The sequence below is a fragment of the Lolium perenne genome, chromosome 2 (assembly GCF_019359855.2).
Source record: "Lolium perenne isolate Kyuss_39 chromosome 2, Kyuss_2.0, whole genome shotgun sequence".
NCBI classification, from domain to species: Eukaryota; Viridiplantae; Streptophyta; class Magnoliopsida; order Poales; family Poaceae; genus Lolium; species Lolium perenne.
Window position 1 is genome coordinate 303,801,702 of NC_067245.2, and position 142,392 is coordinate 303,944,093.

General features: G+C 45.3%; 10 protein-coding genes across 10 annotated transcripts; 5 read left to right on the forward strand and 5 right to left on the reverse strand.

Annotated features, from left to right (window-relative positions):
* Positions 1-4,002: 4,002 nt before the first annotated feature.
* Positions 4,003-10,124, reverse strand: LOC139830075 (uncharacterized). Its single transcript, XM_071825751.1, has 10 exons — positions 9,878-10,124; positions 8,587-8,730; positions 8,369-8,502; positions 8,017-8,286; positions 6,605-6,735; positions 6,315-6,435; positions 4,890-4,982; positions 4,732-4,812; positions 4,566-4,648; positions 4,003-4,322 (listed from the first exon to the last, which is right to left on the reverse strand). Exons 1-10 carry the CDS (start codon positions 10,122-10,124, stop codon positions 4,268-4,270), a joined length of 1,359 nt encoding a protein of 452 aa, XP_071681852.1. The 3' UTR covers positions 4,003-4,267.
* Positions 10,125-11,820: 1,696 nt separating this feature from the next.
* On the reverse strand, positions 11,821-24,345 carry LOC127336996 (uncharacterized). Its single transcript, XM_051363857.2, has 10 exons — positions 24,012-24,345; positions 22,572-22,712; positions 22,357-22,490; positions 21,996-22,265; positions 14,636-14,766; positions 14,345-14,465; positions 13,012-13,104; positions 12,833-12,913; positions 12,654-12,736; positions 11,821-12,018 (listed from the first exon to the last, which is right to left on the reverse strand). Exons 1-10 carry the CDS (start codon positions 24,295-24,297, stop codon positions 11,943-11,945), a joined length of 1,416 nt encoding a protein of 471 aa, XP_051219817.1. The 5' UTR covers positions 24,298-24,345; the 3' UTR covers positions 11,821-11,942.
* Positions 24,346-27,755: 3,410 nt separating this feature from the next.
* Positions 27,756-30,277, forward strand: LOC127336991 (probable galacturonosyltransferase 10). The gene is made up of 2 exons (XM_051363852.2): positions 27,756-28,206; positions 28,398-30,277. Exons 1-2 carry the CDS (start codon positions 27,961-27,963, stop codon positions 29,844-29,846), a joined length of 1,695 nt encoding a protein of 564 aa, XP_051219812.1. The 5' UTR covers positions 27,756-27,960; the 3' UTR covers positions 29,847-30,277.
* A 356-nt stretch (positions 30,278-30,633) lies between these two features.
* LOC127336992 (uncharacterized) lies at positions 30,634-33,945 on the reverse strand. The gene is made up of 2 exons (XM_051363853.2): positions 33,166-33,945; positions 30,634-32,365 (listed from the first exon to the last, which is right to left on the reverse strand). Exons 1-2 carry the CDS (start codon positions 33,400-33,402, stop codon positions 30,935-30,937), a joined length of 1,668 nt encoding a protein of 555 aa, XP_051219813.1. The 5' UTR covers positions 33,403-33,945; the 3' UTR covers positions 30,634-30,934.
* Positions 33,946-34,126: 181 nt separating this feature from the next.
* Positions 34,127-37,313, reverse strand: LOC127336993 (uncharacterized). The gene is made up of 12 exons (XM_051363855.2): positions 37,026-37,313; positions 36,843-36,953; positions 36,693-36,755; positions 36,500-36,613; positions 36,249-36,398; positions 36,085-36,162; positions 35,787-36,008; positions 35,620-35,706; positions 35,090-35,209; positions 34,799-34,891; positions 34,494-34,643; positions 34,127-34,418 (listed from the first exon to the last, which is right to left on the reverse strand). Exons 1-11 carry the CDS (start codon positions 37,245-37,247, stop codon positions 34,584-34,586), a joined length of 1,320 nt encoding a protein of 439 aa, XP_051219815.1. The 5' UTR covers positions 37,248-37,313; the 3' UTR covers positions 34,127-34,418; positions 34,494-34,583.
* Positions 37,314-37,816: 503 nt separating this feature from the next.
* LOC127336994 (endonuclease 1) lies at positions 37,817-39,803 on the forward strand. The gene is made up of 9 exons (XM_051363856.2): positions 37,817-37,975; positions 38,062-38,242; positions 38,333-38,440; positions 38,539-38,594; positions 38,685-38,768; positions 38,876-38,971; positions 39,066-39,130; positions 39,216-39,289; positions 39,419-39,803. The coding sequence occupies exons 1-9, from the start codon at positions 37,841-37,843 to the stop codon at positions 39,565-39,567; spliced, it is 948 nt and encodes a 315-aa protein (XP_051219816.1). The 5' UTR covers positions 37,817-37,840; the 3' UTR covers positions 39,568-39,803.
* Positions 39,804-53,886: 14,083 nt separating this feature from the next.
* Positions 53,887-56,939, forward strand: LOC127336989 (BTB/POZ domain-containing protein At5g03250-like). The gene is made up of 4 exons (XM_051363850.2): positions 53,887-54,122; positions 54,487-54,556; positions 54,842-56,098; positions 56,175-56,939. Exons 1-4 carry the CDS (start codon positions 54,052-54,054, stop codon positions 56,733-56,735), a joined length of 1,959 nt encoding a protein of 652 aa, XP_051219810.1. The 5' UTR covers positions 53,887-54,051; the 3' UTR covers positions 56,736-56,939.
* A 142-nt stretch (positions 56,940-57,081) lies between these two features.
* On the reverse strand, positions 57,082-64,662 carry LOC127336990 (MICOS complex subunit MIC60, mitochondrial). The gene is made up of 12 exons (XM_051363851.2): positions 64,436-64,662; positions 64,293-64,356; positions 62,534-63,184; positions 61,580-61,666; positions 61,270-61,428; positions 60,274-60,351; positions 59,629-59,721; positions 59,423-59,542; positions 59,043-59,120; positions 58,745-58,924; positions 58,080-58,181; positions 57,082-57,602 (listed from the first exon to the last, which is right to left on the reverse strand). The coding sequence occupies exons 1-12, from the start codon at positions 64,444-64,446 to the stop codon at positions 57,372-57,374; spliced, it is 1,854 nt and encodes a 617-aa protein (XP_051219811.1). The 5' UTR covers positions 64,447-64,662; the 3' UTR covers positions 57,082-57,371.
* Positions 64,663-74,153: 9,491 nt separating this feature from the next.
* Positions 74,154-76,705, forward strand: LOC127336988 (protein ACCELERATED CELL DEATH 6). Its single transcript, XM_051363849.2, has 3 exons — positions 74,154-74,876; positions 75,077-75,669; positions 75,790-76,705. Exons 1-3 carry the CDS (start codon positions 74,180-74,182, stop codon positions 76,495-76,497), a joined length of 1,998 nt encoding a protein of 665 aa, XP_051219809.2. The 5' UTR covers positions 74,154-74,179; the 3' UTR covers positions 76,498-76,705.
* A 19,908-nt stretch (positions 76,706-96,613) lies between these two features.
* Positions 96,614-97,827, forward strand: LOC139835866 (uncharacterized). The gene is made up of 4 exons (XM_071825752.1): positions 96,614-96,637; positions 97,200-97,334; positions 97,421-97,531; positions 97,611-97,827. Exons 1-4 carry the CDS (start codon positions 96,614-96,616, stop codon positions 97,755-97,757), a joined length of 417 nt encoding a protein of 138 aa, XP_071681853.1. The 3' UTR covers positions 97,758-97,827.
* The last annotated feature ends 44,565 nt before the right edge of the window (positions 97,828-142,392 follow it).

Consider the following 142,392-nt stretch of genomic DNA (forward strand, 5'->3'; position numbering starts at 1 on the left):
GAAACACCTCCCTCTTCTAACACACCCGTGTCTTTTACCTCTACGGCGGGAGCCCTAGGAAGGACCGGAGTCAAAAGCTCGGAAATCATTTTTCTCATGCTTTCCATTTGAGCTTCCATGGAGGATCTCAATGAATTGATGTCCTCCATGGTGACCATCTTAGCGGCCTCTTCCGCAGGCCCATCGTCCGGCATACTCTTAGGCGGTTAAGCCCGAAATAAGAGCCGAGGCTCTGATACCAATTGAAAGGATCGTATGCCGCACCTAGAGGGGGGGGTGAATAGGTGCTAACCAATTTTTAGTTCTTTTTCAATTTAGGCTTGACACAAAGGTAAATTCTCTAGATATGCAACTAAGTGAATTTCCCTATATGACAAGGTTGTCAACTAAGCAAGATATAGCTATGCAATATATAGGAGATAGAATAGGATAGAGGTAACCGAGAGTGGAGCACGCGATGACACGGAGATGATTCCCGTAGTTCCCTTCCTTTGCAAGAAGGTACGTCTACGTTTGGAGGAGTGTGGTTGCTACGCAAGCCAAACCAACAGCCACGAAGGCTTCACTCAGATCTCCTGTGAGCAACGCCACGAAGGCCTAGCCCACTTCCACTAAGGTATTTCCTCGAGGCGGAAACCGGGCCTTTACAAGGTTCTTGGGGCACACATCCACAACTGAATTGGAGGCTCCTAAATCTGTAACAATACAACAATCAACAACAACACATCAACACAAATCAACTAGGGAACCAAATAGGAACACTAGCATGAGATCCCTCAGACAAATGAGGGGGAAATGAAAAACGCTTCGGTGAGGATGTAGATCGGTGTCTTCTCCTTCGAATCTCCAAAGATCAAGAGCTTTGGTTGGGGGAGGAAGGAGATCTTGTAAATCTTGTGTTCTTGAGGTGGCTCTAATGGTGGTGAAGCTTGGCAGATATTTCTTGCAATGATTGAGCAACTTGTCCCTTTGGAGAAGAGAGCTATTTATATGATTGGAGCTCTCAGATCTGACCGTTTGAACTATTTCTCGTAACACCGGAAGTTCCGGCCAGGAGGGCCGGAAGTTCCGGCTGGCACCGGAAGTACCGGCCAGGAGTGCCGGAACTTCCGCCTGGAAGATTCTTCATCAGACGACCTTGTCAGAAAAGATAGGGGGGCGGAACTTCCGGTGACCGGAAGTTCCGGCCAAGTTCCGGCCAAGTTCCGGAATTCCAGAAAAACCATACTGGACATACTGAGCCACAAATCGCCGACTTTCGGAACTTGTCCGGAAGTTAGGCGGAAGTTCCGCTTGACCGGAACTTCCGGCCAGCTTCACCGGAACTTCCGGCTAGAGAATAAAACCTGCAATAAGAAAGGTGCTGAGAAGCCTCTGCGGGGAGAATCTGGGCAGAAGTTCCGCTGGCTGTGGCCGGACCTTCCGTCCCTGGGCGGAAGTTCCGCCGGCTGTGGCCGGAACTTCCGCCAGATGAGAAAAACCAGCATAGCTTCATTTTTGTCTGTCCAAATCATCAGCCAAGTATATATCTTGAGATCTTGTACCTGTCTACATCAACACACATAAAAATATAACTAGTGTTGACATCAAACACACAAAACCCAAAAGGGCGGGAAATGTTCTTTCACCGAGCTCGTGCTAGCCCCAAAGCCGTTGTTGGCTTCCCTAGGTAGCATCGCCTCTAGCGAGGAGAAATTTTTGGGCGCTTACATCTCTCATGATGTGATGCTTGCGGGCACGCGACGGCCTAGCTTGTGGAGCTCCGCAGCTAACGATGAAGAAGAGGAAGAGTTGGCTCCACAAACACTACGTGATGCCTCCAAGGCTATCAGCTCCTGCAAGATGAGTGTGGTGCGTGAGGTCGAGGTGGCCGGAGGTTGGTATGAAGTGTTGTTGTGGTGTGGTTCGGCACCAGCCGCACCGGCTTCGCTCCCTATCCCATTCTGGCATAGCTCCATGGTCGTTGTTGCAGATGCCTCGCTCCTGGTCACCACACGATGAATTGCGGGTATCCCTTTAGGTGTTCTCACTGCCTTTAGAATGGTCATGGGGTGTGTGATTGCCTCAAAGCATGCGCCCGCTCATTTTGTTGTCAAGCCTTGATGACACACCAAAGGTCATTGTACTGCGATCCAAGGTGCAAGATTTGGCTTCCTCTCCGCTGAAGGAGGTGATCCAGCCCCTACACGAAGTCGTTGGTTCCATGCATAGATGCTTGTTGCGGGTTGAGATCTTCTTGGAGAGAGCAGTGGTTACACTGGGCATGCTCATGTTACAGACCACTCTTGAGTTGCGCCCTTTGGTTGTGCCTGATGGTGTCTCCATAGACAGGAATGGAGCAGGTCTTTACGGTTGCTTCTCTCCTAGGGGAAGGGCTAGGTCGACGGTCATGGCTCCGGTGCTACATGTCATGCCCGAGCTTGAGGAGTTGTGTGGGGAACCGGTTCTAACTTTGTCCGTCGAGCAAGTCATGGCGGGAGACGCGGTGGTGTGGCGGAAATCGGTAGGGAAAGGGCGGCAGCGGGATCGCTGCTGACCTCCATTGGCCGGGTTGGAGGAATATGGACCGTGGATCCCAGCCATGGTGGCAGCGTGGGGGCCGGCCATTCCGACTTTAATGGTGGTGGTCCAAGGGTTCTTCTTTCGCGAAGATGAAGACGTTCCGGATGCCGATCTTTCTTCATCTAGCCAGAGTGATGAGTTATGGAAGGCTCCGATAGCGAATGGAATAGTGCGTCTTTTGCCTGAAGTTCACAGGATTGGGTGGTATTCGGTCGCGCGCACCCATGCTTTTATTCCGACCGTTTGGTTCCGGAGGGAGTGGCGCGAAGCTCTGTTCTGTGTTGACATCAAGAGACTTTTGGTCCATGGTGAAGTCAGAAGCAAAGAATTTCATGAAGGCGGGATTGGGGGATTAGCTAAAGAAGGTTCAAGTCTCCGCGATGTTGAGGAACTTGCTTTGGTGTTCCGGGATTTGCAGCAATGGTATGAAAGTGGGGACGGCAGCACAAGTGAAGTTCAGAGTCCTGCCTTTCAGGGTGAAAACCCAAGGTCTGGCCTTAACTGGTTGTGCCTGGCAATGACCTTGTTGGAGGCATTGTTTTGAGAGCGGGGACTATCTTCAGAGTGAAAACCTAAGATATTTGATCGGGCGACAACAGTGCTGGTGCACTATTCCCTTCTTGGAGGCATCGCTTTTGGAGAGTCTGTATTTTAGGTATTCTCTAAGGGGTGGATGTATTACTGTTGCTAGACCTACGATACTATAGCGGGAATTTTGTTTCTTAGTTTTCTTTTATCTTTTTTGGTTGTGTGTATCTGTGCTGCCATTAGGGATGTTCCATTGTTACATAGGCTAGGTGTAATTGATATCTTTTGATATTAATATATTCTCTTTATCGAAAAAAAATCTAGCTTTTAGCAACAAGAGTTACTGAAAATTACTTATTTTCTCTCCATGTCTCCACATACCCAACTTGCAGGACCGAGTGATGAGCGGTGAAAGAGTGCGTTAAGTGCAAAACGTACAAATACAATTACCAGACTACATGCTAGCTGTCTTTTTGCAAGGAAGTCGCGGCCGCCCCTTTTTTGGGCTTAATCGTCGTGGGCGTATGGTTAATCAGTGGTACGTACTAACTTTCTGCGTGGACTGATCTGTCCGGAAAGGGTTCGGATTTTGGAAGGGTTTCCTATAAATCGAGTCAGGGTTTGATGCTATCCCCAGATGGCTGCATACGAAAGTTTGATGCTCTCTCCAATTCGTAAATGCAGTCCCTGCCTCCGTGGAGGCAAGAGAGTTCAGAACTTCCAGCATGCCGTTCATCTTTGATTGCCGTTAGCTTATGAGCTACTGTTATATATCCGTAACCTGTCAATACTATCCGAGAGAGGCAAACTTTGGTGCACACCCTCCAGCTGCTACATAAGTGTACGAGAGGTGTTTCGGTGATGTTTGGCTGCATGCACTTCCTAACTTCTAGACAAGGCAATGATTCTTGGTTAATCAACAAAGTATTACATGAGTTTCAATATGAAGAAGACAAAACGTTAGCAAGTAGCCTCTCAAACGATGCCATAAATTACAGGAGCGAACGAATCCGTTAAACAACAGATTAATGCAGATTAGCACCTCTACACGGCATGATGTTCATCAGGCAAACCTTGTAGCTTGGATAATAACCAAGTAGAATCTCAAGTGATGCAGTAATTTACACCAGTTTACGAATCCATTAAACAGCAGCAGGGTATGCTTATTAAAGCGCCTCTACACGCCGATGTTTATCACGCGAGGCTTGTAGCTTGGCATCGGGGCAGGCCATCTGGATACAAACAACAACATTATATGAAAACATGGATGTGATGTACAGATTATGGCAACAAAAGTTTCTGAAATTTCTCCTTCTCTTCAAGTCTACGCATTCCCACGCAAGTGATGAACGGTGAATGAGTACATCAAGTGCAAAACGTACAAATACAACTACCAGACTACTACATGTACATTTAGCAGACTACACCTACATTTATATACAAACAAACATGGGATATAGGATAAGAGAATTTACCTGTTATAGTGGGACTCTTTCAACATCTCTGCAGCTATACTATTTGATACTGTGCTGCCATCTCTTTGCCGCTTTGTGACAATCTAGTAGATGTTGTGGTTAAAAAAGAGATGGCTTTTTGAAAAATTGAGCATACGGCAAACAGAAATGATAAAACAAACAATACCTGAACTACCATGGTTTCCCCTGCACAATCTCCAAAGGCTTCCAACTGCTCCTTGCAAACATCCAGTAACATCGCAGCAAACTGATTCGTGCATTTTGTAAGTAGATTGATCACAAAGAAGTATACAGCCAAACAAAAATACAATATAGTGGAGTTACCTCTGGGGCACTGGATAGAACTTTTCCATTGCATTTGACAAGAACATCACCGTTACATAATCCAGCAACATCAGCAGGTGACCCCTCTGCAACCTGATTGGCATTATATAGTCCAGTTTATACAATCATGCTACTGAAGCAAATTTATAATAGAGAAATAGTAAAAGAAAAGGTTATAATAGGCCAAAAATAAATATAAACTATACTGCATGTGTTGCATTTTTTCGAAAATTCAGAGATCAATAAAGGATGTTGCAGAAATAAGTACATTGAATATGCCAAAGGTACATTCAAACATCAAGTTAGTCAACTCTACGGAGAAATATGACAGATAAAGTGGGCTCTTATGTGCAGGAATCCCTTATAACTAAACAAATACCCTACTGTCCTCTTAAGCCACATCGTATGGTAGCCTGAAGTACTTTGCGCCATAAAGCTTAACAGTTCATCTTTATGAAGCACAAATGGGAAGGGAGTAACGGTCTATGCTAAAATCTTAGTCAATAGCATAAGTCTCTTCTGGAGCTCTTCCATCTTCTTTACATATTCTTTTCCCTTTGTTTCCTTACTATTCATGACCCTTCTGGATTGCATATCATGCAGGTCTTGGTAGGACAAACTTCAGAAGAAGCTTGTATGCACGTGCTTAGTTATTCATACTACTTTTGTGTATTCAACATTGGGTGTGCGGTAACGTGTGGGCTAGAAATTAGTAACAATTAATGAAGACATCCTAAGTAGATGAGCAACAAAGAATTCGCTTCAAGCTTATATAAATGCTTGTTGTAGCATCCCATATTTAAGTATCATGCATGGGACAAGGAGCAATACTGATTTGACATGTCGTCCTCAGCATCAATCAAATGCTATCCAACTTTTAGATAGATAAATCAGGCCAATGTGAATGACCCATACTGAATACTGCCGTCTGTCTAGAGGTTCTAGAGGAGTGTTGATGCACTACCATTGTAATTTCAAGCCATCAGCATGCTGCTGTGTGGTTCCAGGGCTGGCAACGGAGCTATTCCGGATGGCGGCAGGGCTATTCCCAAAGGGAGGGCCTTCCTGTTCCCACTTCCTATTTAGTTATCAGGGGAGCTGTTGCCTCCTCCAGCATCCCCACCAAGGATTTGGCAGGATCCCAGATAAGAAACTGGATCAAATAACGTTGACATTAAATTTATCGTATAGGAACATATCATCTGATATAACACCTGAGATTCAGTATGTGGAGGTCAATCATGAATCATGTATGAACCCAATATCCAGTATCATGAACTTGGCTATAGCGTTCAAGATAAAGATTCCATTAGGAGATGCCTATAAGTTCACTCCAAAACTTGAAGACACGTATTTTTAAGAGTAACTTTTAACCTAAAAAAAGTAAGAAAGCACAAAAGAGTAAATAAATAAAGAGATCCATACGTCTGAAATATATAAACCCTGGTCAACATCCGGGAATTTCTGATAGATTGGCTCCAGGACTCCCAGTGGCATCGTTTGAAGAGAAGTGTACTTTAATCCAAGCCAAGGGCTAATTGTTTTTCTGCAAAATAAAATTTATTTAGTTAGTTGGCTCATACTCACCAAAAGCAAAAAAGAAACACACTAAAGGAGCAAAGAAAATTCAAGGGGCCATTTTCCCTAATAAAGGTGCCAAGGCAAAACCAATAATAAAAGGAAACAGTAGAACCGTCACACATAAAATAGTTTACCCAAAGCTCTGGTGCTGTTCCAGGATCCTTGAAACAATCAGCATTGGGAGGTGCGATGTCTGATTCTTTTCGTAAAAATTGACACCAAGAACTTGACCATTGTAATTGACAAGAGGTCCTCCAGAACCAGCCTACCAAAAGGCAAAAAACAATGGAAAAACTGTCACGATGGCCATGAGATAAAAGAAGAATTTGCAGTCTCCTTGGATTAGACATTTGAGGTCTCATTCATCCCTACTGCTGTGTGCATGTGTTAGGAAAGAGTGGATTTATCTGTATATGGTAATTTCATCGCGGGAATGAACAAAATATCTGTGCAAAGACAAAATAGCACAATAAATGATATATGACATGTGCACACACAAGTTTCATTGCTTACAAAAGGCCTAAAACAAAATCATGCAAGAAAATTTTAGACTAATTGCCAGACTAGATAATGGCTTCAAATGTGTCATGTGTGCTTGGGATACATAAAAGATTGTCATAGTTTGGTGGAGGAAGAAGATTAGAGGATAAAAATGAACATCAAGGAAGAGGCGAAGATGCAGTTCGACAACGTGATTGATGACAATAAAAGTATAGATGCAGATCTGGTTTATTCCTAGCTTCCCCTTCAAAGATATTAACGGTGCCATTCATAGAGATCCAAAACAACAATGACTAATCAACTATTATCAGAGGCTGAGAACTGGACTAACTCAAAAGCTGCACTTCCAAACCGCACTTGCTCCTTCAACACTATTTTGAAAACCAGAGTCTGAGTCATGCATCCCAAGTCAGTGCTGCTTACATGCTTCACAAAAGATGCATTACTAGATAGCAAACTGAGATTTGAAAAGACATGTGTGCCGCTGTTTTAGATGCCAATATTATATTATTATTATTTTCGAACCATGCAGGAGAACTTTGATGCCAACCTTCACCTTTCCCAGGTTGCTAACTCTCTAGTGGCCATTCCCTACATTTGACTTCCCAAGCCTACAGCATAGAGCACCGCCAGGCCCAATTTATACAGCCAATTGGTGAGTGCCTAAGAGGAAAATATTTCCAGTGGGGTGTGAGAGGTGGCTAGTCGATGGCAGCTACTTGAGTGTATTAATTCTAGTGCACAGATTCAAGCAGACAGATAGTTGGCGACACTTGATTAGTGACACAGTAGTTTCATCCCCTCCTCTCTGAGTCAGATATTTTTTTGTCACCGTGGCTGCTACATGAATTGTGAGCTAACTTATCTCACAACCAAAATGTGAAATGAAGAATCATGCCACGCCAAAAAAAATCAAAGTTTAGAAAACTAGATCAATAAAAAAATCAAAGTTTTCTTGTGTAAGAAGCTTTTTTCTTCTTCTATCAAAAGTACAATGATATGACCACATTAAGTTTGAACAAATTAAGTACGATCTGTTTCGTACCATGGAAATCTTGCAGCTTGACACAAAGAGTTCCGAACACCCAAAGATGCTTGTTTGGTTTACAACTTGACCACGTGAACACATGAGACTACCACCTTCATATGCACGCCCAAGTGCTAGCACAGATCCATTGTGGGTAGGGCCTTTCAGATGAAAGACTTCAAGGTGCGCTAAATTAGCTGCAACTTTGACAACAACTACATTGTAGTGAAAATCCACAAGAAAGATATGGCCATCAGTTATATGCCCATCAGATAGAAGCACCTTGACCTGAAATCAATCATCCAAAAAATCAAGATTAAGCTATAAGAATAAAGTTACATGTTTGGCAAGGATTGAGGGCAGCAATTACCTTCACATCAGGTATCATGTTATTATCTCCATTCAGAGATCTAACAAGTGTTGCTGAAGTTAAGATCATACTTGTACCAGTATTGTCTGACTGACACATCACAAATCCTGAACAGACACGGATCCTCTTGCCACCTAAATTTTATTAACAACACCTTAGTGAGCTTCAGTTTAAACCTAATGTGGAAAAGATGGCTAGTTAGTAAACCTATGAAGTACCTGCAAAAGAAGACAAGCTGGCGATTGAGTTTGAGACCAATAATGCAACTTTACGAGCCTGGAGACTCTCAAGCAGGCTGCCATTGTCGGAATCGCCAAATGTATCCTCCACACTATGGTCACGCTCGCCGGTGAGCCTTTGAACTAAAATAAGCAATTTATAACCATGGCTATTAGTTAGCAAGAAACATAAACATATGTTTGATGTCCAACTAGAGTAAATAATTAAGCAGATTAGCCGCTTTAAGTCTTGCTTTATTTTTCATAACTAAAGTCTATAGCATCTATTTGGTAGTCTGCAGCAGCAATAAAAAATCATGAAGTTTGGCAGAGCACTTTCCATATATGACTTATAATCTGACCAGGTGTGCTTCATAGCAAAGTCGTCAACATTTACACATAGAGAATACAAAAGGCATATACTGTAGAACATACTGATCACAGTTGGCGGTAAAGTGAGAAAACTACATATGGCCAAATAATGCAAAGCATGGGCGTTAAGTGTCTTTGGTAAAAATTAAGAATAACGAGTTTCGTCAAGTGATCTAAGTATGGTATGCAGTTAGCGAGAGGCCACCCCCTCCTTTAAGAGCTTGGGGCTGAGGCACTTTCGACGTGCTGTGACTCACGTGAGATGTGCCTCTGCTGTGCCTTTGAAAGCACTCTGTAGGTCAGCGGCCTTGATACTGGTGTTGATATGCCGGTAAGCAGCCTTTATATGCAGAGCTGCTGGGCTATCTTAGCCACATTATTGGGTGCATAAGCAGCTCCAGTGGCCTTGTTTCACATCTTAGAACAGCAACCAAAGTCTCTAAAGCAGTTTATCCTATGAAAAGATACTCTAGGATCTACCGCAAGCCTACCAGAGGTTCTTTGTACAATCAAATCAAAGTTGTCCTGAAGTCTCAACTCATACCAACGATTTTTTTTTTCTTTTTGCTAATTATCTACCAAATCAGAACTTGTAACATAATCTAAAAAAAAACAGAGGATGTAACATAATTGATATCCATGTATACAGAACTAGACCCAGTGATATCACTAACTAACAACTAGAGCGACTGGTTTAATTTCCTCCCCGCAAAAAAAAGACTGGTTTAATTTCCTGGGACGAACTGAAGGATTAGCCGAGAACTAGTGGAGAGTGAAACGTTTCACAATTGCAGCAGTCCAGACAACGAGTGCAAGCTAGAAAGCACTACTTGAATAAGTGCGGATTAGGAACATAAACTAATCATACTACTAGAATAAAGGGGAAAAACAGATCTTTGATAAACGAAGATATTCTTACGTATCTCGTCAGCTGGCAAGCTCTTTGCGTTCATGGCAACTATCTCACGCACCCTCTGGGCCACAGCAACACTGGCAGCGCGGTTCTCCTGGGACGGGGCAGGTGGATGTGGCTGCGGAGCCTTGTCGCTCTTCCTCTTCCTCTTCTTATCCTTCTTCCGCAGCCCCGTCTCGCAGGCCGCACGCCGGCCCTCCTCCCCGCGCAGCGCATTGGTTGCCTCCCCGCCGTCGTTGTGAGATCGAGGCATGTCGCCACCGCAAGAGATGTCAGAAACAGCTGGAGAGGCTTTGAGGATCGTGGGGCGGGGGAACGACGGCGTAGCAGCAGGCTGCGCAGCGATAGGGGAAGCGGCGGATCGTGGACAGTGCGGCGAGGCGGGACGGTGGCGCGGTGTGGCGCGGTGATCGGGGGAAGGACTTTACAACAACTGGCCCCGCGGCCTTCAAAAACATGATAAAGGCTCGATAAACAGATTTTTAAAGGTCCGACGGCTTCATTTTTACTATCTCCATCCTTAAATTTAAGATTTATATCTTTTTTAGAAAATTAAACCGAGTAAAATTTAATTAAAATTTTAGAAGAATCTATCAACAAATATCATATTTTATAAATACTATATGAAAATATGCATGTTTTATTATCTATCTAATGATTGATTTTATATTTTGCATGTTAACGATTTTTGGTAAATCAAATTTAACATAATTTGATTTTTTTAAAATAATATAAGCTTTAATCTTCGGGATGGAGGTAGTACCATTTAACGTTTACTATATTGAACTTGTTAAATTATTTCTATAATTCATTAAACCTGTAATGAAATATTAATTCATATGTTATTTTATATTTAAATTACATTAAAAATAGCGTATGGAGGCATATGGGGTGAAGCACCTTCCCATAATCGCATCTGCACCGTCACTCCCGCACGGACCAAAAAGCGGCTTCTCCAGACACAGTATTTGGAGCGAGTGGAGATGCTCTAAGCACAAGTTATTTCCATGTCTCAATATCGATCAGATTGACCAAGCTAGCATCCAACGAGGATTCCTCTCCATGTCTTTTAGCGCTATTGCGGATGGACGAACCAGGAATGGTTTTCTTAGATTGTTGGACGGAACAATGGAAGACCGGTTTTTGATATCGACAAAGATACTCGGACAAATAACTAAGGCCTTGTTTACTTCTCTCGTATTTTTTTCCCAATGGGTATGGGGATGGAAGGGGATTTGGTGTTCACCCAATCCCCTCAAATATCCTTCCCCAAAAATACACTAGTATGATGGAGAGTTTTTTATTTAGGCAAAAAATGTGGGGATGGGAGGGGATGAGAGGGAATATCTCGGGATTATGTCGTTCAAAACCGGAGAAGTAAACGGACTAGTGGGGATTTTCCGGGATACGAAATAATCCCCTCCCATCCCCATAAATATCCTAGAAGTAAACAAGGCCTAAGGGTGTTCGGTTTGGAAATGGGGTGGAACGGAATGGAACCGTTCCGCATCCAGAGCCCGTTCCTGCGTTCGGTTGCAAACTGGAATGGAATGAAGTGGTTCCTCCAAATAGAATATTTTCCCTAGATCCGGAATTAAGTGGTTCCTCCGATTCGACCGGATGAGGTGGAACGGGTGACTGTCACACGCTGATTAATTAAGTTTAGCAATAATTAACCAAGTTTAGCAATAATTAACCAAATTTAGCACTACTTAATCAAGTTTAGTAAATAATTAATCGAGTTTAGAATAATTAATCGGGTGACTATCTCACCCATTCCATTCTCATCCCATTCCAAAACCGAACACAGGAATGGAACCGTTCCATGATAAAAAAAATTCCAAACCGAACACAGGGATGGAACGGTTCCGTGATAGTGGAATGAAATGGTTTCATTCTATTCCATCACATCCAAAAAACGAACACATCCTAAGTATGCACATCCGATCCATAATAAGTGCCAGGGCTTTAGTTTAAATTTGAATTAAATTAAACTAAAGCTTACACTTGTTAGGGATAGAGCAATAATTTACAGGAGCAAACGAATCGGTCAAACAGCAGACTAGGCTTATTAACGCGGGTAGGCGCCTCTGCACGAAGTGATGTTTATCAGGCGAGGCTTGTAGTTCGGCATCGGGGCAGGCCATCTGGATGCAAACAAGAGAAGACCGTATCAGAACATATCGTGTGATGGGTGTGATATAAAGAACTTTTAGAAACAAAAAATGGTGAAAAACAAGGAATTCACTTTGGCTCCTGGAAACATGCATTTACCCAAAAAAAAACATATTTCAAAATTTCAATATATTTTGAAAACAATAGCACATAATTCTCCGCATTCTATATGTGCACTTAAAGTTTTGCGGAAAAAAGATACTTTTTATGCCATGAGTAAATAGACCAAAAAATGTCTCATGAAAAGCCTTTTTCTAGCACCGAATTTTGTCTTTCTACGCAGGCCAAAAAAAATCGGTTTTCCATTAGACAACTTTGTGCACATATATAATGTGGAGAGGAACACATGAATTCTTTAACATTTCAAAAGTACTTTAGAATGCATTTCAAATAAAGGGGAATATAATCATGGGTGCCAAAATGCCGCTCTCTCCAGGATCTGCATTCCCACTTGTAGGGTACCAATAGTGATGAGCAGTGAAAGGGTACGTTAAGTACAAACGTACAAAAACAATTACCAGACTACTCCTAAACTCATACCTACATTAAGCGCACAAGGCTAGACTTATGTACCAACAAACAGGAGATAAAACAAAAGAGAATTTACCTGTTATAATGGGACTCTTTCAGCACCTCTGCAGCAATACTTTTTGATACTGTGCTGCCATCTCTTTGCCGCTTTATGACAACCTAGTAGATGTTATTATAGTTAGAAAAGTAAGAGATGGTTTTTTGACAAATAGAGCATACTTCAAAGAGACATGATAAACAACATATATTAAATACCTCAACCATCATGTTTTCCCATGCACAATCTCCAAAGGCTTCCAAATGGTCCTTGCAAGCATCCAGTAACATCGCACCAAACTGCTTTGTGCATTTTGTAAATAGATTGATTACAATAAAGCATATACACAGCCAAACAAAAAAAATACAATCACTCAAGAGGTAAAGGGAAAAGTTACCTCTGGGGCACTCGAGAGAACGCTTTCACTGCATTTAACAAGAACATCACCGACACATAATCCAGAAACATCAGCAGGTGATCCCTCAGCAACCTGATTGACATTTTAATTGGTCCATTTTATACAAACATGTATATAATGCATTATAAAAAAAATGGAGGGATCAACAAGGATATTGCAAAAATAGTATATTAAATATTCCAAAGATGCATTCAAACATCATGTTAAGTGAACAGAAACTCTACTGAGAAAAATAGCAAATAAAAGTGGGCTGTGATGTGCATGAATCCCTTATATAACTGAGCAAAGGCCCTACAATCCCCTTAAGCCACATCATCAGGTAGCCTGAAGTACTCCATGCTGTCAAGCTTAAAAATTTATGAAACACAGAGGTGAACAAAGTAATTGGGTGATAAATTCAATTTTATTTCACCATCTATGTTAAAATCTTAGTCAATAGCATAAACCTCTTCTGGAGCTCTTCCATGTTCTTTACATAATTTACCTTAATTTCCTGACTATTCATGCAACTTCTAGACTGCATATCGTACAGGTCTTGGTACGACGAAGTTCAGCAAAAAAATTGTAGGCGCATGCTTAGTTATTCATACTACTTTTTGTGTATTCAACATTGGGCATGTGGCAACGCACGGGCTATAAATTAGTAATAATTAATAAATACATCCTAATTAGATGAGCAACAAAGAGTCCGCTCCAAGCTTCTAAATGCTTGTTGAAGTATCCCATATTTCAGTACCACCCATGGGCCAAGGAGCAATACTGATTTGATATGCCGTTCTCAGTAAATAAATCAGGCCAATGTGAACGACCCAATATTGTTTGCTGTCTATCTAGAGGTGCCCGAGGAGTGTTGATGCACAACCATTATTATTTCAAGGAACCAGCATGCTGCAGTGTGAGGCTAGGGCTGACAACGGAGCTATTCTGGATGGCAGCGGGCAATTCCCAAAAGGAGTGCCTTCCTATTCCCACTTCATATTCAGTTACCAGGGGAGCTCTTGCCTCTACCACTATCCCCACCAAGGATGTGGTGAGGACCAGGTCCCAGATAAGAAACTAGATCAAGTAATGTTGACATTAAATTTATGGTATAGGAAAATAACATCTGATATAACACCTGAAATTCAGTATGTGGAGGTAAATCATGAATCCTGTATGAACCAATATTTAATATACGTTCATGATAAAGATTCCATCAGGCGATCTTATGGGTTTACTGTTAAACTTGAAGAAAGATATTCTTAAGAGTAACTTTTAACGTACAAAAAGTAAAAAAAGCACAAAAGAATAAATAAATAGAAGAGATTCATACTTTTGAAATATATAAACCCTGGTCAACATCTGGGAATTTTTGATATATGCGCTCCAGGACACTCAATGGCATCATTTGAAGAGAAGTGTATTTTAATCCAAGCCAGGGGCTAATTGTTTTTCTGCAAATAAAACATCTTATTTAGTTAATTGGCTCGTACTCAACAAAAGCAGAAAGGAACACGCTAAAGAAGCAAAGAAAAATCAGGGGTCCATTTTCCCTAATAAGAGTTCCAAGGGAAAACCAATAATAAAAGGGAAGAGAAGAACTTTCACACATAAAATGGTTTACCCAAAGCTCTGGTGTTGTTCCAGGATCCTTGAAACAATCAGCATTGGAAGGTGTGATGTCTGATTCTTTTCATAAAAATTGATACCAAGAACTTGACCGTTGTAATTGACAAGAGGTCCTCCAGAACCAGCCTACCGAAAGGCAAACAACAATGGAAAAAACTGTGACAGCGGTCAAGATATAAAAGAAAAAATTGCAGTCTTCTTGGATAAGTCAATTCAGGTTTTATGCATCCCTTACTGATTTGTGCTTGTGTGTGCTCTGTTAGAAAACAGTGGATTTATCTGGATATAGTAATTTCATCATGGGAATGAACAAAACATCTATGCAAACTTGCAAAGACAAAATAGCACTCTACATGAGATAGCTCAGTTCTACACATTTCACTAGTAGACCCAAGCAAAACAAGAAATGAGTTAATGACCAAGTGAGGGATGGCCGGATGCTCTCTCTGGTGCTAACCTCCACCTTTCCCAAATTGCTAACTCTCTAGTGGTCATTCCCTACATTTGGCTGCCCAAGCCTACAGCATAGAGCACCGCCAGGCCCAATTGATGCAGCCAATTGGTAAGTGCCGAAGAGGAAAATATGACCAGAGGGCTACTTGAGTGTCCTAATTCTAGTGCACAGATTCAACGAGACAGATAGTTGGTGACACTTGATTAGTGGCACAGCAGATTCTGTTAGGTTTCACGGTGTATGCACACACACGAGTGATGCTGAAGCTCTTGATTTATTTCTTTACGTAATAGCTTATCTTACAAGTGATGAGTACATGTCCTTATATAGGACTCAGGAACCGTCTATCCTAGGAACCGTCTATCCTAGAGATGGAGTTCAAGTTTGTTTTGAACTCTACTACCTTAGCTACTACTACTCTACTTGCAACATGATTAAAACAACAATTCTCCCCCTAATCTAGTTGCGGTAGAGGTTGATGACGCCAATTCTTTCTCGCAGATTTTGAAACTGAACGCGACCAAGTGCCTTGGTCAGAATATCTGCGAGTTGGTCTTCTGTGCCGATGTACTCGACTGTGACAGTTCCATCCTCAATGCAGTCCCTGATGTAGTGGTACCGCGTGTCGATGTGCTTGCTACGGTCATGGTACACTGGATTCTTGCATAGTTGGATCGCAGACTTATTGTCCACGAGCAGATTAGCGACGAGAGGAGCAGATCCCAGCAAGTCGCCGAGCAAACGGCCGAGCCAAACACCTTGACACGCCGTCGTCGCAGCTGCGATGTACTCAGATTCGCAGGATGACAATGCCACCACCCTTTGCTTCTGGCTCTGCCATGACACTGGGCAATTTCCGAAGAAGAAGAGTGTACCTGTAGTACTCTTCCTGTCATCGATATCACCAGCATGATCTGCATCGCTGTAGCCGATCAGGTGTGCACCTTCTGGCGCGGAGGTGAACGAACAGCCGGTGTCGATTGTCCCCGCAATGTAGCGGAGCAGGTGCTTCACAGCACTCAGGTGCTCCGTGGTGGGCGCTTCCATGAAGCGGCTCACCATGCCAACGGCGAAGCTGATGTCCGGCCTCGTGTGCACGAGGTAACGCAGACTGCCGACAATGCTGCGGTACAGCGTGACGTCGACAGGAGGATTCGTGCTCTTCTTCGAGAGCTTCAGCCTTGGCTCCATCGGCACATGAGCTGCGTTGCAGTCAGCCATGCCCGCCTTTTCGAGCACCTTCGCTGCGAAGGCGCTCTGCTTCAGCGTGATGTGGCCAGGAGCCTGACATACCTCGATTCCCAGGTACAGGGTGAGCAAGCCCAGGTCGCTCATCTTGAACTTGCTGCACATCTGCTGCTTGAAGCTTGAGATTGCAGTGGTGCTCCCTCCTGTGACGACGAGATCGTCGACGTAGACGCCGAGCAGGAGTCGTGAGTCACCCTCTCCACGAGTGTACACGGCATGCTCCGAAGCACTCCGCACGAAACCGAGTGACACCAGCACGGCATGGAGCTTGGTGTTCCATGCGCGCGGGGCCTGACGGAGACCGTAGAGTGCCTTGTGGAGGCGCATCACCTTGCTCGAGTTGTTGCCGTCGACGAATCCTGGCGGCTGAGTCACATACACTTCCTCCCCCAAATCACCGTTGAGGAATGCCGTCTTCACGTCCATGTGGTGGACCTCCCACTTGAATTGGGCAGCGACGGCAATCAGGAGCCTTACAGAGTCCAGTCGCGCAACGGGGGCAAAGACTTCATCGAAGTCAATCCCTAGCCGCTGGACGTATCCCTTCGCGACGAGCCTGGCCTTGTGCTTGAGGACGTGACCGTCGGCGTCACGCTTGAGCTTGAAGATCCACTTCAATCCGATGGGCTTGTGACCCGGCGGCAGATCAGCAAGTGACCATGTCTGGTTCTCCTCGATTGACTGCAGCTCATCGACCATGGCGAGCCGCCAATCTTCGTCTCCTTCGGCCTCGGCGAGCGTTGCTGGCTCGCCTGTGGGAGTGAGGAGGAGGCGCTCCGCCCGCCCTGGATTCTCCTCATCTGGGTTGAGGAAGTCTCTAATGTTGCGGTAGCGAGCGAGACTTGGGTCAACTCCAGCATCCAGATTCTCGATGCCTCCATCTGCTGGTGGAGAGACGAAACGCACGGGCTGGTCTGATGCCGCAGAGATGGGCCGACCCACCAATGGCGGCCCAGTTGGAGCCGATGCTACCTGTGGTGACGGCGAAGGAGAGCTTGATGCAGGTGCCGCTTCAGCTGGTTTCTCCGACGGTGCTGTCGTTGGTTGCGACATCGTCCAACTCTCCACTGCGAGAGTGGCGGCGCCGTCATTGTGCTCTCCCCAATCCCAGCTCGCGGCCTCGTCGAAGATGACGTCGCGGGAGACATGGAGGCACTTCTTCTCCGGGTCATATAGGCGATACGCCTTGCTTCCTTCCTCATACCCAAGCATCACCATCGGGCGGCTGCGGTCCTCAAGCTTTTTCAAGCCTGGTTTCGTCTCCTTCGCGTATGCCTTGCAGCCGAATACGCGAAGAAAGTGAACGCTAGGTTTTCTGCCATACCAGGCTTCAAATGGTGTCTTCCCTTCCAGGCTCCTTGTCAAGGATCTGTTTAGGACGAACACCGCTGTTGCTGCCGCTTCTCCCCAGAACTTAGCTGGGACGGATTTCGCCTTGAGCATGCTCCGGACGGCGCCAACGATCGTCTGGTTCCGCCGTTCCACTACCCCATTCTGTTGTGGAGAATAGGGGGCAGTGAGGTGACGCTGGACGCCATGCTCTGCGCACCACTCGGCGAACTCGTTCGCCGTGAACTCGCCGCCCCGATCAGTGCGGAGCACGCGCAGAGGACGCTGCGTCTCCTTCTCCGTCTCGGCCTGGAAACGCCGAATTGCCGCAGCTGCCTCATCCTTCGACCTGAGCAGGTACAGCCACATGTACCGGCTGTTGTCGTCGACGAGCAAGAGGAAGTACTTCTTCCCTCCCGGTGTTGCTGGCGAGATTGGACCGCAGAGGTCACCGTGCACGAGCTCAAGAGGCGTCGTGGCACGGTACTTGGTTGCTGCAGGAAATGGGGAGCGCCGGTGCTTCCCCGCGATGCAGGCTTCGCAAAGCTGCTCGGCATGGCTGATGGTGGGGAGACCGCGCACCACTCCCTTCCTCGACATCTTCTCGAGGCTATCGAAGCTCTGATGGACGAAGCGTGAGTGCCAGCGCCACGCGTCGTCATTGGCGTGCGCCGCCAGACACACTGGCTGCACGATTTGGAGCTGCGCCACGTAGAGTTTGTTCGTCGTCCTTGGCACCTTGGCGATCAAGACCTTGGCACGATCGCGGACCTCCATGTAGCCGTGCTCGACGTGGGTGGGGTACCCGAGCTCGTCTAGCTGCCCAATGCTGACGATGTTCGACTTGAGCCGTGGGATCCAGTACACGCTGGCCAGCTCGTGATGTCGCTCGTTGTTGATGACGAAGAGGACGGTTCCGCGGCCACAGATGTCGACAACCGATCCGTCGCCGAAGCGCACCTTGCCGGAGACAGTCCTGTCCAGCTCGGCGAAGACGCTGTCGTCGCCGGTCATGTGGTTCGACGCTCCCGTGTCGAGGTACCATGCTGCGTCAGTGTCGTGCGACGTGCGCCTGAACACGACGCGGGCGCGCTCCTCATTGAGATACACCTGCTCCCCCGTAGGCAGTGCAGGTGGATCAGTCGATGTCGAGGAGGCCTGCACCAGCGGTGCAGGAGATGCGAGCTCGACGATGGTGGCCATGTGCAGCTCCGGGTCTGCTTTTCCGCCATTCTCGTCCTGGATCAGGTGCGCCGCCGCAGCAGCTTCGTCCCGCTGCTTCTTGCGGCAGTCACGCTTCCAGTGCCCCTTCTTGCCACAATAGTGGCAGTTTACGCGGTCAGCGTTGCTGCTGGAGCCTTGCGATAGCGAGGACTTGGGCGGTGGCTTGCCACCCTTTTGTCCACCGCCACCGTTCCTGCCAGAGTCGCCTCCCCGCTGCTTGCTCCTTCTGTCCTCCCACTGCTTCTCTGTCAGCAGCAAGTTGCCACCGGAGGCAGTGGTGTCCTGCTCAGGGTTCAGGCGATCCTCGACGGCCCGAAGGTGTCCGACAACCTCCTCCACGGTGAGTGTGGCCGGGTTCATCATCGTCTCCATCGAGAAAGCGATCTGCACAAACTGTTTTGGGACGACAGAGAGGAATTTCCTTACTATCTTCTCATCATCGCAGGTATCCCCGAGGGAGCGCATGGTGGCGGCGAGGTTCGTGATGCGCAACCCGAACTCATCGATGCGCTCGCCATCCTTGAAGGCGATCGTCTCGAATTCAGTACGGAGCCGCCGCATGCGTGAATCGCGGACACGATCGTTGCCCTGGTGCTGCACCTTGATCGCCTCCCACGCCGCCTTGGCGCTCCCCTTCCCGATCAGCATTGGATGCATCTCGGGTGGAGTGGAGCGGAGCATGCCGTGTACACTCGTGGAGAGGGTGACTCACGACTCCTGCTCGGCGTCTACGTCGACGGCTCTGATACCAATTGTTAGCTCCTACCCATACTAAATGTTGGGTGCAGCCTTCTCTCAATCTCTCAGCTCATTCTTAGTGGGCACACACATGAGCAAGGAGAACAGGGGAGAAACTTGCTTGAGCAACAAATGCTCTTTCACTATTATATAGCAACATATGCTACATCTTGGCTTACAACTTACTCTCCATATGGGGTGCCTCTCCTTATATAGAGGCTTTAAGTTGGTGCTAAGTAACCGACCTAGACAACTAATGTCTAGTTGGCTTCTACTAGTCAAATCCAACTTGGAGACTGCTAGTCAAAGCCAACTTGAAGACAACTGCACACAACTCATGTGCCCTGTTCTCACACACAGCAACCGCACAACCTATGTGTGCTATTCACACTATAGCATGCACTCAACCTACGTATGCAGGTCACACCATGACAAGATTATATTTAGGCTAACAATCACCCCCCTAATCTTGTCATCTTCTTCCTCGTCTCCAGGATCTCCTTGTTCAAGGCGACCAACGCCGCAACTTCTTCCTGCCACTTCATCTTGAGACGCACACTTGGCTGCTTGATCCGCAAATACCGGCCACACGCACAACGCGCTCCAACGCGCACAACGCCGCAGGCCTTCAACAGATCACCAACGCGCTCAGACGCACGACGTGGACCGGATACATACAAGCTGGGCACACCCGCCACGGGCACACCTAGCCACCCTGGCTACCCACAAAAGCTAAGAAGCTCAAGTCGGCCTATGCCAAACAGATGGCTCTTCGAGGAGAGACCGGCAGCTCCGATTCTGAAGACGAGCCTCGGAGAGGGGATGCGCAAGATAAGTGCCGAAAAAGGCCTTCACCGGACTGCCCCTCGAAGGTCATCGTACACCGCCCGAGGGCAGCTTCGACTTCGCAGCAAGAGGACACCACCACGAAGACATTCGGACACGCCGGAACGGAGCCGACTAACATGACCTTGCCGCAACCAAACCTTGGTCACCACCATCGTCGTTGCCTCTCAAGCCTCCACCCGGAACACCCGCCATGGCCACGTACAACCTAGATGCGGAGCAGTGCCGCCAAGGCCTGCTTGTCCTCTTGCTGAGACTGCGGCGTCCTCGATCGCGTCCCAGAGCGATGCCGCCTGCAGGTTCACCTCCATCACCATGGCCCAGTTGGTGTAGTCTCCGCGCTTGAGCATCGGGAAGACGAGGCTCGTACCGCCGCCTCCGCCGTTAGTCATCTCGCGGATCACCTCCCGCTGTACCACGACCTCGACCCCTGCCGTGTCGCACCCTGCTCCGTCCCCGACTTGGCGATCGCCGTCGCTCGTTTGCCGGAGGAGGGGTTGCGGACGCACGCCGCTGCTAGGGAGGTGGTGGTGTCGCGGCTTTTCGACGATCGCCTGACGTCTCCCAACCCGGTGCTCTAGTGCTGGTATGAGGCCGCTGCGCCACGGCCGCCGCAGCCTCCATACCGCTGTGCAGCGCCTCCATGCCGCCGTGCGCACGACGTCACAACGCGCCGCCTCCACATCCGCCGGGTTCGCCGCAGACTCACCGCTTGCCATGGCCCCGAACCATGAGGCTCTGATACCAATTGTTAGGTTTCACGGTGTATGCACACACACGAGTGATGCTGAAGCTCTTGATTTATTTCTTTACGTAATAGCTTATCTTACAAGTGATGAGTACATGTCCTTATATAGGACTCAGGAACCGTCTATCCTAGGAACCGTCTATCCTAGAGATGGAGTTCAAGTTTGTTTTGAACTCTACTACCTTAGCTACTACTACTCTACTTGCAACATGATTAAAACAACAGATTCATCCCCTCATCTGCGAGTAAGGTGTTTTTTTTTACCTGAATTATGATCTAACTTATCTCACAACAAAAATGTGAGATAAAAATAATGCCACACCGAAAAACCACAGTAGAAATGACCTAGTATTAGACTACTCATAGTGGTAGTAACATTGGTAGTAACATACTACTACATGCAATACCAACTGAGCAATTTGATGACATGGCAAGTCATTAATTGAAGAGAGCGTTGTGGTAACTAGCTATGTTACCATCATCACATTCCAAGAAAAAAAAATGGCTCTCCAAAGTAATAAATATGGCCTTCTATGTTACTACACCTATGATACTACCCACTATGAAGGTAGTAACATAAATTAGTAACATGTGCATGTTACTACTCTATGTTACTCCCCACTATGATTAGCCTTACAGTGTAGTATAGAAAAGTAGATTGATATAAAAATCAAAGTTTTCTTGTGTGGGAAGCTCTTTTCTTCTTCTAACAAAATTGGAAAATGACCACATTAAGTTTGAATAAATTAAGTAAGATGTGTTATGTACCATGGAAATCTTGCAGCTTGATACCAAGAGTTCCGAACACCCAAAGATGCTTGTTCGGTTTACAACTTCACCCCGTGAACACATGAGTTTACCACCTTCATATGAACGTCCAAGTGCTAATACAGCTCCACTGTGGGTAGTGCCTTTCAGATGAAAGGCTTCAAGGAGCGCTAAATCAGCTGCAACTTTGACAACAACTACATTATAGTGAAAATCCACAAGAAAGATATGACCATCAGTTATATGCCCATCAGACAGAAGCACCTTGACCTGAAATTAGCCATCCAAAAAAGAAAAAATATCAAGAACGAACAATAAGAATAAACCTACATGTTTGGCAAGGATTGAGGTTGCCAAATACCTTCACATCAGGTATCAGGTCATTATCTCCATTCAGAGATCTAACAAGTGTTGCTGATGTTAAGATCATACTTGTACCAGTAGTATCTGTCTGACACATCGCAAATCCTGAACAGACACGGATCCTCTTCCCACCTGATTTTTATCAACGATGCCTTAATTACGTTCAGCTTAAACCCATGGAAAAGATGGCTAGTGAGTAATACTATAAAGTACCTGCATAAGAAGACAAGCTGGCGATTGACTTTGAGACCAACAATGCAACTTTACGAGCTTGGCGACTCTCAAGGCTGCCATCATCGGAATCACCAAATGTATTCTCCAGACTATGGTCACGTTCCCCAGTGAGCCTTTCAACTAAAAATAAGCAATTTATAACCATGGCTATTAGTCAGCAAGAAACGTATAGCATATCTTTGATGTCAAACTAGAGTACATAATTATGTAGATTAACCGCTTTAAGTCTTGCTTTATTTTTCCATACTAAAGTCTAATAGCATATATTACTCTGTTCCATAATCTAAGACGTTTTTGACAAACTACAATAGTTCGCCAAAATGTCTTACATTATGTAACGGAGGGAGTAGTTTGTAACAGGCAGTAAAAATAAAAGATCATGAAGTTTCAGGGATACTTTCCATATGTGACTATCTGACTAGGTGCTTCATAGCAAAGTCATCAACATTTATATGTAGAGAATACAAAAGGCATATAGAACATACTGGTCAAATTCGGCAGTGAAGTGAGAGAAACTAAATATGGCCAAATAATGCAAAAAAAAAGAAGCATGGGCGTTAAGTGTCTTCGGTACAAACTAAGAATAACAAGTAGAAGAAGTGATCTATGTATGATATGCAGTTAGCAAGAGGCCACCCCCTCCTCTAAGAGCTTGGGGTTGTGGCACTTTTGCCGTGCTATGACTCACATGAGCCACTAGATGTGCCCCTTTTGCCCTTTGAAAACAAGCTGTTGGTTAGGGGCCTTGATACTGGTGTTGATATGCCGGTAAACAGCTTTAGATGCAGATCTGATGGGCTACATTAGACAACATTAGTGGGTGCATAAGCAGCTCCAGCCGCTTTGTTTTACTTTTTTTTTTACACCTTTGTTTTACAATTTACAACAGCAACTAAGTCTCTAACGCAGTTTGTCCTATGAGAAGGTGCTCTAGGAATCTACGGCAAGACTACTATAGGTGCTTTGCACAAGCAAATCAAAGTTGCTCTGAAGTGTCAACTCATACCGACAAAAAAAATCTTTTTGCTAATTATCTACTACTCAATCAGAGCATGTAACATAATCTGAAAAAAAATGATACAGAGGATGTACCATAATTGATATCCATATATACAGTAATATATATACCCAGTGGTATCTACAACTAACAACTAGAGCGACAGGTTTAATTTCCCGGAACAAACTGAAGGATTAGCTGAGAGCTAGCGAAGATTGGAGCATTTCACAATTGCAGTACATGTATGCTATCTAGTGCTACTAGTATCAGCTCGTAAACTTCCCTAAGAAAGGGCACCAGTCCATAAACACAAGTGCAAGATAGAAACCACTACCTGAATTAGTGCGGATTAGGAAAATTAACTAATCCGTAATATAACTAGAATAAAAAGGAGATCTTTGATAAACGGAGATATTTCTTACATAGTTCAGTAGATGGCACTCTGTTTGCCTTGATGGCTAGTATCTCGCGCACACTCTTGTCCACAATAGCCCTGGCGTAATCCAACCCATCGTCGGCGCTGGAGGTAGCGCGGTGCTCCTCCTGGGATGGGGCAGGTGGAGGCGGCGGAGCCTCGGCGCCCATCCTCTTCCTCTTCTTATCCGTCTTCCCCTGCCCCGTCTCGCAGGCTACACGCCGGCCCTCCTCCCCGCTCAGAGCTTCGGTTGCCTCCCTGCCATCGCCGCCGTCGTCGTGAGACCGAGCCATGTCACCACGCCTGATCGGGAGAGAATGACTTCAGAGCAACTGGCCCATTATAAGGCGGCCTTCAAAAACGTGATAGATGCTCGGTAAACAGGTTTTAAAGGCCCGCGCCCCGCGGGCTTCCCTTCAGTTTAGCGTTTACATTTGCCATGTCTATTCGGCCGTAGCCCGCGCGGGCTTTAAGTAGTTTCCAACAACTTGTTGCCATGACAACTTCCGATAATTGGAGACAATGAGAGACCTAAAAATAAAACTGGAGACAATGGGTAATAGTTAAGAAAAACTTTGCTAGAGGATACCTTAGGTTCGCACGCCGTTCAATTGTAATTTTGACTGATATCATTATAAATTTATGGCAAATTTATCATAACACACCGTATGGTTAAAAAGGGAAAGACTCTGCCATAACATTATAATGGTACCTGGTAAAGACACAACCAGATGGTGTGTTTCAGCGCTGGAAAAAAAAGAGTGTTTTGTAGCAAAATTTCTCTAGTTTAAATAGTCAAATGATTGATAATGTGCACAATGAACAACAAGCACGTCGCACTCCTCGTCGAGCCAAAATGATCGACACCACATCGAAGGATCCAAAGATCAAGCATCGTCAGCCTGGCTAAGCACACCGGAGGCATCGCCACTCACCAGATCATCACGAACAACACCGCCATCAGCCATCACATCCACCATCACCACCACTGGTCGGAGCAGCACGAGCACTACCCGCTTCCCTTCTTCGTTCCAGGATTTCCATCCTTTCCAACTCCCACCACTCTCTTGTGTAGGCGCCCATGGTACTTGGATCCATCATCGTCTTATTCTCCTCGTCAATGAGCTCTGCCATGGCCCTCTCTCTCGACACTCGCTCTCCTTGTCTCCATGGCGTCCTCGCACTGATCATCTTGCCAGAGTGATTGGCACCTTGCTTCCTTCTCTTCATTTTTCTTCTCCATCATGAGCATTTTGCCTCCTGTGTTTTGTGCACCAAATCTCCTTGGATTTCATCATGTCATCAATTTTTGTCCTTCAAACTTGATGCCTCGACAACCTTCTTGAGCTTATCTTTTGCCTTCTTGTTTTCGTTGGGTCTTCCCTTCTTTCTTCCTCGTAAGAGCACATCATAATCATCATCCAGTTGGACAAATGCCCCCTCTTCGGTGGATCTTCTTGCTCTCTCAACTTTCATTTCTCACTATTCTCTAGCAATGTCCAACGATGTTGTAGCACGAACAGCTTGTCTTTGGAAGATGGCATTTGCTTGTATATTTCCATTGCAGTTTTATCCTACATATACAAAACAATGCACAAGTATTTGAAATGCACCACTAGCAAATGCAATAATTGATGGAAAAAATGGAACAATGCACAATGAACTCACATAATCATCAATGGTGCAACCACTTGGAGGGGCATTTCTCACTTGCTCCATACATCCCACTCCAACGGTTACAAGAGGCTTTAATCACGTCCCAACGACCTTGGAGTGATCTATAGGTGTGCGGCAACGTGGAAGCAAGCCGATGCATGAAATGAAAAACTTATCCTCAGTCCTTTGCTAATACCTATTCATGGCTTGATCGGTGGTGGCCACGTCATCGAGTGACACACTCTCCCATGTCCTGATCATCGCCTCACCCTCATCCATGTTGGTTTCGAAGTCTTCAAGCGATGTTTGTCAGGGTCAACCGTATTATCGTTCAATAAGCTCACAAAAGGAGTTCGACACTTCATTGATGTCCAAACTACAATGTGCAAAATCGAAACTCACATATGAGTTCCAAACCTTAAAGTAATTGAAACCATCGAAGAGATTTCATACCTTGCAAGCGAATCGACGGACACTTGGTGGGCATCGGCGAGATTGGGGGCTGGAGCGTGCATCCCGCCTGTAGGAGCAGCCTTTCTAGCCGGCTTCTTCTTCGAAGCTGATGCGGTCTTCGCGGCTGGCTTCTTCTTCGAAGCTGATGCGGTCTTCGCGGCCGGCTTCTTCTTCGACGGCACCGCAAGAGTGGCCATGGACAAACTTTGAGCCTGGTCAATGAGGGTGCGGCGGCAGCGCCACACTGGATGACGTGGTTGCCCTGCTTCTTGTGTTTGACACCGCCGAAGGCGGCCATGGGAACGACCACGAGTGGGCCGACAAGGGGGAGGTAGCGTCCAAAGTTGCGGGAGTGGGCGTGGTCGATTGGGCTAGCCCGACCTGGCCAATGACTATCGGTGGCTAGGAGGAGTCCATGTCAGCGCTAGGGTGGGCGAGGAGAGGCTAGAGGTACACGGCGGCGGGAGGGGGGGAGATGCGGCTGCGGCAGGAAAGCGGGAAAGGCTAGCGCTGAATGTTCCCTTCCGCCAAACTCGATACGTGATACAGGGTAACGTCGATTCGTCTGCGCAACCCTCGATTCAATAGGTTGGGAGGACGCATAATTGATATCTTCTCAATATTAAAATATTTTCTTTATCGAAAAAAATAGGTTGGGAGGCTGATTTTTCAGACCCTTAAAATTCTTTTACACGCGTTTTTACAGTCTGTTCAAACTAGAGCTGCTCTTAACATGGATAGAGCGCCCTGGTAGCCGCCGCCTCTTGAGAAAAAGCCCTAGCCGCCCTAACTCAGCCTCCTCCATAGATCGGTTCCCCCTTCTCCGGCCGGCTTTGCCGGCGTCGGGAGGAGTGGGGAATCCGATCTATGAGTGGAGTTTTCAATAAAAGTAGTCTTTTCAGTAATCTATGTTAGGTTTTTGGTAGCCGTTTTCTTGTTGGTTTCCCCGCAATGGAGATGGCATCGTCTGAAATAAGTGATCCTCGGCCTTTCGTTCGACGACGAGATCTCCTTCCCGACGTCAATGGTGGTGCTGAAAGATTACAATTATCTAGGTATGGGTGTTCAGATCTTACTTCGCCAGATCGATCTTGGATCTTTTCTCATGGTTGCCGCGAGGAGGATTATCCTCGCAGTTTTTGTCCCGGTTGCTACGTCCTCGACAATGGTGATTCGTACTCTCGGCTCTCCATCAACGTCGACAAGGCAGATCGGTTTTTATTCCCTGAGATACTGGTGTTGGTACTCTTGCCGATGTTGATTGACTACTTTAATGATTGCGCGCGTGCACGCAGCCTTGGCATTGCGGCTCAAATTAAAATTATGGGAGAACCTTCGTTGGTATTTACAGGTCTATGGTTTGTTATCTATCTTTGGCTGCCTTCAGAAAAATACAAGATTATGTCTTGGAAGAAAAAAGAGTTTGAAGACCTTGAAGATTTGCTAGTATCTTTTAGACTTTATTTTGTAATCACTGGAGATAGCTCGTGTATCTCTACCATGTACTATTTGTTATTATGAATATATGTGGTATTGATTGTCAAAAAAAAAAAACATGGATAGAGCGCCGCGGTGAAGCAGGAAATTTACTGTGGAACAGGAACTTACCGCAATGGATCTCATCTGCCAATAAGACGAGGAAGCAAATCAATCAGTCGCAGCGCAGTCAAGCAAAGGGAACACGGAGCTGCCTGCCCGCCTGCGTGCCGGGCCGTGTGAGATCTGAAGGCCGCGACGACAAGAAAGTAGAGTTTTTTCGCGATAGCCGACGCGTCGCGCCGCCCAGATCTCGTCGCCGCCCCCACCGGCGCCGCGCCGCCCTCCCAGCACCCGGAGCCGGCGTGGCAATGGTGCGGCCGGCGGGCCTCCTCGACCCGGCTAGGCGGCGGCCGTTCCTGGACCAGCGCCGGCCGTCCTTCAGGCGCCGGTGGCAGCAGCGCCCGCTCTGGGTCCGCCTCGGCCTCTCGCTCGTCCTGGCCCTCGCCTGCGTCCTCCTCCTCCTCGGCCTCGCCGGCTCCCCCGACCCCTCCTCCCCGCCGTCCACCGACTCGGCGCGATCCGGCACCACCGTCTCGTCCCCTCTTCTCCGCCAGGTAACCGCGCCGCCTTCTGTCACTTCCAAGAACTGTTGCCTCATCTGGCCTGGAACGATCAAACTGCAGTTGCTAGTTATTATCATAACTGCTGAATTTGCCAACTTGACCACCTGTGTTTTCGCTCACTGTTATAACAAGATCGTGAATGCTAGACTAGCGTCTAAAAGTTGTGAACTTCCAATGTGCAGAGATCTTACCTGGACGGCATCACGGACGCGCACAACATGACGGACGAAATGCTGAGCGCGCACTCGTTCTCCCGTCAGCTCATGGACCAGATTTCCCTCGCAAAGACCTACATCGTGGCAGCGAAAGAAGCCAACAACCTGCAGTTTGTGGCGGAGCTGAGCGCGCAGGTGCGGCGGGAGCAGAGCATCCTCGCGCACGCTGCGGCCCACGGTGGCACGGTGAAGAAGGAGGACGCGGAGAAGGCGATCAGGGACATGGCCATGCTCTTCTTCCAGGCGCAGCAGTTCCGGTACGACAGCTCGGTCACCATCATGAAGCTGAAGGGTCAGATTCAGTCCTTGGAGGAGAAGTCGAAGGCCGAGGCGGACAAGAGCACAAAGTATGGGCAGATTGCCGCTGAGGAGCTCCCAAAGGGGCTTTACTGCCTTGGTGTCCGGCTAACCATGGAGTGGTTCAAGAGTCCAGAGCTTCAGAGGAAGTTCTCAGATAGGAGCCCTGCAGTGCAGAGTAATATGAGGGATAACAGCCTCTATCATTACTGTGTTTTCTCCGACAACATCATTGCTGTCTCTGTCGTCGTCAATTCCACAACTCTGAATTCGAAGCACCCTGAGAAGAATGTTTTCCATCTGGTGACCGACGAGGTGAACTATGCTCCAATGAAGGCCTGGTTTGCCATGAACGATTACGGAGGGGCCATCGTGGAGATACAGAAGGTGGAGGACTTCACCTGGCTAAACGCCTCGTATGTTCCTGTTCTTAAGCAGCTCCAGGATGCTGCCACGCAGAATTTCTACTTCTCTGGCAGTGGTAATCGTGGAACACCAATCAAATTCAGAAATCCAAAGTACTTGTCAATGCTCAACCACTTGAGGTTTTACATCCCAGAAATCTATCCGGAACTCCGCAAGGTGGTATTTCTTGATGATGACATCGTTGTTCAGAAGGACCTATCAGATTTGTTTACAATCAACCTCAACGGCAACGTTATGGGGGCAGTTGAGACTTGCATGGAGACGTTCCACAGATTTCATAAGTATCTCAATCATTCTCATCCTCTAATTCGTGCTCATTTTGATCCTGATGCTTGTGGCTGGGCATTTGGCATGAATGTGCTTGATCTTGTTGAATGGAGGAACAAGAATGTCACAGGGATATATCATTATTGGCAAGAGCGCAATGCTGATCATACTCTATGGAAGCTTGGGTCTCTACCTCCCGGGCTTCTTGCTTTCTATGGCTTGGTTGAAGCATTGGACCCGAAATGGCATGTGTTGGGGTTAGGCTATACAACCGTTGATCCTGCTTCTATTAAGGAAGGTGCAGTATTACATTACAACGGAAATATGAAGCCATGGCTGAAAATTGGGATGGAGAAGTACAAGGGATTTTGGGACAACTATGTGGATTATTCGCACCCTCTGCTTCAACGGTGTTTCATGCACTGATTAATGTGTATCAAATGTTTGAAATTTTGTGACCTTTTTTGATGGACATGCTTCAGATTTGTAACTAGGACAATCACACGCAACCGTTTTGGTGGAACTGGTTGTCTTTGCTCACAAGTTACAGCCTCCCATTAAACATGGACAGCTGTGTATGCTTAGCATGTGAAGTTGATGAAGTACAGTGATCATAAATACGACTGGCCACAGGTAAACAGCAGAAGAACTAAGATCGTCATTCAGTAGGTTGCTACTTGAACAACATCATCGATTACGTACATTCATAGCTTGCAACCACAATGTATTTTTTTTTTTCTATTTTGATTAGTTTCGTGAGACAGAAGGAAGGACATAATTGTAGAATTGATTCAAAATTCTTGATGTGTTACAACAAGTTTTGAGATACATATTTATTGGATGTTCAGCCAACTCAACCTTTTTCTGGTTATTCAAACATCTTCAGATGTATTATTGTCTTGCATCTTTTTCAGTTCGGTTATTTATGTTTATTCATAGTTGCACATTACTGCTCTACATATCTTTTTCAGTTCGATTATTTATCCTCAGATGTATTATTGTTGTAAAGCTAATAAAGCTTATTTGCACGGTGTAGACCCATGCTTGCTGTGAAAATGAGACCTGTTAGTATTGTAATTCATATGTTACTTATGCTAGTGAATCTGGTATGTACTTGTGCGGGTGGCAACATGGTCTCATGCCTTCGTCGCATGTGATTGCAGTAACCGTACATAATATTTAATACTAAACCTTACATAGAATTTCAGTGCCAGAAGAACTTTGTAGAGAGCTACCATGCAGGTAGGTGTTAACAGGAATAAAGTTTACACAGTGCACTATTAAGTTCACAATCCAAGAAAAATTATTTATGCTGCCATGAGCTACAAATCGATAACTATAGTTGCATACTATTGTTTTTACATTTTTTTTTTGAGCCTATTCAGAATATGACAATGATCTATGTTTTGCCTCTTGTGAAATACTTTTGCAAGTCTGCCTTTCTGTACCTTCCATCACTGTACTGCAGTGATTTTCCAAATCCCAGCACTTCATTCATGACTTCGCTGTGGCATCTACCTCTCTTTGGTGACTTCTCCATCAACATTGCTGGCAGCAACATCGGCCCTCTTCTTCCTTTTGGATCTGGACTTCCTCTTCCTATGCCTCCTACTTGTTTCCTTTGTTTCATCTTTATTTGTGGGCATGCTGGGGTTTACATCTGCAGGAACAGACATGGTTTCCACAACTTGTGTTATATCTTGGTTGGCTTCACTCAAACTATCTTTTGATATCTTCGAGTCACCATCAGGTTTGATTTCCTTCTCTGGTTCTCTATCAACTCTGCCATCTTCTTTCTCAAGCAGCTTACTCTCACTGCTGCGGTTGCTGACCTCGCCTTGTGGGTCCACCAATTTTCTTGCGTCATCCTGTTCTTCTTTGTCGACTTCTTGACTGTTTGCCAAATGATGAAGCTCAGATTCCTCTAAACGTGTTCCCTTTGGAGGGGCATCTGAATCTTCTTGATTGGCATCACCTGTTTTGACTTGTAACACATTATTTGGAGGGGCATCCAAATCTCCTAGATTGGCATCACCTGTTTTCTCTTGTAACACATCATTTGGAGGGGCATCTGAATCTCCTTGATTGGCATCACCTGCTTTTGCTTGTAATGCATCATCTTCAAAGTTAGTTGTGAACTTTATAAACTGTTCTTCTGAGGAACTATCTTCTTGGTGGTTGTTCCCGGATGCAGTGGTGCTGTAGGATTGCAGTTCTTCTGCTTGAGCAGGTATGGAACCACTGGGGTTTGTCTTTTCCTCAAGCACAACAGTGTCAGGAGTTACATCTTTGCTGTTCGTGCCATCAATTATTCTCTCATCTTGGTGGCTGCTCTCGGATGCAGTGGTGTTGTAGGAATGCAGTTCTTCAACTGGAGCAGGTATGGAATCACTGGAGTTTGGCTTTTCCTCAAGTATCACGGTATCAGGATTTACGTCTTCGTTGTTTGTGTTTACTACAATTCTCTCCTCTTGGTGGTTGCTCTCTGATGCAGTGGTGTTATAGAACTGATGTTCTTCTGTTGGAGCAGGTTTGGTATCACCAGACCGTGCAGAATTCTCAAGTGCTACAGTATCAGAAGCTGCATCTTCATTATTTGTGCCTAACACAGCATTGCCACTGACTTCTGTGTCTGGTTTCTTGGTGTCCTGGAACTTGGTCTTGATCTCTTCAAGCTCATCTTCTTTTCTTTGCAGGAGTTCCTTTATAGCTACCATCTGGTCAGGGCCTGAAGTAGCTACAATCTCTTTCATTTGATTGATATGGTTCTCTTTCTCCACGAGAGCTGCCTCCAATTCTTTCTGAGTATTGGTGAGGTACGTGGTGGTTGTTTCTGAATTCATGACCTTGTTTTTCAGTTCTGTCCTCTCAATACTCAGGATAGACGTTTTAGCTTGCAGTTCATCCACTTTTCTCCTCATCTCTTTACTAATTTCCTTTTCGTTCTGTCCAAATAAAATAACAAAATTTGGCTAATGAGATATTGTTGACTTTGAAAATCAGGTTTGTGAACAAACCAAATAAGTTATTTATAGAGCACACTAATGTAATAAGCAGATAGTTTATGCTCTGCACATGCTAGTGCTGCAACTATGGGAGTATCTATGATCCACAAATGAATATCCTTCTTGTAGCTAGCCTTAGGTGGTAAATCAAGAAGACGTTCAATTAAATCTTATATGCTTAGATCGATGTGATGCTCTCATATAATAACTCAAGCTCAAGATACTTCCGTTAGTTGGCGAGTATGTGCAGAAGCTACATGTAATGAGAGTATAGCATATGTCCTATAGGGAGGCTGAACTATGTTTGGTACTTGTAATCTTTGAACATCGATGTTGATTGCTAATGCAAGACTTTCATCTACTGATGATGAGAATATATTCATTAGCCCAGAGATATTATTTATTTGGATCTGCAAATAGCACTTGAGGATGTTTGGCTCGATGTTGCATAGGCATGTGTGTCCTAGGACCACATGTATGCGATGACAGATCCTCAAGCCCACCTCTTCAATGGAGTGACCAATTCTCAGTGCTCCCTGAGCCCCATTAGTGAGCAAGAGGAGTGAATTGATTGTTGGTTAGATGCATAGAGCACTTCGGAGTTCAGGTGATAAATCACTAAAGCGGGGCAATCATAATCTACTGGCAGTACAACTATTCTTAGTTTCTGTAACTAAACAAGCACATAGAAGTTAGCAAAATAATTCTGATGCATGGCATGCCAGAAACCATATCCGTACCTCCAGGAGGGCTTGGAGTGACATGAGCTGCTGCTCGCGTTCCTGGAGGAGGATGGAGAAGACACGCCGCTCCCTCATCTTGTGCAGGACGCCGACGCTCAGCGTGGCAGCGCCGATGGCCATCAGCAGCAGCAGCAGATAGGGGAGCCTCTTGGTGCTGCTCATTGTGTAGCCTCTTGGTTTGTGCTTACCTGCATCCATCTCCATTTTCGTGTGCACCCTCTGACTAGCACCCATCGAAGATCTCCAGTCTTGCTCTGTTTATTGCAGACTGTGACAAACAGCTGTGGCAGTAGTGTGAAGGAACTTGACCTTCTTTTTGGTAGCTTACATTCTGGAAAGGAAAAGTAACTTGCTTAGGAACGGAGGAACAAGACTCTAGGATGTTTCACTTACCCCAAGGTGAGGCACATGCTCTTGAATCTTGATGGCTTGATTTATTTTGGCCTCAGGGAGGTCGGAGTGTAAAGTTTGGTTCCCTTTGACTTTTGTTAGTGCCTCGTATGACATTAGCAGTAACTATGTTGCTTGCATTTGCATCTGGTCTCACAGTGAAGATATCTCTGATCAGAAGTTTTTTTCATAGAGCTGAGCCACAGCTGTCGTACGCTACCATGTTTACGCTCTTCGTTCTATACTTCTGTATGGACAAATAGGTACATTACATATCTAAGCGAAAGCTGCAAACTCATCATAATGACAAAAAAACACAATAATACTTATCTTTGACCAGGAAAATGAAGTAATTCATGAGCAGAAATTGACTCGTTACAAGAAGATGGCTTTCATGAATCTTAAATTAGGAAATATAATCTTCGTAAAAAGTGACAGAATGTTCTGTGTAGTGCTTATAGCAGACTCACAATTGATGTGGACTATTAAGTAACAAAAATTGTAATACAAAAATTTAAGAAAGAATTGCCCTAACACTAGCAATGTGGAGTCATTGCACACGAAAGAATCTTCCAAAATGAAGTGTTGTGGCAGTCATCTGTCTCCTTGAATTGGCAAACTCATACAGCTGGTATATAGTACATCAATTACAAAGCATTTCTAACTCATCCTACTGTTCAAAGTGGTATCCTAATGAACTGGCAAGTTGATTTCAGAAGCTATGCAAATGAGGCTCTGGCTTGAAGTTATGCTCACAATCAATGAGTGGAGCCTGCTGAACTCTTAACAGCTTTGAAATGTCTCTGTTGTTTTAAATCCTTGGTCGGTTCAACCAAAAGAATTTATGAGTATGCTGGTTCCTGCATTAAGGAATTCCTTTTGTGAATTCATGTCAGATCTGATAGCATCAATAAGAAGCAAATTATGAAAATTACCTGATGATTCCCACTTCAATCAACAAGCACTGACCAATCAGTTATAGCTAGCGAAGAGGGGGGCCATTCTGAAAATGGGAAGTGTTCTGGCTATATGACCTTCAGAACTTCACCCAGGACAAGAGCCCACTGTGTCCAATGTGTTCCTCCCTGCATTGATACATTTCAAGGGAGAATAGGCATCAGTGCAGGGGAGAAGGCGGACTTGATGGCCCAGGCTATCAGCCTCAAACTTGGTGTCCATTAGAGTCTGTTGTTCATTAGTACAAGTAATCAGGATGCAAGGGTGCCAATTCTCAACTGACCTGACAGAACACAGCGTATGGGTCTCTTAAGGGCCCATCACACGACAGCTCACTTGTGCTTCCATCCATGAACGTCCCGTCCGCAAAAATGACCTGATTCAAGTGAACTAATCACTCTTATATCAAAGCATAAAAAACTATGCAGAAAACCCAAACATAGTGTCTGGGGCAAAATTTCTTTCAGTTAGAGCAAAATAGTAGATACAGAATAAACTGCCCTCAAATATATTATAAAAAATAGTAAACTAAAACCACAAGCACACATTTATAGAGGGAGGTATGCAACCATACCTCTGAAGCATAACCAGGAGTTTCCCCAGCAGTTGGCTTAATAAACGATCCTACTGGGCAAGTTTGTTGAACAACTTCACAAAACGCTATGAGTCTCTCCCTGTTGCCAAGCTCTACTGCCTGTAGGAAAACAAACAATTTTGTTATTTCCCCAGTCTTAAAATGCTGCGACACTATCACAGACTAATGTTTTGAATAGCCTGGTTGACCTTCTGTCAAGATTAAACTTTGCTTAGATGGTTTATAGTTTCTTCAGCGATTTGTTCTTCATGAGATTAAAACCAGAATACTACCACCATTTCATCAATTCTTTATTCTTTATTCATGTTGATTGCAATCTGTTTTCCCTACACCAGCCTTCTGAACACGTGACATATTGCAGTAGATATGCTGATTTATCCAAGACTAAGTTCTAATGTTGTGTGAACCATTGATAGTTTGGTATAGTCATATCTTGCTCATGCGAATATTCATGTGGCAGTAATGTAAAACTATTTTTAGACTAACTGTAATGTTGAACTTTAGGCAACCTGGACAATATCATGCCGCGGAACCCTCGGAAGTGGTTGAACTCTATAGCCCTTGGCTGACATGACCTCTGCAATCAGCAAACCACCCTGTGGATAGTATAAGACTGTCACTTACAATTGCATACATAAATTTCCTAGAAGAGGAAATAACTAATAAGCAAACCTACTTTTACTGCCTCTCCAACCATTTGCGGAGCAAGAAACAAGCCCTGAAAGAGCGCTCGCATAACATGGCCAGGTGCCGAACCGAACTCCACCCCAAGACCAGGCGCAGATAGGCGAGCCGCAGCAGCTGCAACCAAATCTTTCTTCCCGGCAACATAACCACCACAAGGCGCGATAGTACCTCCAGGGTTCTTTATCAGGCTACCGGCGATCAAATCTGCTCCCTGCCATGCAGATGCCCAATCAGGTGAGATACCTTTTTGCTATGCATATAATGACCATCATGATTGATGAACATACCACCATTGGAGGCTCCGATGTCTCAACGAATTCACCATAGCAGTTGTCCACCATGACCTTGCAGTTTGGATTTTGCATCTGCAGTGAGACCCAAATCATCAGTGAAACGAGTTAGTTGACTAGGTATGGAATATGCTGCCCTTAAATTCAGAAGACAATCTTGCCTTGATCAACTCTATGGCTCTACGGATATCAGCTACACTCTGGCTCTTGCGCCACGAGTAGCCGCAGGACCTCTGTATGAGCGCGCATCCAGTCTCCGGTCTGATGGCATCCGCAAGCACGTCCCAGTCAAGGCCGCCATCTTCTGCGAGCTACAACTGAATCCCCATCAGCAAATCCATCAAAAGCACAATGTGGCACTGTGTGAGTGACACACAGCTGTAGGTGGTTGCCATGGAAGAAAGTGACTCACTGGAACTTCTCGGTAGGTCACTCCGAAGTCCTTGAGCGATCCTACGTTGGCCGACCCCCTGATCCCAATGACCTCCTCCAAGGTGTCGTAGGGAGGCCCGGCGACCGCCAAGAGCTGCAGGAGCTGCCATCATCAGCTTGTCCAGCAGAAACAATGCCAAAATCTGTTTCTTCGGTTCTGCCATGTCCCTTACCTCGTGTCCAGGACGCAAGAGCGCGAAGAGGGCGCAGGCGATGGCGTGCGTGCCGGAGAAGAACTGACAACCAGCAAGAAAGAAGTCGTCAGTGGTAGCTCAGCTCTGTGGAGCTCTGCAACGAAATGTGTCAAGAGATGGGGAAATTACTTGGGGACGCACGATGGCGGCCTCGGCGCCGACGACGTGGGCGAAGACGGAGTCGAGCGCCTCCCGGCCGCCGGCGTCGTCGTGGCCGTACCCCGTCGACCCACCAAAGTGCTGCAGTTTACATACGGATGAGCGTCAGCGAGCAGGAGGGGGTTAGGGCGGCGAGAAAGAGAGGTTGCGTACGTGGGGGGCGACGCGAGCACGGCGGAATGCGGCGGAGACGCGGGAGGAGTTGAGGGCGATGGCGCTGTCCACCTCCCGGAACTCCGCCTGCAGCGACTCCACCGCCCGGGACACCTCCGGGTGGAACGCCTCTGACACCGAGGCATGCGGCCGCACCATTCTCCTGCCGCGAGGCCGCGCGAAGGGGGAGGAGGTCAGGGTGGTGGCTGCAGCCGTCGACATCGCCGCCGGCGACAGCAACCCACACACTGATTCCGACAGGCCTGGCTAGCTCTGGATGTCAGACTGTTATCCGTGTTGCTCGCTTCGCCGCTTCAGTGCTTGTCTGCCACCTAGGCCCAACACGGCCAACTTAGGCCCGGTCCAGCACAGCCCACCTAGGCGCGGCCCAACACAAGCCATTCAGGCCCGGCCCAACATTGCCACAGCTGCACGGAAGGCTCATGCTTCAAGCATCAGAAATGTCCAATTGTCCATGGTTCCTTCCCGTCCCTGTTGCTCACCTCCTGACGCAAGAACAGCAGTCTCATTACCACGAGATGGGACAGTTTCCATTCTCAGAACTCAGAAGACCACGCAAACACAAACGAAGCTTTCACTGAACCGAAAGACAACACACCACACACCACCAAAAAGTTGTGGCCTTGTGGGTATGGAACAACGGAGCTAAGCTAAGCAAAGCATGCACGTTCACAAGGAACGTCAAAATAATGCTTGCACTCAAAGAAGCCTCGCCACCTTACTCTTCCAGCTCCCTATATCACCACCTGTACTCGCTTCTCTGAACCATCGATCCAATTCAGGTGCCTTGGGCAATGAAGTTGACGACATTGTCAATGGCCTCCAGCGCGTCCCTGCTAGCGGCGGTGCTCGGTCTGGTCCTCGCGTCGGCGCCGGTGGCGTGGTCATGGAGCACGGAGGGGCACATGCTCACATGCCAGATCGCACAGGTAAGAGACACTTGCCATTCTGTTTATCGTAGGTTGTGGGCATATGCATTGCCATGTGGTAACTGAATTGGGTGATTCTGTTGCAGGGTCTGTTGGAGCCTGCTGCTGCACACGCCGTGAAGAACCTCCTCCCGGAGGAGGCGGGCGGCGACCTGTCGGCGCTCTGCGTGTGGCCGGACCAAGTCAGGCACTGGTACAAGTACCAGTGGACCAGCCCGCTGCACTTCATCGACACCCCTGACAAGGCCTGCAGCTTCGCCTACTCGAGTATGTTTCCCTGGGAGCGAGCCGTATTGTAAACTCTGTTCTGAATTTCTGAATTCTCAGCATCGTGATGTTCACCCAATGAATGAGCAGGGGATTGCCATGACCCCAGTGGTGCCAAGGACATGTGCGTCGCCGGCGCCATCTCCAACTTCACCTCGCAGCTCATGCATTACAAGCACGGCAGTGCTGACCGCAAGTGTAAGCTACCGACACTGTCGGTCTCAGCCAGCGTTCCTGTACAACTGTTGTGAGGCCTGATCGATGCTTGTTCAAATTTCATCTGATTGCCAATGCAGATAACCTGACCGAAGCACTGTTATTCTTGTCACATTTCATGGGAGATGTTCATCAGGTAACTTTTCTTAAACCTGGTATTTTATAGATCCTCCAACATAATTCCTCGAAAGTAAACCATCTGACATAATTTGTATTGTCCGTCCAGCCCATGCATGTGGGGTTCACAAGCGACCAAGGGGGCAATGCAGTGAACCTACGCTGGTTCAAGCACAAGTCCAACCTCCATCATGTAACCAACTCCCGTGATAATTAAGTACACAAAGTGACATGTGGCAAACAACATGCCATTGAGCTTTAACTCTTTACCTGTGAATTACACTTGCGATATATTTTCAGGTATGGGACAGGGAGATAATACTCACAACACTCGCCGAAAACTACGGCAAGGACATGGGCGCATTCCGAAAGGACCTCGAGCACAACATCACCAAAGTAGGTGGAACGCCACACAAAACCTAGTCTTCAAAGCCCATAAACATGAAATTCACAGGCAAGCTAGCTAATTTCCGGTATATGTCTCCTCTAGGGTACATGGTCCGACGACGCATCTTCGTGGAGAGATTGCACAGACCTCTCGTCCTGCCCAACCAAGTCAGTATATACTCCAGAGAAAATAGGTTTTTCTTTTGCCATTTGGATTTTTCTCTCATACAGTTCATTCATCTTGATGTGACAGGTATGCCACTGAGAGCATAGACTTGGCTTGCAAATGGGGGTACAATAGCGTCCACGACGGGGATACACTGTCTGGTAAACTCTCAGTCTAGTCTACTGCTGCTCCATCCAACTCTTGTTCGTGCCGTTAGATTTCGAATGTATCATGACCCTATGAATGAAGCAACTGATCATGAGACACCACAATCGTTTTGTAATCTGCAGATGATTACTTCAGTTCGAGACTACCAATCGTGACGCGGCGGATCGCGCAGGGGGGAGTGAGGCTGGCCATGTTCCTGAACCGGGTCTTCGGGGAGCACAAGCGCAACGTCGCTGCGCCGCTGCACTTGGCCGCTGATGATGAGCTCTAGCCACCGATTTACGCACCTGACGTCGATGCTGTATACTCCTGTCACAGCCGTTGCATTCATGCTATGTGCGACCTGACTTGGCATCGATGGTGCCTATTACTAGTACTAATTAATTGTACGGGAGTGGTCAAATGCTTCCTGAATAAGTGAATGTGAATAATTTACGCGTCCTCGTGTAGACATTTGATGTAGCAAAATTTTAGGGAATTTATAAAGAGCAACGTATATTGAAAGTATATTCCTCGTTTTTTTTTTTCGCGGTCTAGGTCGTTGCATTCATGCTATGTGCGACCTGACTTGCAGATTCAACGTATATTCCTCGTTTTTTTTTCCTTTTCCGCATTTCTCGATGTGTGCATTCTTAATGTCTAGACTAGTAGCCGCCACGCACGGGCGGCTCCGGAGGCGCCCCCCACGCCAAACCCTAGTAGCCGCCGGATCTCCTCCTCCGGCCGCTGCCGTCGCCAGGGCAGGCGGTGGCGGCCACGCCTGGCCGTCGAAGACGGGGGGTGCAGGCGGGCGCGCCGGCGGGCCCCCGACGTGCGGAGGTGGGACGCCATGGGTGGCGCGGTGGGCGGCGCGGCCGGCGGCGCATGGCGGAGAGGCGGCTCCCGGCGAGGTAGGCAGCGGAGGGGAGGCGGAGGCGAGGCGCGGCAGCTTCACCGGAGGCGCTCGCGGGCCTTGGCTGGGAGGCGGCGGCGCGGAGAGTCTCCGCCAAGGAAGAGCCTTGGCGAGCAGAGGCCGTCGCTCCCGTGTCCTGGGCGCGCGTGGAGCTCTCCTGGCGGCGCTGGCGTGGGGAGAGGGAGGAGTCGGAGTGGGCCTGATCTGGGTCTATAGGCCCGATTTGGGCCTTCAGGGCTGGGGCGGCTACTGCATGGAGGTCGCCTGGAGTTGGCGACAACCGTGGCGGCCGGCCCTAGCTCGTGCCGGAGACGAGTGGAGGCTGCTGTCCCTTGGCGGGAGGGAAGAGTCTGGCGAGGCCTGCTGCGGAGAGTTCGGGCGGAGAGGAGAGGAGGCGCCGTCGGGAGGCGGTCGGGCGCGGCCGGTGCTGGAGGCGGCGGCGAGGAGAAGCTCGGCCAGGGAGGTCCGCCGCCTTGAGCTCGGCAAGGTCTGGGTCACCCGGCGGCGGAGAGCGGAGGCTGGAGTGCGAGCCAGATCTGGGCTTCCTGGTGAAAGAACATCTCTCATATTATGTTTTGAGTGTTTGATGTCAATATATGTGATACACTAATGGTTGTTTAAGTGGTACAGGGATTACATAGATACATTTGTATGTGTGTTGGATGTGGTCAGTGCTGTCAAAAAGCATTTGCAAAAATGTTCATCAGGCCGGATAATCCGGGCCGGATATTTCCAAAATATCCGGCCCCCAGAAATTCGGCTAAGGACTTGGGGAAAAGCTGCTCAGTATAGGGGCCGGACAATTGCCCGGATATTGTCCCGGTTTTGTCCCAGGGCCGGATTATCCGGGCCGGACATTTCAAGAATATCCGGCCCCCAGAATTTCGGCTAAGGACTTGACGAAAAGCAGCTCAGTATAGGGGCCGGACAATTGCCCGGACATTGTCCTGGTTTTGTACCAGGAGGCCGGATTATCCGGGGGGGGCGGATTATCCGACCCTAACTTAGGCCGGATTATCCGGCCCCCCGGAAGGCTCAACGGCTGGATTTTGGAGAGGGGTATTTATACCCCTCTTCTTCTTCCTTCCCCCTTTGCTCAATCATTGCACAAGAAATCTGCCAAGCTTCACCTCCATTAGAGCCACCTCAAGAAACACAAGATTTGCAAGATCTCCTTCCTCCCCCAACCAAAGCTCTTGATCTTTGGAGATTCGAAGGAGAAGCCACCGATCTACATCCTCACCGAAGCGATTTTCATTTCCCCCTCATTTGTTTGAGGGATCTCATGCTAGTGTTCCTATTTGGTTCCCTAGTTGATTTGTGTTGATGTGTTGTTGTTGATTGTTGTATTATTACAGATTTGGGAGCCTCCAATTCGGTTGTGGATGTGTGCCCCAAGAACATTGTAAAGGCCCGGTTTACGCCTCGAGGAAATCCCTTAGTGGAAGTGGGCTAGGCCTTCGTGGCGTTGCTCACAGGAGATCTGATTGAAGCCTTCGTGGCTGTTGGTTTGGCTTGCGTAGCAACCACACTCCTCCAAACGTAGACGTACCTTCTTGCAAAGGAAGGGAACTACGGGAATCATCTCCGTGTCATCGCGTGCTCCACTCTCGGTTACCTCTATCCCATTCTATCTCCTATATATTGCGTAGCTATATCTTGCTTAGTTGATAACCTTGTCATATAGGTAAATTCACTTAGTTGCATATCTAGAGAATTTACCTTTGTGTCAAGCCTAAATTGAAAAAGAACTAAAAATTGGTTAGCACCTATTCACCCCCCCCCCCTCTAGGTGCGGCATACGATCCTTTCAATTGGTATCAGATCCTCGGCTCTTATTTCGGGCTTAACCGCCTAAGAGTATGCCGGACGATGGGCCTTCAGAAGAGGCCGGTAAGATGGTCACCATGGAGGACATCAATTCGTTGAGATCCTCCATGGATGCTCAAATGGAAAGCATGAGAAAAATGATTTCCGAGCTTTTGACTCCGGTCCCTCCTAGGGCTTCCACCGTAGAGGTAAAGGACACGGGTGCGTTAGAAGAGGGAGGTGCTTCGGTATTACCCTCCTCTACCAAACCCGTGGAAGGTGATAACTTAAACACTATCAAATCTCCCGTTGCATCTCCTAGGGAAACTAGTGGAGGTGAGAGCTACAATCGAGTACCTCCACCTTTTCTATCTCCCGATATATCGGTTCCCCATCCCCATTTGAACATTTGAGGCGACCCACCTAAGTTTTCCGTTGAGAATTTCGATACTTGGCAATTTGAGTTTCGCTCTCATGTTTGCAGTGCCTCCAATGAACTTTGGAGAATCATCTTGGAAGGCTTCAAGCCCTACAACCCCGACAAGTTGACTAGAAGAGAAGCGGTTGATAGTCAACTCAACAACACCGCCTTGCACATGATTCAAACTAGTGTGGGGACAAAGGATTTGCCTCGTGTTCGGAACTACACCACCGCCAAGGAAGCTTGGGAAGGTTTGGCCGCTAGTTGCATTGGAAGTGAGAGCACGAGAAGGAACAAGTATAATGCTCTTCGGAATCAAGCCGAAGGATTCATGAGGCTACCGGATGAAGATCATCAAGTCATGTATGGAAGACTTCTCATCGTTGCCGATGCCTTCCGGCTTATCGGTGCCACCCACATCAATGACTCTTGGATCAAGGAGAAGTACATTGAATGCATGATGCCGTTTGTACCCAGTGATGTCAAGACCCTTGTTGGGAGAGAATGCTATTCCTCTCTCTCATCTCAAGATGCCGTACACGAGATGCAAGCCCTCAAGGTGCTCGAGCAAAACTCTCATGATTCTCGCAATCGTGCCATTGGTATGTCAAAAGGGAACAATCTTGCCTTGATGGTCAACCCCGTAGAAGAAGTGTACCCTCAAGAACAATATAGGGCATCTTGGAGTATGTCCTATCCGGAAGATTTGGAACGCCACTATCATGATCACATGGCCTTCCATGCAAAGTCCTTTTGGGTTGATCCCTCCAAGGCCAAGGAAGACAACATCAAGAGAAACCACAAAAGTGGGTTCACTAACTTTGGTCCTAAGACAAGATCATGCTACAATTGTGATGACAAGCGCCACTTCATTGCCGAATGCCCCTATGAGAATAGGGAGCTTCATAATGGAAGGCTCATTCCCAAGGACAAGAGCAAAGACACAAAGGGCAAATATTCAAAAGCCCCCAACAAGAAATTCTACAACAACAAGACCAAGAAGGGCAAGAGGCCCTCAAGAGTTGTGCTAGTAACAAGGGAAGAATATTCTTCCGATGAAGTTGAAAGTTCTAGTGGTGATGAAGGAGAAGAAAGCTCAAAGGAAGTGGCCGCCATTGCCACTACCAACATTCCCTCTTCATCTCTCTTTGAGTCCCCCAATGAGAATCCTCATATCAAGAATGCACATTGCTTCATGGCAAGGTCCTCCTTGGACACATCTATTGTGCTATCAACTCAAGAAGAATATACCTCCGGAGATGATGATGTTGATGATGAAGATGATGCAACCTCTAATGGATTGGTCGCTCTTGCCTCCCTCTCCACTAACTCTTCATCACCAAGTGAATCCCCCAATGAGGTCATTCATGTGGAGGAAGAAAGTTGTCTCATGGCTAAATCCTCCAAGGTATCATCTCCTAGCCTCTCTATGCCTCACATATCTAGTGATCTAGGGGTTGATGATGCTAGTCTAAAAGTGAAACAAGAAATGCTAGAGTTTGATGAATTCATTCTCAACCTACAAGGTAACACTAAAAAGCATGTTTCAAATCTCATGGCTCGTATAGCTCAACAAAATCATACTCTTGAGAAAAAGGGTCAAATAGAGAGAGAAGACTCTCTTGAAATCCATGCTCTTAAAAATGCTATTGAGGAAAGTAAAGAAACCATAGCTTCTCTTGAAGAGAGGCTAGAAAATATTGAAGAGCCTCAAGATAAAATTAACAAGCTCACTAAAGCTAGAGATCTTGCTAGGGCTAAGAATAAAGTGCTTAAAAAGGAAAAGGCCCAATTTGGGGTTGATCATGAGAAACTTGTGAAGGATCTAGATGAACTAGACAAAGCTCACAAAGCTTTGAAGAGTGAATACACTCTCCTATCCAAGTCGTTTGAGCAACTTCAAATTAGGCTTGCTTCATATGATGTGCCTAGTTCCTCTACTCCTTCATGTGATCATGCAAATGTTATTGAGGAAAACACTAGGTTGAAGGATGAACTTGCTAAGGCCTCCTCTCCCCAAAGTAAACTTTCTTTGGATGATCTTTTGAGTAAGCAAAGATCAAACAATGGGAAGGAGGGCCTTGGTTATGGGGCCAAGGCAAAGAAGGCAAACAAGCAAAAGGCCAAGCCCGCACAAGAGAAGAAGAAAGATATCACTAATGGTGAAGCTCCTAAGGGCAAAACCATTAATGATGATGATGCGGGAAATGCTAACCCTCACTATGTTTTATTTAAAGATTATTATGGTGATGTTTATGCTAAGTATGTTGGCCCATATGATGGTTATGTTGCTTGGTATATCTGGGTCCCAAAGACCCTTGTCGCTAACAAAAGAGGACCCATTGAGAAATGGGTACCTAAATCCAAGAATTGATCTCATGTAGGACTATGCCGCCGGAGGTTCAAAATGGGTACTTGATAGTGGATGTACAAGTCATATGACCGGCGGCAAGAACCTCATCAAGGAGTTGATGCCCAATATAAATGATATCACCGTCTCCTTTGGCGATAATTCTACATCCGAGGTATTGGGTTTTGGCAAGGTTGTGGTTGCACACAACATTACTCTTGTGGATGTCATGCTTGTCAAAACCCTTGGTTACAATTTGCTTTCCGTTTCCGCCCTTGGCAAGATGGGTTTCGCCGTCTTTATTGATAATGATATTGTGGTCCTCTTGTGGAGCAAAACTCTAAAAGTCGCTTTCGTTGGGTATCGCGAACATAACTTGTATGTGGTGGACTTTTCGGGGACCACCACTTCAAGTGCGATGTGCCTATTCGGAAAGGCGGATGTGGGTTGGTTGTGGCACCGCCGCTTAGCCCATGTCAACATGAGAACTTTGCAAAGTCTTCACAAGGGGAACCATATTGTGGGACTAATGGAAAATGTTTCTTTTGCCAAAGATCGTGTTTGTAGGGCTTGTGTTGAAGGCAAAATGCATGACTTTCCGCATCCAAGCAAGACTATCATCTCTTCCAAGAGGATCTTGGAGCTCCTTCATGTGGATCTCTTTGGTCCCGTTACTCATGCAAGTCTTGGTGCGAAGAAACATTGCTTGGTGATTGTTGATGATTACTCAAGATACACTTGGGTCTACTTTCTCAAGACGAAAGATGAGACTCAACAAATATTCATTGACTTTGCTACCGAGGTGCAACGACAACACAACCTCCTCATTATGGCAATAAGAAGTGACAACGGCTCCGAGTTCAAGAACTATACACTCAATGATTTCCTTAGTGATGAGGGGATTCGACATCAATATTCCGCTGCTTACACCCCTCAACAAAATGGTGTTGCGGAGAGGAAGAACCGGACTCTTATGGATATGGCAAGATCTATGATGGCGGAGTATAAATCCCGCTATAACTTTTGGGCGGAAGCCATCTCCACCGCTTGCCACTCTTCTAACCGGCTCTATCTCCGCAAGGGATTGAACAAGACTCCATATGAAATACTCACCGGCAACAAGCCCAATATCTCATACTTCAAGGTGTTCGGTTGTAAGTGTTTCTACAAAATCAAAGGAGTTCGTTTGTCTAAATTCGCTCCTAAAGCTTTGGAGGGTATATTTGTTGGTTACGGTGCCGAATCTCACACTTATAGAGTCTATGATATAGCCTCCGGGATTATCATCGAATCTTGTAGTGTGAGGTTCGAAGAAAATGATGGCTCCCAAGTGGGGCAAGTTGATGTATGTGCAGGTGATGAAATACCTCAAGATGCCATAGTAAGAATGGGTGTGGGATTTTTCCGCCCCATTGAGGGACACGGTGTGGCGTCTCGGGAAGAACTATGCTCTACCACGGTGGAGCCCTCATCCTCTCAACATCAACAAACCCCATCTCTTGAAGCTAATGATGCACCAACCCAAGAACAAGAAGAAAACCCTCCCTCTCATGAACAAGATCAAGGGCAAGATCAACCAAGAATTCATGATGGCTCCGATGAGTATCCATTTGATATTTGCGCTTCACCAAATATTGTCCAAGATCAAGCACATGAGGATGAGCAACCTCAAGAAATTGAGGAAGCTCAAGTTGAAGGTCAAGACGGGGACCCAAATGATCAAGTTGATCAAGTGACACCTCCAAGGCCAAGAAGAACCAAGGAGGAGATCGAGGCCCGTCGTTTAGCAAGAAGAGATAGGACCCTTGAAATTCGTGGACACACACATGACAAGATCCTTGGTGATGTTCGAGCAAAAGTCTCCACAAGAAGGCAATTGGCTAACTTTAGCAATCATCATGCCTATATCTCCGTAGTGGAACCCAAGAAAGTGTTTGAAGCCCTTGAAGATTCGGATTGGGTGGAAGCTATGCACGAGGAACTCAACAACTTCAAGCGCAACAAAGTGTGGACCTTAGTAAAGAAGCCAAAGGAGTGCCGCAATGTTATAGGCACTAAATGGATATTCAAGAACAAGCAAGATGAGTTTGGAAATATTATGAGGAACAAGGCAAGATTGGTGGCTCAAGGTTTCTCTCAAGTTGAAGGAATTGACTTTGGAGAGACCTATGCTCCCGTGGCTCGCCTTGAGTCCATCCGTATCCTTCTTGCTTATGCATCGCATCATAACTTTAAGTTACAACAAATGGATGTGAAAAGTGCATTTCTTAATGGTCCTTTGCATGAAGAGGTTTATGTTAAGCAACCCCCGGGGTTCGAGGATCTCAACTTTCCTAACCATGTCTACAAGCTTGATAAAGCACTTTATGGTCTCAAACAAGCTCCTAGAGCTTGGTACGAGCACCTTAAGGAATTGTTGGTAGACCGTGGGTTTGATGTTGGGCTAATCGACCCCACTCTTTTTACTAAGAGGGTCAATGGGGAGCTTTTCGTTTGCCAATTATATGTTGATGATATTATATTTGGCTCTACTAACAAAGCTTTCAATGATGAATTCTCAAAGCTTATGACCGATAGGTTTGAGATGTCTATGATGGGAGAGATGAAGTTCTTCCTTGGCTTTGAGATCAAGCAATTGAGGGAAGGAACCTTCATCAACCAAGCAAAATATCTCCAAGACATGCTCAAGAGGTTCAAGATGACCGAGATGAAAGGTGTGGCCACTCCTATGGTTACCAAATGTCATCTTGCACTAGATTCCAATGGTAAAGAGGTGGATCAAAAGGTATATCGCTCCATGATTGGATCCTTGCTTTACCTTTGTGCATCTAGACCGGACATAGTGTTGAGTGTTGGTGTGTGTGCAAGGTATCAAGCTTCTCCTAAGGAGAGCCACATGATGGCTCTCAAAAGAATCTTTCGATATTTGGTTGATACCCCAAGATATGGTATTTGGTACCCCAAAGGCTCAAGTTTTATTCTCAATGGATATACCGATGCGGATTGGGCGGGTGACAAGGATGATAGGAAATCAACTTCCGGGGCGTGCCAATTCCTTGGTAGGTCCTTGGTGTGTTGGTCTTCTAAGAAGCAAAATTGTATATCTCTCTCCACCGCCGAAGCCGAATATGTTGCCGCCGCAAGTGGATGCACTCAATTGTTATGGATGAGGCAAACTTTAAAGGAATACGGTGTCATTTGTGACAAAGTGCCTCTATTGTGTGACAATGAAAGTGCCATCAAGATTGCCTATAATCCGGTGCAACATTCAAGAACGAAGCATATTGAGATCCGGAATCATTTCATTAGGGATCATGTTGCCCGTGGTGATATTGAGCTTGTCTATGTTCCAACCAAAGATCAACTTGCCGATATATTCTTTTTTTTGAACAAGTTGCCGATATATTCACGAAGCCTCTTGATGAAGCAAGGTTCACTTATTTGAGGAATGAGTTAAATATCATTGATTCAAGGAGTATAGCTTGACCATCTTTCAAACACACCTTTGTCTCAAAAACTTTATTTGGTTTAGATGTGGGCATGAAAATAGGGGGAGTGCGGTTTAAATTATTGAGCTATCCCTCCCCCCATAATGCCAACATTAAGAAATCATTCTCTTAATATCATATGTTGATATGTGAGCGTCAATGATGAGTAGTGGCTTGGACCCAAGATATATCTTCGCGGTGCCATGCCACAACACTCATATATGGTGGCCTAGGCCACCACACTCTTCTTTGTGAAGAGTTGGAGTTATTTGGATCTTATCGCCTTTTATTTGACAACTCCTTGTTCTTATGGGAAATCACTCTAGTTTGGCCTTATTTGCTCATATCTTGCAAACTTGAGTGATCATGTACCATTAACAGTTTGAGTCTTCTAAACCTAAGCCTACACTCATCTATAAGCCATTTCCATCTTGCTCATTTGTCATGTTTGGTAAAAAACTTGGAGTTTGAGGTTTCTCGCTCGGATGATCTAGGTTGCCTCATCTTATTGGTAAATATGCATCTTATATGTGAGGTGATAGTTTATTGCACCACATATGGGTTCGCAAATAACCAACTAAAGATAGGCGGGATTGACGATGTTCTGGAATTTTCCAGAACACCGGATAATCCGCCCCCCAGGCGACCCGGAAAATCTGGCCCGGCCGGATTATCCGCCCTAAACTAGGGCCGGATTATCCGGCCTGGGCAGATCTTGAAAGGATTGAGGACGAGGCCGCGGGGGGGAAACGGTTCATACCACCCCCCACGCGCCTCTCTCTCCTCTCTCTCCTCTCAAGGTCGCCGGAGCTTCTCCTCCTCGCCGGAGTCGCCCCGTCCACTCCCTCCCGGAGTTTTTGGGTGGATCGGGTGCTCCTCCCTCCAAGCTACCTTCTCCTCCAAGCGGCTTTCGCAATGGATGCGGGTATGACTCACAATCCCTAACCCTAGGTGTTGTGATTTGTATGTGCTATTTTCTTGGTGGATTTGGTGTCTAGTTGTTCCAAATTGCTTGTAGTGTACTCCTCTTGCATGCTATAAGGCCGATCTGTTCCAAGACAAGTTGTTGATTGCAAAATCTGCTAGATTCGCAGGGCCGGATTATCCGGCCCCCGCGAGGACCGGATTATCCGGTCTGGCCGGATTATCCGCCCCCTTGGGGCACCGGATTATCCGGCCTGGAGCTTCATCGCCACTGCAGTTTTGATACAATCTATCTTGTTTTAGACTTGTACCAGCTTATAGTATGTTTCTAGAGTGCATTACTGTATCATACATGACTTATGAGCATTATCTTCTCTTTGCTATCCATCTTTGCTATTCACAGGTCGTACTTCTCGGGGTACTTCTCGGAGACGCCCAAGGGCTGATCGGTCAAGTGAGGAGTTCGTGTCCAACGCTCCTCGCAAGTCAACCTCATCTAGGCACAAGAACAAGGCATCAAGGGAAAACTACAAGACCATGGACCCTATTTCTTATTCTGCTATCCGCATGAAGAACTGGTATGAAGACCTCCCAAGGGATGAAGAGACAGAGGGCAGAAAATACTGGTGCATGGAACAGGAGTTCATCTATAAGGATATCTATGAGCCCATGAAGAAAGTACGTCCCATGCAAGCTATCGATGTGGACGTTCTGGCAGTCAACAATCACTTTGCGGATGCCATCTGGGTGGCTGGTAGGATGGGCTTGAAGGATTTGATGAAGATTCAATGTGACTATAGTCCAGAGTTGGTGAAGCAGTTCTTTGCTACATTGGCCATCCAGAAAGATGATGAGCGTACTATGGAATGGATGTCTGGCTCCACTCACTGTACTGCCACCTTGCGCCGTTTTGCTGCTATTCTTGGAGTTCCTGCAGAAGGAGGCCGTCGTCTCCATGGACCTCAGAAGGCAGATAAGAATGCACTGTTTGATCTCTATACATCTGCTTGAAAAGTGGGAGAGACCAAGGGGCTGCTTAGCATTTATAGTCAGTTACTCAGGTTCTTTCGGTCCACCATCGCTCCTAGTGGTGGTAACAATGATGCTATCCGGGGAACTCTTGTGGATCTCATGTACCTCAGCTTTCGGTGTGCTCGTGATGAGAATGAGGAACGTAACTACACTATTGATATCATGGACTACATCTTCCATGAGATTCATGATGCCATGGTCTCCCGCACCACTATACCTTATGCGCCCTACATCCAGCTCCTCATCAACAACACTGCGGGCGTGAGTGGTGAAGACTTGAGCGGGTACCCTTTGATGAAGCACTCTATCAAGAAGGCCTACAAGCTTAAGCCTGTCTCTTCTGTTGTACCTCCACCTGACTCCTTCATGGGTGATGCTCGTTCTAGTGGATTTGCTCCTGCTCGCCATCCTGACCTCCCTGCTATGAAGAAACAAGTGAACAGGCTCAGTTGGTTTCAGCGTTACATCCTTTGCATGAACATTGAGATCCATAAGGAGAACTTTGCGGCCAGCCGGGAGCGGGCTGAGATTAAACATACTCAGGCGGTTATTCTGCACAAGCTCAGTGGTGAGCAAGGACCCCCTCCTCAGCCTCCAGCTCACCCAGGTTACAGTGGGTGGCATTCTGCACAGGTTCCGTGGAGTGATCTTGATAGTTGCATTCAAAGATCCAGTCTCACTCGCCGCTCTCCGGATGCACCTGACACTGATGAAGAAGAAGAAGAAGAAGAAGAAGAAGAGGCGCAAGAGTCCGATGATGATGATGCCTCCGAGTGATCCCCATGGGGCGAGTAGCATCGCGCTTGTCCCCTTTTTGGCGTCTCGATGCCAAAGGGGGAGAAGCGTTCTATTAGGAACTCTCTCGGGGATTTGCATGGTTTGGGCACAAGCATATGCGTTTATCATTCCTTTATTGCTTGTGTTCCCTCTTATTTGAACTATTTGCTTTGGTTGTGTTCCGTTTAAAACTATGTGCTATGTGGTGTGAGACATTGTTATGGTTTTCGGATTTCTATATGTTGAGATCAAGACTATTATATCATGTGTGATGCTATATCTCCGTATCATATATCTACACATGGGTATGACTTCTAGCATCCTATCTCAACTTCATATATGTATATGTCTCTTGTTAGAGCTCATGATGGATACCTCTAGTGTTGAGGCACCTCAATCCTATGTGTTGTGTATTTGTATTCAAATGCAAATTACTTATATGCACACATGTAGGGGGAGTGCCTCTATGTTTTTGCCATCATGCTTGCCTCTATAGTTATTCTCTTGCAAATCCGTATATTGTCACCAAACACCAAAAAGGGGGAGATTGAAAGAACATCTCTCATATTATGTTTTGAGTGTTTGATGTCAATGTATGTGATACACTAATGGTTGTTTAAGTGGTACAGGGATTACATAGATACATTTGTATGTGTGTTGGATGTGGTCAGTGCTGTCAAAAAGCATTTGCAAAAATGTTCATCAGGCCGGATAATCCGGGCCGGATATTTCCAAAATATCCGGCCCCCAGAAATTCGGCTAAGGACTTGGGGAAAAGCTGCTCAGTATAGGGGCCGGACAATTGCCCGGATATTTCCCGGTTTTGTCCCAGGGCCGGATTATCCGGGCCGGACATTTCAAGAATATCCGGCCCCCAGAATTTCGGCTAAGGACTTGACGAAAAGCAGCTCAGTATAGGGGCCGGACAATTGCCCGGACATTGTCCTGGTTTTGTACCAGGAGGCCGGATTATCCGGGGGGGCGGATTATCTGGCCCTAACTTAGGCCGGATTATCCGGCCCCCCGGAAGGCTCAACGGCTGGATTTTGGAGAGGGGTATTTATACCCCTCTTCTTCTTCCTTCCCCCTTTGCTCAATCATTGCACAAGAAATCTGCCAAGCTTCACCTCCATTAGAGCCACCTCAAGAAACACAAGATTTGCAAGATCTCCTTCCTCCCCCAACCAAAGCTCTTGATCTTTGGAGATTCGAAGGAGAAGCCACCGATCTACATCCTCACCGAAGCGATTTTCATTTCCCCCTCATTTGTTTGAGGGATCTCATGCTAGTGTTCCTATTTGGTTCCCTAGTTGATTTGTGTTGATGTGTTGTTGTTGATTGTTGTATTGTTACAGATTTGGGAGCCTCCAATTCGGTTGTGGATGTGTGCCCCAAGAACATTGTAAAGGCCCGGTTTCCGCCTCGAGGAAATCCCTTAGTGGAAGTGGGCTAGGCCTTCGTGGCGTTGCTCACAGGAGATCTGAGTGAAGCCTTCGTGGCTGTTGGTTTGGCTTGCGTAGCAACCACACTCCTCCAAACGTAGACGTACCTTCTTGCAAAGGAAGGGAACTACGGGAATCATCTCCGTGTCATCGCGTGCTCCACTCTCGGTTACCTCTACCCCATTCTATCTCCTATATATTGCATAGCTATATCTTGCTTAGTTGATAACCTTGTCATATAGGTAAATTCACTTAGTTGCATATCTAGAGAATTTACCTTTGTGTCAAGCCTAAATTGAAAAAGAACTAAAAATTGGTTAGCACCTATTCATCCCCCCTCTAGGTGCGACATACGATCCTTTCACCTGGGCCCGACTGGGCCGCTGGGCCGGGGCATGCTGGACGTGGGTGGGCGCCTGGAGTTGGCGAGGTCCGCCGCGTGCAGCGTTGGCTCCGGCTGGAGGGGAGAGTGGTGGATGCGGTGCCTGGCCGGGCTGGAGGGGGAGAGGGAGGTTAACCAGATCCTCAGCTTTGCGTGGTGTGTGGTCTGCAGTTTTTTGCGACACCATCGATGAGTCGTTGTGGCGGCAGCGGTGCGAGGCTCAAGGGAGCTCTGCCCATGCTCTGGGGTTTCGGAGATGGTCGAGGACTCGGACGAAAGTCATGCCCGGCTTAGGTCGGGCCGGTGGCGACGGCGCCCGTGGGTGTCGTTCCCCTCCATGGAGGCGTCGCCGTGGAGTGTCGACATCTCCCTACTCGGTTGGAGTTTGGTTGTCTTTGGGCGAAAGCCTCGATCCGGTGCGGATCGGCACGATGGCGGCGTCGGCGACGTCGTGACTCTGTTGGGAGCTTCGTGCTTGATGACACGGTGCAGGGGTCCCCTTGCGGTTTCAATCCGGTAGCGCTGCGGTCCACGGCAGATCTTCAGGGCGCTATGCACGCCACTGCTGGCATGTTTCTGGAGGACAACTTCTTGGGTTCGACCAGTCCCGCCATTGATCTACTTCGGATGGTGCGTCGAACAAGGAAGGCCTTCTTGAAGTGGCTCCTCCACGGAGGTGTCTGGCGTCGGTCGAGACGTGGCTTGGCTACTTGCTTAGGACAGGTGCTTTGTGTTGTGGTTGTTTGGTCTGTAGCCGGTGTTATGTGGGGTCACGCTCGTTGCTTGTAGCGAGTGGTGTCGTTCTTGTACTCAAATCTCTTCCTTCTATAAAGATATGGTACACCCTTGACGTACTCTCGAAAAAAAATGTCTAGACTAGATCTTCATATTGTGTTGCTCAAGGTGCAGAGGCTCTCTATTTGTATCAGTTTGATACAGAGAATTAATATTCGCAAAAAATACGGAGTATTAAAATATTTCACGCTTTGGATTTGGATTTGTATTTGCGTGGAGGTAGGCGGAGCCGTTTATCTGGCGCGACTGCGGACCCACCTGTCGGCGGGTACGTGGAGCGCTCGCTGACCAGGTTGGGGAGAGCTGGAGCGACCTCGACGGCCCTGCCGCACATGCATGGTGTTCGTTCGTTTCTTCGGTTTTCTGGCTTCTCCGATCCCGTCGCGGCGTTCCGTCCATCGATCCGTCGCGTCCCCCGTCCGGATCGTATATGTGACTGATTGATGGCGGCGACGACGAGGGTGCTCGGATCCAAATCGCCAGACTGCTTCCAGTACCGAGACCCTAATTCCTGGTACATTCATTCTCTCATCACACCGCCTCCTTGGTTTCCCCTAATCCCATGTTGGATGTGATCGATGTAGCCATCGACTTCCTCTGAATTACGTCTTCGTCGTACCATCACTACTGCATTTTTTTCTTGTTTTCAAAAACTTTCGCTACAGCACTTGGTGAAATTTGTCCGTTCGCATTAAGATCTCATCCCCCAAAAGAAACTCTGAATGACACCTGTCGCAAAATGTGCAAGATTGTAGAGAAAGAGTTAGGCCATTTGTCATGAGACACTTACAAATTCAGAAGTGAAGCGAATGCATACCCCTTCTTATAGATTATGTTTGTTCTTGTTTTACAAATCATAACGTCTTGCCCATCTGCAGGATTTGCTTGACTGAGCTTGCAAGCGATGTGGTCGTCGAGGTAGGAGAAGTGTCTTTCAATCTCCACAAGGTAACATTACATTTGCAACATCTATCTCCATGTGTTAATCTCTGTCGTTCCTCCAAACAAAACTCTGTTCGTTGATTCTTCCTAGTGTTGAAGGGTTACATCATCCTCAAAATTTAGAATTCAGTTGCCACTTGCCACGTGACATGATTATCAATATGATTAATTTTGACTGCATCCTACTCGTAACTTATACTGGCTCCTCCACTGACTTGTAGTTATTCACCGCGCGGCACATTTTCATCTTTACTGACAACACTGTGAATTTTCTCTGAATTTTTCATCCAGTTCCCGCTGATCAACCGCAGCAGCACGCTGCAGAAGCTCATCACCGAGTCCTCCTCCACCGCCACCACAACCTCCGACGACGGCAAGCCGTGCACCTTGCACCTCGACGACCTCCCGGGCGGCCCGATCGCCTTCGAGCTCGCGGCCAAGTTCTGCTATGACGTCCGGTTCGAGCTCAACGCCGCCAACGTCGTCCCTCTGCGCTGCGCCGCCGAGCACCTCGGCATGGCCGGCGAGGGAAACCTCGTCGACCACGCGGAGTCCTACTTCCACCGCGACGTGCTGAGCAGCTGGGACGCCACGGTACGCGCGCTGCAGGCCTGCGACGGCGCCGACGGCGAGGTGCTCCCGCTCGCCGAGGACCTCCTCCTCGTGCCCCGGTGCATCGAGTCGCTGGCGAGCAAGGCGTGCACTGACCCGACCCTCTTCGGCTGGCCCATGGTCGAGAACTACACCGCGAGGAGTAGCGTCGACGGGGCCGCGGCGCCGCCGGTGATGTGGAACGGGATCAGCACCTCCGGGAAGCCCCGGTCGCCGGGCGCCGGGTGGTGGTACAGGCAGGCGTCGTCGCTGCGGCTGCCGGTGTACAAGCGGCTCATCTCGGAGATGCGGTCCAGGGGCATGAGCCCCGAGGGCATCGCCGGCTCGCTCACGCACTACGCCAGGCGGCACCTTTCCGGGCTGAACCGGCGCGACGCAGTCAGCGGCGACGCGTCGGACACGGCGGCCGCGCCCTCGGACGACGTCGTCGGCGAGCAGCGGGTACTCCTGGAGGAGATCGTGGCGCTGCTCCCCGCCGAGAAGGGCGTAACCGCGACGAGGTTCCTGCTCGGCATGCTCCGCACGGCGACGGTCCTGCACGCTGGCCCGGCGTGCCGGGACGTGCTGGAGGCGCGCGCCGGCGAGCAGCTGGAGGAGGCGACGCTGGAGGACCTCCTGATCCCCAACACCGGGTACTCCTCGGAGACGCTCTACGACGTGGACTGCGTGCTGCGGATGCTGGAGCAGTTCCTGCTGTCGAACACGACGGCGTACGGCGCCGACGGCCGCTCGCCGGAGATCACGGCGGACGAGGTCCCTTCCGGCGAGCTCATGCCTGCCAGCACCGTGGCCAGGCTCGTCGACGGGTACCTCGCCGAGGTCGGCACGGACGCCAGCCTCAAGTCCACCAAGTTCCAGCAGATCGCCGCGCTCGTCCCGGACTACGCCCGCTCCCTCGACGACGGCCTCTACCGCGCCATCGACATCTTCCTCAAGGTAATAAAATCACTGTGGCCGGCCATGGATGTATGTTCTTGAGCTTGCATTTGATGCGTTTGTGCGTGCATGGCAGGCGCACCCGTGGCTGACGGAGTCGGAGAAGGAGCAGCTGTGCCGGCTGATGAACTGCCAGAAGCTGTCGCTGGAGGCGTGCACGCACGCGGCGCAGAACGAGCGGCTGCCGCTGCGGGTGGTGGTGCAGGTGCTCTTCTTCGAGCAGCTGCGGCTGCGCACCACGATGGCCCGCTGGTTCTTCGTCGCCGACAACAATGCCGTCGTCGACCAGGGCTCCCCAAGCTCCCGCCAGAAGAGCTGCGACGAGCTCGACTTCACTGCGGCGTCGGAAGACAATAACTACGATGACGACGAGGTCCTGGTGTACACGCCCGGTAACAGCGATCAGCAGGAGTCGGCGATGAGCGTGGAGGAAATCAGGCAGAGGGTGGTCGAGCTGGAGGACGAGTGCTCCGGCATGCGGCAGGAGATGCACCGGCTCGGGAAGCCCAAGGGCGCGCTGGGCAGGCTGTTCAGGAAGCTCGGGATCGGCGGCGGCGGCAGGCCGTCGCAGCAGCAGCCGCGGCTGCCGAGCTCCGGCGCCGAGAAACGCAGCAGGTTCTTGGATTTGGGGTGTTGATTTTGTAAGATACTTTTATGTAGTTCGATCGCATGTTGTTTTCAAATTGTAGTAGTAGATATAGGTAGTAATTGGTTCGATTTTTTTGGGCAGAAATAAGAATTTTAGAGCATGCATATTCTTCTTTTCTTTAACAGTTGAACTTCCTCTAGTTTACTGTTTTAGTGTTTTGGATGGAAGCAGATACTATATAATATGCTGAATCCGAACATACATTACTCTGGAATCAGGACGTTAGCTGCTTAATGCATATCGCTCTCCCAAGTACACTGTTGTATTACAAAGTTCCAACTTGAGCAAATGCAGTTTCCGAAAGAAATAAAAGGCTGAGCAAATGCACCGCCAATTAAACAACGACAAATGTCAGCAGATTCAGCACACTGTAAACACACGCCACATGGTATTGGTGTTGCAGGATGAAGATTTCATCTTCAGCAAAAATGTTGAGATATCCAAACGTAGCCTTTTCTCTGGTGACTACAATAGCAAGGTATCAAGTAGCTATACCGCAAAACTTATTCTCTCTGTTTACAGGGGGACTAGGATCATGCTTTTGCAACATGGAACACGCAGGGTATTGTACGTCTGCAACTGGCATGTAAATCTCTCCGAAAAAAGAGGAAATGGTGATCAAGATCACGAAAATGTAATCGAAGAGGCATACGAGTGAAGCAGCGCAAGGGTCTGCTCTGCTATTGCACGTTTCTTTGCTTGGTTCACCCACTCGGAAGCAATTTCCTCTGCTTCAGTCCCTTGCAGCCCTCCTGTCAGAGCATCCGCCGCTGCACTCAAGTCTCCAGCTACAATCAAGTTCTCCACTCTGCTTATAAGGGACTCGATACCATCTCCAGATTGATCCTCTTTGATCTGAAAACCAGTTGCACCATATTTAAAAGCCTTAGTTTGATAACTGAAGGATATCTCACCAGTGCAGGTATATTTTATTAAGGATAAGCGAATTTACTAATGGATGATCACAAGTACAATTGTACTGGTGTCATTGAGAAACAAACAAGGACAATCTGATTGTAGTCATGCAAGAAAGATCCAAAGGATAACTGCTCTATCCAAGCCTGGTGGAGACCCCAGGGGTCAAGTAGAACTACCACAAGTCAAAAGTGTGGTGGCTCTATGCCTGAACTTGACATTAGATACTGCTATTGATTTTTTTTTTTTTTTGAGGAATAATTCAATAGCAGTATCTAATGTCAAGTTCTTGATCAGAAGATTCTGCTATTGAATTATTAGCACTAGATAGTGCTTGATCAGAAGATTCAGACACAAAATTTCAGGTACCTCAATATAGAATTTCTTATTCAGCAGTAGGAAGTTGTATTAACACACCTTGATGGTAGAAGCGACATGAGCAACAGCATGTGTCAGGATGCCACCGCCACCTGATGGTATAAGGCTGAAATGTCTGATTGTTTCCTTCAAGGAATTGAACTGCAACAAGAAATGATGGTAAGGGTAGCCAAACTAGTTAGATCAATAAGCATTCATGAAAACTGGTTGTCGTCATTGCATGATTAATAAGTATAGGTATACGTAAGTTAAATACATTACATGGGGAAAATATAACTTTGAACTACTATTTAGAGTCTCATAGGGGAATGGATACTTTTGTCATCAAATTTACTTGCATATCATCATATTTATTTTACATGTGACTAGAAAAATATTGGTTTTAAAAGATATGGATGTCAAAGGTGTGCATTGCAGGGTGTACATCTGAAAAGACATTGTCTATTAGAAATAAATTTATTTTAGACGTAAGTATGTAACTAGAAAATATCAGTTAAAGCATGGGATGTTAAAGGTGCGCATTGCAGGATATAAGTCTGAAAAGACATTGTCTACTAGAAATAAAATGTGTAATTAACATCTGCAAGCACATGATAATCTCTTCTATCCGAAATGATACACCAATCAGGAAAGCATTAGTATCACCTGAGTTTGGACACTAAAAATGTTGATGTTAAACAGCAGTACATCACACAAGAACTTACCTTTTGTTTTAACTCCATTCGGGTATCTGATCCATACTCGAGAACATCTTCTGGGAGCGATGAAAGAGCCAATTCTAAGAGTGAATCTTTGTCAATGCCTTCAAGAGATTTACGCAAAATATCCACCTCTGTCCGGATTGGTGAGCCACTGGATAGAGCTTCTTCTAGAGCAAGAGTGCCCTGCAGAGAATTTAGAATTATGCCACTAGAAAGACTGAAAGCAGAGGGCGAGAAAGAAATATTTAAGCTTTCAGTAGTTAGAAGCAGGCACGTGATGGTAACAAAGTGAAAAACTTACTAGAGCAAGCTTATGAACTGAATGACTCTGACGAGCTTCTTCGGACCGTGCATAGAATGCCATGCACAAAGCATCTATCTGAAAAACAAGCCAAAGAACGAATCAAGAAAGCTGAAGTTGTACAGGCTGAACAAATTCTTGGTCTAACAGCCATACTTGGAAGATAAAACAGTGTTCACCTAGTTACAAACTTAAGGAAAGAAGAAGTCCCTTCCCTTGCATGCCCTACTGTAGATAATCATGCAACTATGCATACCACCAACTAATTGCTAACCGGCATATCTCTAAGGTGGGCTAGGGTACTGGGGTCGCAGCATGCCAACCTCTAAAAAACGTTTCCAACATTGCCTACACTACAAAGAGATGGTACAGGTTCATACATTGAGATTTGCTTCAGCAATCTGTTCGATCTGGGATGCTTTCTCTTTTGCGAGAGCTGCAGCCAGTTCAGCTTTTGCCAACTCCTTCACCTTCTCAACTTCTTGACTTGCTTCCTCATCCTATTAAGTCAGCAACAGTACAGTTACATAATGAACAAATGCAAGGACTAGAAAATTTATGGTGCATGTAAGGAAATTTGACAGACCTTCTGTTGCAGCTCCTCCACCAGTTTTTTTTCAGATTTTTCCTTAAGTTCTTTAATCGCCGCAGCAGCCTTGTCTTTCTCTTTCTTCAGTTCCTGAAGTAATATCATGAAATTTAAAACGCCACAAAAATAAAGAATGCTTCTGATATTAAAACACAAACAAGAAATCTAGTATAATATTCCCTTTGATCCATAACAAGTGTCGGAAACTGAGTACAAAAGTTGTACTACCTTAGTACTAAATCCCCGACACTTATTATGGATCTGAGGGAGTAATATATATTGACAAGAATAAAGAAAAACATGCACATGGTGCAAACATAAATCCGCTGTTTTGATTTTATTTGATCCATATTTCACTAACATTTGAGAAATATCATTGAACTTCAATCTCTACATGTATGTCGTTGTCATATCCATATGGGGTGAAACATTTAAAGCTTTCACAAACCATATGCGTACAAATACCTGATTGGTCACAATAATGCCACCTGAATACATCAAACGAAAAATACTATCCAGATATTGACATTTTCATGAATTTTACTAATAATGCTACCAATTTTACGTCTAGCAAATTGGCTCACATAGAAACACGAAGGCCTAATACAGAATAAAATCAGAACAAAGCATCTATGCCCCCACCTTATCCAGAATTGCTACCTCCTCCATGCGCATAAGCTCCCGAGCCCTGGTGTCCTTCAGCTGTGTTTCGTATTTCTCCTGACAAAGCACAAATCATAAAACAAGAAATTGAATACTGTGAAGTGCTTATTACTTCTTCCATTCAGAAATATAAGGCATGTTTTGGTTGATCACATGGATTAAGAATGCAATGAAACCAAGAGATTGCTAGAGGGGAATAAAGATGTTATCCATGATATTAAACTACTAATGTCTTGGGAACAAGAGAGAGAGATAAGATAATGTAAGTTTTCAGCTAAAATTTTGAATAAAGAGGGAAAATAAATTATGGCGAAAGGGGGCAAAAGGGGGAAAATGTCATGAAATTCACATGCCAGCCTTAGGTATGTCATGCCTATTTGAATCCTATGGGAAGATGATGCGTGTTTGATCTAAGCAAAGGAATTTTTCATGAGGTATTGAATCCTATGGGAAGAAGATGTGTGTTTGATTGTAGCAAAGGAATTTTCATGAGGTATGACCTAATGTTTTTTCCTATAGGATTTACACTACAAGATTCCTATAGGATTAGTTCCTATAGGATATCTTCCTATGAATCAAACAACTTGTGTAGGAAATTTCCCCATAGGATCCAAATCCTACACAATTCCTATACAAACCCTATGAATCAAAGAAGCCCTTACATTGTTGGACAAGATCCCCCATATTATAACCTTATATTTTTGCACTGGGAAGAATATAAGATCAAACGATTCAATGCATATTGACATATTAATTAACAATAAAAACTTGAACTAATACAGCAGTACTGCAGCAGTTTTCAAACTGATGGGATGACCATGACAACTAAAACAGTTCAACAGTAATACTTTAAAACCATGACAACTAAAACAGTTCAATAGTAATACTGTAAAACCGTGCTACAGTTGAACCATGATGTGCAGAAAACAATGACCATAGCGAAGCACAAACATCACATGCAAATGGATGACAAACCTTCAACTTCCTTTTCTCTTCAGAATACTTGTAAGCATCTGCATCTGCCTGCTTTTTTTCAGCAGCATGAATAGCCTCTATAACATCAAGCATAATTTTCCCATCATCAGAAGCTTTTACACCATCAACAACGCCATCACTTCTAGTCTCCTTAGCACTCTGTTCAACAAGAGAAAAGGGATAAACGCATAAGTAAGCACCAAAATATGAATAGTGCGTACCATCAATTTATTTCCAACGACCTCTCTATCAATAGAAAATATTTCGTCAATTTGGCTCAGTCCAGTTTTTCAAAGGTGGGAGCACATACCACATCTTTAGTAATGCCAGGTTCCTCCCGTAGTAAATATGTCTCAGCAAGAGATTTCTGTTCACCTGCACCAGCAGCGAATGTATCCTACAGATAAGAATTTATTCAATTAGACGATTCTACCAGCATCAATTCCTACATACTATGAAACAACATCATAAAAATTACAAAAGTAGATAAGACAGAAAAACGGTAGTGGCAGATCATGCAACATGGAACTAGTGGTGGGTAAGAGTAACTTATAAAAAAACAGGACAATGTAAACAGAGACATTTTCAATTTTCAACAACCATGTGCTAGTTCTCGACTCGCACTCACAGTGATATAACTCAAACCCAATATTCCAATACCACCGAGCTCTGCAGGTCAAATTCCAGTCGAATAAAAAATTCAGTAGTCGCAAACATAAATATACGACAGGTTTTTTTTTAGGCGAACGATACTCTTTATTGATCCATAATCAAAATACTCCCTCCGTTTTTATATATAAGGCCACTAAGTATTCCGAGCCAAAACTTTGACTAACAATTTGATCGATAAAAAATAAGTTCTATAAACAAAAACATATCGTTCAAAACATCTTTCAAATATGAATCCAATAATATACTTTTGGTGACATATAACTCATATTAGGTTGGTCAAATTATTAGTCAAAATTCTACCTCGAAATGTGGTGGCCTTACATATAAAAAACGGAGGAAGTACATAACTAATTAGGTTTATTACTAGGGGATTTCATTCAGATTTCCATTTCTATAAATAATTCTATGTAGTCATTAAGCAAATAAGCATAGATCTATAAATATTGCAACACAACAATCCTTGTTAAGCCTGTAGAATCTGTCCCCAAGTGCAAATTTGTAATGAGAAAGTAGAAAATATACTGATATGTCAATCAACATGCAACTATGATGATAAAGCAGGGCATATAACAAGTTCAAAAATAACTCAAACCTTTGGTGCATCCGTATCTGCGTGCGAATCATGGGATGGACCAGCCATTGACGGGCTTGATTGCAAATGAGAAACTGTGCTGTCTATCTTGTCAGATTGTCCTGGAGCAACTTCACTGGCTGCCTTATCATTAACGACATTTGGCTTTGCATGAAAAGAGAGAGTATCTTGAGATGGCAATTTAGCATCAGACTCTTGCTTATCTTGAACTTGGGTGAGAGTTTCTGTTTCTTTCTCTTCTGCGGGAGTAGGCTGCTCAACAGCAGCTGGACTCTCTGCTGCATTGACCTCTTTAGTTGGAAGGTCCTTAGGTGTTTCCTGAGCAATGCCATTGTTTGGATCTGACATGGTCTGTTTCTGATCAACCTTTTGTTCAAAAGGGGACTTCAGATTTTCATACATCTTTGTGAAATTTGGATCCCTGATGGTCGAAGGCAATTTTTTATCCTTAAACTGAAGATCTATGTAGCCAGCTTGATGAGCAGCCACAGCAGCAGCACCAACCACCACAGTTCCAAGCAGAAGCTTTGAAACCTTGCTTCCAGACTGAGGAGGTTCTTCTTGAGGTTTCGGGACAGGATTCTGTGCCGAACTCTGTTGAGATGCTTTTGATGAGTTTCTTCTGGATTGAAGGAATGTTGGACTTTGGACCTGATAAATAGGTTATTCTGTCACATTATTGTAGTTTACGCCAGCAATAGACAGGAAAAGGATGCAAGATTTTTTCCTAATTCTTGTGCAAAATTCCATAGCTAATAAAGGAGGGGCATTACAAACCTAACTACAAAAATGTGTGCATTCATTGCACATGAAAAATGTCTGCATTTATGTAACTACTAGTGAGCACATGAAAAAAAAAGAACAATACAGCGATTCACCAGATCAACCAACTCGCTGTAGATGTTTCTGCTTGCATTGATAATGTTACCAACAAATAAGTAACACTACATAATATGAAAAGAAGAAAGTGTGTAGTCCCATATATTTCTAGAGCATTTATCAAGGGTTTGCAAGTAATCAGTATTCTGTATGAATAATAAATGCACAATTTAGAAAAATAAGACAGCAAATAACATGATTCATGTGATCCCTATGTAAGTGGATTCTTTTATCACCACATTAAGATAAATGTGGCTCCTACTAAGTTCCAAATGTTGTTATAACTACCAGCATTACCAGTTTACTACACATGTATGTTCGCAACTGATTTAAAGTTCCATGACAGACAGACCAGACATTTACTCAACTGAACAAATAGTATTTTGTGTAATTTGCTCGAACAAAAGAACTCCACTAATAAATCAAGCCTGTATAAATATCAACGAACAACCATACACGAATCGCGACAGTCTTCTCTTAGTTTTGCCCACATTTTCCTATTGCTTTCGCCAATGCAGCTACGCATATTTGTTATCTTAAATAAGAACGCTGGCTCACATGTCACAGCATTTTGCTCAAGATAGTCTTTGCTTAGTAAATATCATTTCAAATCAGAGGGGCGCTAAACACAACTGACGAGATGAGTTAGCATCCACAAAGTAATCACAAATCGGCGCACAAGCTTTGCACAGGCAATCTAATCAATAAAATTCACCTATTCTAACCCGTCCCGGGCAAGCTCTCACGAGCAACCGAACTCTGAAGTCTCAATACAGCAAACGCCTACCAGAGCAAACAGCTCGATCAATTGCAACCAGCAGAGATAGCCCCCTCATGGCTAATGGACATCAAACCATCAGGATAGAGCGGGGACGCTTACCTCGCTGGAGATCGGTCTAGGGATCCTCGTGCGGGCCCGCAGCGAGTACAGATCTCGCACGCTCCTGCAATAGCAGAGAGAGCCGGGCATTAGGCGTCGAAACCCTAATTCGGCGTAGCGAATACCTAGGTCGGTGCCCGTACCTGCGCAACATGGCGGGCGATGCCTCCGGTGACCTCCGCCTCGCGGTCTACTCGTCGCTGGGGAGGGTGGAGGGAGCGTAGAGAGACGCGGCTCCGATCGTTATGCGGGGTTCGCCGCGTTTCGCCGGAGAGGCGGGCCGGCGCGGCGGGGAAGAGGCGGAGCGGCGGGAGGGGAACGAGGAAGACGGCCGAGGTGGGCAGCGTCCTTGTGCGGCGTCGGGAATCAGGCCCTTCGTGTTATGCTAGCCGAATTTGGAGGACTAAATCGGAAATATCGTATTGGAATTGTTCGCATAAAATTTACATGAAAATTACTCAATTATGAATTAGAAAAAAAACGACTTGGGTCAATAAGGCCATAGGCCATGTTTGGTCAAAGCCTTCATAAAAAGGCTTACATCAGGTCAAAGACCACAGGATATACCCAAATAATTGGAAAATGTACCCTAAACAAAAGGGAGATTGCCATCAACACTATTTGCTTCAAAATTCTTGACAAATTAACCTTGTCGACCACAGTTTTGGTCGACCGTGGATCCCATTGACAAATTTAGCTAAAGTCCCTGCAGGCATAATTGGTACCAAACCTCGCTAGGGCCACTTCTTTTGGGCTTATAGAGCAGCTTCTAGGTGCCAAACCGCTGAAACTGAAAAGAAGTGTACGGCTTAAGGTGGGCTTATTTCCACCGAGAAGCCAGCGCGTAGTGCAATTCCAGTTTCCCGAGCTTCTACCTAAGGAAGCGAAACGGTATGTGAATCTACCCCTCCAAATCAGTATATTTTACGGCAAAATGTCACTCCACCTAAGCAAACTGTCTCCCACTGAAAATGTGGAAAAGAAAAAAAGAAAAAAATCACCGTACACTTCTCCCCGCATTCCCGCATCGAGCCATGCCCTCCTCTGCTCGCTAGGGTTAAACACAGCCGCCGCTGCTCAACCCCCGCCTACCACTCCGCCGCCGTCGTCCCCAAAGTTCGCAGCTGAACCGCCCCTCGCCGCGGCTCGCGCCTGCCTCTCCCGCCCCTCGCCGCGGCACCCTGTCCCCTGGCGTCTGGGTGAGGGTTTCCGCCGCCAGCCGACGGCCACCCCACCCCACCCCGACCACCCCCAACGCCACACGCCCCGCCGCGACCAGCCCTACCGCCAGCCGCTGTGACCATCCCTGCCTCCAGCCGCCATGACCAGCCTCGCCGCCAGACGCCGCCAGCCGCCGTGATAGGCTTCTCCTCCGCCCGAGCACTCTCCCCCAAGTCGAGATCTTCCGCCGGGCGTCCTTCTCCGGCATCCTCTTTGCGCGAGCTCTTCATCCGCATCACCACTGACGGAACAGCCTGCTCCGCCTCGCACTGACATGCCCCACTCTGCCTCCATCTGTTGCTGCTCGCCACGAGCTCTGCCTCCATGTTGTTGATCGAATTTTTTTGATGACTGTCCAACACTAATTTTTGTTATCATTCCAACACTGAAATGTACAGATTTAGCCATGGTTTGGAATCTGCGGATGAATTGTTCATACTTGTGTTTGGTTATTGATAATGTACAGATTCATGGAGTGATCTAATATAGAGTATCATTCAATATTGGGCACATATTAAATTCAAGGGCATTATAGATATTACACAACTGAACACAACAAATCCTATAAGCCCAAAAGAAGTGGAGAAACAGTTTCTATGAGCTTCTCTCCACCGGAGTTTTTTCCCACCAAAATCCATAAGCAGGCTTCTCTATAAGCATAAGCCCAAAAGAAGTGGCCCTAAATCATCACAACATTAGACCTTGATACGAAGATCGACGATGGCCACAAACATATTTTTTGAAAGGAATACAGTAGGGGAAACCCTACAGTGATTTTGTTTTTTAAAATAATAAGAACCCAAATTCACATCCCTGAGAACTTGAACCTGGATGGTTGGGTTGTACATCCACTTCCCTAACCAAATGGCCCAAACATATTGGTAGGGCACCACCCCGATCTAAATGGAAAACCGCATTAGTACCGCAAATCAGATGGACGGCAGACAATATTGTAAGGATGACAATTTTATCCATGGATCCGGTTATCTACGGATATCCGGCCCAACGGGCATGGGTATGGTGGGTTGATTACACCCACGGATTTCATGGCGCGGATATCCAATAACTCATGGGGCGGGCATGGATACAGATTTTGCCCCATGGATATCCAATAGATATCCGGCTTACATGTGGATCCTACATGTCAGTGAGACATCTTTCATGGCCTCCCCCTAGGGCTTGGGCGGCGTCCCTCCCTTCCATCTCTCCGGCAATCCGACTCGCCTAGGAGACGCACCGGCGGGCAGTGGGCTTGCTCTCATCCCATCTCGCTCCCTCCTCGTCCTATTCATTGCCCACATAATTATTGCTGAAATGCTAATAAAATGTTGTTGTTATGCTCTAATATGTTATGTTCATGTACATAGTACGTAAACACGTGGATATCCATGGATATCCGGTGGATTTGGATTCGGAGCGACAACCATGCCCATGGATTGTTTCGTGGGCGGGTCAAAGCGAGGCTAGTGGATTTAGGCATGGATCTGATTTTGGTATATCCGTCCAAACCCGCTCCATTGTCATCCTTACAATATTGTCACCGAGATGCCTAGCCACCGAGATGCCTAGCCACACTCTCAGACAACATAAAGAGCCAACTTGCCTTACATGAAGAAGGTCGCGGATAAAAACTATATGCTCCTCAACTCCTGGTGCAAGCGCTACCAAGACGATATTGGAGTCAAAGGGCTTTTCTTCGAGACAACAGTCATCATGTCGAAGCAATGTCACTGCGACACCAAAACCTAACCAAATATATCTTCATTAAGAGAGATGAGAATCACATTACCTGTACTCTACGACACCAGGCGGTCTAAAGGTGGAGAGGTGTGATCGATTGTAGAGTGGCGGCTAGGTTTCTTTCCCAAGAGAATTTGACTTATCTTATGCGATCCTCGAGTTTATCATTTTAGTTAAGCACAAGTATGTCAATCTCAATGAATAAAAATGGATCCGACAAAAATTGAGAAATATGACCACTAACATGTAGTAAACCATTGCGTGAAGGAAAAAAAAACCAGACTACCTTTTTTTTTTTTTTTTTTGGAGAAACACAGTTCATGCAATGATGCTAACCCTCCCATATCACTAAACTCGCGTGAAAAATTACACAAGGTCATCAACATGTCCTTGACATGACTGGTAATATTTTTTTTTCAAGGGGGGGGGGGGGGGGGGGGCGATCGATAACATAGCATATTCACATCCTAGCGCCACGTATAGAGAATTATTTCATCTTTGACAAGACTCGCCCTATGAACGGATAACCTTTGCGCCTTGTGGTTGAATCGTCTTAGTAGGGTCAATCCAAGTGGTCCTTCTTGTTCAAAGCAGGCAAGATTTGGAAGGTGGAAGCATAACCAACATATAGATTTCGTCTCATGCCTACTTTTTCACGGGGACGGGGGCGTACTGCAGTTGCCGGAGATGGTGGAGGAGACAGGTTAGCACGGTGGCGGTTTGTGAGTGGGATGGCAAGGCAGCGAGGTGCCACCGGCAATGAAGGCGGTGGGGGTGAATCCGGCGGCAGGAGCTCACAACTAGCTCTGACAACAACAAAAAAGCGTTGAGAAATCGAGGCCGCACCCTTACGAGATTTTCCATACGATTTCTGTAGTGGAAGTTAAAGGCACAAAATACGGCAAAACCTATACACCGACCAGGTCGGTGGCTACCGGCCACGGCACACCCCCTGGTCGGGTATGGACCAGGTTGTTTTTCCTTTTCTTTTTTCTTTTCTGGTTTCTTTTTCTGTTTTTCTTTTCTATTTTATATTTTCGGTTTTGTTTATATTTTTGCAGATTCAAAAAATTTAATTTTTGAAATTGTTCAAATTGAGAAAATGTTTAAATTCAAAAATGTTCAAATTTGAAAACCGTTCAAATCTGAAAACCGTTCGAATTTGAAATCTGTTCAAAATATTTTCAAATGCGAAAATATAAACAAAATGTTTAAATTCAAAAATGTTCAAATTTGAAAATCGTTCAAATCTAAAAACCGTTCAAATTTGAAAACCGTTCAAATTTGAAATCTGTTCAACAAATTTCAAATGCGAAAATATTGAAATTCGAAAAATGTTCAGATTCTAAATTTGTTCAAATTTTCAGAAAGTTTAGATTCAAATTTTGTTCATATTCAGCAAAACATAAATAAAATAGCAGAAGAAAAAAGAAAGAAAGGAGAGAGAAGTTACTGGGCTAGCCCAGTGCCTCCGCCTGGGGTGTGCGGACGATCAGCTTAATGGGCCGAGCCCATATACGCCCGGGGTGGGGGGGTTGTGCGGTAGGTTCGCTGCCACCGACCAGCTCGGTGAATAGGAGCCCCCAAAATACAAGTGTTGCAGCCTTACTATGGGGACAACTTGGGTAGGATCTGGCTTTAGATAGAATCTATGAGATCGATTTTTTTTATACAAGAAACATGTTTAATTTTTTTTTAAAGTGACAACACACATCTGTGTTATATATGCGACACCAAAAATTTGTTGCTTCAAATTCGACCTACAGATCCAAAAAAGATAAGTTCGGGAGTGAATAGTGTGAAATACTATTCACCAAAGGTTGGCACTATTCACAGCAGAATTTGTCTTTTTTGTTTCTCTAAATGTATATAAAGTTTTGAGCTAAATTTTTGTGGTGTTGTAAATACAGACTGTAGGTACGTTGTAAACTTTTTTCAGATTTTTCGGATAAAAGTATAATTTTTATGAACTGATCCTACGATCTCACCTAATGAGCTGATCCTATATAAGTCTCCCCCGCCTTACTATTACGTGTTGTGTACATGTCCGAAGGCCGCCGGGTAGACTTTTCTCAGGATGGTTTTAAGACATCGAGCATCTTGAAAAGGAAAATAGAATTCTGTAGCTTTGACAAAAGAAAAAGTGTAGAATGTGTACCCGAAAAAGAAAAAAGGTGTGGAATGTGGCATCTTTGCGCAAATGGCCTTCTCTGATTAAAGGGACAAGTGTGATGATGCATGCTATCTCGGTTCTCCACCCAAAACATCAATCTGAAGAGAAAAGATGGGGCTTGCCTAGAGGGCTTTCGTTTTGGCAGCCACCCTGCCATTCGGTGGCAGTGATGCTGGGGAACAGGATCAGCCGGAGCGATCGATCGCTGGTGTAGCTGTTAATTCAGGAGTCGATTCATGAAAGCCAGCAGCTACAAATCAAAGCCTTCAGATTGTCAAGGTTGGGAGAGCACAAAATAAAGTTTGCGCATGGCCCAGCGAGAACGTGTTGGCTCTCTTCTTCGTTTTGATACTCTTTAATCTTTAATAAAGCTCTTGTTTCGCAAAAACACACATAGGGTTTTACCAGGTGGTTGTTGTTTGATATCTTTTTAATATTAATATATACTCCTTACGAAAAAAGGTGGTTGTTGTTTGATCGCATGGAGAATGCTTGACGTCATAGCATTGGTAGAGAAACAACTTTCCAACCAGAGACAAAAGTCTCGATTGTTTTTTACTGGAACTAAATTAAATGTCTAAATCTCATAATCTCTATGTAGAGATCCCTTTAATCTCAGTTGGTGTTATAAATCTGGACTAAAATCTCTCAGGGACTAAAGGGCTTAGCGGTGGCCCATGGCACCTATCTCTTGTAGCAAAAGTATGTCTTGCTGCAACAAATAAAGCTGGCGGGATCCTTTTCAAATAAAAGCTCAATCTTGAGGAGGAAGAGGAGAAGCAAGACAGAGCTGTCGAACAGGCGTATCTCATTGAGTTCTTTACATACTTTACCCTTAAGGGCATAGAACACAAGGGGGGATTTGCACAATTGCAAGATAATGTCATCAATAGGGCCCACGCAGGGGCAAGAAGGTAATTAAAAGCCAGGATTTCATTTGCATTAATTATTGATATGGTTTAATTTCATCTTCATGAATTATGTATATTGTTTAATTTAACTTGCAACAGTTATAATTTCACTGAATTTTATTTAAACTAATTATTAATTGTTACAACTTATCACAAAAATAGTTAGAAGAAAACAACTTGTACACTACCAAATTGTTATTTCCCCTGTAACTAGTTTTAATTTACACAACAGTCAAAATGAATTACGAGATATGCCTCTTAATAATATCTAGTGTTAGAATTGAACCAATATTTCTAATTTTTTTGCTACATCCTAAGATATATCTAGGGCTGAGCCGAGCTTGAGTGATCTTATACCATCCCAAGCTTCTGCTTGTGTGCTTTGGCTCAAGCTCGAGCTTTTTTTTATGAAAGAAGAGGGATTTACATAATTGTGGGATAAATAATGTCATCAATAGAGCCCATACAGGGACAAGAAGGTAATTAATAGCTAGGATTTAATTTGCATGAATTATGGATATGTTTTAATTTCATCTACATGAATTATGTATATTTTTTAATTTAACTTGTGACATTTATAAGTTTCACTGAATTGTATTTGAAATAACTATTAATTGTTACAACGAGAGTGGACAAATGAAGACCGAGCTACATGTAGCTCTTTAGTTGGAAAAAACTGGAAACCATATTTTTAAGTTTTAAAAAATTCTGAAAAAAATCATGGATGCAGCCAATGATAAAATCTACAAACATGAAATATCTCAATGTGAAAGTCTTAGTACTTTAGGCTACACAAAAATGATAAATTTGTGGATCTGAGAATAGTGAATAGTGCATAGTTCAAAACTATAAAACCTATCAGATTTTGTCATTTTTGTGTAGTCTACAATGCAAAGAATTTCACGTTTGTAGATTCCAACACTATCTAAATTTAGGATTTTTTTCCGGTTTTTTAATCTTAAAACTATAATTTCCGAATTTTTAAAAATAAAGGTGATGACTGTGTTCCTGCGTCCAACAACAGGGTTGTTGCGTACTTGTAGCGGCAACTATTTATTAGAAAGTTCGTCCGAAAGAAACTTTGCAAATGCTATAAACACAACCCCGTAACTGCGTTGTCTGGCGCAGCCACGTTCGCACTCAAACCGTGGTTTGGAAATAGCATATTCTATAGGTTGCTAAGATGGCAAATATTTGAGAGTTCTAAGTAACTAAGAGCAAAGTAAATAACAGATGTAAACTAAAACAAGAGAGTATTGAGAGTGTGTTTGTGGTATGGTTGAGGGGTTCTCAAGGAGTGTAGTATTGCTATAAATTATGATTAGAATGAACTATATTTACCCAGGTATGTGTGGGGAGAGCTTCATAATAAGATGCGCCCAGAAAGCCACCGGTTATCGCATCTCTAAATAACCACAACAACTAGTTTTGTGCAAGCCACATATTGACTATTTGCTATTAAGGGTGTTACCTCATGGTTATCAATATGAGCTTAGTGAATCTCTCCTTGTCCCCCTATCCATGTATTAGAACGCCGATACGGTAATGTCACTTCCCGCCACTCACTCTACCACACTTCAAATGGTAGTTCCCTCCTTGTCCATAAGGAAATATTATGTGATGCAATTCACGTAACATCAAGAAGAGAACTAACACACATTCATAAATCACAGGTAAAAACATCTTTATTTCACATCATAATATTACTAGGGTTTCTCCATATCTTCCTAAGAACAAATGAACTACTCATACATGAAGGGAAGATATGAAGGTACAATTACATACAAGTGGAGTTCGGATCACAAGCAAGTAGGCAAAGGGGATCGGCGATGGAGACATTGATGATGATGGAGATCGATGTGTTGGTGGAGATGGTGATGAAGGCGGTGGCTATGGAGACGGCGGCGGCGGCGGAGTAGCAGGGCTCCGCCCCTAGGGCGTGGATGATGAAGTGGTGCCTCTCCTTGCCTCCTCCCCTCTTTGTATAGGCGTTGGAGGTCGGTTTCGTGAACCGACAGAGCCAGGGGCCGAATATGCCCATCCGGTCTTCAAATATGTTGTTCCGTTTGACGAAACGGACCTAACGGAGCCCGGTATGGGTGGACGGTACGGACAGACCCGCCCGTACCGATCGTCGTTAAACTTGCATATGCTTTCGTATTTTGCTCGTCATTTCTTCGTCTGGAATCCTATTGAGGTGTTCTTCAGCTCGTTCAACTCGTATGGACGAGGGCCACAACACCTTGGCCTTAGAACTTAAATATAAGATGTTGGAAAAATATCACTTTTCCTACACCTTATATGGCTAAGTCGGTGACTGTAATTCTTCCATCTTGTACCCTCTTGGCCTATTTTGCTCATTTTTTCCATGATCTCCAATAACACCTGAATACATGTCAAAGACAAGGAAAACATAATAAAATCCTACTAAAACTAGTAAACGTGTGAAGCTCATGTGAAATTGAACAAGAACTCGTAAGTATGCAAATTAGGCATATGTGTATCTAGAGCATGAAATGAGTGACAATATGAGTAATAGTATACTTAAAAACCTCAGCAAAATAATGCTAATTATCGATCTATCAAAAGGGCTACATGTACCTCGGCCTCTGTTTGCAGTTTTCGTTGTTACAACTTATCACAAAAATAGTTAGAAAAAAACCAACCCGTAGTTATTTTCCATGTAACTAGTTTTAATTTACACAACAGTGAAATTGAATTACGAGATATGCCTCTTAATAATATCTAGTGTTAGAATTGAGCCAATATTTCTAATTTTTTTGCTACATCTAAGATACATCTAAGGCTGAACCGATGCTTGTGTGCTTTGGCTCAAGCTCGAGTTTTTTTTACGAAACAAGGGGGGATTTACACAATTGTAGGATAAATAATGTCATCAATAGAGCCCACGTAGGGGCAAGAAGGTAATTAAAAGCTAGGATTTAATTTGCATGAATTATGGATATGCTTTAATTTCATCTACATGAATTATGTATATTGTTTAATTTAACTTGTGACATTTATAAGTTTCACTGAGATGTATTTGAACTAACTATTAATTGTTAAACTTATCACCAAAATACTTACAAAAAACAACCTGTACACTACCAAATTGTTATTTCCCCTGTAACTAGTTTTAATTTACACAACAGTCAAAAATGAATAACGAGATATGCCTCTTAATAATATCTAGTGTTAGAATTGAGCCAATATTTCTACAAATTTTGCTACATCCTAAGATACATTTAGGGTTGAGCAGAGCTTGAGCGATCTTACCATCTCAATCTTCTGCTTGTGTGCTTTGGCTCAAACTTGAGCTTTTTTTAAGAAACAAGGGAGATTTACACAATTGTGAGATAAATAATGTCATCAATAGGGCCCACGCAGGGGCAAGAAGGTAATTAAAAGCCAGATTTAACTTGCATGAATTATGGATATGTTTTAATTTCATCTACATGAATCATTTAACTTGCAACATTTATAATATTCATTGAATTGTATTTGAACTAACTAGTAATTGTTACACTCATCACAGAAATATTTAGAAAAAAATCAACTTGTACACTACCAAATTGTTATTTTCCTGGTAACTAGTTTTAATTTACACAACAATCAAAATGACTTACAAAATATGCCTCTTAATAATATCTAGTGTTATAATTGAAAAAGTAAATGATTCCCTATGAAAGATGTAAGTAATTATCTGCGGAGGTAACATGGTGTGGTTCCTCCATCTGGACCATTAGTTAAAGCGCGCGCGATGCCGTCGAGCTCGAGCAATAAAGCGCGGGCAAGCTCCACTGCCGATGCGACCGCCCAAGCAAGCTTCCACGTACGTTCACATGATGCTTCCCGAGCTGCTTATGGCCGCACGCAGCGGCGACATTAAGCTTTTGGGCGACCTCCTAAACGGGGAAGACGATGCAGCAGCAGCACTGGCAGGTCCGGTCGTGGTGGACGTGCTTGAGGGAAGCCTCCCTGTCCGGCGGGATCCTACATTGCCGGCGCTGCCGGCAGCTATGGCGGCGGCCCTCTCCGGAGTCACATCTCGGGGTGACTCCGTCCTCCACGTGGTTGCAGCATCTGGGGACGGCCAGGAGTTTCTGCAGTGCGCGGAGCTCATATGCAACAAGGCCAGTAACCTTGTCCGCGACAGCTGCAACAGGAACGGCGACACGCCCTTGCATTGCGCTGCAAGGGCGGGCAATGTGTCAATGGTCTCGCACCTCATTTCTTTGGTTCGACGAGACCATGGCGCGGTCGCTGCCAAAGCATTGCTGAGGAAGCAGAACAAGAATGGGGAGACCGTCTTGCACGAGGCAGTCCGATTGGCCACGGACGGTGACCTTGTCAAGCTCCTCATGTCGGCGGATCCAGAGCTGGCCCGAGTTCCGGAGACTGGAACCTCACCGTTGTACCTAGCCATCTCGTTAGGCCTTGACGGCACGGCGCAGTTGCTTCATGACACAGATGGTGGCCTTTCATACTCTGGCCCAGACGGGCAGAGCGCTTTGCATGCTGCAGTTCTCAAAGGCAAAGGTACACGTACGCACCCCAACTCGTGTGTTATGTGTAACCCTATCTGTTAAAAAAATGTAAGAGCTACGTTCTCTTTGGATTTGTTGCAAGTCAAACTTCTCTAACATTGAGTACGTGTACGCTTATATATATTAAAAAATGCAGCAACATCCATCTACAACATCAAATTGCATAGCTTATATTGGTTTTTTTGTGGGTAGGGATGACAAAGATGTTGTTAGAATGGAACAAGGATCTGGCAAAGCAAGCGGATGGAGTTGGGGACACACCTCTTCACGTTGCTGCTTCGGTGGAACGTTCAGGAATGGAGACCGTACTTGGGTCTTCGTTTTGGTTTTTCTTCTCCTCGAGTATGTGCGGCATGACCGAACTTCTCGTGGGTGCCAACATATCTTGTGTATACCAGCCGGATCAAGACGGCTCCTTCCCTATTCATGTGGCTGCCTCAATGGGCAGGCTTAATGTCATCAAAATTCTGTTGGACAAGTGCCCTGATTGTGCTGCATTGCTCGATGGCAAGGCAAGGACATTCCTCCATGTTGCTGTGCTGAAGAAGAGGCAAAATATAGTCGCTTTTGCCTGCAAAGATCCCGGGCTTGCATCGATTCTTAACATGCGGGATGATGATTTGAACACAGTGCTACACCTAGCAGTATATTCAGGGGATCTGCATAGCTTTGGCTATCTGATATGCAACACAAAGGTACTCTTGGATCTGGCGAACAGTAAGGGGCATACCCCTCTGGATGTTTCAGAATGTGTGGTCAATCATACTGGGATTCATTACGGATCGGTAACAATCTCTAATTAATTACCTTCCTTTAATTTACATATTTTTCTTCTCTCTTTCGGTCGGGCCGGGCCGTGGTCGATCTCTAATTTATTTCATTGAAATAATAATTTGCTTGTGCAGAATGCGCAGAGCTGGATACGTCGGCTGCTGGCATCGACGACCAAGGGAGGATGTAATAGCGGTAGGCAAGACCGCTTCCGTAAAGCTCACGTCCCCAGACTAGATTACGCCGAGGAATCGAGGAAGATGACGGACTCCACCCAGTATCTGGGCATCAGCTCGGTGCTCATCGTAACAATCACATTCGCGGCGGCATTTGCACCACCCGGTGGTTACAGGCAAGACGACCATCCCAACGCTGGTGCAGCGACGCTCGCGGGGAGCTACGCCTTCGACGCATTCGTCATCTCCAACACCATGGCTTTCATCTGCTCCAGCCTAGCAACCTTTGGCCTCATGTACTCCGGCATGACCGCGATCGACCTGGGCATCCGCGCCTGGTACTTCACTGGGTCTCTCATACTGCTGCGGAGCTCGGTCAGGAGCCTGGGAGCTGCTTTTGCCGTGGGGATATACCTGGCGCTTGCTCCGGTTGCTCGCGTCACCGCCGTTATGGTTTGTGTTATCACCTCAGCCCTGGTACTCTTCGGCAACAGGTACACTGTTCACACGGTGACGCAGACGGTATCACTGCATCTCAGACTGGGAACCCGCCGGGCGTGCATGGGATTAGCTGTTACGGTCCTGGTCAACATACTGTTCGAATATTGGTCCTACATAATAATCTTTGGATTGCCTGCATGTATCAAGTATCACAACGGAAACTGATCTATTAGATATTTTGCATTGGTATATACAGCAGTACCATCGAAGCAAAAAACCACCTCATTGATATCGGTAGTGCTTCTAGCTCAATCTCCCAGCTACCTAGTATCAATTCTTGCTGCTTGTAACTCTATTGTTTAACTCACCCTCTCCCTTATGCGTAACTCTACTGGGATGCTTTTGTTTTGATATATATCACTTTTAAGTGGCTTGTTTATGCTTTTATTTAGATATTTATGCTAGCTTCTTGGTGCTGACATTTGTTGTGGCTTGCTTTATTAATAAAAGTTCTTCAAGAATAACTTAAATTTGATTGTATTTGTAAAAAAAAAAATTGACTAACACTACGGGAGAGCCGGCATGTGCCGACGGCCAACCGATGTGCCGACGGCCAAATGTCGGGGCCGTCGGCACAGAAACCCTCATCGACCGGCGACGGAGTGGACCGTCGGCACAGGCCGGCCGTCGGCACACCACACATTCTACCGACGGTCACCGTCGGCGCAACAACGGCCGTCGGCACAAACAAATGGCGCCCGAAGGTCACCGTCGGCATAGGTTCACCCGTCGGCACAGGCAACGACAGGTGGGCCCAGCTGTTAGGCTGTCACGGCGCCGTCTAGGCTATGCCGACGGTCACCGTCGGCGCAACCGCGGCCGTCGGCCCAGAGCCTGACAACTGGGTCCCTTCCCCTGCTGTGCCGACGGTGGCCCACGGCACAACCTCGGCCGTCGGCACAGCAAATGATGCCCCACCTTTTTTTAACATTTTCTACTACATATAATTGTTAATCCCAATCATTTTTATTTGTTTATTTCTTTCTTACTGCTAGTTTGGCGAACCCCTTTGCGGGAAACCTATATATGTGTAAGGGCGGTATAAGGGCACAAAAGTGATATACTTAAGAACTTAAGACCCAGACACGATACAAAACACTTAAATAACTAGACTCACACACATACCAAAGCGCTTACAGAACTAGACCCACACACGAACCGAAACAGTTAAAGAACTACACCCACACAGAGGAACCAAAACACTTAAAGAAACTACACCCACACACATGAACCAAAACACTTAAAGAACTAGACCCACACACAAACCAAAGCATTAAAGAACTACACCCACACACGAACAAAGCACTTAACACTGGGTCGACACATGACCCGCTAGACACACGGACTCGACACACACACATATTAATCAGAGAAGTCGAAATCTTCATCCTCGCTGGGGGTGTCCTCTGAAGCGGTGGTTGTGAGGTTCCACGACCACCGTTCATCATTCTCCCCCCATGTCGACGCCTCTCCTTTGGCGTACTCTGCTTCAACCTCGGCCTTCCTCTGCCGCTTTCCCGCCCTCCTCTCTCTCCTGTACGTCTGCTTCTCCTTCCAGAATACGCGCGTTGCCTCGACGTCTCCGGGATGGTGTCTGCGCCACTGTGCCATGAACTGCTCGTCCGCCTCGGTGGTATCAATCCGCCGCTGGCCAGCCCTGTACCGCCGCGCTTCACCCTGTGAGCGAAGTAGCGGCTCAGTAGAGAGACTCTGAGCTTCCGTCAGAGACCTGACCTCCGGGAAGTTCATTTCGTGGCGCGGCCGGCCAAACCTCCAAGCCGCAACGTCGTATGCGCGGGCAGTAGCCTCCTTCGTGTAGAAGGTGCCGAGCCACACACGCGTACCACCGGCGGTGATTTCAGCCGCGAAACGTCCCGCAGGCCGCAGGCGAACGCCGATGAAGCCCGTGTTGCTACGGCGACGAGGAGCCATCTCAGCGGCAGCTCAGCTCAGAGGATTTTGTGGTTCTATTGGATGAGAGAAGTGATGAAGGGAGAAATGTTGCTGGTGCTGTTAGTGGAGAAGCCATGGCTATAAATAGGCCGACGAGGGGCTGAAACAGCGGGAAAACATGGCGGGAGAGAATGGGCGGGAAAGGGTGGGCGGGAAAAAAGGGCGGGAGAGAAGCAGCGGGAAAGGGTGGGCGGGAAAAAAGGGCGGGAGAGAAGCAACGGGAAAGGGTGGGCGGGAAAAAAAAGGGCGAGAGAGAAGCAGCGGGAAAGGGTGGGCGGGAAAAAAGCGCGGGAGAGAAGGAGCGGGAAAGGGTGGGCGGGAAAAAAGGGCGGGAGAGAAGCAGCGGGAAAGGGTGGGCGGGAAAAAAAGGGCAGGAGAGAAGTAGCACGAAAGGGTTTCGTCAGAAATCGAGCATCGGACCTAGGGAATGGCCCCAAAAGTTGTGTGTGTCCACATGGCATGCACAAAAGTGATTTGAGATGGTTCTATATCCAATGCTACCCCCTCCGGGTGTGCCCGGCTTCTCGGACATGGGGTTCGTACACTTAATTAGGCAGATTCTGCATGTATAGGGGGGAACTCCCTCGGAGGTGAACCGGAGAGAACCTTGGGATCATATGGGATGATCCTTGTTTCCACATGTACCTATGACCTAACCAAGCTCAAACATAGGCATACGCCCACCGGGGGAACCCCGATGGGATGCAGTCAAAGGGGTAGACGGCGCGGTCAACAGAACTAGGGTTTCGTCAGAAATCGAGCATCGGACCTAGGGAATGGCCCCAAAAGTTGTGTGTGTCCACATGGCATGCACAAAAGTGATTTGAGATGGTTCTATATCCAATGCTACCCCCTCCGGGTGTGCCCGGCTTCTCGGACATGGGGTTCGTACACTTAGGCAGATTCTGCATGTATAGGGGGGAACTCCCTCGGAGGTGAACCGGAGAGAACCTTGGGATCATATGGGATGATCCTTGTTTCCACATGTACCTATGACCTAACCAAGCTCAAACGTAGGCATACGCCCACCGGGGGAACCCCGATGGGATGCAGTCAAAGGGGTAGACGGCGCGGTCAACAGAACTAGGGTTTCGTCAAAAATCGAGCATCGGACCTAGGGAATGGCCCCAAAAGTTGTGTGTGTCCACATGGCATGCACAAAAGTGATTTGAGATGGTTCTATATCCAATGCTACCCCCTCCGGGTGTGCCCGACTTCTCGGACATGGGGTTCCTACACTTAGGCAGATTCTGCATGTATAGGGGGGAACTCCCTCGGAGGTGAACCGGAGAGAACCTTGGGATCATATGGGATGATCCTTGTTTCCACATGTACCTATGACCCAACCAAGCTCAAACATAGGCATACGCCCACCGGGGGAACCCCGATGGGATGCAGCCAAAGGGGTAGACGGCGCGGTCAACAGAACTAGGGTTTCGTCAGAAATCGAGCATCGGACCTAGGGAATGGCCCCAAAAGTTGTGTGTGTCCACATGGCATGCACAAAAGTGATTTGAGATGGTTCTATATCCAATGCTACCCCCTCCGGGTGTGCCCGGCTTCTCGGACAGGGGGTTCCTACACTTAGGCAGGTTCTGCATGTATAGGGGGGAACTCCCTCGGAGGTGAACCGGAGAGAACCTTGGGATCATATGGGATGATCCTTGTTTCCACATGTACCTATGACCTAACCAAGCTCAAACATAGGCATACGCCCACCGGGGGAACCCCGATGGGATGCAGTCAAAGGGGTAGACGGCGCGGTCAACAGAAGTAGGGTTTCGTCAGAAATCGAGCATCGGACCTAGGGAATGGCCCCAAAAGTTGTGTGTGTCCACATGACATGCACAAAAGTGATTTGAGATGGTTCTATATCCAATGCTACCCCCTCCGGGTGTGCCCGGCTTCTCGGACAGGGGGTTCCTACACTTAGCGGTCTGCATGTATAGGGGAACTCCCTCGGAGGTGAACCGGAGAGAACCTTGGGATCATATGGGATGATCCTTGTTTCCACATGTACCTATGACCTAACCAAGCTCAAACGTAGGCATACGCCCACCGGGGGAACCCCGATGGGATGCAGTCAAAGGGGTAGACGGCGCGGTCAACAGAAATAGGGTTTCGTCAGAAATCGAGCATCAGACCTAGGGAATGGCCCCAAAAGTTGTGTGTGTCCACATGGCATGCACAAAAGTGATTTGAGATGGTTCTATATCCAATGCTACCCCCTCCGGGTGTGCCTGGCTTCTCGGACAGGGGGTTCTTACACTTAGGCAGATTCTGCATGTATAGGGGGGAACTCCCTCGGAGGTGAACCGGAGAGAACCTTGGGATCATATGGGATGATCCTTGTTTCCACATGTACCTATGACCTAACCAAGCTCAAACGTAGGCATACGCCCACCGGGGGAACCCCGATGGGATGCAGTCAAAGGGGTAGACAGCGCGGTCAACCGAACTAGGGTTTCGTCAGAAATCGAGCATCGGACCTAGGGAATGGCCCCAAAAGTTGTGTGTGTCCACATGGCATGCACAAAAGTGATTTGAGATGGTTCTATATCCAATGCTACCCCCTCCGGGTGTGCCCGGCTTCTCGGATAGGGGGTTCCTACACTTAGGCAGATTCTGCATGTATAGGGGGGAACTCCCTCGGAGGTGAACCGGAGAGAACCTTGGGATCAGATGGGATGATCCTTGTTTCCACATGTACCTATGACCTAACCAAGCTCAAACGTAGGCATACGCCCACCGGGGGAACCCCGATGGGATGCAGTCAAAGGGGTAGACGGCGCGGTCAACAGAACTAGGGTTTCGTCAGAAATCGAGCATCGGACCTAGGGAATGGCCCCAAAAGTTGTGTGTGTCCACATGGCATGCACAAAAGTGATTTGAGATGGTTCTATATCCAATGCTACCCCCTCCGGGTGTGCCCGGCTTCTCGGACAGGGGGTTCCTACACTTAGGCGGTCTCGCATGTATAGGGGGGAACTCCCTCGGAGGTGAACCGGAGAGAACCATGGGATCATATGGGATGATCCTTGTTTCCACATGTACCTATGACCTAACCAAGCTCAAACGTAGGCATACGCCCACCGGGGGAACCCCGATGGGATGCAGTCAAAGGGGTAGACGTCGCTGTCAACATATCTAGGGTTTCGTCAGAAATCGAGCATCGGACCTAGGGAATGGCCCCAAAAGTTGTGTGTGTCCACATGGCATGCACAAAAGTGATTTGAGATGGTTCTATATCCAATGCTACACCCTCCGGGTGTGCCCGGCTTCTCGGACATGGGGTTCCTACACTTAGGCGGTCTCGCATGTATAGGGGGAACTCCTCGGAGGTGAACCGGAGAGAACCTTGGGATCATATGGGATGATCCTTGTTTCCACATGTACCTATGACCTAACCAAGCTCAAACGTAGGCATACGCCCACGGGGAACCCCGATGGGATGCGATCAAAGGGGTAGACGGCGCGGTCAACAGAACTAGGGTTTCGTCAGAAATCGAGCATCGGACCTAGGGAATGGCCCCAAAAGTTGTGTGTGTCCACATGGCATACACAAAAGTGATTTGAGATGGTTCTATATCCAATGCTACCCCCTCCGGGTGTGCCCGGCTTCTCGGACATGGGGTTCCTACACTTAGGCGGTCTGCATGTATAGGGGGAACTCCCTGAGGTGAACCGGAGAGAACCTTGGGATCATATGGGATGATCCTTGTTTCCACATGTACCTATGACCTAACCAAGCTCAAACGTAGGCATACGCCCACCGGGGAACCCCGATGGGATGCGATCAAAGGGGTAGATGGCGCGGTCAACGTAACTAGGGTTTCGTCGTAAATCGAGCATCGGACCTAGGGAATGGCCCCAAAAGTTGTGTGTGTCCACATGGCATGCACAAAAGTGATTTGAGATGGTTCTATATCCAATGATACCCCCACCGGGTGTGTCCGGCTTCTCGGACAGGGGGTTCCTACACTTAGGCAGATTCTGCATGTATAGGGGGGAACTCCCTCGGAGGTGAACCGGAGAGAACCTTGGGATCATATGGGATGATCCTTGTTTCCACATGTACCTATGAACTAACCAAGCTCAAACGTAGGCATACGCCCACCGGGGAAACCCCGATGGGATGCAGTCAAAGGGGTAGACGGCACGGTCAACAGAACTAGGGTTTCGTCAGAAATCGAGCATCGGACCTAGGGAATGGCCCCAAAAGTTGTGTGTGTCCACATGGCATGCACAAAAGTGATTTGAGATGGTTCTATATCCAATGCTACCCCCTCCGGGTGTGCCCGGCTTCTCGGACATGGGGTTCCTACACTTAGGCAGATTCTGCATGTATAGGGGGGAACTCCCTCGGAGGTGAACCGGAGAGAACCTTGGGATCATATGGGATGATCCTTGTTTCCACATGTACCTATGACCTAACCAAGCTCAAACGTAGGCATACGCCCACCGGGGGAACCCCTATGGGATGCTGTCAAAGGGGTATACGGCGCGGTCATGAGATCTTGGGTTTCGTCAGAAATCGAGCATCGGACCTAGGGAATGGCCCCAAAAGTTGTGTGTGTCCACATGGCATGCACAAAAGTGATTTGAGATGGTTCTATATCCAATGCTACCCCCTCCGGGTGTGCCCGGCTTCTCGGACATGGGGTTCCTACACTTAGGCAGCATTCCCGCATGTATAGGGGGAACTCCCTCGGAGGTGAACCGGAGAGAACCTTGGGATCATATGGGATGATCCTTGTTTCCACATGTACCTATGACCTAACCAAGCTCAAACGTAGGCATACGCCCACCGGGGGAACCCCAATGGGATGCAGTCAAAGGGGTAGACGGCGCGGTCAACAGAACTAGGGTTTCGTCAGAAATCGAGCATCGGACCTAGGGAATGGCCCCAAAAGTTGTGTGTGTCCACATGGCATGCACAAAAGTGATTTGAGATGGTTCTATATCCAATGCTACCCCCTCCGGGTGTGCCCGGCTTCTCGGACAGGGGGTTCCTACACTTGTGCGGTCTGCATGTATAGGGGGGAACTCCCTCGGAGGTGAACCGGAGAGAACCTTGGGATCATATGGCATGATCCTTGTTTCCACATGTACCTATGACCTAACCAAGCTCAAACGTAGGCATACGCCCACCGGGGGAACCCCTATGGGATGCAGTCAAAGGGGTAGACGGCGCGGTCAACAGAACTAGGGTTTCGTCAGAAATCGAGCATCGGACCTAGGGAATGGCCCCAAAAGTTGTGTGTGTCCACATGGCATGCACAAAAGTGATTTGAGATGGTTCTATATCCAATGCTACACCCTCCGGGTGTGCCCGGCTTCTCGGACAGGGGGTTCTACACTTAGGGAGTAAATAGGGTTTAGGGTTAGGGTTAAGATTAGTGTTAGTGTTAGTATTTGAGATGATCTATTCTGTTCTTATTATTTGGAATAAATAGTTACAATTTTTATTTAAAAAAATTAAAAAAAAAAGAAAAATAATGCTCAACCGGGCCGTCGGCACAGCCAGGCCACTTAACTGTGGCCTCGACACAGCGCGCGGGCCACCGAGCCCCATCTCTTCTCCACGCCCGCGCCCACGCCCACACGACCTGCGCCCCGCGCCGCCGCCACCCGCCGCCGCCGCCACCCGCCGCCACCCGCCGCCGCCACCCGCTGCCGCCACCCGCCGCCGTCCTTCCGGCCCCCGCGCCTCCGCCGCCCTGCCTCGCTTCCCCTCGGATCGACCACCACCCGCCGCCGCCACCCGCCGCCGCTACCGGCCGCCACCCGCCGCCACCACCCGCCGCCGTCCCTCCCGGCCCCCTCGCCCCGGCCCCCTCGCCTCCGCAGCTGCTGATATGTCTCCGACGTATCGATAATTTCTTATGTTCCATGCCACATTATTGATGTTATCTACATGTTTTATGCACACTTTATGTCATATTCGTGCATTTTCTGGAACTAACCTATTAACAAGATGCCGAAGTGCCAGTTCCTGTTTTCTGCTGTTTTTGGTTTCAGAAATCCTAGTAACGAAATATTCTCGGAATCGGACGAAATCAACGCCAAAGATCTTAGAATCCCCGGAAGCATCCAGAACACACCAGAGAGGTCAGAGGGGGGCCACAGGCCCACCAAACTACAGGCTGGCGCGGCCAGAGGGGGGGCCGCGCCGCCCTATAGTTTGGCCCCCCTGTCAGCCCTCCTGCGCCGCCTCTTCGCCTATATAAAGCCCCTGGATCAGAAACCCTGATGCGCTCGACGAAAACCACAGAAACCTTCCAGAGCCGCCGCCATCGCGACGCCAAGATCTGGGGGTCAGGAATCTCTGTTCCGGCACGCTGCCGGAGCGGGGAAGTGCCCCCGGAAGGCTCCTCCATCGACACCGCTGCCATCTCCACCGCCATCTTCATCACCACTGCTGCTCCCATGAGGAGGGAGTAGTTCTCCATCGAGGCTCAGGGCTGTACCGGTAGCTATGTGGTTAATCTCTCTCCATGTACTTCAATACAATGATCTCATGAGCTGCTTTACATGATTGAGATTCATATGAGTTTTGTATCACAATTCATCTATGTGCTACTCTAGTGATGTTATTAAAGTAGTTCTATTCCTCCTGCACGTGTGTAAAGGTGACTAGTGTGTGCACCGTGTGGTTCTTGTCGTAGGCTATGATCATGATCTCTTGTAGATTGTGGAGTTAATTATCATTATGATGGTATTGATGTGATCTATCTGGTTATATTGATCTATCTTACACTATAAGGTTACTTAAACATGAGCATTATTGTGGAGCTTGTTAACTCCGGCATTGAAGGTTCGTGTAATCCTACGCAATGTGTTCATCATCCAACAAAAGTGTAGAGTATGCATTTATCTATTCTGTTATGTAATCAATGTTGAGAGTGTCCACTAGTGAAAGTGTAATCCCTAGGCCTTGTTCCTAAATACTGCTGCGTTACTACTGCTTGTTTACTGTTTCTTTGTGTTACTATCGCTGCAATACTACCACCATCAACTACACGCCAGCAAGCTATTTTCTGGCACCGTTGCTACTGCTCATATATATTCATACCACCTGTATTTCACTATCTCTTCGCCGAACTAGTGCACCTATTTGGTGTGTTGGGGACACAAGAGACTTCTTGCTTTGTGGTTGCAGGGTTGCATGAGAGGGATATCTTTGACCTCTTCCTCCCTGAGTTCGATAAACCTTGGGTGATCCACTTAAGGGAAAACTTGCTGCTGTTCTACAAACCTCTGCTCTTGGAGGCCCAACACTGTCTACAGGAAAGGAGGGGGAACGTAGACATCAAGCACTTTTTCTCGGCGCTGCTGTCGGGAGGAAAGGTAAAAGGCACTCATACTTCGGTTCCAGGTAAAGTACTTTTCTGGCGCCATTGTGTTTGTGCTCGAAGCTATTTCCTTTAGATCCTGCAATTGCATCTTTTTGTTTCTTGTTTACACTAGTTAGGCATAATGGAAAACATCTGTGAGCTCTTTGTACTATTTCCTGAGTCAAGACATGAATGGTTTAATGCGGAAATTAAAAAACCTATGGAATCTTATTTGCATGCTAGTAGCAATGATATTAGTATGAACGCTTTGAACACCATTGTTGATAATGATATAGAAAGTTCTAAGCTTGGGGAAGCTGGTTTTGATGAGCATGATCTTTTTAGTCCCCCAAGCATTGAGGAGAAAATTTACTTTGATGATACTTTACCTCCTATTTATGATGATTATAATGATAGAAGTCTTTTGTTGCCACCTGTTATGGAGGATGAATTTGATTATGATTACAATATACCTCCTATATTTGATGATGAGAATAATAATGATAGCTACTTTGTTGAATTTGCTCCTACTACAATTAATAAGAATAACTATGCTTATGTTGGGAGTAGTACTAATTTTATGCATGAGACTCATGATAAGAATGCTTTGTGTGATAGTTATATTGTTGAGTTTGCTCATGATGCTACTGAAAGTTATTATGAGAGAGGAAAATATGGTTGTAGAAATTTTCATGTTACTAAAATACCTCTCTATGTGTTGAAATTTTTCAAGCTATACTTGTTTTATCTTCCTATGCTTGTTACTTTGCTCTTCATGAACTTGCTTATTTACAAGATTCCTATGCATAGGAAGCATGTTAGACTTAAATGTGTTTTGAATTTGCCTCTGGATGCTCTCTTTCGCTTCAATTACTATTCCTTGCGAGTGCATCATTAAAACTGCTGAGCCCATCTTAATGGCTATAAAGAAAGAACTTCTTGGGAGATAACCCATGTGTTATTTTGCTACAGTACTTTGTTTTATATTTGTGTCTTGGAAGTTGTTTACTACTGTAGCAACCTCTCCTTATCTTAGTTTAGTGTTTTGTTGTGCCAAGTAAAGCCGTTGATAGAAAAGTAAGTACTAGATTTGGATTACTGCACAGTTCCAGATTTCTTTGCTGTCACGAATCTGGGTCCACCTCCCTGTAGGTAGCTCAGAAAATTAAGCCAATTTACGTGCATGATCCTCAGATATGTACGCAACTTTCATTCAATTTGAGCATTTTCATTTGAGCAAGTCTGGTGCCATTTTAAAATTCGTCAATACGAACTGTTCTGTTTTGACAGATTCTGCCTTTTATTTCGCATTGCCTCTTTCGCTATGTTGGATGAATTTCTTTGATCCACTAATGTCCAGTAGCATTATGCAATGTCCTGAAGTGTTAAGAATGATTGTGTCACCTCTGAATATGTCAATTTATAATGTGCACTAACCCTCTAATGAGTTGTTTCGAGTTTGGTGTGGAGGAAGTTTTCAAGGATCAAGAGAGGAGTATGATGCAACATGATCAAGGAGAGTGAAAGCTCTAAGCTTGGGGATGCCCCGGTGGTTCGCCCCTGCATATTCTAAGAAGACTCAAGCGTCTAAGCTTGGGGATGCCCAAGGCATCCCCTTCTTCATCGACAACATTATCAGGTTCCTCCCCTGAAACTATATTTTTATTCCGTCACATCTTATGCACTTTACTTGGAGCGTCTGTATGTTTCTTGTTTTTGTTTTTGTTTGAATAAATGCTTGTGTGGGAGAGAAACACGCTCCGCTGGTTCGTATGAACAAATGTGTTCTTAGCTTTTAATTTTCATGGCGAAGTTTCTTCTTCGTTAAATTGTTATATGGTTGGAATTGGAAAATAATACATGTAGTAATTGCTATAATGTCTTGGGTAATGTGATACTTGGCAATTGTTGTGCTCATGTTTAAGCTCTTGCATCATATGCTTTGCACCCATTAATGAAGAAATACATAGAGCATGCTAAAATTTGGTTTGCATATTTTGTTTCTCTAAGGTCTAGATAATTTCTAGTATTGAGTTTGAACAACAAGGAAGACGGTGTAGAGTCTTATAATGTTTTCAATATGTCTTTTATGTGAGTTTTGCTGCACCGGTTCATCCTTGTGTTTGTTTCAAATAAGCCTTGCTAGCCTAAACCTTGTATCGAGAGGGAATACTTCTCATGCATCCAAAATACTTGAGCCAACCACTATGCCATTTGTGTCCACCATACCTACCTACTACATGGTATTTCCCGCCATTCCAAAGTAAATTGCTTGAGTGCTACCTTTAAAATTCCATCATTCGCCTTTGCAATACATAGCTCATGGGACAAATAGCTTAAAAACTATTGTGGTATTGAATATGTAATTATGCACTTTATCTCTTATTAAGTTGCTTGTTGTGCGATAACCATGTTTACTGGGGACGCCATCAACTACTCTTTGTTGAATTTCATGTGAGTTGCTATGCATGTTCGTCTTGTCTGAAGTAAGAGCGATCTACCACCTTATGGTTAAGCATGCATATTGTTAGAGAAGAACATTGGGCCGCTAACTAAAGCCATGATCCATGGTGGAAGTTTCAGTTTTGGACATATATCCTCAATCTCATATGAGAAAATTATTAATTGTTGTTACATGCTTATGCATAAAAGAGGAGTCCATTATCTGTTGTCTATGTTGTCCCGGTATGGATGTCTAAGTTGAGAATAATCAATAGCGAGAAATCCAATGCGAGCTTTCTCCTTAGACCTTTGTACAGGCGGCATAGAGGTACCCCTTTGTGACACTTGGTTAAAACATGTGCATTGTGATGATCCGGTAGTCCAAGCTAATTAGGACAAGGTGCGGGCACTATTAGTATACTATGCATGAGGCTTGCAACTTGTAAGATATAATTTGCATGATACATATGCTTTATTACTACCGTTGACAAAATTGTTTCATGTTTTCAAAATCAAAGCTCTAGCACAAATATAGCAATCGATGCTTTTCCTCTATGGAGGACCATTCTTCTACTTTTCAATGATTGAGTCAGTTCACCTATTTCTCTCCACCTCAAGAAGCAAACACTTGTGTGAACTGTGCATTGATTCCTACATACTTGCTTATTGCACTTATTATGTTACTCTATGTTGACAATATCCATGAGATATACATGTTACAAGTTGAAAGCAACCGCTGAAACTTAATCTTCTTTTGTGTTGCTTCAATGCCTTTACTTTGAATTATTGCTTTATGAGTTAACTCTTATGCAAGACTTATTGATGCTTGTCTTGAAGTGCTATTCATGAAAAGTCTTTGCTTTATGATTCAGTTGTTTACTCATGTCATTACCATTGTTTTGATCGCTGCATTCACTACATATGCTTTACAAATAGTATGATCAAGTTTATGATGGCATGTCACTCCAGAAATTATCTGTGTTATCGTTTTACCTGCTCGGGACGAGCAGAACTAAGCTTGGGGATGCTGATACGTCTCCGACGTATCGATAATTTCTTATGTTCCATGCCACATTATTGATGTTATCTACATGTTTTATGCACACTTTATGTCATATTCGTGCATTTTCTGGAACTAACCTATTAACAAGATGCCGAAGTGCCAGTTCCTGTTTTCTGCTGTTTTTGGTTTCAGAAATCCTAGTAACGAAATATTCTCGGAATCGGACGAAATCAACGCCAAAGATCTTAGAATCCCCGGAAGCATCCCTAACACACCAGAGAGGTCAGAGGGGGGCCACAGGCCCACCAAACTACAGGCTGGCGCGGCCAGAGGGGGGGCCGCGCCGCCCTATAGTTTGGCCCCCCTGTCAGCCCTCCTGCGCCGCCTCTTCGCCTATATAAAGCCCCTGGATCAGAAACCCTGATGCGTTCGACGAAAACCACAGAAACCTTCCCGGAGCCGCCGCCATCGCGACGCCAAGATCTGGGGGACAGGAATCTCTGTTCCGGCACGCTGCCGGAGCGGGGAAGTGCCCCCGGAAGGCTCCTCCATCGACACCGCTGCCATCTCCACCGCCATCTTCATCACCACTGCTGCTCCCATGAGGAGGGAGTAGTTCTCCATCGAGGCTCGTGGCTGTACCGGTAGCTATGTGGTTAATCTCTCTCCATGTACTTCAATACAATGATCTCATGAGCTGCTTTACATGATTGAGATTCATATGAGTTTTGTATCACAATTCATCTATGTGCTACTCTAGTGATGTTATTAAAGTAGTTCTATTCCTCCTGCACGTGTGTAAAGGTGACTAGTGTGTGCACCGTGTGGTTCTTGTCGTAGGCTATGATCATGATCTCTTGTAGATTGTGGAGTTAATTATCATTATGATGGTATTGATGTGATCTATCTGGTTATATTGATCTATCTTACACTATAAGGTTACTTAAACATGAGCATTATTGTGGAGCTTGTTAACTCCGGCATTGAGGGTTCGTGTAATCCTACGCAATGTGTTCATCATCCAACAAAAGTGTAGAGTATGCATTTATCTATTCTGTTATGTGATCAATGTTGAGAGTGTCCACTAGTGAAAGTGTAATCCCTAGGCCTTGTTCCTAAATACTGCTGCGTTACTACGCTTGTTTCTTGTTTCTTGTGTTACTATCGCTGCAATACTACCACCATCAACTACACGCCAAAGAAGCTATTTTACGCACCGTTGCTACTGCTCATATATATTCATACCACCTGTATTTCACTATCTCTTCGCCGAACTAGTGCACCTATTTGGTGTGTTGGGGACACAAGAGACTTCTTGCTTTGTGGTTGCAGGGTTGCATGAGAGGGATATCTTTGACCTCTTCCTCCCTGAGTTCGATAAACCTTGGGTGATCCACTTAAGGGAAAACTTGCTGCTGTTCTACAAACCTCTGCTCTTGGAGGCCCAACACTGTCTACAGGAAAGGAGGGGGAACGTAGACATCAGCTGCCTCGCCCTAGCCCCCTCGCCTCCGCCGCCCCTGCCCGCCGCAGCCCACTGCCACGCCCTCCTCTTGCTCCGCCACCACCGACCGACGCTCGCCCCGGTCCCCTCGCCTCCGCTGCCCCTGCCTCGCCCCGGCCCCCTCGCCTCCGGCTTGATGGTAATTTTTCTTTTTTGCTTTTTATTTTTGTATCTATTTAGTAGTTAGTTATTGAGTAGTTAATAGCTAGTTAGCTAGTTAGGGTAAATTGAAATGGAAAATGAAATTGAAATGCTAATTGAAATGCTAATTGAAATTGAAATGCTAATTGAAAATGAAAATGAAATTGAAATGCTAATTGAAAATAAAATTGAAATGCTAAATGAATTGAAATTGAAATGCTAATTGAAATTGAAATTGAAATCTATTTAGCGATGAATTTGCATTGACAAACTTTTATTATTTTAACTAGGTCCCATAGTGAGCATCACGCTTGACGATCCTGGATCTTGCGGCGCATCTCTACGGCCGTCGACATCGCCGGTTGTTCGACTACTTCCTCTACAGCCGAGGGTGAGCTGAATTGCCGACTCCCCCTTCGCATTTTTTATGTCACTAGATTTAATTTCTCCGTCAAGTCGCGTAACCTAGGTGTCAATTCCCGTCCGCAAGCGTTACGCGGATAAATATGCATTAGTGGTCAGCATATTTTGAACCGTAACGCTTGTGGCATTTACGGGACAGTCGCCGGACCCGTAGTTGGGTACGTTTTCCATGTTCTGCTCGGGTGCGAGACAGGATTTCGTCAGCGCCTCCCTGTTGTTCTCCGGATGCACATCCTCTCGGCTTTTTGCCGAGACGTGTATCGGGAGAGCAGCGGGGAGGTGTCGCCGAAATTCTGTCTCGCACCCGAGCAGAACGTGGAGAACGTACTCCAACTACGGGTCCGGGGGCTGCTAGGAGCCCACCTAGTAGAGATGTAGGTTGATGCACGCGTTTCGCCGGTAGAAAAATAAAAATATGATGCATTCAATTTCATGCTACTATTTGTTGTTTGTCACGCAATAAAGCAGGATGGCTGATAATGAGTGGATGTACAAAGGCCGTGTTAGTTCGACTCAAGTGACAGATGAATGGAAATGGAAGACCGATTTGTTAGTGAAGGAGTTAGCTCGTGGTTCGATGGGGGTTGGTCGTCGCCGTTGCCCTTGCAATGTTCTGGCAGGAGGCGTCATCCTAAGGATATTCTAGAGATGACTAAACACCTTTGGTGGAATGGGTATATGCGTGACTACGACCCGCCGGTCGACTTTTCTCGGCACGAACGTGATAGAGGTGAGGTGATGCGGCAGCGGATCGATGGCAATGAGAATGATGGCATCTTAAACTTGCTAGATGATCTTCGGGATGCTGACATGCCAGAGTTACCATGGGACGAACAGTCTGAACCGGAGGAACCGCCTGAACCGGAGGGACCGCCACAATCGGAGGAACTTCCAGAGGAGGAACCTGAGCCAACCGCGAGGGCCTTCATTGATATGATGGCCTCAGCTAGGAGGCCTCTATACCCGGGTGCAAAAATGTCTCAACTTGATGGCATCACGCAGTTGCTAGCCGACAAGTGCATGTTTGAGAGTACTCGAGCATCCTTTGAAAAGACTACGAACACGTAGGTAACATGTTGCCTGAAGGTCATTGCTTGCCCAAGACCATGTACGAAACGAAGAAAATCTTGAAAGCATTGAAAATGGATTATGTAACATATGATGTCTGTCCAAAACTTTGCCTTTTGTTTTGGAAAGACTATGCGGATGACAAGTACTGTGCCAAGTGTGGTCACTCTAGGTATCATGAGGTAGATGTAGGCAATGGTCAGAAGAGGCAGACAAAAGTAGCCATAAAGATTCTTCGTTATCTCCCATTCATCAAAAGAATCCAGCGGCTTTACATGTTCGAGGAGACTGCCAAGCAGATGACATGGCATAAGACCGGGATAAGATTGCAGGACGAGAAGAAACGGGTACCCATGGTACATCCATCTGATGGTCAATCATAGAAGCACTTCGATGAAAAGCACCCAAATGAGGCAAGTGAGGCTCGGAATGTTAGAATTGCGATAGCAACCGATGGATTCAACCCATATGGTATGTTGACTGCCGCGTACAGCGGCTGGCCCATGTTTGTTATTCCGCTCAATCTCCCTCCTAGAGTCGTAATGCAAAGGAAGAACATATTCTTGTCGATGATCCTTCCAGGGCCTGAATATCCAGGGAAGAAATTGAGTGTCTTAATGCAACCACTTGTGGATGATTTGCACCACTCGTGGCATCACGGTACATTGACATACGACCGAGCATCAAAGAGAAACTTCATCATGAAAGTTTGGTTCCACTATTCGATGCATGACCTACCCGGGTACGCCCTATTCTGTGGGCATAGTACAGCTGGTAAGTTTCCATGCCCAGTGTGCAGGCACGAACTAGAATTCAGGCACCTAAAAGGTGGACACAAATATGTTGCCTTTGACAAACACCACAAGTTCCTCAGTCCAGGGCATCGGTTCAGATCTGACAAGAAAAACTTCATGAAAGGCGTAGTTGTGCTTGAACATAAAGAAATACCAAAGTTCAATGGTGCAACTGTTGATGCTGAGCTACGTGCTCTCCAGCCTAGTAAGGAACCCGGCCACCAATTTGAGGGATATGGTAAAACGCACAACTGGACTCACATAGCAGGCATAACAGAGCTCGAGTATTACAAGGACCTTGAACTTCCCCATAATATCGATATGATGCACACCGAAAAGAATTGCGGGGAGGCATTCCTTAACACATGCTGCAACATACCAGGCAAGTCAAGGGATAATGTTTCAGCTAGAGTCGATATTGAGGAGATATGTGACAGGGTGGCTCTACACATGCAGCCTCCTGAGGGCAATCGAAAAGGTTGGTTAAAGCCGCATGCCAAGTACTGTCTTGATAGCGCCGACAAGAAGGAGGCATTTACGTGGCTCAAATATGACGTGATGTTCCCTGATGGTTATTGTTCGAATATGAGTAAGGGAGTCAATCTTGCTACAGGAAAAATAAACGGGCTCAAGAGTCACGACTATCATATATGGATTGAGCGGCTGATGCCGGTGATGCTTCGAGGGTATCTCCCCGATCATGTTTGGCGAGTGCTTGCGGAGGTGAGCCATTTTTTCCGCACGGTCTGTGCTAAGCAGATATGTACCGAGGTGAATGAGAAGCTGCAGGAGCAAGTGCCGGACATGCTATGCAAGTTAGAGATGATATTCCCCTGTGCTTCTTCACTCCGATGTTACATCTCATCGTGCATCTCGCCAACGAGGCACTCTTGGGGGGACCGGTGCAGTATCGTTGGCAGTTTTGTATTGAGAGGGAGTTCAAATATATTCGGTACAAATGTGGAAACAAAAATAAGATTGAAGCATGCATAGCTGAGGCAACTCTCCTCCATGTGATGGCAGACGCCACGACAATGTACTATGCCAATGATGTGCCCACTAAGCATAACCCGGTCGCTCGGTACAATTCCGACGAGCCCAAGCGTGACCCAAAGCTCTTGCTCTTCCAATATCCCGGTGGCAAGGCCGGTGCCTCAAAAGTGGAGAACATTTCGCCAGAAGAGAAGGATTGCATAATGCTTTACGTGCTTATGAACATGGAGGAAGTGGTCGATTTCATGAGGTAAAATGATGAACCAATTACTTTGCAACCAGTAACTTGGTTTTGGTCTAATACGTATTTTCTCCTTTCAGCCAATTCCATGATGAAATGTGGTCAGGAAGAAATGGTCCCACTCCCACGCAGTGGTACACTCTTCTGAAAGAGGGTGCCCCGCCCTTAAATAAAAGCTTCGTGAACTGGTTCCATGAAAAAGTAATTTCTCAAATGTTCCTCTTACTTTGCAATCCGTGACTTGTCTTATTACACGTAACTAATGCACAGAATAATCTGAACTGAACTTGTAGGGAGCTGATCCCAACGTTGAGATGACAGATGAGTTGAGATGCGTTTCCTGGGTTTTAACCGTAGAGTCCATACGCATGAGAAGTATGATGTAAATGGGTATCGCTTCCATACGGAGTTTCACCGTAAGAACCGGCCTAATGCAAAAACAATAAATACTGGGGTCTACACCCGCGGAGCCGATGATCTTGATTACTATGGAAGGTTACAAAAGGTATACGAGTTGACGTTCAACAACGCAAACATAGAACTCAAGCTCTTTGTGTTCAAATGCCACTGGTTTGACCCACACGGTGGAATGAGAAGCACCCCCTCCATTGGTTTAGTTGAAGTTAGGCCTACAACCACCTACAGCGGATCCGACATCTATGTTGTGGCTCACCAAACCAAGCAAGTTTATTATTTGTCCTACCCATGTCAGAATGAGGAACTCATGGGCTGGGAAGTCGTGTTCCAGGTATCGCCACATGGTAAGCTACCCATCCCCTCCGAGGACGATTACAACAACATTGACCCGGTAACATATGAGGGAATTTTCTATCAAGAGGAAGAGCAGTTCGGGGACATTCAAATAGACATAGGTCTTCAGGATCTCCACAACGATGTACAAATGCGTGGTGAGACCGTGGTGGACCTGAAGGACATAGCTATGCTCACCAAGCGCCATGCAAACAAAGACAACATTGTCGAGACTCAACCGGAACCCAATGCCGACCATGAATACTCATATGATACTGATTTTGATAGTGAGGCTGAGAACCCAATGCCTAGAGATGAGAGTGGTGATGAATGGTGAGGGTCTTTTATGCTTAGTACCTACATTATCATTATGCTTAATACATACATTTGTCATTATGCTTAGTACCTACATTATCATTATGCTTAATACATACATTTGTCATTATGCTTAGTACCTACATTGTCATTATGCTTAATACCTACATTTTTCATTATGCTTAGTACCTATATTTGTCATTATGCTTAGTGTTTACTCATTTTCAACATGCTTATTAATTATTTTCTCTTTTCTTATGCAGGTAATTGCCCAATATGAGCGGACGGAAGGCATCATCGAGCTCCTTGCTTGATCAGATGCATCAGCGGAAGCCAGGGCCGGGTGCTTCCAGACGGAGTGGAAGACCCATTGTTCCCACCCGGCGTTACGAAGACGCAGACGGAGGACGGGAAGGACGAGGGGGTGGACGAGGGGGTGGACGAGCTGGAGGACGAGGGGGTGGACGAGGGGGTGGACGAGCTGGAGGACGAGGGGGAGGACGAGCTGGAGGACGAGGGGGGATGCACAGCTCCTTCTAGCTGACATTCCCTCTGCTTCTGGCTCAGTGGCTTCACAGTCTATGGACGAGGAGGAGGACACTAGGGAGGAGGAGGAGGACACTAGGGAGGAGGAGGAGGAGTCTAGGGACGAGGAGGCTTCGACGGAGATGGCTCCGAAGAAGTTGCGGATTCGTGGGGAAGCGCAGGTTCCCGATGAGAGTAAGGAACCTGCTACGGAGGATGAGAAGTGGCTCCTTGTCCCAGGAAAGATAGAGTAAGTAGTAAGGTGATTTCATTTTCGTTATGACACTTAGCATTTTCTAATGTTTGATAATTGTGCAGTAATTTCACATATACGGGGAAGAATGTCCGCGTGCCAGGGAGTCTGATTGGAGCTGCTATTAGGAAGCATGCGGCCGGGGATGTACACTCCGGTCCTTGGGGGCGAGTCCAAGCTAGCCTACACTTGGGAAGACTTTGAGATAGCGCCTTACCCTGGCTTTACTTCCGCCGCCGACGCCGTGATCAAGAAGTTTTGGGTACGTAATGCATACTCTTTGGGTTTCGTTCATATGTAGTTGATAACCCCACCGTCATAACTCATGCCTCTCACACTTTCTGTTATGCTTGATTGCAGCGCAATTATAGGGTGGCGACTGAGCATAAGGAGAGGGCGGACGTGATCCTCCGTAACATGTGTCGGAAGTTGACACGGCAGCAGTGGTACAACCAGAGGATCTCGTGCATCCGCCACTTCTATGCCGAGCAGGGCGTAAGGTACACAAAGCCCGAGATTGTGCAGGGACTCGCCCGGCTATGACGATAGAGGACTTCATGTCGGTAAGTAATTGTCAATGCGATTCTATGTCTGCGGCTAACTTGCAACTATATTGTTTGTTCTTCAAATGAGTTTTGATTTTGCAGGTTGTACCACATTGGGCTGATAATAATAAGAGGGCCGCCTTCATGGAGTTGGTCAAGAATTGGGTCGGCGAAAACCCCGATTTCAAGGCCGTGAGCGACCGGAACAAGGCCAACCGTGGGAATCAGGAACACACAGTGCGGGGAGCAGCAGCACCGATCGCTATCGGGAGCGTCTGGTACATATAAAAATGGAACAAGCTGCATTTTTTTGATTTTCGATGATATGCATAACATTTGTTTTGTGATGCAGGGGAAGAAGCTCGGGAGGGAACTTGGTGAGATGGAAGCGTGGACGCACATGAAGCTGGTGACGCCCCGTCCGAACGAGCCTCGGCCCGCGCCTGAGATGTACTACGGCAAGGCCAAAGAGAGCAAGGAAAGATCTGCGAGGAGTACGCCAAGCTCCATCCAGAGGTGGAGGACCCTATGACCGAGCCGGTCGACGAGGTGGCGATGATCTTTGGCGGGGTCCGGCCAGCCGCATGGACGTCCTGCCTGCCTTGCTGGGGGTTTCAAGCCTCAGAAGAACTTCACGCAGATCAAGGCTACCCTCCCCTCCGGCAGCTACGCTACCTCCTCGCGGACTACATGCCGTTCTCGGGTAGAGGTAGATGTAAGTCATCCACACTTTCATCCTCTGTTTTGACTCTTGTTCCTGAATGGCTATGTTGATGAGACACATTATTTCTGAAATTGTAGACTCAGCTCGAGGAGGCCTATGCAGTAGCTTACGAGGAGTATCTCGAGAAGATTAAGGAGCATGACCTTGTGAAAGATGCCTATGTCCAGTGGACGAGCAACCAGATGGCGGTAAGTTTCAATCTCTATGGTTGCAAAACATCATAAGTCCCCATGTTTGAATCTGAGCTATCTCTCCCGTTTCTTGCAGAGTTTCACTCGGTTCATGATGACTGGAGTGCGAGAGGAACCACTCCCAGAGCCACCTCATCCGGGGCCGACGCCAGTGTTCCCGTCCAAGGAGGAGTTCTATATCATGTACAAGCGTCAGCGTCAGTTGACCCCGGTAAGTTGCTAACTTGGCTAAGTTGCTAACTTGGTGTGACATGGCTAAGTTGCTAACTCCCTCCAACATGTAGGGATTGGGAGAATCCGGGAACGACGCTCCTGATGGTACGCTGATGCACCCCGGTCGCTGTTCTCCTGGTGCTTCTGCCGAACCTCGGCATGGTTCTGCTTCCGGTGGCTCTCGTCGTGGTTCTACCTTACCGAGCACCGTCAAAATACAGCGGCCTCGCTTCACCCACTCGGAGCTAGATCGTCTGGAGCTAGATCGTCTCTCGGGTGGTGCACCACCATAGTTTCTACATTGTACTAGCACATGATGACACGCTTCATCTTTGTAGTGGATCCCGTGTATGTACCATGGTCTTGTATGCTATATTTGTGCTATTTGTGAGATTTGATGCTATATGTGTGAGTTTTGGTGCTATACGGTGATATCTTTGTGCTCTATGGTGCTATATATGTTACTGGACATTCATATTTATAATATGTGCAGTTTCTGCAATTTTCTAAGCTAATAGAGCCAAAATGGCAAAAAACTGAAAAAATCCTGGGCCGGCTGTGCCGACGGTGTCACCGTCGGCACAGGCCCATAGCTGCGCCAAATGGCAGGGTCTGTGCCGACGGTGACACCGTCGGCACAGCCGGCCCAGGTTTTTTTCGTTTTTTCCCAGATCCAGCAGGGACGGTTTGGCGCCAAAACTGGGAAAAAAAAAGAAATGGTCACCGTCGGCACAGCAGGGCAGATAACGGCCGGTGCGTCACGGCGAGATGGGTTGCGCCGACGGTGGTGACGACCGACGGCCACCGTCCAGCCGTCGGTACACGCGTGTGCCGACGGTGCCATCTTGTGCCGACGGTTAGTGTGCCGCCCCCGACGCGAGCTATGCCGACGAGCAGACGCCGACGGTGACCGTCGGCAGAGACGGTGCCGATGGTGGATTGTCCTGTGCCGACGGTGCGGGGCCGTCGGCGCACGGCGTGACTCCCGTAGTGTAAGATGAGCGGTCAAACTTAGGGACAAAAGTCAAACGAATTGTAATTTGGGACGGAGGGAGTAGCTAGTATCGATTCTTGCTACTTGTAACTCTATTGTTAACAAGATAACAATTAACAAAGGTCAACCACACTCATTATTAAGAAACCACAAATGGTCACCGAAAGATATACTCTATCTTCATTACAACAACACAAATATATCATCATCATCATTATTATTATTATTACAAATATAAGTGGCAAAGATGTGAAGACATCTAGGTAATCCCATCACTTCAAGATAAACACCCACTCAAGCACCTGGAAAAATAAAAGGGGTGTGAAAATAAATCTCAGCAAGCAAATTGCTTTAGCGAGCATGAACCCTCGCTGCATGTGCATTTGTGCGTGGCTAGGCCCGCGGCATGGTCATGTACCGAGTGGTAGTTCTGGGAGTCTACTACGCATGTGGTGAGCTGCCGAGGGCGTCAGCCCTTAAGGTGAGGTGAATGTACTACCCGAGCCCAATACCTCTTAGTAGTTGAAGTTGTTGGCCCATGTGACCCAATTGTGGTTGGGTTGGTTTAGTATCACCTTGGAGGTTTAGGGCGGTGAGGGCCAGCTTATAACCTTGTCGTTTCAAACATAGCACCTTCGGGTTAACCCTTTTACACGAAGCGAGTCTAAAAGTGTAAGAAATGTGCTATGTGTATGCGACTTCGTTTCACGTGAGGAGCTGGGCCGAGCTTTCCAACACATGTTTTCAAGATGCAGGAAAAGAAATAAAAATAGACACTTTTTTGTAAAGGCAAGAACAGATGGTGATGGTGTTCCTATGTAGCTTGTGATAAGCTTGTTAACTTTAAAGCCCATAAGGCCCAAATAAGAAATTCATTTCAACATTCTAAGAATTACTCATCTTCCTTAAGGGTGGACATGGTGTTTTTGCTCCTGGGAGCATATGCTCCCTATATTTAAAATGCATTTTAAACATATTAAATGATGCCAAAATATTTGAAAAGAAAATGTTGAGCATACATCTCTACATCTTACGTGTTCACAAAGTTGTTTCACGAAAAACCAAATTGTTATGTGTCTTGTGCAAAAAAGACAAAAATTTGGTGCTAAAATAAGGCATTTTGAGAGACAATTGTTTGTCTTTTTTGCACAGGCCACGAAAAATGTCAATTTGTTATGAAACTGTAAGTGAGCATGTAGAATGTGGAGATATATGAGCACATTTTTGTTCCCAAATTTTCTGAAATTTTGAAATTTGTTTTTTGAATAAAGGGAGCATCTACACCTGGGATCAAAAGTGCATTTCTGTTCCTTAAGGGCTATTTTAATTGAATGTTGAACTAAAAATTTAGATTCTTAGAATGTGACCCAACATTATAAGAAATATTTAACATTTTTGAAAATTAGATCAACATTTAAAAATTAGAGATTCAACATTTTAAAAAAATAGATCAACATTTTGGAAAAAAATATCATTGTCAACATTTTTAAAGATCTATTTCAACAATTTTATAAACTGAATTCAGCATTTTTGGAAACCTAATTGAACATTTTGAAAAAATCGAAGCTTCGTCGTCGATGGTGGTAGCACGGATGAAGGATGACGGTAACATTTTAAAAGATGATGACCCTGCATCTACCCTTAGCATGGAATGCATTCCGAAACCTGACAAAATTTAGTCAGCACCAGAGCCTCATGATGCTTGATCCACATACAACGCTTCGGAGGAAGCTGATGTACCACATGAGATAAAGATGTTGCAATGATCATGTAGCAATTCATTCAGTTGCAGTTGGCATGCTCAGAAAAGTATAGGTAAAGTAGAATTTACTCTGTATGAATCTACATTTTTCTTTGAGCTTTCTCGTATGTTGAAGTATTGTCTTGCATTGCAACTTATCTTCCTGCAATCCAATAATAATGCAGTAAAATTTGTAGGCATTGGGGTCAGGCGTTGGCACCGGGCCAGGTACCGTCCACTCCCTGGGTATCTTCCAGCCGTTGGATCGAGTACATGCGGTCTAGATCGTGCACAAGCAGAGACTCGACCGTCCTAGTTAATTGTATCGCGCGGGCGCAGGAGACAAGTCCTCGTCAATCGCCATACCTTCTCCAATCAACCCCTACCGCGTCGCTGCCGCCGCCCTCGCCCTCGCCGAACACTCTGGTGATCTGGTGAGTCGCCGTCGCACCATCTTGGACTGACTCGTAGGTGTGTACCTACGATCTCTTCTTCTTCTTCTTCTTCTCTGTCGCCCTTTGTCAATTTGGCCTCGATTCCGATTTGGATACATACTTATTTGTCAGGTCAAGCCTGATTTATTTCTGTTTTCGCAATCGATTCTTCGGATTCAAATCTAAGCATCAGATCCAGAGTCTTCGCCATGGCCAAAGCGGCGGCGGCCGAGCAAGAAGGAACAAGGATGGCGACACCGTGGCCAAAGCGGCGGTGAGCCTGGCGGGCCCCTATGGCATATCGTCAGGAGCAGCAACGCCTCTACCTCATCTTCGATGACTACCTGTGGGGATACAACATCCGTGAGATGAACCTGCCTTCAGCGCCACCCTACTCCCACTCACTAGGAGAAAAGAGGGCTTTGGTTTTTTTTGCTCCAAAGAGCATTAGCACCAGATTTGGCACGAACCGGTGCTAATGGGGTCATTAGCGGTTCGTGCGGTCTGGACGTCCAGGGGACCAGCCGCGACATTAGCACCGGTTCGTGCGGGATCTTTAGCACCGGTTCGTGCCACGAACATATGATAAAGGGTTGGCGTCAGCCGCAAACCCTTTAGCACGGTTCGTAACACGAACCGGTGCTAAAGGTTTTTCTGCTCCCCACGCACATCCACCCCCTCCCCCTGTGGATCGCCTTTTTTAAATCTGTAAAATAGAAAAGAAAATTATAGAAAATTCAAAAAATAATATCTTTTGATATTCCTGTATGTTACGCAACCTACTGTTAGGGAAAATTAACAAATTTGAATTTAGAATTTTTTTGCATAAAAAGTTTAGAAAAAAGGTAAAATGGCATTAACTTTTGCCTACGACGTCGGAAAAAGCGTATAATATATCAAAATGATCGTGGGAAAAAGTTACATCCGAATTCACCTGGGCTTACCCGGTTAGCCAATTTTTAGATTCTAAAAATTCCAAATTAAAATATGAAAGCAGGAAGATTTTAGTTTTTTGCTAGAAATTTAGGATTATTTATATTTTTTATTTTTTAAACATTAAAATTAATAACTGCATCCTGCATAAATATTACTATTAGTTTTAGCAAATTATAATATTTTCAAATTTTCAGGTTTTAGGTTTGGGAAAAAAAGATTTAAAAAATTAAAAATTGAAAATAATTAAAAATTACAAATTATAAAGTTAATGTTTATTTATTTATTTAAGATTATTATTACATCAATACTTTTGTCTATTAAAATAATTATTTGAAATTCAAACAATAAATAAATATGACATCGACCAACATGTTAATAGGATTGATATGATACTAGTATCACATACATGCGCGCGAAGCACTTGGATGTGGGATGGGAAGGAAGTTGGAAGTTAAGTGTGCTAGTGCTAGAGTTGATGAGGACATCCCTATTACACCATTACCTCCGTCACTGATAAATGAAGAGGAACCTGCTGTGAAGCTCAAGTCCAATGAAGTTCGGATTGGACCAATTACAAGGGCTCGTGCGAAGCTACTTAAACAACAGGTGAACTTGTTTCTAAACGGTACTTTGATTGATGAGAACTTTATACTGCCTAAGTCCTATTACTTATGTATCATCAGGTATCAAGAGGAGACGAGCATCGCACGAGGAGGAGAGGAGCACCTGGACATGAAGACGGACGTCAAGATGGACGTGAAGCTGGACATGGAGTTGGACATGAATATATCTCATGGACGCGCGAGGGAGGAGCGGGAGGCATGCGCGAGAGGAGAAGAAGACGTCCAGACCGGTCCAGCACCCGGTTAGACCGGCCTCCAGACCGGCCAGCCCGGTCCCTGGCCCGGTTGACCGGGCGCCAACCGGATGCGATGCATCGTACCGGATCAAAACCGGAAAACCTCGCAACATTCCAGTTGCCGCCCGATTGACCGGACGCCAGACCGGCCGACCCGGTCCCTGGTCCGGTTGACCGGAATTCCAGACCGGATTCGTCCGAGTCTGTCTCGACCAGATCTATTCTGGGTCGGTTATTTTTGTATCTTTTCGACCAGAACTCGTCCCGGACACCTATATAAGTGCCCAGGACGCCCCCCTAGCTGCTTTAGACCACGTTTAAGATAAACCCTAGTTCTTAGTTGTTTGCTCTAGCAAAACTATTGAATCCCTACACCATATTGCTTGATATTGTGTAGATCCTGAAAAAGTCTTGTGTGATCTGCTGTTCCATTGGGAATTAGACGGTTGCAACTTACCGCTTCGTGGTCGGCGGCTACGTGCGCAAGTGTGTGGAGTTGCGAATATCTTGCAGGGTTGAGAGCTGTTGCATTGGCGACAGGGACCAATCGAGAGATCTCGTTGCGTCATACAAGTTATCTTCCACTACATCGTCGTGTTTCTCCGCTGCCATCACCCCGTGATCATCATCACCACCGTTGCTTACTGAGAAGATCGGGCCACCCCTTATCATCTTGGTATCAGATTTCCAGTTTTCCTCGGTAAGCCATCCACAATCCACCCCCATAATTGAGTTGTGAGTGTTTTCCTATCCAGAAAAAGCCATAAAAAGTTAGGGTTAGGGTTTGCCATAGCCTTAGATTGCACTAATTTCAAGTTTTAGTTTTTTTTCGTAGTTGTTTTTGCGTTTCTTTTCTTTCCATCTAGTATTTTAGGGTTTGAGTTTACTCTATCATCTTGTGTTACTTTGTCGTCTAGTGTCAGTTTTTGTTACTCCGAGTCCACGCAGCGTATGCTTGTTCCCAACCATAGACACAGCCTTTCGATATAAAGTGACTAGGAACTTCCCCCAGAAGATACTAGTTTTACCGCTCGACAGGCTGCTCGTTAGGTTTTCGGTGCTTTGCATATTGCTGTTGGCCGTGTTATCCAGGAGTTGTGTCAGAAAATCAAAAAAAAGAGAAAATTGAAAGAAGAAAAAAGAGCTACATCGCTGTGTGTGTTATACAATTAGAAAAATCCAAAAAAAAAAAAAAAAGTGAAGTGCTAGTTGATTCAAGTGAAGGCCTAAGTTTACTTTACTGCACCCGTAGTTGAGCAATCTTGTGCCTGTCTCGTTGAGCTTTGCTAGCGTCTCTCTTGTGCATTGCAACCTTTCCAACATATAGTTGCATTGCCCCATTATATCGCCTTGTGTGAGTATCATTGGTTGTCTACGGTCAGCGCTAGAGCTTGTTATTGGTGCAAATAGGTAGCCTACCTACAGCCCCACATATACCCTGCTTTGTCGTGTGACTTGTTCTTATACCTTGATATTCGCTTCGCTACATCCGTGCACTAGTTGTTACTACAAGTGGTAAGCAACACTAATTTACTTTGGAACGGTAAGATCTCCTTTTCTTATCAGTTTTGAGTGAGTTGTGAGAGTACCACCATATATTTTTGATTTCGTGCACTAATCTACTAACGATGTCTGCTAGTGATCATAAAATTGTTAACCAGGAAAACAAGAGTGCTGCAGATATCATCACATGGAGGGAGTATGAGGCTCTTCGTAATGAGATGCGACGTGAATTCCGCGCTCAGGACGAGGTGCTTAATGGGAAGATTGACGAGATCTCCCAAAAGTTGGATGCTACTCATGTGACCGTCACTACCATGCAAGATCAAATGACGGATGTACAACGCAATCTTGCTGATTTGCGCTTTGATGTTGAGAATTTGACCGTGCAACAACAACAAGACGATGACGATGATCCTGAGCTTCAAGATGACGCACACAATGCTCGTGATGCGCCACGTGGTAATCGTGCTCGCGGTTGGGTTCCACTTGGCCGCAATGGTCGTGGACAAGATGAGGAAGATGGCTTGGGTAAGCCCAAGTTTTCTATACCCAAGTTTGAAGAAGGAGCTGATGTTGAAGAATACCTCACTTGGGAGCTCAAGATTGAGAAGTTGTGGAGCTTACATCCACATTATACTGACAATCGGAAGATCAAGCTTGCTTCTTCCGAATTTGATGGCTATGCTTTGCGTTGGTGGGATGCTTTTGTTCGTAACCGCGAAGAGGATCGTGAGCAGCCTATACGCACATGGCGTGCCATGAAGGAGGCGATGAGTTCTTGTTTTGTGCCTACAAATTACTTACGGAATATATATGATAAGCTGACTCTATTGAGACAAGGTGTGAAGACTGTGGATGAATACTACATGGAGATGGAGATGCTAATGCAGCGTGGCCGTGTCCGTGAGTCTCTCGAGATGAAAATGCAGCGTTTCCTCAATGGTTTGAAGTATGATATCAAAGGCATTGTTCGTCACTACAGCTACACCAATATGAATCAATTGTTACATCATGCAAGAGAGGCTGAATCGCAGTTGGCTGACGAAGCAAAGATCAAAGGTCGAGCTACAGGAGCTGGGCGTTTCACACCCCGCGCGGCCCCATCTATGGCGCCGGCGCCTTCGACGCGCTCCGCCCCTCCGCCTAGTAAGTCGGTCTCTAATGTGTCTAACACAAAGAAGTCCGAATCTGCTGCAAGTATGAGTGGTTCTAATGTGTCTACTGCCCGTAACCGTGATATGCTTTGTCATACATGTGCTGGCAAAGGTCACTTCAAGAGAGATTGTCCTAACCGCAAAGTCAGGTTATCAATGAGGACAATGAGTACGAGACTGGATATGATGTTGATCCTAATGCTCCAGAAGATGATGATTATGACACTGATGGTGAAGATGCATATCCGTCTGATGCTCGCACCATTGTTGTGTCACAGCACGCTCTTATTGTGTTGCCTAGTGCATCTACCCAGCGCTGTAATTTGTTCCAAACAAAGGCTTTAGTTGGTCCTGACAAGGCTTGCATGGTTATTATTGATGGCGGGAGTTGTCGCAATTTAGCAAGCAAGGAGTTTTGTACCAAGCTGAAGTTGAAGTATCTACCGCACCCGCATCCATACTATATTCAGTGGTTGAGCGATAATGGTGAGATGAAGGTAAACCACATGGTGCGTGTTGAGTTTGCTATTGGACCGTATAAGGATTGCATTGATTTTGATGTCGTTCCTATGACGGTGTGTCACCTACTATTGGGTCGGCCTTGGCTCTATGACCGTTCTGTGCAACATAATGGCCGTGCCAATACATATCACTTGGAGTTCAAGGGCAAGAAAATCAATTTACAGCCTATGACACCACAGCAAATTGTCAATGAGTCTCGTCAGAAAGTTGAAGTCAACTTGGAGGATGCTTCTTTAGATAGGCGAGAGAATTGTAATGTTGTGAGTGATATAACGAAAAGTGAGAGAGTGAATTCCTTAGTCTCATTAGCCACCAAAGAAGACATGAGAGAGTTTAGTGAGGATCCTACAGCCATGCCTCTTGTGCTCTTGTACAGGGGTACGGTTTTGGTTTCTAACGACATGACCCCTCTTCCTCTTGGTGTTTCTAATGTTTTGCAGGAATTTGGCGACGTGTTTCCGGATGAAGTACCCGCAGGACTTCCACCATTGCGAGGTATTGAGCATCAAATCGACTTGATTCCCGGAGCTTCGCTACCCAATCGGGCACCATATAGAACGAACCCCGAAGAGACGAAGGAGATACAGAAGCAAGTACAAGCGCTACTCGACAAAGGTTATATCCGCATAAGCCTTAGTCCTTGTGCTGTTCCTGTTATTCTTGTTCCTAAGAAAGATGGTACATGGCGTATGTGCGTAGATTGTAGAGCTATAAATAATATTACTATTCGATATCGTCACCCTATTCCCCGTTTAGAGGATATGCTAGATGAATTGAGTGGTGCTGCTGTGTTCTCTAAAATTGATTTGCGTAGTGGTTATCATCAAATTAGGATGAAAGAAGGGGATGAGTGGAAAACCACCTTTAAAACAAAATTTGGTTTATATGAGTGGTTAGTAATGCCTTTTGGTTTGACTAATGCACCTAGTACTTTCATGAGACTGATGAACCATGTTCTGCGAGAATTTATTGGCAAGTTTGTGGTTGTGTATTTTGATGACATATTAATTTACAGCCGCAATGAATCTGATCATATTATACATATTCAACATGTTTTGCAAGTGTTGCGTGATAGTAAACTCTATGGTAATCTTGAGAAGTGCACATTTTGCAAAGATAAGGTCATATTTCTGGGTTATGTTGTCTCTAAACATGGAGTAGAAGTAGATGTGTCTAAAATTGAAGCTATTCAAAATTGGCCTACTCGCATGAATGTGAGTCAAGTTAGAAGTTTTCATGGTCTAGCTGGGTTTTATCGCCGTTTCATGCCCAATTTTTCTACTATTGCTGCACCTTTGAATGAATTGACTAAAAAGGGTGTTGCATTTGAGTGGGGCGTTGCCCAAGATCATGCTTTTGATGAACTGAAACGATTGTTAACTTCTGCACCGTTGCTTGCACTTCCTGATTTCAATAAGCAATTTGAGATTGAATGTGATGCTAGTGGTATTGGAATTGGTGGTGTGTTGATGCAAGAGGGTCGCCCAATTGCATATTTTCTGAGAAACTTTCTGGTGCTAAGTTGAACTATCCAATATATGATAAAGAATTGTATGCTTTAATTAGAGTTCTTGAGGTTTGGCAACAATATTTGTGGCCAAAAGAATTTATCATACATTCTGATCATGAAGCTTTGAAATATCTGAAAGCCCAATCTACTTTGCATAGGCGTCTTGCTAAGTGGGTTGAGTTCATTGAGTCTTTTCCGTACATTATTAAGCATAAGAAGGGAAAAGATAATATTGTTGCTGATGCTCTATCTAGGAAGAATATGCTATTAACTCAACTTGATGTTAAAATTCCTGGATTAGAAGTGCTATGTGATTTGTATGCTACGGATCATGATTTTGCTGAACCATATCTCTTATGTGCTCTTGGTAAAGCATGGGACAAATATCACATACATGATGGGTTCTTGTTTCGAGCTAACAAACTATGTGTTCCAGAACCGTCTGTGCGTTTGCTCTTATTGCAGGAATCACATGCTGGAGGTTCGATGGGTCACTTTGGGCGTGAGAAGACGCTATTCATGCTCGCTGATCACTTTTATTGGCCAAAGATGAGGCGGGATGTGGACAGGTATGTGAAGAGATGCATTACTTGCAACAAGTCCAAGTCCAAGCTGAAGCCTCACGGTTTGTATACTCCATTACCGACACCTACTACACCTTGGGAAGATATTAGTATGGATTTTGTGTTGGGTTTGCCGCGTACTAAAAGAGGCCATGATTCTATATTTGTGGTAGTGGACAGATTTTCTAAAATGTCACACTTTATTGCCTGCCACAAAAGCGACGATGCGTCGCATATTGCTAACCTTTTTTTCAGGGAGATTGTTCGACTACATGGAGTCCCAAAGACTATTGTTTCTGATCGTGATGTGAAGTTCATGAGCTACTTCTGGAAGACACTTTGGGGAAAGCTTGGGACAAAGCTACTGTTCAGTACTACTTGTCATCCCCAAACTGATGGTCAAACTGAGGTGGTGAATCGAACCTTGTCACAACTGTTGAGATACATGATCAAGAAGAACCTGAAGGAGTGGGAAGAGTGTTTGCCGCATGTAGAGTTTGCTTACAACAGGGTGGTACATTCTACCACGGAGCTATGTCCTTTTGAGGTGGTGTATGGTTTTAAACTCATTACTCCACTTGACTTGTTGCCTTTGCCCATACATGAGAGAGTTAATATGGAGGTATCCAAGAGGGCAGATTTTGTGCGAAAAATCCATGTGAAGACTAAAGAGTTGATAGAGAAGAAAGGCAAGAGCAATGCTGCAAGGATGAATAAGAAGCGCAAAGAGATGTTGTTCAAGCCTGGTGATATGGTCTGGGTACATTTTCGCAAGGATAGGTTCCCGAAGCTGCGGAAGTCTAAGTTGAAGCCTCGTGGTGCTGGTCCTTACAAAGTGCTTGCCAAGATCAATGATAATGCATACTCGATAGATCTTCCAGTTGATGAGTTTGGTGTCAGTAATTCTTTCAATGTTGCTGATTTGACACCATATGACGGAGAAGACCTTGGAGCGTCGGGGTCGACGCCTTTTGAAGGGGGGGGGGGGGGGGAGATGATGCGGACATCCCTATTACACCATTACCTCCATCACTGATAAATGAAGAGGAACCTGCTGTGAAGCTCAAGTCCAATGAAGTTCGGATTGGACCAATTACAAGGGCTCGTGCGAAGCTACTTAAACAACAGGTGAACTTGTTTCTAAACGGTACTTTGATTGATGAGAACTTTAAACTGCCTAAGTCCTATTACTTATGTATCATTAGGTATCAAGAGGAGACGAGCATCGCACGAGGAGGAGAGGAGCACCTGGACATGAAGACGGACGTCAAGATGGACGTGAAGCTGGACATGGAGCTGGACATGAATATATCTCATGGACGCGCGAGGGAGGAGCGGGAGGCATGCGCGAGAGGAGAAAAAGACGTCCAGGCCGGTCCAGCACCCGGTTAGACCGGCCTCCAGACCGGCCAGCCCGGTCCCTGGCCCGGTTGACCGGGCGCCAACCGGATGCGATGCATCGTACCGGATCAAAACCGGAAAACCTCGCAACTTTCCGGTTGCCGCCCGGTTGACCGGACGCTGACCTGCCGACTCCGGTCCCCCGGTCCGGTTGACCGGAATTCCAGACCGGATTCGTCCGAGTCTGTCTCGACCAGATCTATTCTGGGTCGGTTATTTTTGTATCTTTTTTACCAGAACTCGTCCCGGACGCCTATATAAGTGCCCAGGACGCCCCCCTAGCTGCTTTAGACCACGTTTAAGATAAACCCTAGTTCTTAGTTGTTTGCTCTAGCAAAACTATTGAATCCCTACACCATATTGCTTGATATTGTGTAGATCCTGAAAAAGTCTTGTGTGATCTGCTGTTCCATTGGGAATTAGACGGTTGCAACTTACCGCTTCGTGGTCGGCGGCTACGTGCGCAAGTGTGTAGAGTTGCAAATATCTTGCAGGGTTGAGAGCTGTTGCATTGGTGACAGGGACCAATCGAGAGATCTCGTTGCGTCATACAAGTTATCTTCCACTACATCGTCGTGTTTCTCCGCTGCCATCACCCCGTGATCATCATCACCACCGTTGCTTACTGAGAAGATCGGGCCACCCCTTATCAAGAGTAGTGAGAGGATGGATGACCGAGCGGGAAGTTTGAGCACGAGTAAGTAATTTGACTAGAGATAAGTGTAGTTAGAGACTAAACTTGTGAAATAACTAATATATTAGAAATTCTAAAAAAAGGAAAAAAAAGAGGGAGTGGAAAATAATTCGAAAAATTTACGGTAGCGGGGTTCTACTGCGGCAGCGTTTTGTGGCGTTTTCCTGCTGCGGTAGACCCTTTAGCACCTCCTCTCGCTCGGGCGCTCGGCAGCCGCCACGTGGTGCCTCTTTAGCACCGGTTCGTAACTGAACCGGTGCTAAGGGGGGAGGGGGGTTTAGCACCGGATACTTAGCACCGGTGTATATGGCCCTTACCAACCGGTGCTAAAGACCCGTTTTCCACTAGTGGCTGCTCCTCTCACCGGAAGGTCGCCTCCGGGGAAGGCGGCGCGCGGGGCTTGCCTCGGCCCATCATCTTCTTCGAGGAGCCGCGGGGTACCCCACGCACATCGCCGCTGCCTGCACCAGGATTGTGGCGGCGCATCCCACGGACCCCTTCTGGGATGACTTGGTGCCCGACGGCTTCCTGCCCATCGTCGGATCAGGCACTCCGCTGGCATCTGGCGCGCAGTGGAGGAGATGTTCGCCGCCCAACATCAATCCAAGATCACGAATCTTCGGGTTGCCCTTGCCAATACCAAGAAGCTCAGTATGACTACACCGGCGTTCCTTGCGAAGATGCAGTCCATTGCCAATGACTTGGCTACTGCTGGTCGCCCTGTTCCTGATGATGAGATGGTGTCTTACATCCTGGCCGGCCTTGGCTCTGGCTACAACTCTCTGGTGGCTGCAATCGGTTTGATCCGCAGCAAATTGACGCTCAGCGAACTGTTCTCCCATCTGCTCGCCTACGATGAGCGCAATGCTATGCTTGACAACCAGCCCTATGACACGTTTGAAACCTCCGCCAATGCTGCGTCGCGTCAATACGGTCCCCGCTCCCATGATGGTTCTCGCGGTGGCCGGCGTGATGACAGGAGAGATGAGCGCCGCGACGACCGGCGTAATGAACGGCGAGACGACCGCCGTGATGACCGTCCTCGCCAAGGACGTGGAGGTGGCCGTGCTCAAAACCCCGGAGGAGGACGCAGCCGTGGTCGCGGACATCGTCGCACCACACCCTGGGTTGACACGACATGTCAAATCTGTAATAAGGAGGGCCATGCTGCCAAGGATTGCTGGTGGCGATTCACTGATGATGATGATGACTCCTCTGGCGACAAAGAGGTGAATGCTGCATACGGAGTTGATACCAATGACAGGGTCAACACAGCTAGTGGACAAGGTATGAGTATTTCTCATGTTGATAATTCAATAATTCGTAGTCTTGGTCAGAATTTCCATCTTCGAAATATACTTTATGTTCCACATGCATCCAAAAATTTGCTCTCTGTTCATCGCTTCACCTTAGATAATCGAGTCTTTATTGAATTTCACCCGTTCTATTTTCTTATTAAGGATCAGATCACGCAGAAAATACTCCATAGGGGACGATGTGTTGGTGGTGTCTACCCCTTTATTTCCTCCATGATGTCCTCTACACACCAGTCGAAGCATGCTTTCCTCGCCGCCAAGCCCTCACAAGCGAAGTGGCATAGTCGCCTTGGTCATCCGTTTTTAGCTATTCTTAGTCAAATACTTAGCAAAAATAAACTTCCTTTTGTTAGAGATATGAGCATCGAGTCAGTGTGTGATTCAAGTCAACAGGCTAAGAGTCATCAGCTTCCATACCCCTCTTCCACTAGTGTTTCCACATCACCCCTGCAGTTAGTATTTTCTGATGTTTGGGGTCCTGCATCTCCCTCTGTTGGCCGACATGAATGCTATGTAAGCTTTATTGATGATTATAGAACGTTTACATGGATATATTTGCTTAAAAAGAAATCTGATGTGTTCTCAGCCTTTGTTAATTTCCAAAAACTTGTTGAACGCAAGCTTGATCGAAAGATCCTTACCATTCAATCCGATTGGGGAGGAGAGTATGTCAAATTAAACTCCTTTTTCCAAACCCAAGACATTGCTCATCATGTTTCATGTCCACATGCTCACCAACAAAACGGTTCAGCAGAACGAAAACATTGCCATATTGTTGAAGTAGGACTTGCCTTACTCGCTCATGCTCATATGCCCTTGAAATTTCGGGATGAAGTGTTTCTCACTGCCACATATCTCATTAACATGCTTCCTAGTCGAGTCATCAGTCATGATACACCTGTTCATCGTCTCTTAGGAACTCAACCTGATTACACCTCTCTTAGAGTGTTTGGTTGTGCCTGTTGGCCGAATCTCCGCCCTTACAACAAATGCAAACTTGCTTTCCGCTCCAAGCAGTGTGTATTCTTAGGGTATAGTCCTCGCCATAAAGGTGTCAAGTGTCTCGAAGTTTCCACTGGTCGAGTCTATATTTCCCGTGATATTGTCTTTGACGAGGCTGTGTTTTTTTCCAACATCTGCGTCCTAATGCTGGTGCCTTACTTCGACAAGAAATTCTTCTACTAGACCCGTCCCTTCGAAATTCTGAACATGATTTCGATTATATTGAATCTACTGATTTGGGAAATACTGATGCTTCTAACACTGCTCCTAGACCTCCAGTTCATGTCTTGCAGGACTCACATCATGCTCCTGTACACACCGGTCAAAATTCCAGGCAAAACGGCGTTGAAACGAGCTCACAACAGTCACATGAAATATCAGCACAAACTGACAGCAACACGTCTGACGAGGTTGATTCTCCGACAGCATCGTCGCCGGGATCTGCGCCTGGATCCTCCTTGGATTGCGCCTCTTCCAGAACTGACGCACAGGGATCCCGAGGACCATCTCCTGGCGCCGCAGCCCGTGGTGGCTTGTCTCCCGCGGCGCGGTCCCCCGCGGCATGGTCGCCCGAATCCTCTGCACAATGCTCCTCTGCGGGTGCCTCCTCCGCCGCGCAGTCGACCACACAAGCGACCCCAGGATCCTCTGCATCGCCTGCTGCTGTTCCAGATTCGTCAACGCATGACTCGCCTGTGATCACCAGGGGACCAGGATCTTCTGCTCCCAGCCACACTGCAGCTTCCTCTGTGCCACGACCTGTTACACGAGCCTCTAGAGGAATTAAGAAGCCCAAACAATACACCGATGGGTTTGTGCGTTGGTGTCTTTCTGCCTCTCAAGATGAGCCCACTTATCTACAAACAAGTCTTGCAGATACAAAGTGGAAAGGTGCTATGTCTGAAGAATATGATGCCCTCATGAAAAACAAAACTTGTAAGCTTGTGCCGTATAGACATGGCACTAATGTCATTGATTGTAGATGGATCTACAAGATCAAGCGTAAGTCTGATGGAACCATTGACAGATACAAGGCCAGGTTGGTGGCCAAAGGTTTCAAGCAAAGGTATGGATTAGACTATGAGGACACCTTCAGTCTTGTTGTCAAAATTGCCACAGTTCGTCTTGTTCTAGCACTTGCAGTATCCAGGGGATGGAGTTTGCGACAGCTAGATGTAAAGAACGCATTTCTCATGGTGTTCTGGAAGAAGAGGTCTACTTAAGACAACCACCAGGTTTTGAAGATAAGAGAAGGCCGCAGTATGTGTGCAAACTTGACAAGGCGTTATATGGACTGAAACAAGCACCTCGTGCATGGTATGCTCTCTTAAGCGCTCAGCTAGTTCGTCTTGGTTGTGTTGCCTCCAAGTCCGACACCTCTTTGTTCATCTATCGCAAGTCTCATGTTACCATCTTCATGCTCATATATGTGGATGATATTATAGTTGCTAGCTCCTCTAAAGCTGCAACAGATGCACTATTGAAGGATTTGAGTAAGGAATTTGCTCTTAAGGATCTTGGTGATCTTCATTATTTTCTGGGTATTGAAGTCCAGAAGAAAGATGATGGACTTGTGTTAAATCAGACCAAATATGCACGGGATGTGATTGCTCGAGTTGGTATGAAGGATTGCAAAGGAGCACCAACACCATTATCTTCTTCAGAAAAGATTTCAGCTTATGAAGGAGAGCTCTTAGGACCTGAAGATAGCACAAAATACAGGAGTATAGTAGGTGCACTACAGTATCTTACTCTTACCAGACCTGATATTGCCTATGCAGTAAACAAAATATGTCAGTATTTGCATGCACCCACTACTCTGCATTGGACTGCAGTAAAGAGAGTGTTGAGGTATTTGCAACATACAGTTGATGTTGGACTGACGTTTACGAGGTCACGCTCCACTCTTGTCAATGCATTTTCAGATGCTGATTGGGCAGGTTGTGAAGATAACCGCAGGTCAACTGGAGGATTTGCTATTTTTCTTGGACCAAATCTTATCTCTTGGAGTGCCAAGAAACAAGCCATGATGTCTCGATCAAGTACTGAGGCGGAGTATAAGTCTGTAGCAAATGCTACAGCAGAGGTAATTTGGATACATTCATTACTTGCAGAGTTTGGAGTCAAATTGACTCAGCCACCGTGCCTATGGTGTGATAATCATGGAGCAACTTGTTTATCAGCAAATCCGGTGTTCCATGCACGTGCCAAACACATTGAGATAGATTTTCACTTTGTGCGAGAAAGAGTGCTCAAGAAGCAGCTGGACATTCGCTTTGTTTATAAGTCTGTAGCAAATGCTACAGCAGAGGTAATTTGGATACAGTCATTACTTGCAGAGCTTGGAGTCAAATTGACTCAGCCACCGTGCCTATGGTGTGATAATCTTGGAGCAACTTATTTATCAGCAAATCCGGTGTTTCATGCACGTGCCAAACACATTGAGATAGATTTTCACTTTGTGCGAGAAAGAGTGCTCAAGAAGCAGCTGGACATTCGCTTTGTTCCAACTAGGGATCAAGTCGCCGATGGATTCACAAAACCTCTCCATGTTCGTAGTTTTGAGAAATTTAAGTATAATCTCAACTTGGCCAAGTTGTGATTAGGGGAGGGTGTTAGAAGTAGTATTGGTCCTGGACTCATATCATGAGTTGTAATCTGTATCCAGCTGTGCACCGCATTGTGCAATATAAATAGAACAGAGATGGGACTCAGGGATCATCCGAGTAGACCCAAGTCATTTTGACAAATGAGATCCTCGGAACTATCCGAGTAGACCTAATACGTATTTTTACATGGTACTAGCAAAAGTACCCGTGCGTTGCTACGGGTTAATTTTTATTAAATCATAAGAAAATGAGCTTCTAGAGTTAGTTTGAATGTGACTTAAAACAATTGTTAATAAAAATCCAACAATGATCCATAATTTATTCATAGAACGAAGCAAATCTTAGATGAACTTTAACTAAAAAGGCTAATATTGGTCTCTGTTAATTATGAACACTTGAAAGCACGGACATGGTTGCTGAACATGTGGTGATTCATATTAAAATAATTCCCATATTTATCATTTTCAGTGAGCAGATTGGCTACGAAAATAAACAGAAAATATGGCTTAGCCAATAGCCTAAAGTTTGACCTGGAGTTTTCAAATATGATTTTCAAATGTGCATTGTAGGAAGATAAATTATGCAACCATGGTCTACCAAAGGCACTTGATCATATTATACAGAATAGTCTATATTTAGGGGAGGAGAAAATTGCCGTTTCTCAGAGGCATATCCACAAATTTCTTAAAATAGTTAGAAGAAACTCAAACCTTATACATAGGAAACTGAAGTTAAAATATGAAGGAGAATCAGTGAACAATTATTTACCACACAAAGCTTCAATTAGTAATTTACCTCTTGTGATGTGCATCCGTGATACCAAGGCAGTAGAAGAAGCTCAAATCCTATACAATGAAACTGAAGTGAGAATATGAGGGTAATCAGTGAACATTTATTTACCACACAAAACTTCATTTAGGAGATTACCTGTTGTGATGTACATCCGTGATACCATGGCAGTGTTGCTTAGCACCGAGTGCCGATGCTACTGGACAAATCAACTAAATCAGCCGATATTCATGAGCATCAACTTCTGCTTGAGAAGCGAAATCGGTTGTAGGATGTATTTCCGGCTGTTGCTGTACGCATTGGAGCTGGAAGGACGGTGTTTTGCAGTATAAAAGCTGTCATCAGAGTCAAAGATCATCATGTGAGCTTCTCTCAACTTGAAGCAAGCAACGACCTTACCACATTAGTACCGTTCATCGATATTCTCTGTCCAGCGGAAATTGCAGTAGCCTGTAGCCCTGTACGACGAGTCATCAAACATTCAAACGCCATCTCCCAGATCAGACAGGAATATACCAGGCTATCCGGCGTCCGTAGCGAGAGCGGCCTCATCGAGCTCCCCTGCTGCGTCCGCTGCTTGGCTTGAGGACATAGTTTCCTATCAGCAAGTAGGTGTAGTTACGCTGCTGTTACGGTGCTACCGCCCTCCGGTCGAGACGCCAGACATGGACCGTTAGCTTCCTCCACGCCATGGCGACGACGACGGCCAGAGCTCCCCATCCTCCCTCGTCGACCATCATGTTTGGTCGTACTGCTATATGCTGAGGAGCTGCCTGACGCTGGTGGAGAACTCCTTCATGCGCGTGTGACGAAACGCTTTGGACGATGCGAACCGGCGGCCTGACTCCGAGAAGGTGGTGACAACTCGCTTGGTTCAGGCACCTCCTATGGATGATCAACACGGTGGCACGGACGTGTTTGGGCCTTCAACAGTCTAGCTACGTCCACTGGTAGAAAAATGGCCTTTAGTCGCGGTTCGCAACTGCCATTAGTCGCGGTTGCGCAACCGCGACCAATTAAGCGCGACTAAAGGCCCCCCCTTTAGTCGCGGTTGCTTACGAACCGCGACTAAAGGCCCGTCCACGTGGGCGGCTACCGTGCGCCTGGGCGAAGGACCTTTAGTCGCGGTTGGTGTCCCCAACCGGGACTAAAGGCTATTTCGTTAAATTTTTTTAATTTATTTGGATTTCTAATTTTTTTTCACTCCGTTTTTTTTTTTCATTTTTTTCTTTCAGAATTTTCTCTTATTTCAGTTATTTGCATAGCTTAGTCTCTATCTACACTTATCTCTAACTACACTTATCTCTAATCAAATTACTTACTCGTGGTCAAACTTCCCGCTCGGTCACCCATCCTCCCACTACTCCACCTCTAGCACGCTTAACTTCCGAGTTCCATTCCGTTCCGCATCCAAGTGCTTCGCGCGCATGTATGTGATAGTAGTATCATATCAATCCTATTAACCTGTTGATCGATGTCACATTTTTTATTGTTTGAATTTCAAATAATTCTTTTAATAAACAAAAGTAATGATGTAATAATAATATTGAATAAATAAATAAACATTAACTTTTTAATTTGTATTATTTCTAATTTTATTAATTAATTAATTTTTTTTGCCAAACCTAAAATCTAAAAATTTAAAAATCTAAAAATTGGGTAAAAATGATAGTAATGTTTATACAGAATGAAATTATTAATTTTAGGTTTTAAAAAATTAAAAAAAATATAAAATCCATAATTTATAGAAAAAACTAAAATCTTCCTGCTTTTGTATTTCCATTTGGAATTTTGAGAATTTAAAAATTGGCTAACCGGGTATCCGATGTATTATACGTTTTTTTCCGACGTTTTCCCATGATTTTTTTGATATATTATACGTTTTTTTCCGACGTCGTATGCAAAAGTTATTGCGGTTTTACCATTTTTTAAACTTTTTTTGCAAAAAAAGTGGAAATTCGAATTTCTTAATTTCTCCGAATAGTAGGTTGCATAACATACAAGAATCTGAAAACAATTTTTTTTTTGAATTTTCTATCATTTTCTTTTGTATTTTACAAACCAAAAAAGGCGATCCACGGGGGGGGGGGGTTGTGTGTGTGTGTGTGTGCAGGGTGCGTGGGAGAAAAAAAACTCGCAAAAACCATTAGCCGCGGTTGGGCACACCAACCGCGACTAAAGGGGTACCCTTTAGTCGCGGTTGGTGTCCCCAACCGCGACTAAAGGTTTTTCCGCCGGCTGCATCCCTCCATAGCCCTTTAGTCCCGGTTGGTGTTACGAACCGCGACTAAAGGGGTACCCTTTCATCGCGGTTGGAGCATTAGTCGCGGGTCGCCTCCCGAACCGCGACTAAAGCCCCCTTTAGTCGCGGTTCGAATAATTCCGGGACTAATGGGGCTGGACGGAAGCCCTTTTTTCTACCAGTGGTCGTCGAGGAAGGCAGAGATGGTGGCGGCTAGGTCTACGCGAGCAATCAATCTAGGAGACGACTGCTGGCCACGTAAGACAAATCGCACGCACAGGAGCCGGCTCGTTTTGCGTGAGCCGTTCTTTTCCTTTTATCTCAGGCATTTTCATGTTTGCCGGATTGATTACCAAGTTGATTGGCGGATAAAATAGGAAACTGTAAGATAAGAATCCAAACAACACACGACATAGGAAGACGCCCAACCAATCGGACGAAAACGGAAACAGTTGGACGAAAACACAAAGAGTTGGACGAAACCAAGGAAACGTTTCTCTCTTTATTATTAGGTATAGATAAGTCATTTTGACAAATGAGATCCTCGGAACTATCCGAGTAGACCTAATACGTATTTTTACATGGTATTAGAGCTCGACTCTTTAGTTCATCTACCTGATCGAATCTCGATCGTCGTTGTTGCTACTTAGGTCTCACCTCTTCCGCCGCGCGTGCCCATCTTCGGATCATCGTCACCATGACCTCGTCGAGCAACGGCAACCCCGTCAAACTCGGTGCCCCGCCCTCTGAAAAACTGACGTGATCCCGATTTGGCGGGCACGGATCTTGCCTGCCATCTGTGGCACACAACTTATTGGGCTCCTGGATGGATCCGATGCAGAACCCATGAAGACGCTGACCTAGGCTGCTACCGAGAAATACAAGAAACCCACCGTCGTTCCCAATCCCGACTATGCGACATGGCTCGCTAGGGATCAAATTGTGCTCTCCTACATCCTCAACGGATTGTCCCCCGAGATCATGACTCATGTTCTTCGTTTTGAGCACAGTACTCCTGTATGGAAAGCAATTGAAAGCATGTTCGCCTCAATAAGTCAATCCAAAATTACCAATTTGAGGGTTGCCATTGCGAACACAAAGAAACTCAACATGACCACCTCAAAATTTCTCACCACGATGCAGCACGTCGCTGATGAACTAGCCATTGCTGGACGTCCGTCTCTTATGTGCTGGCTGGTTTGGGGGCTGGCTACAACTCACTGGTTACTGCCCTTGGTGTTGCTACCACGCCAATATCCTTGAGTGACTTGTATGCCCACATCCATGCCTATGATGAGCGTCAACTGATACTACATGATCAACCATCCTCCGAATTTGAGACCTCGGCTAACCTGGCCTCTCGCCAGGAGTGCTCCCAGGGTTTCAATGGTGGACGGGGCACACCTGATACGTCTCCAACGTATCGATAATTTCTTATGTTCCATGCTTGTTTTATGACAATACCTACATGTTTTATACATACTTTATGTCATATTTATGCATTTTCCGGCACTAACCTATTAACGAGATGCCGAAGAGCCAGTTGCTGTTTTCTGCTGTTTTTGGTTTCAGAAATCCTAGTAAGGAAATATTCTCAGAATTGGACGAAATCAACGCCAGGGGCTTATTTCTCCACGAAGCTTCCAGAAGAGCGAAAGGGAAACGAAGTGGGGCGACGAGGCGCCGCCACACTAGGGCGGCGCGGCCCAAGGGGGGCCCGCGTGGCCCTAGCGTGGGGCCCCCTCGTCAGCCCTCCGACTCCGCCCTTCCGCCTACTTAAAGTCTTCGTCGCGAATACCCCAGTACCGAGAGCCACGATACGGAAAACCTTCCAGAGACGCCGCCGCCGCCAATCCCATCTCGGGGGATTCAAGAGATCGCCTCCGGCACCCTGCCGGAGAGGGGAATCATCTCCCGGAGGACTCTTCACCGCCATGGTCGCCTCCGGAGTGATGTGTGAGTAGTTCACCCCTGGACTATGGGTCCATAGCAGTAGCTAGATGGTCGTCTTCTCCTCATTGTGCTATCATTGTTCGATCTTGTGAGCTGCCTAACATGATCAAGATCATCTATTTGTAATGCTACATGTTGCGTTTGTTGGGATCCGATGAATAATGAATGCTATGTTATGTTGATTATCAATCTATCATCTATGTGTTGTTTATGATCTTGCATGCTCTCCGTTATTAGTAGAGGCTCTGGCCAAGTCGTTACTTGTAACTCCAAGAGGGAGTATTTATGCTCGATAGTGGGTTCATGCCTCCATTAAATCTGGGACAGTGACAGAAAGTTCTAAGGTTGTGGATGTGCTGTTGCCACTAGGGATAAAACATCAATGCTATGTCTAAGGATGTATTTGTTGATTACATTACGCACCATACTTAATGCAATTGTCTGTTGTTTGCAACTTAATACTGGAAGGGGTTCGGATGATAACCTGAAGGTGGACTTTTTAGGCATAGATGCATGCTGGATAGCGGTCTATGTACTTTGTCGTAATGCCCAATTGAATTTCACACTACTCATCATAACATGTATGTGCATTGTCATGCTATCTTTATTTGTCAATTGCCCAACTGTAATTTGTTCACCCAACATGCTATTTATCTTATGGGAGAGACACCACTAGTGAACTGTGGACCCCGGTCCATTCTTTTACATCGAATACAATCTACTGCAATACTCGTTCTACTGTTTTCTGCAAACATCATCATCCACACTATACATCTAATCCTTTGTTACAGCAAGCCGGTGAGATTGACAACCTCACTGTCACGTTGGGGCAAAGTAATTTGGTTGTGTTGTGCAGGTTCCACGTTGGCGCCGGAATCCCTGGTGTTGCGCCGCACTACACTCCGCCGCCATCAACCTTCAACGTGCTTCTTGGCTCCTACTGGTTCGATAAACCTTGGTTTCTTACTGAGGGAAAACTTGCCGCTGTACGCATCACACCTTCCTCTTGGGGTTCCCAATGGACGCGTGTTGTACGCGTATCAAGCTCTTTTTCTGGCGCCGTTGCCGGGGAGATCAAGACACGCTGCAAGGGGAGTCTCCACTTCCAATCTCTTTACTTTGTTTTTGTCTTTCTTTATTTTATTTACTTCTTTGTTTGCTGCATTATATCAAAATACAAAAAAAATAGTTGCTAGCTTTACTTTATTTACTGTCTTGTTTGCCATATTAAAAAAAATTAGTTACTTGCATTTACTTTATCTAGTTTGCTTTATTTACTATTGCTAAAATGGGTACTCCTGAAAATACTAAGTTGTGTGACTTCACAAACACAAATAATAATGATTTCTTATGCACACCTATTGCTCCACCTGCTACTACAGCAGAATTCTTTGAAATTAAACCTGCTTTACTAAATCTTGTTATGAGAGAGCAATTTTCTGGTGTTAGTTCTGATGATGCTGCTGCCCATCTTAATAATTTTGTTGAATTATGTGAAATGCAAAAGTATAAGGATGTAGATGGTGACATTATAAAATTAAAATTGTTTCCATTCTCATTAAGAGGAAGAGCTAAAGATTGGTTGTTATCTTTGCCTAAGAATAGTATTGATTCATGGACTAAATGTAAGGATGCTTTCATTGGTGATTATTATCCTCCTGCTAAAATTATATCTTTGAGAAGTAGTATAATGAATTTTAAGAAATTGGATAATGAGGATGTTGCCCAAACATGGGAAAGAATGAAATCTTTGGTTAAAAATTGTCCAACCCATGGACTGACTACTTGGATGATCATCCAAACCTTTTATGCAAGATTGAATTTTTCTTCACGGAACCTATTGGATTCAGCTGCTGGAGGTACTTTTATGTCCATCACTCTAGGCGCCGCAACAAAGCTTCTTGATAATATGATGATTAATTATTCTGAATGGCACACGGAAAGAGCTCCACAAGGTAAGAAGGTAAATTCTGTTGAAGAAACCTCTTCCTTGAGTAGATTGATGCTATTATGTCTATGCTTGTGAATGGTAGGACTAATGTTGATCCTAATAATGTTTCGTTAGCTTCATTGGTTGCTCAAGAAGAACATGTTGATGTGAACTTCATTAAAAATAATAATTTCAACAACAATGCTTATCAGAATAATTCTAGTAACAACTATAGGCCATATCCTTATAATAATGGTAACGGTTATGGTAATTCTTATGGGAATTCTTACAACAATAATAGGAATACACCCCCTGGACTTGAAGCTATGCTTAAAGAATTTATTAGTACACAAACTGCTTTTAACAAAACTGTTGAAGAAAAGCTTGGGAAAATTGATGTTCTTGCTTCTAAGGTTGATAGTCTTGCTGCTGATGTTGATCTTTTGAAATTGAAAGTTATGCCTAATGAAGATAAATATATTAAGTCATTTGCTATAGCAAACTCCATCCAAGTTAGAATTAATGAGAATATAAGATTGATGGCCGAATTGCGTGCTAGGTGAGAAAAAGAAGAAAATGCTAAAGATAACAATGTAGCTAAAGTTTGGACTATTACCACCACTAGTAATGCTAATGCTTCACATGTTGCTACACCTCCTAATATCAATGGTAAAATAATTTGTGTTATTAATGTTTCCACTCCTAATGCAAAGCTTGCAAAACTGCCTAAACCTGCTAAAACTGCTGAAACTGCTTGTGATAAAATTGCTGAATTTTTTTCTAATATTGGGGATAATGATCCCATTGCTTTAGATCATAATGGTTTTGATTTTGATGATTGTCACATCTCTGAAGTTATAAAGTTCTTACAAAAACTTACTAAAAGTCCTAATGCTAGTGCTATAAATTTGGCCTTTACAAAACATATTACAAATGCTCTCATAAAAGCTAGAGAAGAGAAATTAAATCGTGAAGCTTCTATTCCTAGGAAGTTAGAGGATGGTTGGGAGCCCATCATTAAGACGAAGGTCAATGATTTTGATTGTAATGCTTTATGTGACCTTGGTGCAAGTATTTCCGTTATGCCTAGGAAAATCTATAATATGCTTGACTTGCCACCATTGAAAAATTATTATTTGGATGTTAATCTTGCTGATAACTCTACAAAGAAACCTTTGGGGAGGGTTGATAATGTTCGTATTACGGTTAATAACCTTGTCCCCATTGATTTTGTTGTCTTGGATATTGAATGCAATGCATCTTGTCTCATTATATTGGGAAGACCTTTTCTTCGAACTGTTGGTGCTATTATTGATATGAAGGAAGGCAATATTAAATATCAATTTCCTCTCAAGAAAGGTATGGAACACTTCCCTAGAAATATAATTAAGTTACCTTTTGATTCTATTATTAGAACAAATTATGATGTTGATGCTTCGTCTCTTGATATTACTTGATACACACTTTCCGCGCCTAGCTGAAAGGCGTTAAAGAAAATCGCTTATGGGAGACAACCCATGATTTTACTTCTGCACTTTTATTTTATATTTGAGTCTTGGAAGTTGTTACTACTGTAGCGACCTCTCCTTATCTTAATTTTGTTGCATTGTTGTGCCAAGTAAAGTCTTTGATAGTAAGGTTCATACTAGATTTGGATTACTGCGCAGAAACAGATTTCTTGCTGTCACGAATTTAGGCAGTAGTCTCTGTAGGTAACTCACAAAAATCTGCTAATTTACGTGAGTAATCATCAGATATGTACGCAACTTTCATCAAATTTGAGCATTTTCATTTTAGCAAGTCTGGTGCACCTAAAAAAATCGTCTTTACGGACTGTTTTGTTTTGACAGATTCTGCCTTTTATTTCGCATTGGCTGTTTTGCTATGTTTGATGGATTTCTTTATTCCATTAACTTTCAGTAGCTTTGTGCAATGTCCAGAAGTGTTAAGAATGATTATGTCACCTCTGAACATGTGAATTTTCATTATGCACTAACCCTCTAATGAGTTGTTTTGAGTTTGGTGTGGAGGAAGTTTTCAAGGATCAAGAGAGGAGGATGATACAATATGATCAAGGAGAGTGAAAGCTCTAAGCTTGGGGATGCCCCCGTGGTTCATCCCTGCATATTTCAAGAAGACTCAAGCATCTAAGCTTGGGGATGCCCAAGGCATCCCCTTCTTCATCGACAACATTATCAGGTTCCTCTAGTGAAACTACATTTTTATTCCATCACATCTTATGCGCTTTACTTGGAGCGTCTGTATGTTTTGGTTTTTGTTTTGTTTGAATAAAGTTGGATCCTAGCATTCATTGTGTGGGAGAGAGACACGCTCCGCTGTTGCATATGGACAAATATGTCCTTAGCTTTACTCATAATGTTCATGGCGAAGGTTGAATCTGCTTCGTTAATTGTTATATGGTTGGAAACGGGAAATGCTACATGTGGTAATTGGTAGAATGTCTTGAATAATTTGATACTTGGCAATTGTTGTGCTCATAAGGATCATGTTTAAGCTCTTGCATCATATACTTTGCACCTATTAGTGAAGAAATACATAGATCTTGCTAAAATTTGGTTTGCATGATTGGTCTCTCTAAGGTCTAGATATTTTCTAGTAAGGGTTTGAACAACAAGGAAGACAGTGTAGAGTCTTGTAATGCTTGCAATATGTTCTTATGTGAGTTTTGCTGTACCGGTTCATACTTGTGTTTGTTTCAAATAACCTTGCTAGCCTAAGCCTTGTATTGAGAGGGATTACTTCTCGTGCATCCAAATCCTTGATCCAAAAACTATGCCACTTGTGTCCACTGATACGTCTCCGATGTATCGATAATTTCTTATGTTCCATGCCACATTATTGATGTTATCTACATGTTTTATGCACACTTTATGTCATATTCGTGCATTTTCTGGAACTAACCTATTAACAAGATGCCGAAGTGCCAGTTGCTATTTTCTGCTGTTTTTGGTTTCAGAAATCCTAGTAACGAAATATTCTCAGAATTGGACGAAATCAACGCCCAGGGTCCTATTTTGCCACGAAGCTTCCAGAAGACCGAAGAGGAGACGAAGTGGGGCCACGAGGTGGCCACACCCTAGGGCGGCGTGGCCCCTACCCTGGCCGCGCGGCCCTGTGGTGTGGGCCCCTCGTGCCGCCTCCTGACCTGCCCTTCCGCCTACTTAAAGCCTCCGTCGCGAAACCCCCAGTACCGAGAGCCACGATACGGAAACCTTCCAGAGACGCCGCCGCCGCCAATCCCATCTCGGGGGATTCAGGAGATCGCCTCCGGCACCCTGCCGGAGAGGGGAATCATCTCCCGGAGGACTCTACGCCGCCATGGTCGCCTCCGGAGTGATGTGTGAGTAGTCTACCCCTGGACTATGGGTCCATAGCAGTAGCTAGATGGTTGTCTTCTCCCCATTGTGCTTAATTGTCGAATCTTGTGAGCTGCCTAACATGATCAAGATCATCTATCTGTAATTCTATATGTTGCGTTTGTTGGGATCCGATGAATAGAGAATACTTGTTATGTTGATTATCAAAGTTATGTCTATGTGTTGTTTATGATCTTGCATGCTCTCCGTTACTAGTAGATGCTCTGGCCAAGTAGATGCTTGTAACTCCAAGAGGGAGTATTTATGCTCGATAGTGGGTTCATGTCTCCGTGAATCTGGGGAAGTGACAGAAATCTCTAAGATTATGGATGTGCTGTTGCCACTAGGGATAAAACATTGGTGCTATGTTCAAGGATGTAGTCACTGATTACATTACGCGCAATACTTAATGCAATTGTCTGTTGTTAGCAACTTAATACTGGAGGGGGTTCGGATGATAACCTGAAGGTGGACTTTTTAGGCATAGATGCATGCTGGATAGCGGTCTATGTACTTTGTCGTAATGCCCAACTAAATCTCACTATACTCATCATAATATGTATGTGCATGGTCATGCCCTCTTTATTTGTCAATTGCCCAACTGTAATTTGTTCACCCAACATGCTGTTTATCTTATGGGAGAGACACCTCTAGTGAACTGTGGACCCCGGTCCAATTCTCTATACTGAAATACAATCTACTGCAATACTGTTCTACTATTTTCTGCAAACAATCATCATCCACACAATACGGTTAATCCTTTGTTACAGCAAGCCGGTGAGATTGACAACCTCACTGTTTCGTTGGGGCAAAGTACTTTGTTTGTGTTGTGCAGGTTCCACGTTGGCGCCGGAATCCCTGGTGTTGCGCCGCACTACATCCCGCCGCCATCAACCTTCAACGTGCTTCTTGACTCCTACTGGTTCGATTAAACCTTGGTTTCTTACTGAGGGAAACTTGCCGCTGTGCGCATCACACCTTCCTCTTGGGGTCCCAACGGACGTGTCAACCACACGCATCAAGCAAATTTCTGGCGCCGTTGCCGGGGAACTGAAGAAAAGTTACACCACAGAGATCTCTAACTCCCACGTCAACTTTGCGCCAAAGAACAAATTTCCGGGCGCCGTTGCCGGGGAGATCAAGACACGCTGCAAGGGGAGTCTCCACTTCCCAATCTCTTTACTTTGTTTTTGTCTTGCTTAGTTTTATTTACTACTTTGTTTGCTGCACTAAATCAAAATACAAAAAATTAGTTGCTAGTTTTACTTTATTTGCTATCTTGTTTGCTATATCAAAAACACAAAAAAATTAGTTACTTGAATTTACTTTATCTAGTTTGCTTTATTTACTACTGCTAAAATGGCTACCCCTGAAAATACTAAGTTGTGTGACTTCACAACCACAAATAATAATGATTTCTTATGCACACCTATTGCTCCACCTGCTACTACAGCAGAATTCTTTGAAATTAAACCTGCTTTACTAAATCTTGTTATGCGAGAACAATTTTCTGGTGTTAGTTCTGATGATGCTGCTGCCCATCTTAATAACTTTGTTGAACTATGTGAAATGCAAAAATATAAAGATGTAGATGGTGACATTATAAAATTAAAATTGTTCCCTTTCTCATTAAGAGGAAGAGCTAAAGATTGGTTGCTATCTCTGCCTAAGAATAGTATTGATTCATGGACTAAATGCAAGGATGCTTTTATTGGTAGATATTATCCCCCTGCTAAAATTATATCTTTGAGGAGTAGCATAATGAATTTTAAACAATTAGATACTGAGCATGTTGCACAAGCATGGGAAAGAATGAAATCTCTGGTTAAAAATTGCCCAACCCATGGACTGACTACTTGGATGATCATCCAAACCTTCTATGCAGGACTAAATTTTTCTTCGCGGAATTTATTGGATTCAGCTGCTGGAGGTACCTTTATGTCCATCACTCTTGGTGAAGCAACAAAGCTTCTTGATAATATGATGATCAACTACTCTGAATGGCACACGGAAAGAGCTCCACAAGGTAAGAAGGTAAATTCTGTCGAAGAAACCTCTTCCTTGAGTGATAAGATTGATGCTATTATGTCTATGCTTGTGAATGATAGGACTAATGTTGATCCTAATAATGATCCGTTAGCTTCATTGGTTGCACAAGAAGAACATGTTGATGTAAACTTCATTAAAAATAATAATTTCAACAACAATGCTTATCGGAACAATTCTAGTAATAACTATAGGCCATATCCTTATAATAATGGCAACGGCTATGGTAATTCTTATGGGAATTCTTACAACAATAATAGGAACACACCCCCTGGACTTGAAGCTATGCTTAAAGAATTTATTAGTACACAAACTGCCTTTAACAAATCTGTTGAGGAAAAACTCAATAAAATTGATATTCTCGCTTCTAAGGTTGATAGTCTTGCTTCTGATGCTGATCTTTTGAAATCGAAAGTTATGCCTAATAGGGATATTGAAAATAAAATTGTTACTACAGCAAATGCCATCCAAGTTAGAATTAATGAGAATATAAGATTAATGGCTGAATTGCGTGCTAGGTGGGATAGAGAAGAAAATGAAAAACTAGCTAAAGAGAAAAATGTAGCTAAAGTTTGGACTATTACCACCACAAGTAATGTTGATTCTTCACATGTTGCTGCACCTCCTACTATTAATGGTAAAATAATTGGTGTTGGCAATGTTTCTACTCCTAGTGCAAAGCGTACAAAATTGCCCGAAACTGCTAAAACTGCTGAAACTGCCTGTGATAAAACTGCTGAAATTTTTTCCAACATTGGGTATGATGATCCCATTGCTTTAGATTATAATGGTTTGAATTTTGATGATTGCCACATCTCTGAAGTTATAAAGTTCTTGCAAAAACTTGCTAAAAGTCCTAATGCTAGTGCTATAAATTTGGCTTTCACGCAACATATTACAAATGCTCTCATAAAAGCTAGAGAAGAGAAACTAGAGCGCGAAGCCTCTATTCCTAGAAAGCTAGAGGATGGTTGGGAGCCCATCATTAAGATGAAGGTTAAATATTTTGATTGTAATGCTTTATGTGATCTTGGTGCAAGTATTTCCGTTATGCCTAAGAAAATTTATAATATGCTTGACTTGCCACCGCTGAAAAATTGTTATTTGGATGTTAATCTTGCTGATCATTCTACAAAGAAACCTTTGGGGAAAGTTGATAATGTTCGCATTACCGTTAACAATAACCTTGTCCCCGTTGATTTTGTTGTCTTGGATATTGAGTGCAATGCATCTTGTCCCATTATATTGGGAAGACCTTTTCTTCGAACTGTTGGTGCTATCATTGATATGAAGGAAGGTAATATTAAATATCAATTTCCTCTCAAGAAAGGTATGGAACACTTCCCTAGAAAGAGAATGAAGTTACCTTTTGATTCTATTGTTAGAACAAATTATGATGTTGACACTTCGTCTCTTGATAATACTTGATACACACTTTCTGCGCCTAGCTGAAAGGCGTTAAAGAAAAAAGCGCTTATGGGAGACAACCCATGTTTTTACCTACAGTACTTCGTTTTTATTTTGTGTCTTGGAAGTTGTTTACTACTGTAGCAAACTCTCCTTATCTTAGTTTAGTGTTTTGTTGTGCCAAGTAAAGTCGTTGATAGTAAAGTTCATACTAGATTTGGATTACTGCGCAGAAACAGATTTCTTTGCTGTCACGAATCTGGGCTGTTTTCTCTGTAGGTAACTCAGAAAATTATGCCAATTTACGTGAGTAATCCTCAGATATGGACGCAACTTTCATTCAATTTGAGCATTTTCATTTGAGCAAGTCTGGTGCCTCGATAAAATTCGTCAATACGAACTGTTCTGTTTTGACAGATTCTGCCTTTTATTTCGCATTGCCTCTTTTGCTATGTTGGATGAATTTCTTTGATCCATTAATGTCCAGTAGCTTTATGCAATGTCCAGAAGTGTTAAGAATGATTGTGTCACCTCTGAACATGTTAATTTTTATTGTCGCTAACCCTCTAATGAGTTGTTCTAAGTTTGGTGTGGAGGAAGTTTTCAAGGATCAAGAGAGGAGTATGATGCAACATGATCAAGGAGAGTGAAAGCTCTAAGCTTGGGGATGCCCCGGTGGTTCACCCCTGCATATTCTAAGAAGACTCAAGCGTCTAAGCTTGGGGATGCCTCCCCTTCTTCATCGACAACATTATCAGGTTCCTCCCCTGAAACTATATTTTTATTCCATCACATCTTATGTGCTTTGCTTGGAGCATCGGTTTGTTTTTGTTTTTGTTTTGATTGAATAAAATGGATCCTAGAATTCACTTTATGGGAGAGAGACACGCTCCGCTGTAGCATATGGACAAGTATGTCCTTAGTTTCTACTCATAGTATTCATGGCGAAGTTTCTTCTTCGTTAAATTGTTATATGGTTGGAATTGGAAAATGATACATGTAGTAATTGCTATAAATGTCTTGGGTAATGTGATACTTGGCAATTGTTGTGCTCATGTTTAAGCTCTTGCATCATATGCTTTGCACCCATTAATGAAGAAATACATAGAGCATGCTAAAATTTGGTTTGCATATTTGGTTTCTCTAAGGTCTAAATAATTTCTAGTATTGAGTTTGAACAACAAGGAAGACGGTGTAGAGTCTTATAATGTTTTCGATATGTCTTTTATGTGAGTTTTGCTGCACCGGTTCATCCTTGTGTTTGTTTCAAATAGCCTTGCTAGCCTAAACCTTGTATCGAGAGGGATTACCTCTCATGCATCCAAAATACTTGAGCCAACCACTATGCCATTTGTGTCCACCATACCTACCTACTACATGGTATTTTCCGCCATTCCAAAGTAAATTGCTTGAGTGCTACCTTTAAAATTCCATCATTCACCTTTGCAATATATAGCTCATGGGACAAATAGTTTAAAAACTATTGTGGTATTGAATATGTACTTATGCACTTTATCTCTTATTAAGTTGCTCGTTGTGCGATAACCATGTTCACTGGGGACGCCATCAACTACTCTTTGTTGAATTTCATGTGAGTTGCTATGCATGTTCGTCTTGTCTGAAGTAAGAGAGATCTACCACCTTATGGTTAAGCATGCATATTGTTAGAGAAGAACATTGGGCCGCTAACTAAAGCCATGATCCATGGTGGAAGTTTCAGTTTTGGACAACATCCTCAATCTCATATGAGAAAACTATTAATTGTTGTTACATGCTTATGCATAAAAGAGGAGTCCATTATCTGTTGTCTATGTTGTCCCGGTATGGATGTCTAAGTTGAGAATAATCAATAGCGAGAAATCCAATGCGAGCTTTCTCCTTAGACCTTTGTACATGCGGCATAGAGGTACCCCTTTGTGACACTTGGTTAAAACATGTGCATTGTGATGATCCGGTAGTCCAAGCTAATTAGGACAAGGTGCGGGCACTATTAGTATACTATGCATGAGGCTTGCAACTTGTAAGATATAATTTACATGATACATATGCTTTATTACTACCGTTGACAAAATTGTTTCATGTTTTCAAAATCAAAGCTCTAGCACAAATATAGCAATCGATGCTTTTCCTCTATGGAGGACCATTCTTTTACTTTCATTGTTGAGTCAGTTCACCTATTTCTCTCCACCTCAAGAAGCAAACACTTGTGTGAACTGTGCATTGATTCCTACATACTTGCATATTGCACTTATTATATTACTCTATGTTGACAATATCCATGAGATATACATGTTACAAGTTGAAAGGAACCGCTGAAACTTAATCTTCCTTTGTATTGCTTCAATGCTTCTACTATGAATTATTGCTTTATGAGTTAACTCTTATGCAAGACTTATTGATGCTTGTCTTGAAGTAACTATTCATGAAAAGTCTTTGCTATATGATTCACTTGTTTACTCATGTCATATACATTGTTTTGATCGCTGCATTCACTACATATGCTTTACAAATTGTATGATCAAGGTTATGATGGCATGTCACTCCAGAAATCATCTGTGTTATTGTTTTACCTGCTCGGGACGAGCAGAACTAAGCTTGGGGATGCTGATACGTCTCCGACGTATCGATAATTTCTTATGTTCCATGCCACATTATTGATGTTATCTACATGTTTTATGCACACTTTATGTCATATTCGTGCATTTTCTGGAACTAACCTATTAACAAGATGCCGAAGTGCCGCTTGCTGTTTTCTGCTGTTTTTGGTTTCAGAAATCCTAGTAACGAAATATTCTCGGAATTGGACGAAATCAACGCCCAGGGTCCTATTTCGCCACGAAGCTTCCAGAAGACCGAAGAGGAGACGAAGTGGGGCCACGAGGTGGCCACACCCTAGGGCGGCGCGGCCCCTGCCCTGGCCGCGCGGCCCTGTGGTGTGGGCCCCTCGTGCCGCCTCCTGACCTGCCCTTCTGCCTACTTAAAGCCTCCGTCGCGAAACCCCCAGTACCGAGAGCCACGATATGGAAAACCTTCCAGAGAAGACGCCGCCGCCAACAATCCCATCTCGGGGGATTCAGGAGATTGCCTCCGGCACCCTGCCGGAGAGGGGAATCATCTCCCGGAGGACTCTACGCCGCCATGGTCGTCTCCGGAGTGATGTGTGAGTAGTCTACCCCTGGACTATGGGTCCATAGCAGTAGCTAGATGGTTGTCTTCTCCCCATTGTGCTTAATTGTCGGATCTTGTGAGCTGCCTAACATGATCAAGATCATCTATCTGTAATTCTATATGTTGCGTTTGTTGGGATCTGATGAATAGAGAATACTTGTTATGTTGATTATCAAAGTTATGTCTATGTGTTGTTTATGATCTTGCATGTTCTCCGTTACTAGTAGATGCTCTGGCCAAGTAGATGCTTGTAACTCCAAGAGGGAGTATTTATGCTCGATAGTGGGTTCATGTCTCCGTGAATCTGGGGAAGTGACAGAAATCTCTAAGATTATGGATGTGCTGTTGCCACTAGGGATAAAACATTGGTGCTATGTTCAAGGATGTAGTCACTGATTACATTACGCGCAATACTTAATGCAATTGTCTGTTGTTAGAAACTTAATACTGGAGGGGGTTCGGATGATAACCTGAAGGTGGACTTTTTAGGCATAGATGCATGCTGGATAGCGGTCTATGTACTTTGTCGTAATGCCCAACTAAATCTCACTATACTCATCATAATATGTATGTGCATGGTCATGCCCTCTTTATTTGTCAATTGCCCAACTGTAATTTGTTCACCCAACATGCTGTTTATCTTATGGGAGAGACACCTCTAGTGAACTGTGGACCCCGGTCCAATTCTCTATACTGAAATACAATCTCTTTGCATCTTTGTTCTACTGTTTTCTGCAAACAATCATCATCCACACAATACGGTTAATCCTTTGTTACAGCAAGCCGGTGAGATTGACAACCTCACTGTTTCGTTGGGGCAAAGTACTTTGGTTGTGTTGTGCAGGTTTCACGTTGGCGCCGGAATCCCTGGTGTTGCACCGCACTACATACCGCCGCCATCAACCTTCAACGTGCTTCTTGAGTGCTACCTTTAAAATTCCATTCCTTTGTCTTTACAATATATAGCTCATGGGACAAATAGCCTAAAAACTATTGTGGTATTGAATATGTACTTATGTATCTTATTTCTTATTAAGTTGCTTGTTGAGCGATAACCATGTTCCTGTGGACGCCATCAACTACCCTTTGTTGAATATCATGTGAGTTGCTATGCATGTTCGTCTTGTTTGAAGTAAGGGTGATTTATCATGAGTTGAATGGTTTGAGTATGCATATTGTTAGAGAAGAGCATTGGGCCGCTAACTAAAGCCATGATCCATGGTGGAAGTTTCAGTTTTGGACAACAATCCTTAATCTCTTATGAGAATATTATTTGTTGTTGAATGCTTATGCATTAAAGAGGAGTCCATTATCTGTTGTCTATGTTGTCCCGGTATGGATGTCTAAGTTGAGAATAGTCAAAAGCGAGAAATCCAATGCGAGCTTTCTCCTTAGACCTTTGTACAGGCGGCATAGAGGTACCCCTTTGTGATACTTGGTTAAAACATATGTATTGCGATGATAATCCATGAAAATCCGAGCTAATTAGGACAAGGTGCGGGCACTATTGGTAATCTATGCATGAGGCTTGCAACTTGTAGGATATAATTTACATAATGCATATGCTTTATTACTACCATTGACAAAATTGTTTCTTGTTTTCAAAATAAAAGCTCTAACACAAATATAGCAATCCATGCTTCCCTCTTCGAAGGGCCTTTATTTTACTTTCATGTTGAGTCAGTTTACCCACTTCTCTCCATCTTAAGAAGCAAACACTTGTGTTAACTGTGCATTGATTCCTACATACTTGCATATTGCACTTATTATATTACTTTATGTTGACAATATCCATGAGGTATACATGTTACAAGTTGAAAGCAACCGCTGAAACTTAATCTTCCTTTGTGTTGCTTCAATGCCTTTACTTTGAATTTATTGCTTTATGAGTTAACTTTTATGCAAGACTTATTGATGCTTGTCTTAAAGTACTATTCATGAAAAGTCTTTGCTATATGATTCAATTGTTTACTCATTGTCTTTACCATTGCTTCGAATCGCTGCATTCATCTCATGTGCTTACAATAGTATTGATCAAGATTATGACAGCATGTCACTTCAGAAATTATCTTTGTTATCGTTTACCTACTCGGGACGAGTAGGAACTAAGCTTGGGGATGCTGATACGTCTCCAATGTATCGATAATTTCTTATGTTCCATGCTTGTTTTATGACAATACCTACATGTTTTATACATACTTTATGTCATATTTATGCATTTTCTGGCACTAACCTATTAACGAGATGCCGAAGAGCCAGTTGCTGTTTTCTGCTGTTTTTGGTTTCAGAAATCCTAGTAAGGAAATATTCTCGGAATTGGACGAAATCAACGCCCAGGGGCTTATTTTTCCACGAAGCTTCCAGAAGACCAAAAGGGAAACGAAGTGGGGCGACGAGGCGCCGCCACACTAGGGCGGCGCGACCCAAGGGGGGCCCGCGCGGCCCTAGCGTGTGGCCCCCTCGTCAGCCCTCCGACTCCGCCCTTCAGCCTACTTAAAGTCTTCATCGCGAATACCCCAGTACCGAGAGCCACGATACGGAAAACCTTCCAGAGACGCCGCCGCCGCCAGTCCCATCTCGGGGGATTCAGGAGATCGTCTCCGGCACCCTGCCGGAGAGGGGAATCATCTCCCGGAGGACTCTTCACCGCCATGGTCGCCTCCGGAGTGATGTGTGAGTAGTTCACCCCTGGACTATGGGTCCATAGCAGTAGCTAGATGGTCGTCTTCTCCTCATTGTGCTATCATTGTTCGATCTTGTGAGCTGCCTAACATGATCAAGATCATCTATTAGTAATGCTACATGTTGCGTTTGTTGGGATCCGATGAATAATGAATGCTATGTTATGTTGATTATCAATCTATCATCTATGTTTTGTTTATGATCTTGCATGCTCTCCGTTATTAGTAGAGGCTCTGGCCAAGTCGTTACTTGTAACTCCAAGAGGGAGTATTTATGCTCGATAGTGGGTTCATGCCTCCATTAAATGCAGGACGGATGAGAAAGTTCTAAGGTTGTGGATGTGCTGTTGCCACTAGGGATAAAACATCAATGCTATGTCTAAGGATGTATTTGTTGATTACATTACGCACCATACTTAATGCAATTGTCTATTGTTTGCAACTTAATACTGGAAGGGGTTCGGATGATAACCTGAAGGTGGACTTTTTAGGCATAGATGCATGCTGGATAGCGGTCTATGTACTTTGTCGTAATGCCCAATTGAATTTCACACTACTCATCATAACATGTATGTGCATTGTCATGCTATCTTTATTTGTCAATTGCCCAACTGTAATTTGTTCACCCAACATGCTATTTATCTTATGGGAGAGACACCACTAGTAAACTGTGGACTCCGGTCCATTCTTTTACATCGAATACAATCTACTGCAATACTCGTTCTACTGTTTTCTGCAAACATCATCATCCACACTATACATCTAATCCTTTGTTACAGCAAGCCGGTGATATTGACAACCTCACTGTCACGTTGGGGCAAAGTAATTTGGTTGTGTTGTGCAGGTTCCACGTTGGCGCCGGAATCCCTGGTGTTGCGCCGTACTACACTCCGCCGCCATCAACCTTCAACGTGCTTCTTGGCTCCTACTGGTTCGATAAACCTTGGTTTCTTACTGAGGGAAAACTTGCCGCTGTACGCATCACACCTTCCTCTTGGGGTTCCCAACGGACGTGTGATGTACGCGTATCAACACCCCGTGGAGACCGCCGTGATGATATACGCCCAGATCGCCGCGACGACAGATGTGATGAGCAGCCATATAATCAAGGCAGAGGGGGTGGACGTTCCCAAGGAGGAGGTCGTGGTCATGGCAGACGTCGCACTACCCCATGGGTGGATGTGACTTGCCAAATTTGTAACAAAGGAGGTCATCCCGCCAAGGATTTCTGGTGGCGCTTTAATGAAGAGTATGAATCATATGAAGACAAGGAGGTCAATGTGGCCTCATATGATGTTGATACCAACTGGTACAGAGATACTGGTGCTACACACCATATTACTAGCGAACTCAACAACCTAACTATGTGTGACAACTACATGGGCCATGACAAGGTTAACACCGCCAACGTTCAAGGTATGTATATTACTCATGTTGATCTTTCAATAATTTGTCATCCTGTTTAGAATTTTCATCTCCGTAATATCCTTTATGTACCCATTGCCTTCAAGAATCTATTCATCGCTTTACATATGATAATAGTGTATTTATAGAATTTCATCCCTTTCATCTTTTGATCAAGGATCACGTCACACGGAGAATTCTTCATAGAAGGAGATGCGTTGGTGGCCTCTATCCTCTCATATCTTCTTTGGCCACCTTCTCCAAGATTCAGAAGCATGTCTTCCTCAGAGCATCTCCAACATGCGTTGTAAACTGCACACGCGGAAAAAAAATGCTGAAATGTAGCACGGCAGCGGACACGCAAAGCTCCAGCAGGCGCGCAAAAAAGCAGAGTGCGCTAAAAAAATTGACGCGTGGGCTTCTGCGCCATCCCAAGGGCCAAAACTGGCACGCCGCTTCCAGCGCGTGCTATTAAACGAGGCGTGCACCCAACCGCCTGGAAACTTCCCACCGCTGAACCTCACCCCTCGCATCGCTCCACCTCAGCTCAACCTCACCTCGCGCGCTGCTCCGCCGTGATGCCTCCCCACCGCCGATCGAGATCCAGGTACCGCGGTGTGCACACGCGTTCGAACAGGACTTTCTACGCAGAGATCTAGAGTGGCAAGGAGCGTATCGGGCTCGGCACGTATGAGACAGCGCACTAGGCGGCATGCGCGTACGACGCGGTGTCTTGGCGCTTTGGCCATCCTTGCCGTTCGATGAACTTCTCCGACGTTTGGACGTGGCAGCAGGCTGAAGACCTCGCGCCGCCGTCGGCCGTCACACAGGAGGCGAGGCAGCGCCAGCGTGAGCTCGAGCAGCGCCTCCTCATCATCGAGCGGGAAGAGTGCCCGCGCCTCGAGTGGGTGCGGCGCTTCCGGGAGGATGTGGCCATGGAGTTTGCCTTCTTCGCCGAGAAGGCGGAAATGAAGGAAGCGCAGAAGGAGGCGAAGAAGAAGGAGAAGGAGGAGAAGGCCACGACGAGGAAGGATGAGCAGAAGAAGAAAGCGCCGGTCCATCGACCATCTCCGTTGAATCTTCCTCCTCCGAGTTCGAGTGGTCGTCGACTCCGGTGTCATCCACAACAACGGATTCCTCCGAGTTCGAGTGGTCCGATTAGTGTAGTCTATATTTAATTTTAAATTTGGTTGTAGCAAATCTGGGTTGAACTATCTAATATATTTATATTTTCGGTCTATTTTTAGGTTTTGTTTGATCCATTTAGATGTGCAATTGTGTGAAAATGTGGTTTTTGGGGCTACATTTTAGCGTATCTGCAAGAGGATAGTTTCAGCGGTGGATTTTGGAGCGGCGGTTTACAACACCCGGCGAAGCTCTCGCCGGCGCCGTACACTGCATCTGCATAGCACGCGCTGTAAAACCAATTATACATTGTCTGTTATACAACGCATGTTGGAGACGCTCTCACCACCAAGCCTTCTCAAACAAAGTGGCATAGTCGCCTTGGTCACCCATCATCAACCATTGTTAGTCTTGTTATTAGCAAAAATAAACTTCCATGTGTTCAAAACCGTAGAATTAGTGTGTGACTCGTGTCAGCGAGCTAAGATTCATCAACTCCCTTACCCTGTATCCACTAGTGTATGCATGAACAACTCCCCTACAATTAGTTTTTTCTTATGTATGGAGTCCTTCTACTGCCTCTGTGGATCGTCATGAGTATTATGTAAGCTTTATTGATGATTATAGCAAATTTATAAGGATCTATCTTCTTAAGAAAATGATTGATGTGTTTAATACCTTTGTCAATTTCTAAAAACTAGTTGTGCGCAAACTTGACAAGAAAATTCTCATTGTCCATTCCGATTGGAGAGGAGAGTATGGCAAGCTTACCAGTTTCTTCCAAACACAAGGCATTTCCCATCATGTCTCGTGTCCTCGTGCACATCAACAAAATGGTTCTGCCGAGCGTAAGCATCGCCATATAGTTGAAGTTGGTCTAGCATTTCTTGCCAATGCCCACATGCCTCTCAAATTTTGGGACGAGGCATTCTTGACTGCCACATATCTTATCAATATGCACCCTAGTCGAACCATAAATAATGACACTCCTATGCATCGCCTCCTTCAAACCAAGCCAGATTACTCTTCTCTGCAAGTTGGCCCAATCTTCGTCCATACAATAAACGCAAATTAGCCTTTCTCTCTACCCAGTGTGTCTTCATGGGATATAGTCCTCGTCATAATGGGGTAAAGTGTCTTGACGTGTCTTCCGGACGTGTTTATATTTCTCGTCACGTTCTATTTGACGAGGCGTCACGTTCTATTTGACGAAGCCATTCTTTCCTTCAAATCACTTCATCCTTATGCCGGAGCACTTCTTCGCCAAGAAATTATTCTACTCCCACCTACACTTCTTAATCCCGAACAAGGTGTTGAATTTATTGATGATGTAAACATGACTAATGTTCCAACTAATCCCACTTCTAGTTCTCCTTCTGTTGTTCCTCAGGTTACTCCAAGTCAAATGGTACAAGCTGCTGAAAATCCTACTCAAAACAGAGGTCAGAATGTTGAAAACAACACTTTAGAAGAAGACAGAGGCACATGACATGAAACTAGTGCTCTGACGCAATCATCCTCGGGATCGAGTACTAGATCCCCCTCTGATCTGCCGTCCTGGTCCGCTGACACAACCACTGGGTCGATAGCGCGCAACGCGCGCACCCAGCGCAGCAGGTTCTCTCGCCGGGACCACGGCGGATCGTCTGTGGCTGGGGCCTCGCATGCGTGCACCAGCACCACGAATTCAGCCACACTACTAGCCACAAGATCCCTGCATCATCGTGGGCCACGGGCTCTGGCTCTCTGCCATGTTCTCCTGCCAGGGAAGCTAACATCGTTGGGGGCAGGATCTTCTGCATCAAGCGCACATGAGCCTGTTTCTGTGCAACAACCTGCTGCTTATGCCTCACCCTGTGGTAAATTCTCCTCGGCGACCGGGTACACGCGCATCCAAAGGTATTCTTAAACTCAAAGAATATAAGGATGGTATTGTTCGGTGGATTCTATCGGCGTCAATAGAGGAACCTACTAATATTGATGATGCTCTTGCTAATTCAAATTGGAAAGAGGCTATGGATGCACTCTTATGATGAATAAAACTTGGAGGCTAGTTCCACCATGACTTGGTGCTAATGTTATTGACTGTCGTTTGATATACAAAGTGAAAATGAAGTCAGATGGCTCTATTGATAGGTAGAATACTAGACTGTAGCCAAAGGTTTCAAGCAACGCTATGGAATATATTATGAGGATACCTTCAGCCCGGTAGTTAAGATTGCTACTAGTCGACTTGCTTTGTCAATCGTTGTTTTCAGGGGATGGAGTTTGTGACAGCTAGATGTCAAGAACGCATTTTTACATGGTGTTTGAGGAGGTCTACATGAAACAACCACCTAGGTATGAAAACAAACACATGCCAGATTATGTTTGCAAACTTGACAAAGCTTTATATGGTCTCAAACAGGTGCCTCGAGCATGGTATTCTCGGTTAAGTTCTCAACTTATATTTTTTGGATTTGTTGCTTCAAAATCTGACACGTCCTTGTTCATCTATCGCAAGTCATCTGTCACTATCTTCATGCTTATCTATGTTGATGATATCATAGTCTCCACTATTAAGCTGCAACAGGTGCACTTTTAAAGGATTTGAGTAGGAGTTTGCATTGAAGGATTTAGGTGATCTACATTATTTCATGGGTATGGAAGTGAAAGAAGTCAATGATATGGTGATATTGAGTCAGACAAAGTATGCACAAGATGTTATTGCTCGTGTTGGTATGACAGATTGTAAAGGCTCGCCTACACCTCTCTCATCCTCAAAGAAAATCACTGCTTGTGAAGGAGAATTGCTGGGTACTGATGATAGTGCTAAAGGCGCCAGATTCTCTTGTTACATGAGTTGCACATTTCTCTCTTTTCCTGATTCTGTTTCTGGATCTTCAATCTCACGTGTGCATTCACCGAAACAAAGTCACTATATACTGAACTAGATGAAAATATATTTTCAAACTTATCTATATTATCTGGAATATAGAGACACATATTATAGCTTAGTCCTCTTTTCAGAATTGTGTCCTTACAGTAAGCATCCTAAATATCTACTTATCACATCATTATTTTGCAAGCATGCATGTACAACTGTTTTGTTAACATAAATGCCAAACTGTTTGTATCGGCACAATTCCTTCTTTTTTTGGCTTCTGGTACTAATTTAGACTGCAATCTTACAACAAGCTTCCTAAGATGTTTGTAGATTGCTATCTTAACATAAAGGGTTAAAGTGGTTTCCTAACATAAATGCCAAACTCTTCATATGGTCATTATTATAGAGTTGCTCCGCTTTTCTTTTTGTGGGACTCTGTTACTAACTTTAGTTACAAGTTCGAATTGGTGTGTAAGATAGTATAAGACTATGCATCTACTGCACTGCAGTTTCAAGCTACTGGTCAATGTTGGGACGAATTGCTTAATGGAAAAAACTTGATGGAAAGACTTGCATGAGATACGCCTAATTTCAGAAATATGCTGGAATATTCTCGGACGGCTGTTAGCGTTTGTCCTAAAATGGTTAGCTCGTATAAGTAATTCATTGCACCTGCTTATTATAACTGATGCACAAGGCCTTATTGTGTAGATGGTATACTATTCTGGGAAAATATAGTGCTTGAATTTTTAGTTAGAATAAAAAAAATTGAATGACAGCAGGAGAGCTGTTGTTTCATTGCATTAGTGGAAAAGTTTCTTTACAAAGGTGAAGAAGGCCAAATGCAGTCCATCCTGAAAGAAAGAGGAAAAAAAACGAACTCAACCTGGGTCGAAAGGTGTCCCTCCATACACCGCAACTAAAGGAAGGGGAGCACCTGACAGTCTCCATGCAGTAGCCTCGTCCTTAATTCTAGAAATCAAGGTAGGCAAAGCTAACTCCTTTTTTTGTCAAAAATCCGTCTATTCCCCTCTTTCCATAATTCCTAGCAAACCAGTTTGGTGGTTGGAAGGTCTCTTTTCTTTGAATTTTTGTTTGATTATCTGAGAGGAACTTGTACCATTCATGGACCGACATGTCCTTGCCAATCCAACAAGAAGGCTTCAGATGGTTTATGTTGAAGCACTCTGCCATGGCTACCCACACTTTTAAAATGTAGGGGCATTATGTGAATAGGTGAGAGGCCGTTTCAAGATTTCTCCGACACAGCGGACAGAAATACTCATTGTCCCATTGTCTTTGTAGCAGCTTATCGGCCGTGAGAACACGGTTTAGCAAAAGGGTCCAAATAAAGAATTTGCATCTTGCCGGTGCCCACCCCTTCCAAACTAATTTGGTGAAGTTAGTTTTGACGGCGCCTAAGAACTGGATCATGTATGCCAAACGTGCAGTGTAGACTTGCTAGCTCCCAAACCGCCACATAATATCATCCACCTCATTTGTAAGTTGCACCGACTCAACCAATTCTGCCAACCTAAAAAGCTGCGCCAAATGTTGGACGTCAAGATTGTGACGAAGATCCAAGAGGCACTTTTCCTTTGTCAAGGCATCTTTGACCGTCCTATTTTTACTTATGGAAATTTTGAAAACGGCAGGGGCAATCTCAGCAGGCATCTGGTCAAACAGCCACCTATCAGACAAAAAATTCACAGTTTCACCGTTGCCGATCTTGATGTTGGTTGCAGCCGCAAATAAGGCCTTGTCCTTCTTGGTCACCGGGATCTTCATATGCGCCCACGGCTTGTTGGGCTTTTTTCCATTTCTTCCACATCCATCTAAGCCTCAGGGCGGCGCCGAAGGCTTGGATACAATGAACGCCCAATCCTCCCAAGGCTTTGGGCCTGCAAACTTGTTTCCAGATGACCCGACATTTTCCACCATTGCAGGTTGCTTCCCCAGCCCATAACCATGCCCTTCGCCGATGGTCAAACTCCTTTCTAACCCATGTCGGCATCTCGTTGATTGTCATTAGATAAACTCAAGAGAGGTGAGAACAGAGTTTAGCATCTCCAGGTGGCCAGCTTTGCTCATCAACCGTGCTTCCAGGTGGCAAGGAAACTATCAACCTTGTCGAGTAGCGCTTGCCAATCGGCCTTTGTAAGTTTCTTGATCGATAGGGGCATCCCCAAATAGTTGCACGGAAAAGGAGTAACCATGATGCCAATAGCGCTAGCAAGGCCTTCCACATTGATGGTACTGCAGCTGATCAGAGTTATCGAGCTTTTGGCAAGGTTTGTTATGAGGCCTGTGGCCCTCCCAAAGCCCGCCAGAATCTCACAGAGTCCTTCAATGTCATGCTGTGAGGGGTTGATGAAGAGCGCAACATAGTCAGTATAAAAGGAAGCTCGAAAGGTGAACT

Coding starts and splice junctions, on each gene's coding strand:
- LOC127336989 (XM_051363850.2), top strand. CDS start 54,052: ATGGCGGCGACGACGAGGGTGCTCGGATCCAAATCGCCAGACTGCTTC. Junction 54,557..54,841: donor TGTCTTTCAATCTCCACAAG/GTAACATTACAT, acceptor TTTTTCATCCAG/TTCCCGCTGATCAACCGCAG. Junction 56,099..56,174: donor CCATCGACATCTTCCTCAAG/GTAATAAAATCA, acceptor CGTGCATGGCAG/GCGCACCCGTGGCTGACGGA.
- LOC127336994 (XM_051363856.2), top strand. CDS start 37,841: ATGAAGTTGACGACATTGTCAATGGCCTCCAGCGCGTCCCTGCTAGCG. Junction 38,972..39,065: donor TCGAGCACAACATCACCAAA/GTAGGTGGAACG, acceptor TGTCTCCTCTAG/GGTACATGGTCCGACGACGC. Junction 39,131..39,215: donor CTCTCGTCCTGCCCAACCAA/GTCAGTATATAC, acceptor TTGATGTGACAG/GTATGCCACTGAGAGCATAG.
- LOC127336990 (XM_051363851.2), bottom strand. Junction 63,185..64,292: donor CTAGACCGATCTCCAGCGAG/GTAAGCGTCCCC, acceptor CCTATTTATCAG/GTCCAAAGTCCAACATTCCT. Junction 61,667..62,533: donor CAGATACGGATGCACCAAAG/GTTTGAGTTATT, acceptor TCTTATCTGTAG/GATACATTCGCTGCTGGTGC.
- LOC139830075 (XM_071825751.1), bottom strand. CDS start 10,124: ATGCCTCGATCTCACAACGACGGCGGGGAGGCAACCAATGCGCTGCGC. Junction 4,983..6,314: donor AGGGTTTATATATTTCAGAC/GTATGGATCTCT, acceptor AATGCCAATCAG/GTTGCAGAGGGGTCACCTGC. Junction 4,649..4,731: donor GGGAAACCATGGTAGTTCAG/GTATTGTTTGTT, acceptor AACATCTACTAG/ATTGTCACAAAGCGGCAAAG.
- LOC127336993 (XM_051363855.2), bottom strand. CDS start 37,247: ATGTCGACGGCTGCAGCCACCACCCTGACCTCCTCCCCCTTCGCGCGG. Junction 36,954..37,025: donor GTGCTCGCGTCGCCCCCCAC/GTACGCAACCTC, acceptor TGTAAACTGCAG/CACTTTGGTGGGTCGACGGG. Junction 34,892..35,089: donor CTCCTGGTTATGCTTCAGAG/GTATGGTTGCAT, acceptor CACTTGAATCAG/GTCATTTTTGCGGACGGGAC.
- LOC127336992 (XM_051363853.2), bottom strand. CDS start 33,402: ATGGGTGCTAGTCAGAGGGTGCACACGAAAATGGAGATGGATGCAGGT. Junction 32,366..33,165: donor CACTCCAAGCCCTCCTGGAG/GTACGGATATGG, acceptor TTATTTGGACAG/AACGAAAAGGAAATTAGTAA.
- LOC127336996 (XM_051363857.2), bottom strand. CDS start 24,297: ATGGCTCGGTCTCACGACGACGGCGGCGATGGCAGGGAGGCAACCGAA. Junction 22,266..22,356: donor ACCTGATACCTGATGTGAAG/GTATTTGGCAAC, acceptor GGCTAATTTCAG/GTCAAGGTGCTTCTGTCTGA. Junction 12,914..13,011: donor TTCTCTCGAGTGCCCCAGAG/GTAACTTTTCCC, acceptor TGCACAAAGCAG/TTTGGTGCGATGTTACTGGA.
- LOC127336991 (XM_051363852.2), top strand. CDS start 27,961: ATGGTGCGGCCGGCGGGCCTCCTCGACCCGGCTAGGCGGCGGCCGTTC. Junction 28,207..28,397: donor CGTCCCCTCTTCTCCGCCAG/GTAACCGCGCCG, acceptor TCCAATGTGCAG/AGATCTTACCTGGACGGCAT.
- LOC139835866 (XM_071825752.1), top strand. CDS start 96,614: ATGACGATAGAGGACTTCATGTCG. Junction 97,335..97,420: donor GTTCTCGGGTAGAGGTAGAT/GTAAGTCATCCA, acceptor CTGAAATTGTAG/ACTCAGCTCGAGGAGGCCTA. Junction 97,532..97,610: donor GGACGAGCAACCAGATGGCG/GTAAGTTTCAAT, acceptor CGTTTCTTGCAG/AGTTTCACTCGGTTCATGAT.
- LOC127336988 (XM_051363849.2), top strand. CDS start 74,180: ATGATGCTTCCCGAGCTGCTTATGGCCGCACGCAGCGGCGACATTAAG. Junction 74,877..75,076: donor TGCAGTTCTCAAAGGCAAAG/GTACACGTACGC, acceptor TTTTGTGGGTAG/GGATGACAAAGATGTTGTTA. Junction 75,670..75,789: donor CTGGGATTCATTACGGATCG/GTAACAATCTCT, acceptor TTGCTTGTGCAG/AATGCGCAGAGCTGGATACG.